Source organism: Symsagittifera roscoffensis, chromosome 7 (genome assembly GCF_963678635.1).
Source record: "Symsagittifera roscoffensis chromosome 7, txSymRosc1.1, whole genome shotgun sequence".
Lineage (NCBI taxonomy): Eukaryota > Metazoa > Xenacoelomorpha > Acoela > Convolutidae > Symsagittifera > Symsagittifera roscoffensis.
This window is the reverse complement of record NC_087068.1, coordinates 23,494,282-23,616,823: the sequence shown is the minus strand read 5'-3', so window position 1 is coordinate 23,616,823 and position 122,542 is coordinate 23,494,282. Positions and strand designations below refer to the sequence as shown.

Here is a 122,542-nt window from a genome sequence, read left to right as displayed (position 1 = left end):
CCGATATAGAAAAGCTTGACAAAAATTGAAATTCTCAGCTCTAGGGTTTGAGTTGATGTCAGGGTTTTTTCAGGCATTGCAAAAAAGTGCCTTCACAATTATTTGCTCGAGCTTTTTACTTTCCGAAATCAGACGAAGAAATTTTGTAGTGAAACAAAAATTGAATTACTAAACCCTGTAATTGGATGCTGTCAAGGTACTCTCAGGCCGTCCAAATCTTGCCTCAAAATTTGACTGCTCAAGTTCTTATAGTTTTTGAGATATGACGTTTTGTTCGATTTTTCAAATATCTTACTATAAAAAACCATCAAAAATTAAAAATCTCATCTCTTTAGTGTGAGGTGCTGTCATGGTACTCTCAAGCGTTGCAAATCTTGCATCGAAATATGATTGCTGAACTCTTTATGTTCTGAGATGGCATTTTTTTCAGAATATTTCAATATGCAAAATTTTACAAATTTGAAATTGCCAACCCTATAGTCTCAAGGTAAATTCTCAAAAGCTTTAAGTTGTCGAAATTCCCAAACTTACAGTGGGGGTTCTCTGGGTACTATCAGAAGTTGCATATCTTTCCTACAATTTTGATTGCTCAAATCATCTTAGTTTTTGAGATATGCCGTTTTTGATGCTTTTTCAAACTGTTCTAAAAACTTAACAATTTCCGAGCTCGATATACTCATACACTTTGGTGGGGTGCTCTCAAGGTACTCTCAGGATGTTTGTCTGGACTCCAATTATGACTGCTCAACGCCTTCTGCTTTCTTATTCTAAGATATGACGATTTTATCTTTTTTGAAAATTTGCTAAAATGTTGAATTTAAAATATAAACTTTCAAAATTTGAATTTGAAATTGTCGCTGCTTTGTTGGGGTGATGTCAAGTTACTACCAGCGGATGCAAGTTTGGCCTCTGATACCAATATTATCGCTCCAATTTTTTCCGGAAACTTTAAATTAAATTACCAAAACAGAGTCTGATATTTCAAAATTAATTACGCTTGATTATGAATCCCATTTTTGAAATTGATGATTTTGCAATTGAAAGTGTTTCAAGTTTTTTGAAATACGGGAAGTGCAGTTTTATGCGTTAGGCCATTTTAGGGTTTCGTTTACAAGTTTGAGTTTAAAATCCTTTAAGTCAAAATTATTTTTCAAATTGCTCATATCGTCGCATTACCAACTAATATCTAAAATTAGCAATATGACATCAATACAATCATCTATTTCGTTGTTCTTTTTGAATCAACGTTATCACTATTTTTCAGCCTTGTTCGTCAAATAAGCACACTATATCCGAATCAAATTTAGACTGTGGGTTTTTCAGATCATGTATTGATGGAGGAGGTTCAAATTTGAACCAATATGACTCTCGACCAATCTCCCCTAGGTGCCTCTGTGGGCTCGTTCAGTCGGAAGAGTGGAGGGGTGCGTAGTTCGTTCAAGGCTGCTGGCAGATACACAACCAACACTCTGGGGGTGGGAGGGGCAACTGCGGCCACCATGTTCGAAGAGAAGTGCTGCAAGTGTAGATTCACTATCAAACATACATCATCCTATCTTCAGTTCCACAAACAGCCTTGGTGTGTACAGTCAAGTCCATTTTGTTGCTATTATTCTTTTCAGTCGAAACAGTGGAACGACCTTTGTTTTACCTGAAACTGCTCAGTTAGGCATCAGAAATTGAATTATCACTCATTTCAGCAGATTTTTGTCAACAATTTGGCATCAATTTAACGTGCATATAAGTGCAGAAGTATGTTTAGTATGTCGTAATAAGTGTATATAAGTGTATTTAGTATAATGTAGTAATCGTAATAAGTGTACGAGAACATATACCATTTTGGTTTACTACCGCTGTTTTTATCCGTTTTTCTAACTTTGATGGGATAAATAACCATAATTGACGGATGAGAATGGATAATGTTCAATCGTGTCTGTGTTTGCAGGCTGCCCCAGAAGGTAGGTGTGTGGTGGCACCGGAAGGGCAAAAAGGGAGTGTACAAGATAGAAAGTTCGAGGGAGTGGGTGGCCAAGCCAGGTGATCCATACCAGGGCAATTCCCACTTCTTCAACCCAGCAGACCGCACATACGACTACGTCTCATTCGACGCTGGATTCATTCTTGTAAGTTACTACAGAATTTGTTAACTATTTTTTAATAAGGGAGAATTGGTTACAAGGTATAACATTAATATAGGCTTTTAACTGTTCAATTCTTTCTACAATTTGATTGCCTTTTGATTTATGAAAAAAGTTAATTGTCAATACCGAATTCATTATAAATTGGGCGTGACTTGTTCCTGTTGTTGTTTAGAAACCTTCATCCGACCAGTTTCTGAAGAAACTGTTCAAAGTAACTCTTGTCGGGGTGAGTACTAATTTATACTTAAATTAATGAAGAAAGTATGACAGTATTTGACTTAAACTTCTGCGAAAGCTTTAAAAATAATCAGATTTGATCACAAATGACGAATCAAAGTTCAAAAAAGTGACCTCTAAACTTCATTACTATGATATAAAATTGATTTTGTTTTACAGTACAATCCTGAAGCTCCAAAGCACAAACAGACAAAGCTTCTGGGAACAGGGGAAGTGGATTTAAGCTCTCATGCTTTTGAAGCATACACCATGCAGACATTGTGCAGAACCACAGGCACTCTCCCCTCATCGGGAAGAGCATCATCGACAAGTAGTGGTGACTCATCCACCACAAGTAGACGACTGAAAGTCGAATTAGTTCCAAAAAGCGAAAAGGTAAGAAGACGTGTTAGGCCCTGTTTACTAGGCTTATGAACAATTCGCCTTGAACAATGCTATGAACAAAAACAACGAAAAAAAGCGCTCTTTTAATTTTTGCGCGCAATGCTATCGTCAAAATATAATGTTATGTCTAATTGTAAACTTTACCGTCAAATGTTGATCAATGTCTACTTTGACATCTGGGTATTTTTGATGAAGTTTTGCCATTTTCTAACATAAATGGTATGTATCGATTTCAACCAGGTCATGGTGCTAACACTGGACATAGAGATAAGCTGTACGATGATAGCCGAAAATGTGCAGTTGGATGACAATGAGTTCTGGGACGCAAGCAGCGCGAGTTGCGGAGGCAGCACCAATGACGACTTGTTGTCTCTAAATTCAGAGTTCCTGGAGTCCCTGGATGGCAGCAGTTCGTCCCCTGCTGTGCAGAATAAACTCACCCGCTTCCAGACCATGTCTCCGGGCGGTGAGTTGACTCGCCTGGAAACCGATGAGAACCAGGTCGTTGTTAATCTTGGCCGTCTTTATGCAACAGGAGTTTATTTTCACTTTGTCAAACCCCCCTTCCTTTTAAAGAACGGACTCATAGAAAACTAGTGAACATTAGTTAGCATTTGCCGTCAGAAGATTGAATGGGTCTCGGTACTAAACCTTGCGCCAAGCTTCAAATTATACAAACATTGACTATTTCACTTGCTCCAGTTTTAGAGTTTGGATATGAAATAGACGCATCTATTTAACCCTATTCATGAAGTTGATTTTTGAACAATTAAGGAAATTGCAAATCTTATACTAGAAATTTGAGCTTGGAATTGGTCGATTTGAAACTGACGTGTTTAGATGCCAAGTCCAAAAAGGGTGCAGCGGGTGCGTTTAAACGGATAGCCAGTTTCCAGATCAAAAAGAATCCATCTTCCCCTCTGGCTCCTGGGAGTAAATCTAGTGCCAGTGGCCACTCATTCTCATCGTCCAGTCTGCTGCAAGCCAAGGCCAGAACTGCGTCTCTATCACCCTCCAGAGATGCATACGTGCAGTACCAACTACCACCTGTGTAAGGGCAATCTATGAATCAGATGCAGTAATTTGAAATTTGCTGATTTTCTGATATGCGTTAGCTTTATTCGTGTGTTATTGGCTTTATTCGTGTTATCGAACCTATTAGTGATTTTTTGGTCGTATGGTTTCTGCTTTTTTTTTCCAACCTAAGTCGCAAATATTTTTGCGACTTTTGTTGCGACCAAGTCGCAATTATTGTTGCGACCTAAAGCAACAATTTTTGCTGCGTCGAATGTGCTGCATCGAATTGGCAATACGATATTTTGTTGCACCTTTGATATTTAGATGCATCTTTACGGCTTATTGATATCATGTGCTTTGACATTCGAATAGTTATAAGTTTACACAGTTGCTGCATTTTTAATTCATCAAATGAACCGAAAAAGCTATTTGTTTCAAACAACTTAACAATAATAAAATCTCGATTTCAGAAATTTTCTAACTCACTATCTCGCAATTTTTTTGAAATGCATAAATTTTACATAATGTGGCTTTATGATTTGCGATTTTTTACCTGCAAAATTGTATCTTTTTGTATTTGATGCTACTTTAGCGATCTCCAGTATTTTTTTAACTCTGTTTCTTCGAATGATTTAGTTTTCTCAAAAAAGGCCAATTTAAGTATTCAGAAAATTTAGTGGCTTTGAAGGCAATGTGTTTTTTTTTGTAAATTCGAAGTTTCAAAAAAAAAATGTATTTTAGATTTCCTTGTTTTTACTCCAGCGATCAGATTATTGTATAATTACGAACCTTCTTTTTTCTCTAACCTAACTCGCAAATAAAAGTGTTCATTTATTTTTGGAAGTTTCACTGTAGCATCGGAAATTGCATAACATATGCGCTCTGTTCTATTTGTGGCTAGTGTTTAGCTTCCGAAGGTGAGTGGTTATTGTGCGAGACTCTTAATCTCCGGGTCGCAGCTTCGAATCTTAATGCTTTTTATAGATCCGCTCTTTCACTTGTTCTCGCTAGTGATTGAAAAGTTGTTACTGTCTGTTGGTTGTGTTCAATTACGCAAGCGCAGTTTTGTATTCAAATAAAAACCACTTGTGTTTACCCAAGTGAGCTAGTGAGGGTAGTGTGATATGACGAATTCCACTTTTTCCGACCCAAAAATGGAAAATAAAAAATGGAGTTGAATAGTATGATTGTGTTTTAAATAAAAAAATTGTACCCATTATTCGAATTATACTAATTATCAAAAACCCCAAACGTTTTTTTTTCAACATGAGTCACAATTGAAAGGGCTTTGATTTTTCAAGAGGAGTTTGAATTTGCAATTCAATAGCATTTGTTTTGACATTCCATAAGTAATAAGTTGCCACAGTTGATGCATTTTGTCATTTGATGCATTTTGTCATTTGATGCATTTTGGATATCTGTAATTTTTATATTTAGTGTAATTTTCGCTGCATAGCATTGGTAGTTTATTGGCATCTGTAGCTACTTTTTTGGTGGCAGGTGCGTGAACGTGAGACTACAGCGCTAAAGATTGGAGTTTGGCATCCGACACGTAGCAAAAGTTCTGTGTTGGCTACGCTACCTATTTTTGTGTGGAAAAAAGTTAAACAACAACTAAAACTCACTCTCAGACAAAAGTTCGTCCCAACTTTCAGTGGCTGGAACAAAAATGTTTTTATTTAATATAAATTTAAATTAAAGAATAGCTCTCTCACTGACCGCGCCAAATAACACAATGGTCAAAAAGTGTATAAGATTGTCAATTAATTAATGAGAAAAAGAGGAAACAGGTGCTACATTTTAAAATCAGTGAGTACTATAGTATTTTACTGTTCATTTTCATTAGATTGTAGAGTTAAAATTTTCGCGCTTTGTTTGGCGCTTTCGTCTAATCGAAGTAGAAAAAAAACATTGAAATTGATATCCAGCGTACCTTTCAAGTTTATTTAGTGTAAAAGAACGAATTGGTTTTCATTTATATAGGTCTTGATGATTTTTTGTTTGCTTTTTTTGTGCAAAAAACTACAAAATTCCCTTCACAGCGAAACTACCGTAGGCAGAGGTTCAAACTGCATAGACTCGGATTTTTTCTCCTTCGAAGTTTCTCTTTTTTCAAGACTGATTGTTTAATTTATCCATTTAATTTATCCTTCTAATTATTTCAGTAAGTAGGAAGGAGCTTTGTTTTCTGGTGTTTTGATAAGTCAAGGTACATAGTGAAGACACTTATATAGGTCATTAATCTATTGTTATTTTTTTTTCAGGAAAAGTAAGAATTTAAAATTTTATTCATGCTCAAGTGTGATTTTTCGTGGTTTAACTATTGATTTGTTTTCAAGTTCTATTTAAAAAGGAGTACAAACTCCTGTATCGAGCCGCAAGAGGCTAAAGGTCACGGAAAATTCAGCGATTTCAGGTTTCGAAAGTGGATTTTAATTTTTAGACTGCCCAGCGGAATAAAAAATACGAATTGATCCAGTTTTCTCAATTGAGTTACTTTCATCTAAAGATTCAGTCATAAATTGTTTTGAAGTTTTGCATTCGTTGACTCGTTTCCAACTCTCTGTTGTCTATGTATAAGTACAAAAACAGATATCACAAAGAATCGTCAAATAGGATTGAGTGAAATAGGATTGAGTGAAATAATTTATGGGTTTTAAGCTATATATTTATATTTTCTCCATTTTATGATTATGATAATCATGCTATGGGAAATTTGTTGTATGCTGGCTTGCCAGTGCTGAGTTCAATTATCTGTGTAAAATAGGCTCGCTTCTCAAACTCGGTTGAGATTAGATAAAAATTAAAGACACCAAAAATTGCTCAGAATTTCACCAGAATTAACATAGTGCAATTTGTTTTCATAGCCGAAATAAGTCATTTTGGCTTTTTTAAGTTAATCAAAAATTACGTTGAAATTGTCGAGTTAATTGATGAAAAATTTGTATCAAAAGAAGCCTTCTATACAATCCGACAAACTAGAAAAGTAAAGTCTTCAAAAATCTGTAAAAGAGACTATATTTTTGGTTGATAACAAATTTTACAAGCTTTACGCAAAGTTTTTGAAGATTTGTCATTCTAATACCTTGTAGAGCTGTGTAGGAGGCTTCTTTTGATATAAATTTTTGATCATTTAACTCTTGATTAAATGAAAAAAGCCAAAATGACCTTCTTTTGGGGAAAAGTTTTGACTGCGATTTGGAAAACAAATTGCACCGTATTCACTCTGATCAAATTCTAAGCAACTTTTATTCTATTTACTTTTCCTTATCTCAACCCAATTTGAGAAACAAGCCTTTGAAATATCAAGTTTTGTTCGCTGTGTCTGGTTGATGTAAATCAGCACTGTATTTCCTCTATCTATAGGCACAACGCTTTTTAATTTCATGCGAAATATAATGTAGTCGGAGTCTTCTGTGCTACTTGCACAACAACGGGCTCTTCTTGCAAAATATAATAATGGAAGCTTTTCGAACTCTAAACGATTTTGACATTTACTAGACTCGATAGGTTCAATTCTTTGTCACGGATGTATTTACAGCACAATCCTATTGTAACTGGTTTGAATTTTGTGGCAATTTAATATACGTAGAAGTTTTGTCATTCGTAGTTTCTTTGTTGCAGGTCGAAATCGAGGTCAAAATCAGTGAAACCCGGAGACACAACTTCTCAGAAAGAATTAACAAAAGACACTAGTGGTAGACCAAGTCATTTGACGACAAACTCACAAGAGATGATTTCAACTATACCAGAAGTAAACACACCTCTGGGGACTAAAGATTCTGAAGAAGAAAATAAAACAAGAAATAAGTTTTCTGAAAGCTCAGAAGCGTCGCATAACCACGTAAGTAATTTCAATGTTAAAAAATCTTGAGGTTAAAAGTTTCACGGACATCCAATTTTTCTCAGTATTACGATGATGATCGCGCTAGATTTCAGAGCATTGGCGTGAGACTATGGATTATCTCATTGGCTGAACATTGTTCTTCCAAAACGGAGCGTAGTTTCTTATTACGGTATCAATTTTTCAATTAAAGGTGCTCAATTTTGAATTTTTATATCAGAATATTTTTTGCGGCATAGCATTATGCTTTTGTATATTGGTGGCTGAATCCTGTTTGATTACACTAGCAAGCAGCTAGAGTAATAGTACGAACCTTCTTTTTTTCTAACCTAACTCGCAAATTAAAATGTTCATTAAAGTGTTCACTTGTATGGAAATTTCACTGTAGCATTGGAAATTTCATAGCATCTGTTCTCAGCTTTATCTGTGACTAGTGTTTGGTTTTAACTAAGCGTCAGTCGCTGAGTGGTTAGTGCCTGATATAGGTCTAAGTAGGTAGTAGGCTCAACGAATCCGCGATTTAGCCGAATTTTTACTAATTATTCGCCTCTCCGTGGAAAACCTAGATTTTTTGGGGATGTGGTATTTTTGTTTGATTAAAAATCAATGAACGAAAATTTTTTTTCAGGCTCAATAATTTTTTTCGCGGTTTGACTTTCTTTTTAAGTTCAGTTTGTTTGTTAAAAGGAAGGCAAATGTCTTTTTTGAACAGCAAAAGTGTAAAGGTCACGTAAAACGTGGTCGAATTCTAGTTTCGAAAATGGAATTTACAGTTCGAATTTCCCAGCGAAATATAGAAAATTTTGTCTTCCAGTTTTTTCAAATTGGATTAAATTTATCAAAAGTGTCAAACATTATCGTTCCCGAAGTTCAAACAGCTTAAAAGGCGTCTTATTTATTTGAAATTCGAAAGTTGAGATTTTTCAACAACATTTTTTATATTTTTTTTGCGTTCGTTACTCTTTTGTTTCGTTGTTTTTGAGAAAAAATCTTACAATTTGTTCAGGCGCAAATTTAATTTTTGCGGTTTTTTGACTCCTGAATTTCATTTCATATATTTGGTTTAAAGGAAGGTAAACTCAACTATTGAACAGCAGAAGTGTAAAGTTAACATTGAGTAGGCATTGAGTAGCTACGCTCTTCTAAATTTGAGAAAAAGGTTTCAATCGAAAGGACAGGTGGTAGGAGTTTTTCTCTGCATTGCGGCTACCATCTATTTTTTTTGTAGAAAAGCCTTGTTGCTAAGGAAAAGTACATGTTTAGAATTGCTGACCGTTTTGGGAGACGTTTCTTCTAACCTACTCTGCCAAATCAAGTTTTTAATGTTTAGTCGTAAGAACTTGAGCTGGAAACTTTCTCATAATAGCAGCTGGGTCCTATTTTTTGACAAGCAATTTGAAATGCCCTAATGAAGATTGGCAAGACGACTGAAGAGCCGAAGGCTCGAAAGTCTCTGTCTTGCTAAACCTGTAAAACTCGTCACAGTGTCTCCGAATGGCGATGGTGTCTTTCGTATTGCAAAGACGTATAGATAAATCGCACTCATCATGGCATCTCGGGCGAGAGTTGTGTGCGCAATGATGCCAGTGAGCTTATCGCTGATAGTGATCAATTGAAGGCGTGGGTTGGACACTTTACCTGACTTCCCAATATAGTTTGATAGCCCAAGTGAAACCCTTTCAAAGACTGCGTCGATTGCTGGACAGCAGCCTGAAAGATCGTCAGCTAGATGAAGGGTGCCAAAGCCGCTGGGACGCTGCTACTCAGCTGTTGTTGCCTAGCATTGTTGCTGAGATGTTGGAAGCACCCGGAGATTGTGGTGTCGAGCTGATAAGGCAACAGGCTATTTTTGAACATGGCATGTTCCCCGCATATTGGGAGAAGAGCAACATCCTGAACCTTCAAAAAGGCAAAGGAGAGGCACTGAATTGTTGCAATTATCGAGGAATAAAATTCACAAATCAAGTCATGAAGCTAGTCGAACGAGTGCTCCTTGTCCTAGAGGCTCTCTCACAGCAATTAATCAACGTAAAGGCGTGCCTTGGCAGCTCCTCTATGCAAATGACTCACTTCTAATAGCAGATACGCTTGATGAATGCATCACTAGAATCAGGATCTGGAAAACTGGAACAAAGGTGTGGGAGTCAACATAAAAAAGACAGAATTCCTGATCTCAATCATCCGCCTTGGTCTCCTCGAGGACTCTGGGAAGTACTTTTCTGCTGTCTGTCGTAAAGATGCGGGAAGCAAGCTGTGGGTTCACAAGAAATGCTGCGGAATACCAGGCTGGCTGGTAGGACCCAGAATATGTTTGCCCCAGATCACTGGATTATCGCGGCCTATCGTTGGTCGCCCTGAAAGTGATTCGAGTATACGGCCTTACGCTTGCTGATAAGTCCACTTTCTGCTGCCTGAGTGACATGTTCAATGCTGGCGGAGGCTGTGGTCGTGCAATTGCTGCTCGATGTTGCTATGCAGAAAACTACTCCCTGTGGTAAATTCGAAGCACATCTCATTTAGAACACGTGGAAAAATGTATTTTTCTCGTGTGCGATCAATGATGCTGCACGTAAGGAAAAATTGGGGTCCCATCGTAGCAGATTTGCAAAGATGGCCCAGGCGCACTTCTTTGTAAACTCGGATTGTGTGATATTCTCAACGTCCGTCGGAGCTGATGCTTCAGATGGTTTTGACATGCTGAGTGCGCTCCCTCAGCTTCATGTGTCAAATTGGCCAATGAAGTGACGATTTCATCCATCAAACGTTGTGGGAGACCCAGAAAGACTTGGTTAGATTGTGTGAAAATGATGTCAAGAAACGTTGACTTACCCACACTGACCCGCAAGACCGTATATAATGGAGAGCTGCAGTACGACATTGCCTGGTGCTGTCAACCCCATCTGATAGGACATACCTCATCAAATCAAAAATCGGATATGATGTTGATGGTGAAGCAATGATGCAAATTTTTGTTCGTGCTACCTTTTTGTTTTTCTACACAAATTTTATTTTTTTACCTCTACTTTTTGCCTTTTTCTCGCTTCTGTTTGGAGAGTGCAGCTTAGCTTCTAGGTGAAACCTACAAATTTGAGAAACTTTTTAGTTGCGTTTTTGAGTTTAGATCTAAACATAAGAACTGTTTAGGCCGATGAAGAGAAAGACGATATCAGTTTCTCAGAGCATAGTGGATCGAAGTTCGACCAGTCAATGAGGAACTCATTCCATGAAACAGACGCTGATGTCACATTGTCATTCGAAACAGAGCTGGACGATAAAATACCTGGTCACCGGGTTACTGAAAGCAGCGATAAACTATCATCCGAATGTCAAAACGGCGAAAAAAGCAAGACTTTGGTGGATCAAAGTGAAATTATAATAAACAAAACAACAGTAGCATCATCGCAAAATGACCAAAGAAGTACAGAAGTTGTTGAAAATCATCCTCTGGTGATGCATGAACTTGATGATAAGTCATCATCTTCGGGGGATCATCAGGGTGAAGTGAGACAGGAGAAGAAAGCGAAAGTGAACCCGTTTCTCTGCGACAATGCAGACAACCAACCGTTCACTTCAGCTGAGGTATCATTGTTTTTTTGGGTCTGGTCATCATCGAATATTTGCCCAGTATGGCCTTTTTTATGGGCGTACCGTTGTCAGAAAATTTATAAAGGTGCCTAATAATTTTTTTAAATGAGCTCCTTTCAATGGAATAAATCTTGGTGCTGGATTGCAGTAACCATCGTCGTTGGAAGTGTGATGACCGTCAATAAGAATACTTTCAATTATGCTGGTTGCTTCAGTGTCTCATTGAGCAGGAGCGTCTTGCTCTGCGTGACTTTGAACACTGGCTAACTGAAGTGATCCGAGGATACCCCAGAATAGGAGACACTGGAGCTTCTGTCATCATGACCCTGGATCCGAACAGGTCGGCTGACATGTCCAGCAGTACTCATGGCCAGGATGCAACTCATGACTCAGACTCAGTTCAACTCACATGTGGAATGACGTTGTGTGCGGTGCTGCATAGATATTACCCGCAACTCATGTGAGTCTGACTTTTTTGATCTGTATTATTTATGGAGGACAAACCACTCAATAACACAAATATCGATAAATCAGTGATTTTTTTCTATGTCAGTAGCCTTATTCCGTCTAAAGAGTTACCTATGTCAATTGTGGATTAGGGGTGGGTTGGAGAATTCGACGCCGCCGCCAGGTGTTCGACTCCTTGACAACCTAAAGGATCCTCCCTTTGGTACTATTTGAAGACATCCAATTTCTGCTTATGTCTTACTCTTAAGTTTTTCCATGGGCGTCAAAAAACTTATAGATAAGCTTTTCTAGGGGCGCCATAAAATTTCTAGGGGTAGCTCACACCAAAAAAAAACAATTTTCTGGTCAAAACCATCCAAAAATTCTTAGAAGCGTAGTTCTTACCGTTATATCAAAAAATTGCCTGCGGTGCAGAAAGCTTGTCTTAAAATAGTCTTTCTAGTGTTTTGGAAGAGCCCGGAAAATCAATTTGATCAACCCAACAATGAATTTCGCAAAATTTTTGACGAGCCGCATCGCGAGTCTAGATTTGGCTCGATCTAGGTCACCTTCATCGCATTCTAGTTAATTAAAAAATTGTTTTGAAATTAAGTTTGTCATGTTGTTTCGGCTGCTGTGCTTCAGAGGGAACTTCAACTGGCTGTTGGAAGAAAACGACACTCAATCGGAAAAGTACTTCAAGCTAGTGAGTTGATATCGAATTAATGCGTTAACCATCTAAAACGAGGAAGATATTTTCACCAGTAGTTTAGCGCTATTTTTGAAATAATGTATATTTCGGAAACTTGCATGATTTATTTTGAAGCACATTTCCAAGATTGAAAACGGTCCTCATGGTTCTTACAGGAGCATTATTTCGCTAAATCGCTAATAAGTTAAGCTTAATATACAAATCGGACTTATTATCACAATTAATCTCCCAACTAAACGAGTTGTTTTGAAACCTTTTTGCTGTCGTATCGGTTGTTTTGCTTGTTTTGATGCCCATTAAGCGACCATGTCTGTTCACACCAAGTGGTCTCCCCTACCAGGCTCCGTGCCAGTAAAGCCCCCTTCATGCGAACAAATTGTAGCCTGGAGACACCCGCCGAGCGTGTTTCTGCTCTGCGTGACTCGCCTTTTAACTTGCACCTTTTGTTTGGAACATTGTATTAAAAATAACAAATTTCGCCAGTTGAGGTTAACAATTACCTTCCTGACTTTACAACTAAAATATGACTAGGAAAACAACGAGGTAAATTTTGGACTTGGGGAAAACAAATTTGCAGCTTAACAGCATTAGTTAATAATTAATAAGTTTTTAAAAACATCTTAGGAAAACTGGGATTAAAACCGCGAAAATATGTAAAATAAATATTTGAGCTATTAAGCGGAGAAAAATAGATTTTTAATACATGCATCAATTTATATTTTGAAAATAACTTTGATTTTGTTTTTATCTATGTGAGATGGGTGTCATTTTGTCTTTTTAAATGAGATTTTACCTCCAGTGTCATATCGTATCCCGATTTTCCCCTTCTCTGAAAATATCCCGATGTGATGTTGACATTTAGTACTAGTCTATCCCCCCTGTTGCTTAAAAGGACTTGTGCCTTTACTTCCTCTGCTAGTACAGAAAGAGTACAGTTTCCGTCCAATTAGTGTTCAGTATCCGCCAGTAATTAATCCGCTTATTGTGCTCTCCGTCCGCAATTAAGATTAAGAAGGAGGCGAAATGTGATAGGGCACTGGCCAATTTCCCCTCATGGAGGGATGCAGTTTTTGATAAAGGTGGAAGAGCGTTTATTGTGTGTTGATTGGCTAAGCGCCAGAATACGAGTCCAAATATAGGTTTGCAGTCCATAATTTCGTTTGAGTGGTGTATAAGTCCATCAGGAATGAAAAAAATCTGAAACACCAATATTAGTATGAACCGTTTTAAAGAATCAATTTTTTGGTCGAAACCTCTGTTAAGAGTGACCAAGGAAATTTGCGCGTTGATTGTATGTGAAGCAACATTTCATTGCCCAGAAAAATAACAAAAAATTCACATGAATTTTTGTGATACAACAGCGGCTCTCTATAAGAAGCAAACAGCTCTTTTGTTAGTCGTTCCTCTGATGGTGTAGTGGATGGATGATGAGGTGGATAACAAATTGGGGTCTTTTTGAGGTGCCAAAAGAGCTATGTAAACTCGTGTATTAAAAAACAACAGGTTCTTTGCAAAATTCCTTGGCTGTGTTTTTGAGAGTCGATGAACGTAGTTCAGACTCCTATATAGATCGTGATGATTTTTCGTTTTTTTTTTTCCAGGAAACATCTCTCTATTTGTTCAGGCTCAATTTAATTTTTCGAGGTTTGACTTTTTATTTTTTTTAAAATTCAATTCAGTTCCTTTGTTAAAAATCCACTATCTAATCCACGAAGGCAAAATCCACTAACAAATAGCATGAAAAGGGATGATCGACTTCTTGGTTCGCAATTGGAATTTGATTTCAGATTTTTCAGCGAAAGAAAAATTTCACCTATCGATCCAGTTTTTTGAAATTGAGCCAATCAAAAAAACTTCTTCAAATTCAAAGGGCTTTAAGGGCATCAATTTTTTTGTTTTAATTTCGAAACTTGTTTATTAACTCTTTCCCGACCATCTAATGGCTATGTTTAATAACGATTGCTTGTCATTTTGACACTATGCTTCAGAATCTTTTATAGATCGTGATGATTTTTTTTCAGGAAGATTGTTGATATGCTCTAATAACAAAAGAAGTGCAGTCATATTTTAAATGCACATTTGAGTGCCCTTAGCTGTATGTTCATTTTTTGAGTTCAAAACAAGGTAGGCAAAATGCACTCTCTATTTATGAAATTATGGTTTTCGTTTTTTGTGCTATAATTTGAGTTCACTCTTTGAACCAAACGCGCATATTAAGTGTTAAAGAACGAAGTTATTTGTTCAAATTCTACACGTTCAATCATTTCAACCAAATTTGTTTCGATTTAGTTTTGAAATTTGGTGTTCATTTTTATTTAGTAGCATATGTTTCCTCCACCTTAATAAAACGCATACATTGCTGCCTGCCATTTACTACTTCGATGTGATAGGTTTAAAAAGAATTTGATTAGGCAATTGAATCTTACGTGTTATAGTATGGGGCCACTTGTGAATTAATTTCTTTGTTAAGAGTGATAAATGTAGTGAGTACTCCTATATAGGTCTTGCTGATTTTTTTTTGTTTTTTTTTAGGAAAAAGTATCAAAATTTGTTCTCGCTCAATTTGAGTTTTTCGCTGTTTGATATGTGATTTTTTTCAAGTTGGGTGCATTTCCATTGGCAAACTCGACTATCGAACAGCAAAAGTGTAAAGGTCACGAAAAATGTGATCGAATTCTGGTTTCGAAAATGGAAATTAATTATCAAATTGCCTAGCGAAATAGAAGTTTTGCCTATTGATCCAGTTTTCTCAAATTGGGTTAATTTTAACATAAAAGTGTTCATCATAAATTGTTCTACAAATTCAAGAGCTTTCAGTTCGTCTATTTTTCCTCCAAATTCAAAAGTTGAATGTTTTTGAAAAAAAAAACAATTTAGTTTTGTTTAGTTTCCTTGCGTTCATTACTCTTTTCCAACTGTCAGTTGGCTATGTTTTTTAATTAGGTGCAGCCGAGTTTTAATAAGGTACTATGTTACTGTGTTAATGAAAATGTGCGGTTTCCCTAATTAAGGTCTGATGTTTTTTCAAGACAAAAGACTGAGCTTCGAAGCTCACTTTCCAAATTCTTTTCAGACTTCTAGCCGAAATATCTTGATCGTTCAAAAAAAAAACGTTTTGTTTTGTGGAGCTTGATTTTCAAGTTTCGTTCAGAGGCGAAGTGGAGATTCGCATCACTTGTACAACAATGAAAGTGTAGCATTGCAAGCTATCAAATCGAACGTGAGATGGAAATCACTAAGTCGAAAAAATTTTTATAAATCATTATTTGGGAAAAATGAAAAGTTAGATTTCAGCAAAACAGACGAGAAACAACCACTAGCATTAAGCAAGCTTCTAGTGTTTTCCGAATGTCCACTAAGCCAATACTTTTTCCCGAAAACAATTTTTCTTACAAACTTGTAAGAAAATGGTAATACTTTATTATCCAACCTTGGCACCTAGACGCCCATTGATCCGAAATAAAAAATTACAAAAGAAACTTCGGTCAAAAAATTTTGAGCCTATGAATTATTTGAGTTTTTTTTACTTTTAATACTACAACCGACCTAATTAATGCATAATTTTAATAATAAACGTTTTTTGGCCTTCAATCGCTGAAAAATAAGCTCACTAGAAACCGACAAAACATACGCCGAAATCAATTAGGTAGATTAAATTTCTACAACAATACAATAAAAGACCGAAAATCTACCAGCGTTAGTAACAAACTACAGGAGTTAATCAACGACACTCGAGGCTACCGTGAAAACTGCTTAGTGCAAAAATTTACGTGGTGCGGCAGGTAAGCCGACAAAATGTAGCCGGCAAAATTAATTTAGATCAATCAATTTTTCCCAGAAAAAAAATTAAATTTCAGACACTGAAAAAACACCGAACCCCAAACTATAGAGCGCAAAGACATCTGCATTACCTCCAGTAAAAATAGAATGGGGCCTGGAAGGTGCCAAGGGTGGATAATGGATAATAAGGTAACATCAATTTCTTTTAATTTTGTAAGAAAAGTTGTTTTCAGGAAAAAAAAAGTCTTGTTCCCGGTTACAAGACACTTGCTCTCGCACATGTAAAAAGTAGTTAGTAGTGTATCATCCCTAATGGAATTCAAAAATTATCTTCAGTTTAGTTTGCTCAAATGGGGTTAGCTTAATTTTTTTTATAAATGGGTCATATCTCTTATATATCAAAAAAGAATATAAATCGAAAACCAAAGTAAAGTAATTTTTATTTCTTTAATTGTAACAATGCACAATGATTCGACCATAGTTTTTAAAAAGTTCAAAAAAAACTGGTTTCCCAAATTAGTGTCGTTTTTCTGAGTGGTTTGTTGAAATGGTCTGAATAAAAAAAACTATAACTTGAAACATGAAAAAAATATATTCTAAATTGTTTTCTAAATTTTTGCACTAAAAATTATGAAAATTATTATGACCAAAAAACTCTTAATAAAGCTTTCGAAACTGGGTTTCTTTTTAGTGAAATCATGTTTTCTTTAGCCTAAATGGCCAAAATTTTTGTATAACGAACGTTACTCGATCGCTTTACTCGATCGAAATTAGACTTAAAAATCAATAATTTCAAAAAGTTTTTTTCTCGACACTGATAAAATTTCTTAATGTTGTTCGATTGATGACTGAAAAGACGTTAATATAATATACAACTCGACCCATTTCGATTATTATTTGTGGTACCTGATTTAATTTAGCGTGGAAAACAAAAAAAAAGAAAAAAACTAAAACACCAGAATACAAAGTTCCTCCACATTATTCAAATAGTCGGAACTTTTAGCTAAGCTGAGCCAAATGCTACTAAAACGAATTTTGTTTACTTACTTTGTTAGCTTGAATTTGAACTAAAAATCAAAAATCTCAAACCTGTTTTTCTCGATACTGGCCTACTTTTTCAAAATTTTTAATGCCGCTCGAATCACGACTGAAAGGCTCTAATATGATATTTCACTCGACGAATTCTAAGAATTAGAATTATTTGTTGTACTTGATTTTGCATAGAAAAAAACAAAGACAGCAAGTTGATGTGCAAGTAGCACAGAATGTTACGACTATGTTCATGAAAAAAATATATTTTTTTTACTTTTCAAATAAGTGTCATGTTTAGTGGGTGGTATGTTCCGAGAAGTTCACGACCACGTAGAAACTTAGTAAGTTAGGCATGGTTAACAACATTTGTCTTCAAAAATAAAATAAAAAACAAAATATTGGAAAATATTCATAACAAATTTCAAATTTTCAAAGTTTTCGTACAATATTTTAAATTTTGTTTCAAAATACTTTTTTTGCCTAACAAGCGCTAAGTATAACATTTAAAACTATTGTTCTATATAGCTAAATCAAGTTTTGCATCAAAAGTCAAACTGTAAGTTTCCATATAACGAGCGTTACTCGCTCTAATTAAGACTGAATCTCAAAAATCTCGGACCAGCTTTTCTCGACAATGGGAAAAGTTTCTGGAAGTTTTTTTCAATGTCTTTTCAAATCACGACTGCAACGGCTTTAATACCATATATCACTCGGCCCATTCCGATGTTTTTGTGCTACCTGATTTTGCGTAGAAAGCAAAAAAAAATGAAACCAATCCGAATACAAAGTTCCTCCACATTTTCAGTGGTCAGAAAAACAAGGATAACCGGTTACTGTGCATGTAGTACATAATGCTTCCAACCTTGTCTTGAAGATACAATTTAGCGTTTTTTTTACAAATTAACGTTGTTTTTTCAGAGCTTCGGAATATTCGACATTAATGGTATAATAACCAATTTGGAGTACAATTTTTGTAGAAAATGGACAAGAGAAACAAACATAAATTTTTGGCAGTTTTAGTTTTTCGGAAAATATCAGAAAAATACCGACCGATTTTTCTCATTAAGATTTTTGTTGATTTTTTTTTCAATACGAGGCCACATTTGAACGCCTACGAGCATCCTTTTAAGTAGTCAAAATTAGGCAAAGAATTACCCTAAGTCATAAGTCTTTCACTCACTTGACTTCGTGAAATTTAGCGGAACAAATGTGCTTACTGATCCGAGTTTCTTAAATTGTGTCTGAAATTATCAAAAACATGTGCGAAATTGATGAAGATGTATGATCGATCGTGCTTTGTTTCACATGAAAAACGGGGAAGTGGGCTGCTAAAGTCAAATCATCAAAACGAAAGTTTTTCAAGTAAAATTTTGCTGCCACTGAGGAGAAACCTCTCACTTAAAAAGTACCCAATAACCACGTGGCTTTCATTTTCTTTAGTAAATTGACTTCACAAAAAATCTCAATTCCAACCAATAGTAGGCCAAGTTTAAATGAATCCAAAAAATCCGAAAAAGAACAACTAATTTTTGTGGAATTTTGTTTTTCGGTTGACTTGAGGTCATTAATGTTTTTGTTGACTATCTTGTCCATTTCTCCGAGAAATCCTTTTGAGTTTGCACTTAGACCTCATTGATTTGGAAAATATCTGCGACTATTTGTATTCAATGAAAGGAATTTGAAGAATCTTTTCCGATCGGAATTACAGAGAATTTTACATTTTTATTAGTAACTAATTTCGAAACGTCTGCATAGTGTTAACTTCCATTGTATGATAATAGTCAGTTTTCGATAGGTATAATTAAATTGGCGAGCGTAAGATTTCTTTTTGCAAAAATTGGACATTTCCATTCCAAGTGATAGTTAAAAAAGCAAGTTCTTTCATATTCAGGTACACTCGCAAAAATAATTCCCTCTTTTGTCTTGTCTTTTTTGTTTTGAATTGTGTATGGCTTTTTAGTTACAAAGAATTTTAATAAAGTCCCCTTTCATTCAAACAGTCTGCTCTTTGCTGCAGCAATATTGCGCTAACAATAGGATTATGCGATTTGTCGGGATTTGGGGAAACTTCAGGTCCGCAACGACCCACCAAAAATCACTCGCCCCCCTTTTTCAATAACCACTCAATATTGGACAATCATATCATAGAGCTGTTGTTCAACCTACGTGACTGTATGTCTTGAATGAAATGACAGATGGTTGCCTCTGCGACTGCTGGTTCTTTTTCCTTTTTCGTTGATCCGACCCGCACCTGGTGGGGATTTCGAAGGGCATACTTCTGTTCACCTGCCCCGAGAAAAAATGAGAAGAGAGCTAGTTTTGTACTAACCAGAGTTGAACAACGTTATAATCCCTCCTTTGTTGATGCAGAAATAATCAATGTACATTTTTGGACCATTGAAATGCGACTATCCTGATTGATCATTCCTTAAATGGGATCAAAGATGAACAAAAAGTTGAAAAATGTTACAAGTATTAAAAATGAGAGTTTCGTGATCGTAAACTTAAAAGTGATGTAAAAGTAAGTGTTTGGAATGGTAAGATAAAGTAGTTGTGACAGTTAAGGAGCTCCGAGTAGTGAGAGGGTTTAAAGAAAGGAAGTGAATGAAGATTTGAAGTCTTTCCAATCCGATTTGACCAAATGAAAAGATCATTAAGGGCTTAATGGTTTAACTAGCACCAATTCATAGACTCCAGGACAGGTATTAGTTATAATACTTTGCAACTTACGCCAGCCTGGGCTCATAATGCTTCCTTCTTCTCTCTTCATTGAAGCACGAGAGAACAAAAATCACAACTGACTGAACTGTAGTGTAAAGTCGAGATGTGAGTTTCTGCCGTCTTTTTTCTTATCTCCCCTAAGATGGGTATTAGTTCGGAAAGAGGATTTCCGAAATGAAGCCAAGAACAATCCCTCCCTGAAAATCCTACTTTTCTTTACCGCAATCGAAAATCACGTGAACACTCAAGCAATCGTGCGAAAACTCGGAAGCGCATCGCGTTACTGAAAGAAAAAATATTTTGAAGCTAACTTTGCCTAATTTTGGTTACTTAATAAAATCGGTATCTTTTACCTGGTATTCTGAAAGGATTTAATGCTTGTCATTGTTGTCGTTAAAATTGGAAAACCTTTTTTGACATCGTGTACTGGGAGTTGTTTGTGTGTAATAATGTTTCGCTTATCACCTTAAAGTATTAATCGTGATCATCTCCGAAATACCCTTTTGGCAAACTTCTTAGCCGCGGATAAGAACAGATTACTTGCTTGTTCTAAAATTCTACCTCCGATAATACACGCAACGCAACCGTCACCAGGAATCTAAATGGTGCTTTGCAACCTGTACTTTCTCTGTTACGCACAACTGAAGTAAAAAGCCGTTAGAATTCTGAAAAATCGGAAACTTCCAATTATTTTATAGTTTATTCAATTTTTAATATTTGACCAAATAATGTTAAATAATGTTTCTTATCTTATTCAGTCAAATTGACATCTAATCATCAAAAATGTTTCCATTTTTAACAATATAGAGATGTAATACTTGGAAAAAACCGCTGTCAAGCAGTTTTCACTCATTAGAGTTTTCGAACATTCAGCTGAAATGGCTAAATTCAACTACTATAAGCATTGGTATTTTTTGGAAATCTTATGATCTAAGTGCATCTCAGGAACTTTAACAGTGCTTACTTTACAGGCTTTATCAACATGCGACATTGTCTCAATTCCGACACGAGGTCTAACCTCAGAACACCCATTTCAAATCGCGAAGCAGATCCACCTTCATTACGCCACACAACCCATCCCCCCACTGCCCGACTTTGGAGCAGCCACGGAACAGTTCGAGATCAAAGATCTAGAGAGGACAGAGGATATTAAGAGGAAGATCAAGGAGAGGACTTCGATTAGGACTAACTCGAAGGGACCGAGGAGGGTTCTGCCCTCGAAGGACAAGAAGGGTCATGGTTAGTAGTAATCATTGGATCTCTCTAACTAATCCGCCTCTATTACAAATAGGGGAATCTTTGCTGGGTGACTAACATGCTTTACCGCTAAGTAAGTCTAATGGGGGTAGATATTCTTACTAGGTACCATAGCGGGAATTATTCTGCAAAAAAATTTTATGGACACTATTTCAGGTTCCCACGTTTTTTAATCCACATCAATTCACATCTTTTCTCAACTGAGTAATAGTTTCCTTTCATATATTATAAATTGAGTGAAATTCCCTGTTTTTTTAAATTTTGAACGGAAAGTGTCAAAAAGTTCGTAACACGGCAACTTAGAGGTGCGTCATTTAAAAACAAGGAACGCTCGCTTGATGTCCTTGTGGCAGGAGAGGATATAGGGGGGGGGATGTTCATATTCGAACACCTCACCAACCAAATGGTATTATTTTACGATGACATCCATCCTTTTTAGGCCGACCAACCCAAAAGTTTTTCTAAATGCGCCTTTGGTGCAAAAATAGACGAATTTTTTTGAAGGGGAGCGCGCGCTAAATGAAAATAGGAACATAATAGTGTTCTGGGAGTGCTCGGGAAACCATTTTGGCGACCTTAAAACGTCGGCAAAATTTTCGAAAAAAATTGAAAATCTGCCCCCCTCCCGCACGAGAAAATCCTAAATCCACCCCTGCCTTGGTGCTTTTGTATTTTTTAAAAACTTGTTCATTGCTTCACATACATTCACAGATTAATTTGTTCGAGTTGATCCATTTTTTTAGGTGCTACAAGTGCTGTTGTTGCGTCTTCAACTGCTGATGAAGATGTTGCTACTGTATCGAATGCGGTGGAAATGGAAGAAAAGAATATCCCGATGGTGTTAAATGGCAGTGGACTTGGAGATTCGTCTTTGAAGTTAGACGATAAAAGAAGCTCAAGAGCCTCAACTATAGTGAGTGAAAAATTCCGCTGTATTCTCTGAATACTTTTCGAAAACGATTAGGATTGTTATAATAGTGGAGTATCAACATTAGAATACTGATTTCATCAAATATCGCATTTACTTCTATATAGGGAAAGAAACACAGGAGATGTTCAGCTCTGAAGGGCGAGCTGCTGTTGTCTCTCTCATAACTTCCAAACTTTTTTGGCTGGTTAAATTTTCTCCTCTTCTTGAGGAGCATCGGTAAAAGAAGCAGCGACCATGTTAGGCCTCATTAGCAGCCCTGGCTACGTGGGTGAGACGCGCGGCCTTTAATATAAAGGTCGTAGGTTTGAAATCCGCTTCAGTCACGTTTGGAGGGGGACCGGCTGCGGCAAAATGGATGACATCTCTCTCCCCCACGGAAAAAAGCTCAAGGTTGAATGGTGGGAGCTGGACCGGGGGCTAATAAAAATGGTGGGCCTCGAACCATTGGCCTCTCGTGGCTCAGTTAAATTTCTCACTTTTGTTGTAGATAAACCAGACACAGTCCGTAACTGAATCAGAAACGAAAGGGTCACTCGCCACAAATAAACTCGAATCAGGTCAGTTTTCATTTTTGAGAAAAACATGAGTGTGATAAAACAAACTTAATAACATAGGTCAACGGTTTGGAAAAGTGCAACAGATTGATTAAGATTTAGTTGAGAAATCTAATGATCCACTTCTCAGAACGCGCTCCTTCTCAAAATTTAATGAAGTTACTATCGATTCTGTTCACTTCTGTTCTTAATTTTGTAATAAAGTTTTCTACTTTTAATAGCGAAATCTCTGATGATGAATTGGGGTGAGTCCTTGTGTCTCTTTTCGTCTCATTATTTGACCCATTTTAACCTCAAATGTTTACATACATTCTTCATATTCTCTCTTGTCGTGGCAATTCTGAACTCGGTGTCCTTCCGATTCTGTCAGTCATTTGAGAAACTATTTTTTCCTTTCCAACTATGTCACTTATCAGATGCACCATATCTTCTTTGAATATCTTCATTTTTATCCCAAGTTTTCTGTCATTTTATCTCTTTTCTAGTTATATATCATTGCCCATACTTTTAAGGATCTACAGTTTTGGCACTGGTTTTTTAATCAAATTCATTTAATTGATAAAAACGTTTCCTTTGCTTAAGTAAATTGATTGCAGAGTGAAATTGACCTGTCAAATTTTTTGACTTCCGGAAAAATTATGGGGAAAGGATTATTTTTTTTATATCATGGAATATATGTGGCTTAAACAGAATACGTAAAAATCAAATTTTCCTTAAAATGTTCAGGAGCCAAGATCAAAGCGAAACTTGATGAGACTCAAACGGCCTCATCACAAGCTACGAGTAACAGTGCTACCAACTCACCCAAAGCTGCACCCAGAAACGGATCTCTTTCAAAAGATCCAATATTTATACCATTAGATGAACCAGAGGTCACGAATGAGCACAATGGAAGCAATAGTAACGACGTAACTTCATCGGCCCCTTCACAGGGTAAATTGAAAATGCTGACAAAAATGCACAAGCTGTACATTTTGCTACATTTTGACTAACTGCATTATGTACTACTTTTTTTCTATTTATTTAATTTTTTTATGAAAAATTTTATATTATTATCAAAACTTGTAGCGGTTGTATGCAAATTGGATCAACTTAAGACACGTCGTATGTAACACCTATTCTTAACGTGACAAAAGTTCCACTGGCATGATGTAATAATTTACGTCGTAGCCATCCTTAGATTTATTCAGAGTCGATAAACGTAGTTCAGACTCTTATATAGGTCGCGATAATTTTTTTAAGTTTTTTTTCAGGTTTAAATTAAATTTTTTACGGTTTGACATCTGATTTTTTTATTCAATTATTTAATTTTACTAAAAGGAAGGCAAACTCAACTATCGAACAGCAAAAGTGTAAAAGTGATCGACTTCTAGTTTCGAAAGTGGAATTTAAATTTCAGATTTCCCAGCGAAGTAAAAACTATACATATTGACCCAGTTTTCTCAAAGAGCTTTAAGGGCATCTATTTTTTCTTTGAAATTCGGAAATTGAGATTTTTTTCAAAGTCACTTTTCTGATTACTTGCGTTCATTGACTGTTTTCCAATTGTTGGCTATGTTTAACCCTATCTGGTAATTTAGCAGAAGGAGTTGATGAGAAAAGAGAAGAGCAAAGCAACAGTAAGAGTGATTATTATGAGAGTGAGGAGGCCATGTGTGAGAGTCTGAGACGCAACTGGCGCACCATGATTGGGAAGAAGCGACTGCTGCTGGAGAACAGACTCGAGGAAATCGACACTCTCCTCAACAAACTGAGAACTCAAATCACACAAGGTCATTATATCAATATCGTTCCTTTATCTTTTTGTGCTTAAAGCGTCGTGAGCGTTGGAATACCTCATACAGGAAGGTCCGAATGCGCAAAAATTTTGTCAATCAATCAAAGTTTAGTACATGCACTGTATTGAAATATCGAAAAAAAATAAGCGATGAAATTTTTTTGGACAATTTAAAGAGCGATGATCGTCTGAGAACTTTCGTGCAATCAGTCTTTCGCACATGATAATAGCCCGCGTCATTGGCTATTAGTAGAAATGAAGGTGTGTTGGTTTTTGATGTAAGATTAAAATCTCACTGATAGTACTCCCTGTTAGCGATTAGTTCTCCGAAACTGGACTGTTCCTGTTTTTCTGGTGCGCATTTGACAGGAAAACGATGACATTGAAAACATTTCGACCGCTGTGCATTGCAGAAAAATGCTACAATATCCATTTCCGTCGGTTGTTAGTTGCTTTTTTGGAATTTTTCTGACTTTTTTTAAATCTCAAGTCGTTTCGTATTTTTTCTTAAGACTGGAAGACTATTTCCTAATTTTTTTTAGATCAGACCAGAATTATTGTGGCTTTCGCCACTTTTTGAAGGATATTTTTAGTTTCCAAAAATATGGAAAGATTCGTTTAAACTATTAGTGTCCCCTGGGATCAAAGTGAACTGATTGAAGTATTTTGAAGATGCAAAGAGAAGTTTTAAGTGGAAACAGTGAAGGAATTTCTAGGAGGAAAAAATGGGGCAGGGAATAAAAGAACTAGCAGCACAAAAGGATGGAAATTTCGATTTTGTTTTGAAATTTGTGTAAAACTTTAATCCGCTTTTACAGTAGGGATAATCTGTACTTAGTTAATGCACAAGAAAGTCCAAAATGCATTATGGCGCATTTAGTCTATTGGCAAAACTCATCAAAATGCGAAAATACTAATCAATAACATCGATTTTTACATAAAACTAATCAAAGTTTCGTCTCAACTTATTTATAATTTACCTTCCATTACACAATAATATCAACTCACTTCATTGCAATTTTAAAATGCCAACTGGCTTTCCCCCCTGTTTTATGCTATTTAGTTCGTATTTTGCTTGAAAATGGAAAGAAATGAAATTAGTGTTTTGGGAAAATGAAATTATAAATGGAAATTAAAAATGGTTCTCCTCTCATTTTCACAACCTGTCCATGATAAGACGAGAAGGAACTAATCTAAAAAGAGATTGTTCTTTTGTGTAAGCTGCCTGGTATTGGATAACTGTGCCTCTAACAAGGACACCGTATATGATTAGTTGCTAGTATTGTGGCAATGAATAAGATTTGAACAGGAAAGTGAACTAGCTTCAGGCCAAGTTCTAAATTTAAAAATGCGACTTTCAAATTCGTAAAATTTGAAGATAATATTTTTGAAATAAAATTTGTCCAAAAATCAAAAGTCACTAATTTAGGTTATGACGAATAGAAATGACTGACTCTAATATTTCATTGGATTGGGATGAATTTTTGACGTTGTCTTGATCTGTGATATAGACGAAAATTTTTTTACTGCTGACTTTTTGGTTGAGCGACTAATTCAAAATTGCCGACAAGATTAGGGCTTCTTGAAGATTAGGTCCTCGCTCAACAGTTATTCATAAGAGAAGATGAAAAATGTTGGTCCAAATAAATCAATTTGAAAAGCAACGTTCGTTTTCTCAAATTTTTGTGTTCTTCGAAAAAATTAATCTTGTTTTATAGATGGAGTCACTGAAGAGGATATCATAGCAGGCAGTATGGAAATGATCACACTCACCAATGAGAAAAGCGACCTCATGCTGGAGTTCGACGACATCGATATCATGTAGGTGGACCAATAGATTGCCACAATTAGCTCGGGATGACTACAAAGGAATCATTATTTAACGTGTATATATCTAGAGGCTTACAACCTGAAAAAGCGAAAGCTTATATTGAAATTATGATAGCCTCAGCAGTTCTTGATGTCAACAATTTTCAGGGTAGTTGAAAAGTGTTGACGGCTCCTAAATTTTTAGTGAAGTGTTGACGGCTCCTAAAATTTTAATTGAATTGTAATTTTTAATCGGTCAACAACCGGCTATACCCGGCTTTTTTGTGTATGCAGGGAAGAGGATCTGGACCTACAGGAGAAGGCGGACCAGGTGAAGCACCAGTTGAGACTGCTGCAGATGAACAAAGAAGTGGAGGGCACAGAGGAGAAGGAAGAAGAGGAGAGACGACTGGTAGAGCTGTTCAGGTCGCATATTTCTCTTTCAGCCTCAATCACATGTCTTGTTGTTTAAAAACGCCCAGTTGATCCATTGGATCTCTACTGCTGACAAAAGCAATAAGTTTATAAATGCTAGGTTCAAGTTTTTGGCACATAAGGAAGGAAAAATACTGCTCATGTTGAGTAAGTCGAGAATGTTATTTAAAATATAGGGTTCGTCTCAGAAAAAAAAGTTGTTAAGATTTTCTCCATTCAAGGAGGTGTTAGTGCACCAAGTAGTGTTCATTTGGATCCTTCTTTTCAGATCCCTCATGGACGAGAGAAACGCACTGGTTGAGAAAGTGGACAACAGACGAGTGCGTGAAGGAATGGAAGATGAGCAAGACGAGGAGGGAGATCCAACCTCCAATGAGACAAATCAGAGCAAGTTCAAGTTCGCCACTGAGTTCCTAACCAAAGACTACTTTGACAAGTAAGTGTCAAGCAGAAAGCGTTACACACAAGACAGGTTTAAGAATGATTAACCAATATAGGTAGTTGTGTCATTAGACGAAGAGTAAACGAAACTAAGAATTTTAAAATAAAAACTTCTCACGAGTCAAATTTTGAAAGTGTTATTTGAGCTCTTTAACATCTTCTCCATCTCAATATTTTCATGAGACGTTTTAGAAAATAGTAAATTAAAGTTCGGTAGTGTCGGTCAAGCAAAGGGAAGAAACTTTTTTGTGCTTTTAATGCCCAATGTAGTTAGCAATTAATTTTTCATCAGGGCGTTCTCCTCGTGATTAACCAGGTGTGTATCCTTAACCACAGTTATGTAATGCATCCCTCATCAGTTTCGTATTGTGTTGCGAATCGCGATTATGTGACTTCGTTTTCTTTTCATTGATTATGATGACTGGCTTGTTTGTCTATTCTTTTTCACACGGATGCGTTTGTGTTTGCTCACAGCTGAAATTGCCGTTTGTAAATTGAAATGGCGAGTAACCTGAAATATTTATTCGTGGCTGTTTTTTACCTTCCAACTTACTCTAGTCTTTGACTAAATGGTATTCGATTTATGTCATAATTGAAACGTGATATTATTAAAAATCGATTAACGTAGTTAAGACTCTTGTATAGGTCTCAATGATTTTTTGGTTGTTTTATTTTTATTTTCAGGGAAAGTCTTTTTATAATTTGTACTGACTCGAAAAAACTTTTTTGCGGTTTGACGTTTGATTTCATTTCAAGTTCAGTTCATTTTCTTTGTTTACATTAGCGAGCTTGCGAGCGAAGTGTATTTGTACGAACCTCCTCTTTTTTTTAACCTTACTCGAAAATAAAAGTGTTCATTACAATTCTTCACCTATTTGATGGCCTTTTTGCTATAATCACGATCTGTAGCATTGGAAATTTCATAGCATCTGTTATCTGCTTTACTTATCGCTAGTGTTTGTGATTTATTAAGCTTCCGTGGCTGTGTGGTTAGTGCGTGAAACTCAAAATCTCTGGTGGCTGATCGAATCCGAGACGTAGCCGAATTTTTACTAATTTGAGGCTTATTTCTACTTTTTAAATGAAAAAGTCTAAAAGTTTGTTCAAGCTCAATTTTGATTTTTTGCGGTTTGACTTGTGGTTTCTTTGTTCAGTGCATTTTTTTGTTAAAAAGATGGCAAACTACTATCGAATGGCAAAATTGTAAAGGTCACGAAAAACGTGATCGACTTCTAATTTCGAAAATGGAAATTAAATATCAGATTTCCCAGCGAAATAAAAGTTTTAACTATTGATCTAGTTCTCTCAAATTGCGTCAATTTTAACAAAAAAAGTGTCCATCATAAATTGTTTTCCAAATTCAAAGAGCTTTAAGGCCATCTATTTTTTTTCGAAATTCAAAAACTGAAGTTTTTTGAAAAAACAAGTTTTTTTTCAGTTTCCTTACGTTCATTACTTTTTTCCAACAGTCAGTTGGCTATTTTTCTTATTGCACTTTATAGAGCTGCTTTTTGCTGTATTCTCGTTAGTGTTTGCGAAGCACAGCTTCGCTTCTGTGTAAAAGGAAGGCAAACTCCACAATCGAACAGAAGAAGTGTAAAGGTTGCGAAAAACGTGATCCACTTCTAGTTTCGAAAGTGGAATTTACTTATCGAATTTTGCAGCGAAATAAAAACTTTACCTAACGATTCAGTTTTCTCAAATTGGGTTTCTTTTCAAAAAAAACTGTCAATCGTCTATTTTTTTCTTTGAAATTCGAATTCGATTTTTTCAGTTTACTTGCGTTTATTGGCTTTTTTCCAAGTCTCTGTTGGTTATGTTTACACAAGCAAAGCTTGTGTGATTGTATGAACTATCTTTTTTCCAACCTAAGTCGCAAATATTAGTGTTCATTTTAATGAATAACCAGCTATTAAGTACAGCTAATTCTAATGATATTAACACATACTATTATATTACAATAGCACTTTACCTTCAAGGTATCGTGGATCTGTTGCTTAGAGGTAGGGAAGGAGACCCTCATAAAATAAGAGTGTTCGAACCTGGGCAGTTTTTTAATCAAAATATGCTTAAATGTTTTCAATGAACTTTTTCGCATACTACTTAAAATGCGTCTGCTCTAATATAAGCAATGATAGTTGGTAATTTTTTTTTTGAAATTGACTGGTACTGCTAATGCGTCATAATTGGCTTGTGTCACTTAGCAATTATGTAGGTTCATAATTGGCGTGCGTCACTGAAGAAATTTTGTAGACTCAAAGTTTTACTCATTCAGTGTTTCCCAGTAGCGTTATCGGTCATATTTTTGCTTGAATGCGATGTGCAACTTCGCCTCTGTGTTAAATAATAAAGTACAAAGACACTTTGTCTTAACATTTGTTTATACTGAATTTTCTATTTTGGCAAGTAGACTTTTTTTACACATGCGGTTCATAGTTGCGTGGGCGTGAAACTCCTAAGCTACATGTCGAAGCTTCAAATCCGGAACATAGAAATAGATTAATTTTCAAGAGTTTTGAACAAAGTGAAGATTTGTATATAGGTCTTGGTAATTTGTTTTTGTTTCTTCAGGTAAAAGGCTCATAAGTTCATCACGCTCAATTTTGAACTTGTGCGGTTTGACTTGTGATTTTTTTTCACGTTCACTCCATTTCCTTTGTTAAAAGGAAGCCACTCTCCGCTTGTTATTTCTTTCTAAGTTCACCCCATTTCCTTTGTTAAAAGGAAGCCACTATCCACTATCGAACAGCAAAAGTGTCAAAGTCACGAACAACATGATCGAATTTTAGTTTCGAAAATGGAATTTTGTTATCAGATTTTCCAGCAAAAGAAAAACTTATCGATCCGGTTTTCTCAAATTGGGTTAATTTTATCCAAAAAGCATTAAACATAAAATTCGAAAGGTTTCTGTTTCCCTGCGTTCATTAATCTTTTCCAAATGTCAGTTGGCTATGTTTTGTTTGGTGGCAGTCTTCATGCTTATTATTGGCAATTTAATAGGAATTGTAGCTGCTTATTGGTAGCTAGTGTTAGTAATTTTCAGTCAATTGTGGCGCAGATGCGTGACTACCAATTTTCAGTTTCTGGCACAGCGAAAGTGTTATTTTTCTTGGCTTGTTTTTCAACTTTTTTCCATATTTCACTTTGATTTTGCTCCTTAGAGCTATTTTGCCATTTTCTTGCTTCTGTTTGCAAATTGCAGCTTCGTCTCGGTGCAATTGAACGAAATAAAAAGACACCTATTTAGGTAGCGTGTTTTGTTTCGTGTTTCTTCATAGCCTGGTTTAGTGTTTCACTTGTAAGAGCTACTTTTTGTCGGTTTTTCGCTTGTGTTTGCGAAGTGCAGCAAAGTAGCACGGCCGTGCAGTAGAGACAGTCTTGAAAATTTTTTGGTTACTGTTTTGTGGCATAAATTTTCGTCATGGTTGATTTGTATTTTTTGATGCATGTTGAATCCCAAAATATACAAGAATGGGTATCAATTTTGCTTGCAACTTTTTTTTCTGAAAAACTCAAAATTTGATATGGCATTTGTATCAGTTGAAGAGTTAGTGTGCCTGAGTGAAGGTATGCAACAATTCAAGTGACTGGTGAAACGTATATATGATCATAGACTATTACAAAATTTTCACCTAACAAGTGTGTTCAGGAGGTATTGTAAAATTTTGTCTGTATTTTTTGTATGTTAGTAATAAATCTGTTTTGATTGAATTAATTGTTCACTTCATGGATGCTGATTTTTATTTCACTTTTTGCATCCCATTATTCTTGAATGTTATAGCGTTATTAGAACATTTGGTGTACTTTTTGCATGACTTTGTTGTTAATAGAATTTTTCTTTCCAATTATTTGTTCAGAAATTTTTCTTGGTTCAGTTTATAAGTTTATTGTTTTTTGAACATGAAAAAATGACATGCGCAGAAAATGGAATGACAGCAATAAAATGTGAAGAGGTGAAAAAAATAGTGTACGCGCAAATTTTCTATTAGAGAAATTTTGTTTTACGGGCATTGCTTTTCTCCAGGAAGAAACACTCGAAAATGAACTTGATGGAACAGTATCTGAAGTTCGCTGCATCTACCAGAATCTCAAACAGGGCATCTGTGGACCTGATTATAAATGGCACACCAAGCAATCACAGGACACTTGGCTCCATCATTAATAGCGTCAACATCAAGCAATTCAAAACTTCCGAAGACACTTCAGAAGATGGAAATGACGTGAACAAATGCGGTGTAATGTGAGCAAAAAAAAAACAGATTTAGAGCTTAAATGTGAAAATTTATGACCAAGTTTTATGATTTCTATCCCCATTATTTATTTGACCGGTCGATGGAAGATTGACGCGAAAATAGATGCAATTAAATTCAAACTGTACAGCTTAATAAATTTCGAATGTCTTTTTGGATTAAGTTAACTAATTTTTTGATTTATGTTGCGATTATTGTATTGATTGATTAGAGGTTATGTATATTTTAGTGTTTTTAGCTATAACCAGAGGTATTTAATTGAACATTTCAATTTTTTGTTTTAAGGAAAAATTGTCTTTGCTAAATTCCCGAGTTGCGGTGTGGACGGGATTTGTGGAAAACATTTCAAAAAGATTGTCGCTATAAATAATTTGTTTATTTTTTTTAAAGTACCTGAGATCAATAAAAAACTTCTCCGCCAGATTAGTACTTGTGCATAGGTGGTTTGTCCACGCGGAAAATTTGACAATTGACTTAATTTTACCAGTGGAATATGATCAAAGTCATTTTTCAAGAAAAATCATAACTATTACACATCAAAGAAAAAACAATTCCAACGATGTTCACGCCTATTTTGATTTTATTGCATCATTTTCCCTTTTAACCACAATCAAAAAAAAGTTTGTGAAACTTTGAAAATATAATTATTGAGACAGGTACTAGATATAATTATTGAGAAATGTACTCAAGGAGAATTTAAATGGAATGCTGGGAATATTTAGCGAAATGTAAATTTGAGAAAAAAGCTTTCAGCTAGAACTAAATAGCAACTAACGGTTAGTCTTTTGAAATTTGAACGTTGAATTTATATTCTCGCATAACTAATTGTGCTTTTCAATTTAGACGTGTTAATAAGGGGTGTGTTTTACATTTACCTGTAATTTAGTTGTCAAAAATCCGGTTCTTTGTGTTTAAAAAAAATTTTTCCACGGTCAATTTCTATTGCAAGTAAAGGAGTATCTATAAATCTTATTGCTCCCGGAAATATCCATACCAAAAAGGTCCCTTGATAGGCAGAGACAGTTTGTAACTAGGTGCTAATAATCGGATTCATTAATTATTAACTATTGTTAGAAGCTAAAATGGACCCATGCAAAGCTAAGGTTAAGTGCTTTTCAAAGTGACCGTCTTAAGGAAGTCTCTTCTCTTCTAAAAGCGCAAAAAGGTTTGTATTATATTGAAGTACAATAGTGCGTTATTTGTATCCTACTTGTTTAAGTACTAATCGCTGGATCAACGATAAGCCTCGCTAGTTTTACATTTTTCACCTGCAGAAGTTGGCGAAAAATAAAAACTAATATTAAATCTAATATTTAACTTCTTTTTTTAACCGTCTCGCTTCGCGGATGTTTCATAAACATCGTTTTTGAACATGTGTCGTTTTGTGTATAATTTGATATGTGCAAATATTCTGATAATATCAATAAAATTTGAAAGAGGATGAGCAAATTTTTCCGGGGACAAATCTGGGTCTGCGGAAAAAATTTTAATTTAGCGCGAGGCGTTTTAAAGGTTATAAACTCGTAAACTCAGCAAAGATTTGTAATCTCATCATTTTAGAGCTAGGAAAACATTTAATGAATAGTTTATAAACCAGAGAATTGTAAATTAATATATCAATATGACTTCTTAGGTTTGACGTGGGCGACCAAATATCGATTATACTATACGGCCTCGAGACAAAAAATAATCTGAGCCTAGGTGCTTCTAAAATAACGAATTTAAAACTGCCTCAGCAAAAACAAAATATTTTGCGAGAGACTTTTTGCAGCTTTGATGTACCCGCTGAGTTTTTATGAGGAATTATTAACAGCCAGTGCAATCCAGGCTACCGGTTAGCTCGGGTTAAAAGTCAAACCCAAATTGAATTTTCCCTTTCAGCGATCCAACACCTTTCTACAAATAAGATGCCACTCCCTAGAGAGTAACTTGTCAATTGTGTATCTTCTGCTCAACAGCGGATTGAAAACACTCAAAAAAAACAATCAAATTAATTATTATAAACTTGTTCACCTTTTGTTCAATAATACCTCAAGTCAAAATACTGAAAATGTCAAGTTCAAGTGGTCACTCTTCTTTTGTCTATGCAAAACTTGGCGAATAGGTTCAACTTTTTAACATCAGATCATGTAAAAATTAATTTTATTAAAAGGTTAAACACGTTCATAGTACTATCATTTTTGTGGTCACACTTTTAGTATGCCTTTAGTAGAGGTGGATTTTGTGAAATTGATAAAAGGGAATAATTTATATGATTGGGGTGGATCAAAGAAAAATTGTCTGTCGGCGCGGTGCATCTTAACCCAGTGGAGTACCACGTTAATTACTTTGATGTGAAATTAGCTGGAATGGGAAGTGTTTACATGCGTTAGGAGCTGGGCGTTGCCGGTCGGATCTTAGCGCAGTGGACCATTTAAAATCCGCACTTTGTGATCGGGGATTAGATCCAAATCCAGTCGTAAAACCCTTCACAGCTCAACCTTGATGCCCGGTCTCAGTCCAAAAGTAGTCTAGGAGGCATAGCGGGACCCTTACTGGATGTGGGGAAGACTCTCAGTGGTCTCTGTCGATTTACTCCTCTCAACCGAATTTGATCCCTAAATTGCCCCCTCATCAATACTTCGGCCCCCCTTTTTACTATATCTTATGGACAATTAAAGTATCAGTGTCTACATCTGACAATCTTTGTAGACAGGGGTCAAAAGAGTCTTAAAACTATGGGTTGAAAAGTGTTGATTTTCTAAAGGTGCTTTCTTCGTCAATATGGGCTAGATTTGAGGCGTAAAGCTTGCCGAGAACCCAATTTTTCGGCCAAGACTTTAAAAATTCTACTGGGTTTGGACAATTTTTCGGCCAAAGTTTTGCAAGATGTTTAATATCAATAATAGCATGATCTTCGAAACATGAAAAAAAACTTTGTTCAGAACAGCGCTCATTCGATTTTGTCAAACAAAAGAAAAAACGATTCGAGGCACAAATAGGAGAAAGCAAGCTATTTTAATGAAAATAGTTTTGGGTATTCTTTTCAATCGATTCTGGTGAATAATGTATGTATTCATTACGCAGTGATTGCTTAGCTTCTTGTGCCGTCAATAGACCGTCACTATACCAAAAATTAGTAAGTTTGACGGATGTAACTATCATCCGAACGTTAAAAACCTTGTTCGAATAAATTAAAACAGCTATTGACATCGTATCGAACCATTTAAAATTCTCTATAACAATTAGTAATTGTTTAAATTGTCAAAACAGTAGTTAACTTTATATCAATTAAATTAAAGTTAATTATTGAATTGTTTCAAATTGAGCTGTTCTTTGTCGCTAAAACCGAGAAAAACAACAAACCCAGCGGGGTAAGTTTTCACGACTGCCAATTTGTTTTGGTTGAAAGAACCCCCACCCCTGCATGCAAAAGAGTCTTCCCGACTTTTGGCCTGCCTTGTTTTTATCCTTGTGATTTTGGAGTACAGGAGTTAATAATAACACCATGAACGAACGCGTGTTTGGGTTAAGAGGTATTCCATTGGGCTATTATCGCCTCTAATCGGGATAATCAAGTCTGATTCTCTCTGATCTTTCAAAAAACCCCAGCCTCATTTATAGTCTCTCTTCTATATCCCAATCTTGCACAACATTGCACAATTGTTTTATACCTATACTAAAATACCTGAGTTGTAGTCAGTCCTCATTGCACAACTCCCTGTACGGAGAATTAAAATACAGCGATGTGATTGGCTAGTTGAGATAATCCAATGGAGAGGGTTTCTGCTGAGGTTCTTTAGAAGCAGAGATTTGTAGCTCTATTTGACAAGTATTCAATCCGTTCTTCTCTAGTAAACAGCAGCTCTGATTCTACAATCAAAACAAAACCTCAATCTTCATAATAATAATTTAATAAAAACTGGTCTTCATCTGTTTATTTAAAATTAATTGTCACATTTTTGGACGAAATAAAAAAACTTTCTACAAAAAAAATTTCTCTGATCAAAACATTTCACAACTGATCTTTATCAGAGTAGCGAACTCTCCTAGGTTTAAATAACTTTGAATTCCTCGAATACCTCACAAATTGGTGAACAAACTGATAACATTTATCTAACTGCTCGTGATCAAAAATGAATCTGTACCCGTCAGCAGCCGAGATGTCCTACTTGAAGCAGGTTCAACAAGCAGCCGCAGTCGCTTCTCACCATCCCGCCTACATGCAGCCGGGAGCTGCAGCTCACTCGATGTTGTCACATCACCATCACCCCCAGATGGACCTGCTTCACCATCCAATGTCCATGAACTACCCTGGTGAGTTGAAACCAACTGAAAGTACTATTTAATTAGCGTTCCGACTTAGGAAGAAAGTGCGGACCGAATAGTTATGTTTGTTTGTGTTTTCGAAACGTTCAACAAACTTTTTTAGTCTTCACGTCGAGATGTTTCGACATGAAGTTGCAAGAGTTATGTGTAATGAGGTTGACCGCTATAATTATTACATTTATTGCCTCAATTTACCTAATGTATATAATTCCATGCAAACAATAACGCCGACCAGCGAGCTCTCGTGCCTGATTTCTTCTTTTGCTTTTTGTTCTCAGAATAAAAGAGTCGTTTTTTATGATAAAATTTATTTAGCACTTCTACAAGATTCGGAATATCAGTTTTTTTTATTTGATTGAATAAAATCAAAGGTTTCTGAAGTTTAAAACACCTTCTTTCAAATACGCCTTTAAAACAACTTGAGTCCGAAGTTCGTTTGTGTGAACATTATTAAATCGCCCGAAAAGTGTCGTTAGCACATTAATCGGTTCTCAAAGCATCGCTTATTTCGACTTTGAAGGGAGGTGTTATCAATATCACACTCTAAGCGACGTTGCGCAAACCCACGATCGGATCTCGGAATGAAATAATTTGTCACTCCGTTCATTAAAACGAATTAGAAATTCCGACGGCAGTTCACCAAAAAAACTAACACACCATTGAAACTTATTAGATATTTCAAAAACAGTTTATCAAAAAAATATAACCTGTTCCTAAACTAAAACATCATCAATCAGTTCCAGTTTAAATTACTCAAAACGATTAATAAGTTTTTAAGTTTAGCTAAAATAAAAAATGGGAAGTTACGAAACCTTTATTCCACAAATGACCAATTTCGCTGGAAACCCAAACCAAAACCAGCAAGTTCCAATTATGCCAAGCATTCCTAGCAATACTCCAAACATTCCAAACTTTAACTGCTATTACTACCCGCATCAACTTGGGGCTCAAATGGTTCCAACTTCGAACCCAAATTTAGTGAATCCTAATTTATTGACACAATCTGAGGCAAACTTGAAACTGATGAATGAATTTGGACATTTTAAACTTTCAGTTCCGGGAGCCCACCACCAAATGCAAGGCGCCAATGCCATTCCAGCGGGACGCAAACAGCGAAGAGAGAGGACCACATTCACTCGGACCCAGCTGGAGATTCTGGAGGCACTGTTCAGCAAGACCAGATATCCGGACATCTTCATGCGGGAGGAAGTGGCCAATAGAATCAACCTGCCCGAGTCGAGAGTACAGGTACGTTCAATTCTCTGTCAGTTTTTCTTTTTTTATAATAAATATAATTTACAAAATATTGTTAATATTTTGTGAATAATATATGTAGTTAATCTGAGTATAATCTTCAATTTTCAATTTTTGAGCTCACTGCTTTTTCTATTCGTCGTTATTTGTGAAAATCATACTTAAGTTTGCTTTAGTTTACTAAAACTCACGTTAAACTATTTAATAGAATTTTGCTTTTGGCGGTTTCTTTCCTTCTTTCTATTTAAGACTAAACAAAAAGGTTCAATTAGTCTCTGAAACCTGCCAAATATTAAAAATGAGTTCAATTGAAACAAAATACCCGTTTTGTTTTTTTTTTGCAATTAATTTGACTCCTTATAACATTTTTTCACTTGTCAGACTAAGAATAAAAAGCGTAGGGTTTATTTCCTGGATACGATAATACAAACAGTTTTCTGCAAATACAAAAGCTTAAGTGCACCGCTTCACAGACTAATCTTGGCTTGAAGAACCTTGACAGAACATCTTAGGGTTGGACTCCATCTCAAAAAACAGTGAACATTTTGGACTTGTTCTTTCAAGTACTTTGAAGCACCGCAAATCAGTGGGAGCAGTCTTGCATAAAAACCTGAAAATGTTGATCGCTCAGACGAATAATATTCTTATCAAACATTGTGTCATGTTATTGAATGTACATAAGTCATGCATCTTTCTCGATACAGGGCGGCCTCGTAAGGGGAGGGGAGATAAGACTGTTTGCAGGGGAGCAAAATTACAAGTTGAAATAAAAGTAATGTTAACTTCGGACAAGCAATTTCATTGATAATTTTGTTTCGACAGGCCATTAAAACAAATACCATCTTGAGACCAATTCTGTTTCTCAAAGTTTACACAAGTGAAGATTATCTAGTTCAATTATTTAATTCTTTGGATGAAGCATATGAATATTAAACCCCCTTGTGTTTTTAATGGTTCTGTACAATTTTAAGCCTCAAGTTTTGTAGATTAAGGTCAGAATTGGTTAAGAAGTTTTCCAAATAGCAAAAACCCCGCGTGGTGAATAAAGTGCAAAATGATACGAGATAATCCTGCTTTCCATAAGACTTAAGATAGTCATAATATTTCACAACGGCTACGTGTTCTACTGTGTGTACCGTTAAAACTAATCTTCATAATCCAAAGAACTCACTGAAATTGATTGTTAGTTCACGGAGACATCAAAATACCTTTTCAATAATTGAAGAAGCCTAGCCCTAAACAGTCGTTTTTTTAATGAAATTTACATTTAATTTATTAGTTGGTTCAAATTTAATTGAATAGTTCTTATTTCCTTTTTTTGTGAAAAAGAATTTTTTCATAGCATAATTTTTCAGTTCTTGTTCATTATTCTGTTCTTTTTTCAGGTTTGGTTTAAGAACCGACGTGCAAAGTGCCGACAGCAACAACAGCAGACACAAAATGACAAGACCGACAAAGCTACTCCTTCGCCTGACAACTCTGACTTGAAGAAAGACCCAACCGACTCTCAACTGACACCAGGATCCCAAATGAACTCTCAGCTTCAACAAGACACCGGAAGTCCGACCATGAAAGTCGAAAATGTGATCAAAAACGAACTGTGCGACAACCTTTTGAAGAAAACTACACACGTCGCTCCGGATTTCAATGATCTCGGAAATGTTTTGAAACAACAGCAGGAATTGTCAAGTCCACAGGATCATGATATAGTGCGAAACGGTGTTTTGGGTGCCATCGGCAGCAAAGACATGAATGATATCTCAAACATCGCGAGGTCCGAATCATCCCCGTTTTTGCCCAGTGTTTCCTCCAGTTTCATTAACATCTGGAACCCGGCCGGAGCTATGCACAACCATTCCAGTGTTTCCAGCTACAATCCAGATATGAATTCGGCTGCTGGACTCGGACGTCCCTCGGGAATCCCGAACTATAACCAGGCTGCTCAGACTTCGTTCTATCCTTCGGGGTACTACAGTTTCGACACTTCGTACGCGCCTTACTTCAACAACTCATATCAAACGTCGGCAGCTGCCGGTGCTGCTCTCTCGGCCGCCGCTGCGTCCCGATATCCCTACTCTGTCGGAACTGATGACAACACGAATGCGCTTTTCAACCCGATTACAAGCTCGGCCGGAGGACTGACCTCCGAAATTAAGCAGGATGTGATCCGAAACCCGCTCAATGATTTGCCCCCTGTTTGGAAGGGCTACTGAAACTTAAAGTGTAATCATCAACTCTAGCCGATCAATGTTTGTTTTTGACAATTTGGCGCTTTAAACTCGGAAGCGTCAAATCTGAAGTTTGAGCTAAACTCAAAAATCTGATAGAATTTGATTTACTTTTCAACATATCTTATGCAATTTCTTTTGTAAAATAACCCAAAAAAATGATTTAGAAACATTCGATGCATGCTTGCACCTTTTAGATGTTTTGTATTTTATAGTGACCTCAATTATTTCACTTTCTGTATAGCTGGGTATTTAACAGCTCTAATTCATTATTTTGTACAATAATATTTTTATTTAGACCAATCAGAAAGAGCTGCTATGACAAAGCATTGCTTCATTCAGTGTTGTTTCGATAGCTATGATTATAAATAGCGTAGAAATAAAAGTAGGAGCATCAAACTAAATTACGAAAACGTTACCCAACAGAACTTCATCCTACTCGAGATCTTGGTTCAATTAGGATAGTGATGTTCAACAAAGTTCAGTGTTTTTTTTCGCATGTAGAACAGAACTTTTGGATCTACTTAACAATTGCCCCACCCCCTTTTAAGAAAGGGTAGGGCAATTGTTAAGTAGATTAAAGTAACGCATTTTTGACCAATCAGAATGCAGCAAAATTCTAATTCTCAATAGAAAGCTCAGTGCTAATTTACTGCTTTTATTAATAGGGGTGGCAATTCTTAATTAGATACTTAAGGGGGGGGGGGGGGCAATTGTTAAGGAGATCCGAATTTTTTCTACATTCAAGTCTATAGAAACTGAAAAAGAAACAAGACTGCTTGTATCAGGGCGAAGCCCTGAATGTTCCGACTGCCTTTTAAGGTTTATGGAGCAGTAATAACATTAAAAAATTAAATGTAATAAAACAAAATGAAAAATTTTTTTTTTCTAAAATTTGAAATTTTTTAAGAAAATCATCCCCCCACACGCACGCCATATAAAGTACCAAAATATAGATTTCGCTCCTTGTAACAAACCAATTATCGCAAATAAGCTTCTTTCAACCAATTTGGAACAATTTCTAAGACGGATTAACTCTCCGCTTACGCGTTAATAGCGCGAAATATATCGCGCGTTAATTGTCCCAAATTGTCCAAAATGGCAATCTTTAAACCCCTATAACTTTACGAAAAATGATCACAGGTGAAATATCTTTTCAAATTTGAGCTCATGACAACAATACCTTTCGAATGATATAAAAAAATTCCGTCAAAAATGGCTAGTTAAAAAGTCAAAATTTGTCTGAAGAAAAAAAAACCCACCCCGAGCACAAATATTCCGTTACTTTCGTATCGAAAGTCGGAACAATTACTTTCGTATCGAAAGTCGGAACAATAATCAAAAAGTAAATCCAAAATTTTAACACCCGCATATTTGTCAAAACTATTTTTAAAAAATCATGCAATATTTTTGATAACGTTTTTTGAACAATTCTTGTTTTTGTTTTTGTTTTTTTTTAGTTTTTATGTATGGCGGATTTCTTCGATTTTTTTACGGAAGTAGTTTTGATGGTTTTGTTCAAATTTGGCTGTTTTTAAGAGCGAACGAAGGAATTAATTATGTAACAAAGTGCAAGACTGAAAAGTTATAATAGCTTGAAACCGATATAATTGATGTTCATTTAAATTGAGACTTCCAGTAATATGCGCCTGAAAAGCAAAGAGCCCAGACCCATTTTTCTCAAAACTAACACTAATTTTTTGGAATCAGAATCAGAATCAAAGAAAGGGATTTAATATAATATCCCACTTGACTTGACCCTTAGAACATTTCTCTGAGGTAGACAAATTGACTGGAAAAATGACCAACTGTACTCAACAGTTAGCCGACCTCAGAGTTGTTCAGAACAAAGTTTTTACCCACTTGATTTTACTGAACCCGTTTTTCTGTACTGAGCGCGTAAATAGCAACTCAAGCCCACTCAGAAACGAATCCAAAAAGAATTGAGTCAAATTATTTACTCCTAGCAGTGTATCACTAGACGCAAATCATAGCAATCATTATTTGATGATTTTCAAAAGGCGAGAGATTTGGCAGAAGGCATCAAGTTTTCTTTTTTTCTAACTCTTATTGTATTTTTATTGATTTCAAATTTTAATTCAGTAAAATAACATTCAGGGTTTTGTCTTCACATAAGTAGTGCAAACTAAATAGGCTTGCCATGCAAACTAAATTTATGAAAAAATAATTGATTGTGCGAAGCAATTATGAGCGTTTTTAAAGTCTCAATCTGTCTTTTTTTAACTCAAATTTTTAACTTAAATTAGCTGCAACTGGTGATAGCAAACGTTATCAAATCAGATCAAGAGCTTTTTAAATCCAAATTTTTTTTATTTTCTGTCGTGCTGATCAAATTTCTCAGGGGACTTTTATTTTTTCATAAAATAATTATTTTTAGAAGCGTAGACAATATAGCTCAAAAAGTAACAAAATTCACAAATTAGTTTGAAATTATTTTGCTCCTAAATTTTCATTGAAACAAAATTTGTCGCAGAACAACATGAACTAATTGCTAAAAGAGAACTAGAGTAATTTTGTTTGGTCGATTGAACTAGGCGGAACCAAGTTTGATAATAATGTGAAAAATGATGTCAAAATAATGAACGATAAAAAAAATTAACCAAATTAAACACTCAAATAGTGTTATGATATTTATCTGTGAATCAGTGATTTTCTATTTTATTCATCTGAAGACAAGGTTTATTCTTAGTGAAAATATCAGCCACAAGCATCCAAAGTTAGCGAAAACAAAAAAAAACGTCACATAACTCGGAAACACGTTTCAAAAGGTTTTAAAGATTGAGCAAATTATTGGCAAACCAGCGTAACAGCTGAATTTTTTGCTTTTATTCTATATGGAAAATGCTCAAGCGTGCAAGCAATGCAACAAACACGTCGCGTGACAGAAAAAAAACCAAAATCTGTGTTTTTTTGAACTGAAAAAGAGTATAATTGGTATTTGTTTTTACTGTAAGTCACTGGGGCTTAATGAAAGTAAATCAAAATGAAACGAAGATATCCAATCAACTGTTCCAATCCAATTAGTTTGAGATCGAAAAAAAATCAGTTGTCATCGTCTGATTTTACACCGGTTGGCAGCAAAACTAGGTATAATCAACAGTTAAATTAGAAAGCAATAAAAAAGTAGTAAAACAATTTTTGTATATATGGAAAGTTAACCACGTGTTGAGATCTGATCTCGTGATATGACATCGCGCGATATCGCATGACATCTTGCGATGTCCAATCGTGTTCTTATTTTATCCAAAAAGTGGGAAGTGACTTCTCTATAAAGTGAGAAATCATTTTTCCGAAACTTTACACTCCTCCTCTAAAAATAGCTACTGCATCATGGCCTCTACTAGTCCAGAGGTTCAGTTTTATTATGTCCCATACGATGTTTGTTGAGAGCAATATCAGTTTTGTTTCGCCCTTGCTCAAATATCCTGATTAATTTGCCTGCTCTGCTTTCAAACTTCCTACTCTCCTTTATCTTGGAACCTAACTGCATGTCCACACTCTGAAAATTCTTAACCTCGCATTTATTTCTCGACTCCTCCTTACATCGTTCATAGAATGACATTTTAGTTTTTGAATGGTCTCCAGGCTCATTTTTCAGCTCTACCTCATTCATTTTATCATCCTCATTTATCATCAAATTCTCATTTTGCTCAGTAAAAATCCCAATCTTCTCTTCTGTCTCTCTGCAAAAATAAGTCTCATTGACACTGAATTTTTGTGATTTCCAAATCCCAAATCGTATTGTTTTCCCAATAAAACTGTTTCCTCGCTCACCTAGAAGATAAGTGGTCCCGTTTCCTTGCTCAATACAAGAATTTTCCCCAAAGATGACTTTTTTGCTTTTCTAGTAATTTTTGAGACAGACATCAAATTTTCTGAATTTTCTGGTACATAGAAACAATCACTCATTGAAAGTTTTTTCAAATCTCTTTGAGAGTCTCTCACCATAAAAACCGAACTCTTGCTTTACCTAAACTGTTAAAATCCGTTTTGTTAGCGTTTGCTAAAAATCTGGTCTATCTCAACATATAAATTCCTATCCATTATCATACTGCAAGTTGCGCCTGAATCTATAACTAGGTCACCGTCGACTCTATCGGCTGAGTTGTAACGCTAAAACAAGTTTCATTTGTTTCAACCAACTGCTGCTCTTCTCTCACGCTTTTTTTTGTCGAAGTCCTTCGTACAATCCCTAGCTATGCGTCCTAATTCTAAGCCGCTGATACGATTCACAGGAGGTCTATCGCTGGTTGACTTGTCAATCTTATTCATTAACTTAGCTCTACAATGAGCGAGCTCCTATGTGTCCTGTCTCATGACACCTAAAACATGTTCTTGTCCAAGAAATAAACGGATGTTCAAAATCCTCCTTCTCATTCCTATGATCATTTTCAATATTTAACAAGTCTTTCTTATTTTTCTTCAAGTTCTTATCCTCTTTGCTAATTTTAATCAAAGTACAAAACCCATTATACTCTTCTGTTAGGTCCTTAAGAATGATCGACACAATGAATTGTTCACTTAAGCCCTGGTCTACTTCATCTAAATTACACTGCAACTCTTCAGCTCTAGTGATATAATCGACTACACTCTCTTTAGCTTTCATTCTGATCGAGGTTAAATCTGAAATCAATTGCTGCAATCTTGGTCTCTCGGCGCACTTAAACTTTTTGCAGTAAACTTCCAAAGCCCTACTTCCCTTGTATTAATAACGTCTTAAAAACAAAACAGATTTTTTGTCTAAATATTGGTCTAACTCATACCAAACATGCTATTCTTTTTCACCTAAAATATCTCTCCTTTTTCTCAAAGATGCCTCTTTCTGTTCTACAGTAGCCTCATTTCTAACACTGGGTGCAAAATCTTTCTCATCTACTTCTCTATTGATAACTTTAATCAGTTTAGGATGAACAGTTCTAGAATCAAATTGCTCTGCAAAGTACAAAAAATCTTCTTGTTTTCTGAAAACAATTTTATTTCTGACGTTTTAATCTATGCCGTATTGCTCTGAACAAATACGCATTTTTCAATGATAAAAACTGAGTCTATTTTTTATCAGCAAACATTTTGCTGCGCATAATATATGTAAGTGTATCTCATTAGCTAGGTCTGATCCAAAACCTAACGATAAGCGTACTGAATAACACATCAGCAATTTAGCAAAGCTAAAGGCTACTTCACAGACTTCCTACATAAGAATATTTATTTGCAAAATTAAAATTTTGGAGTGTTCTTCTTTTAAGGAACTTCTAATCTTTAAATCAAGTTCAGATCTCGCAGCGACGGAATACGATCCTTTATCAGTTTATCAAATTGAAGAATTCTGACGGGGAAGATGAAGGTGCAATTGTATTCTCAGTTGATCTCTCTCTTTCTCTCGTGTAGTTCTTTCAGCTTTCCTTGTGACTCCAGACTTCACTGCTCACTGAAATGCCTCAAAGCCCTGTCTCAATGACTCTTCGTTTTGCTATAATGTCTATCTGCTAATTCACTATCTGTTTTATGACTTTTTTCCTCGGTTGTTTTTCGTGTGACTTCATCTGTTTTTTCAATGTATAGCTTGCTCTCTAAAAAATTTTTGTAAAGTCAGTCAACCTTCACTTCTGACACGTTTTTTGGCAGCTGGGCCCCTAACTTTTCACAGGTTGGCAGCAAAACTAGGTATAATCAACAGTTTAATTAGAGAGCGATAAAATAGTAGTCAATCAACTTCTATATATATATATATATAAATTTAACCGCGTGTTGAGATCGGATCTCGTGATATGAAATTGCTCGATATCGCGTGACGTTGCGCGATATTCAATAATGTTCTTATTTTGCGCCAAAAAATTGGAAAGTAACTTCTCTATTAAATGAGAAGTCATTTTTCCGAAACTTAACATGATTTCCCATAATTTGTTTTTCTTGTTAGGTCGAAATTATTCAGTAAGAAAGACAAGAATTAAGGGTAACTAATTCTAGGACAACGTTAAGTTATAGCATTAAACTTCAAGTACTCTGAAAAACAAAATTAGGTCTGTAATTGAGTCTAAAAATCAAAAAAAGCAAACTTACTTCACCTGATACAGAGAAATTTGTTTGATTTTCTTGGGCTTCGAATCACAATCCTTATGCAGTTGATATTATGGCAAACATACAGATTTTCTTGAAATAGTCTTTTTTGAAGTAGTAGAACTTTCTTAAATTTGCAAGCTCTCTTGACCCCCACGAAAAATAGTTAACCCCCACGGGTTTCCTTCAAGTAGTCAAAATGTGCTGAATACAAACTGTGCGAGATATGTACTTCAGTTTTTTCAGTTTTAAGTTGAAGTTTTGTCTGTCACTTCGGTACACCTGCCAGATTGAGATCTAGTGGAGTGATTTCCTAAAACAGAGTTTGTGTAAGTGAACTGAATTACAGCTGAACGAATATAGCAAGAAAATAAAAATAACAAATATGGCGTTTTTGACAATGCTCAGTCAACCGGGTTCACTGCGGGAATAGGAAAATAGTGGAAATATCGCGTTCTTGCCAAGAAAATGCATAGATGCAACGATGCTATGGGATCACTGGAACCCTCGATTCACCTGGGGAGTTATAATTAAATTTGAATTCAACCCCATATCAATCACTGCGTTACCTGCTAGTGAAAAGTCGCAAACCTAAACTTATATTCGGGGGAGCGGGGCCTCGATAAGTTTCTCAACGGGAAAGCAGAGTTGGCGCGACCAAAATATCGCGACTCATAGTTGGTATGTCCAGACTCTCGCGACCAAGAGTTGCCATTTCTAGACTTTCGCGACCGAAAAACTCGCGGCTCAGGAAAAGACGTGACCTGTGCGACCAAACTTAGCCATTTCCAGATCCAGACTTTTCAAACCAACATGGAGACGGAGCGACTTTATAAAGAATTTTTTAGGGCTGAGGCGGAGAAGGCGCGTCCAAGATTATTTTCCTCGCGCGACTAAGATGGATACGATGCGACTTTCCAGACCAAGGTAGAGACGGCATGACTTTCCAAACCAAAGCGGGTACGGCGCAACTTTCCAGACCAAGGCGGAGACGGCGCAAATTTCCAGACCAAGGTTGATATACGCTATTTTGGAGAACATCAAGATAATACTCTTAGAACTACCCGCATTTAAGAAAAGTGAAAACAAATCGATTATAATGGATTTTCGTGGTCTATAAAGTCGTAAATGTAATCGATTCTCATGTTACGTTCAGACAACAAAATTGGACTAAAATTGAATTTAAATCCATTTTTTCTCGCTAAAAAGAATTTATTATAATTCATTTGGAATCCATTATAATGAATTTTATAATAAGTAGGAAATCACATTAAGTAGGATTTTTTCCACTTTATTTTTTCGCGCGTCGTGCAAAGTTTTGGAAGAATTTCTGCATTTATCAAGTGAGTTATGCGGAAACTTTGCAAAGCGATTGTACTGCCTAACCCATTTCTAAACCTAAACTCAATTTGCAAAAAGATTCCGTTAAGTTCTCTCCCCCCGTAACGTTTGCCTTTTTGCTCCCCTTCAAACACCCTAACGTTTGCCCCTTTGCTCCCCTCCCCCCACTCAACCCCCTCCCCCGCACCTAAACACCCCCTTCCCCACCTAAACCCCCCTCCACCTGAACCCCCCCACCTGGTCAACCCCCCACCTGACCTACCCCCCACTGAACCCCGAGGGGGGGGGGGGGGGGGTGTTGTAAATGGGTAAACGCTAGGGGGGTAATGGAAGCCGGATGGTTCCACCTCCAACTTTACCCACCCCCCTTTTCTAATAAATTAAAAAAATTGTTGAAATGAACAAAATTCAGTTTTTGAGTAACATGAAAAGTAACAAAAAAATCAAAGTTAGTCAGAAAAAAATTAAATTGAACAACAAGTAACCAACATAACCAACTTTAGTTTAAAACGTAGAAAAGACTTTATGTATGTTGAAATTCGTTATCTCAGTAAAGTGGAAAAAAATCGATTATAATGGATGAAAAATGGATTTTGTTGCCTCGAAAAATAGTAGTATTATAATCACATTTTAATTGATTATAATCGATTTGTTTTCACTTTTCTGGACACTGACAAGGGAACTCAAGAATAATCGATTTTTATTCATGGAACTCCAATGCGGGTAAAAAAAGTTTTCGGAAAATTTCGATAGAATTCTGAAATACGTACCACTCAACAAAATTATCAAAGTCTTGGACATGACTAGTAATCTCAATTGTGAAATACGTTTTGAAGGTTTGAATGTTCAGTTGTTTGTTTTGGTTTCAATTATATTAGTAGCAAGGAAACGTGCACCAAAGCACAAAATTCCCTTCAATTCCTTGGGCGAGTCTACTCAAGACACTCATCTGCCACGAGTCCTACAGCTCCAAAACAATTTGGGCACACAACTCTTCGAAAGTCTTCCTGCCCTTCCAGTTCAGAGATCGTTCGCGTTCGATCCTGATACTGAAAATCAAATGGGTTGCCCTGAGCTATTCTAAGACTCCCTGACGCTTCCTTGTGGAGCAGAAAACAATTCTGGAACCGAATTGACAGAAGTGAATCACAAGCCGTCAGTATTACAAGATTCTTTTGAATGCAGTCACAAAGCCGTTGTTTCGCCCAAATGGTGCCGCTCCATTGTCGTGGCTTTCAAGACTTTCCATGAAAAGAACCCGATGATAATGAAAGTCTTCAAGAAGAAGTATCCGATGTTCATCTACGACCCGAGTCGAGGTTTTTCACCTAATTTGAAGCAAGATTTGAGCGGTTTGAGCGGTTTTTTTAGACAATTACGCTCAAAATCTTGCTTCAAAATGAGCGGTTTGAGCGGTTTTTGAACGGTTTTATCTAAAAAAACGCTCAAAAACCGCGCAAGATTTGAACGGTTTTGAGCGGTTTATCTAAAAAAACTCCTTGTTTCGCAATGAAGATGAAAAAGTTTTGTGGCAACTCCCAATGTTCAACAATGCTGCAATGAACATTGGAACCAGTTCTAAACTAGTATTTATAAATCAATTATAATATTGTAAAAACTTTCTCTATAAAATATTACTAACTAACCAATCAAATTCCATCACCAACATTGACACTTATTTGTTTTTGCTGAAACTAATTGTTGTTTCAGCACCAGAACAATTTGAATAAATTCTAGACTACAGTTGTTCTCCTTCTGGATAAACTCCAAAAACCAACTCGTAAATACCAGTATACACTAGATCTTTTGAGACTAGGAGATATAAAGAAAGATTAAGATTAGTATAAGACAAAGAAGTTGCACGAACCCGTCCGGCCGAAAATAAGATAGCGTGACGAACAGACTGTGTATCTTATCTGAAATTACTCTATGAGTACAATACCTCGTACATAACTCATCTGGAGCGACCAAAAGTCTCGAACCAGACCTTAACAAATCTAGATTTAGATAAATAGAATTAGATTTAGACAATTGCAAAATTGCAAAATGTTAGATGGAATAGACAATTTAATAGAAATGTCTCTACGTCTCAATGAGTCTACGCCAAGCTTTCAAACAATACAAGAAATATTGCACGAAGACCAGGTATTGCACGAAGACCGAGATCATGGCGCGAACAGTGGTCATTCGACGGACCGATCTACTACCTGATAGTACGACGGAAAGAGCATTAAATATTTGTATTCAGAATACTTTATGCAGTAAATTTAAAATTTCATAAAATAATAAGGACTGATAAAAAAATACACCAGTCGTTCCTTCCAAAATCTGCAGTAAAATAATTTGGAAACATTTGTAAAATCAGTAAATTATTGAATAAAAATTACAAAAAATAATTTGTAGAAAGTTTAAAAGTAAGTTTTATAAAATTTATTATTTTAAATTAACTCTTGCTTCTCAAGAAATCAATTTTCTTCATCCCAACTTCATCACCTAAAAAATGAACAATTTTTTTCGAAAAACTATTATCATATGAATTCTAAAACTTTTGAAATTTACTTCAACTTAAAATTTAAAATTTCTATTTTATCAAGGCCATATCCTTGCTTTTCAATAAATCACAGATCATTTCAAAAAACAGATCATCAAGGCCTTCCCCTGGATCTTTGATATAACTTAAATTAAACTGTTTTTCACTTAAAATATCTTACCATCAAGGCCTCCCTTAGATCAATAAGAACAAATTTCTTCTTACCACCTCATAACTTAAAGTGTCTAACGACCTCAAATCTCAATTAACTCCCCAACCCGTGTAAAAGACCCAAGACATTAGAAGTTTTTGAAACATTAGCCATTTGAATTAAGATAAACAGTAAAAATTCCGGTTACTCATCCTTCACTTGAGCCCTTCTTCTTAGATGACCGAAGCTAAAGCCCTAAAATTATAATAAATTCTAAAATAGTATCTAACGATCTACTTCCGTTGTAACAATATCTGAACTTTGTGGATTGATTTACTATTCTCCAATTCTTGATCAAAAATCAAATCCCTAGTAAGATTAAGTAAATTCATCATATATTAAAACCTAGTCATGAGAAAGTTAAAAATCATTCTAAGCAAATTGATACACGCTCTCTCCAACCCGTCAACCACAACAATCTATGCCCCAAATTAAGATTACCACACAAAAACTGTAAGAACTATCAGTCTATCAGTTTAAGAAATATAAACTCTAAGCTCCGAGTATTGCATCCATCAACCTAATTCTTCTGTCAAAAGATAACTTAGGCGGTATACAAGCAATCGTATTACACAATTATTTAATCAGAAACAAAAGATATGATCTTGTAATCACACCGCACAGACAAACAATAGGATATTAAAAGGAGATTTTCAAAACACGTAACGCAGTTTCAGAATCAGAAACAACATCAAAACAAAAATTTCAAAAATTTAAAAGTTCAATAGATAAAAATTTTCCAGACTTTGGCGGAGACGGAGCGACCAATAATCTAATCCTCGCGACCAAGGCGGAGACGGCAAAACTTTCCGGAACAAGGCGGAGACGGCGCGACTTTTTAGACCAAAGCGGAGAGGGCGCGACTTTCCAGACCATCGCGGAGACGGCGCGACCAAGAATCAACTCCTCGCAACCAAAGGCGGAGACGACGCGACTTTCCAGACCAAGACAGATTCCGCGCGAATTTCAGACTAAAGCAGACACTACGCGACTTTTCAGACTGAGGCGGAGAAGGCGCGTCCAAGATTATTTTCCTCGCGCGACTAAGATGGATACGATGCGACTTTCCAGACCAAGGTAGAGACGGCATGACTTTCCAAACCAAAGCGGGTACGGCGCAACTTTCCAGACCAAGGCGGAGACGGCGCAAATTTCCAGACCAAGGTTGATATACGCTATTTTGGAGAACATCAAGATAATACTCTTAGAACTACCCGCATTTAAGAAAAGTGAAAACAAATCGATTATAATGGATTTTCGTGGTCTATAAAGTCGTAAATGTAATCGATTCTCATGTTACGTTCAGACAACAAAATTGGACTAAAATTGAATTTAAATCCATTTTTTCTCGCTAAAAAGAATTTATTATAATTCATTTGGAATCCATTATAATGAATTTTATAATAAGTAGGAAATCACATTAAGTAGGATTTTTTCCACTTTATTTTTTCGCGCGTCGTGCAAAGTTTTGGAAGAATTTCTGCATTTATCAAGTGAGTTATGCGGAAACTTTGCAAAGCGATTGTACTGCCTAACCCATTTCTAAACCTAAACTCAATTTGCAAAAAGATTCCGTTAAGTTCTCTCCCCCCGTAACGTTTGCCTTTTTGCTCCCCTTCAAACACCCTAACGTTTGCCCCTTTGCTCCCCTCCCCCCACTCAACCCCCTCCCCCGCACCTAAACACCCCCTTCCCCACCTAAACCCCCCTCCACCTGAACCCCCCCACCTGGTCAACCCCCCACCTGACCTACCCCTCACTGAACCCCTTAATCAACCGGTACGACTAAAGAATTGGAATCTGCCAATAAGACACATTAAAAATTACACATTAACAGTTCTATGATACAGAAAATGATCGAATATGACAAAAGTTTTGACGACGACTTAAAATTTCCCTTTGTTATCCATCCACAAGGTGATATCAATGCAATTTTACACGGAAAAGGTTTCGACATGAAAACAGGAAAATTCAGTATTCACCCAAATCAAAACCTCAACGATCAAAAATCTTACACCCCTGTAACATTTTTGAAAACCGCAGGAAACCCTGGCTGAAAGTTTCGCCCAGTAAACAAAGATAGCACACGTTTACAAGAACTTTCACTCATGAATAAAACTTATTTTGGTGCAACCCACTATGACATACATCTAGATATGAAATTTGACTACGCAAAAAGAAGAATTTTTAAGACTGGTCACTATCCGAACAAGAAACACTTCCTCACTTATGTGAACTCATAGATACACAATTATTACAACCACTTGCATTAGCAGTGATAAAAATACGCTATGCAGGATATTTATTATCAAGCAATAGATCAAATTTCCTTGACTACAAAGGAAACAGTCTCTGGTACTACATATGAACTAAAAAAATCGCCACAATAAACCATGTATGAAAGAATTCTTTGATTCTACAAACGTAAAGTATATTTTTTGATACTTTTTCAAGACGCACATATTTTTGGGACACAGCTGTCTCATGTGGATCTGAAAATTGCCACAATGTTGTACAATTAACCCCAAACGAGGATAAACATTATCTACTAGTTCCATACCCTACTCTCATGCCATCATTAAAGAAATTCTCAACAAAAGGTAAAAAAGGAATCGCTCCTAACCCAAATATAGTCTTACAATCGATAAGTTTATATTCCAGATCAGATATACAACATCACATTCGAACACAACAATTTCAAGAACTCCTCACTAATCGAATACAGTAAAACACTATAAACCACACTAAACGCATAAGATACTTCACCGGACAATACAAACCCAACACTTACAGCACCACTACACTTACATAACCTACATAATAATCACCCTTTATCTTTAGTACCACGAAATTACAGAAAAACAATAGCAGTAACAGAGAACATCTCTCAGAGTAATCGCTATCCACAAAACCCAGTATCTCATATGGCACTCCAGCAGTCAACTAATGGCGACACATATGAACAGATTGTAGAACAACCATATATCACAATTTTCCGTTCTCAAAACAACCATCTTTTTAGCCCACGATGAGCCGCCAAATTGAATCCTTCAACCGTTTTCTTTCATACCCATCCAACTCCAACTTCTTCTCCCTGACCCAGATTCACCACTAACTCACCGCGCATGGATTCCGATGATTCCACACAAACCATTTTTATCACAATTTCGCAATTCAAAAATTCCGACATAAATAAACCAGACGAACTCCCAGACTCCGAACCCAGGCCATGTATGGTTATATTTAAAATACACTTCAACATACTTCCTAAATTTTTTTGTATAAAAAATACTAATCTTAATGGCATCCTCCGTAGCTACGATCCCATTCAAGGAATGTATATATTCTGCCCACTAACCAAATCTTTCGATGTTGATGACTCCCGCCTACTAATAATCCCCCACGAATATATACAGCCCATTGAATACTAGAATATATACATAATTTTTAATATAACATTAAATTGTATAATTTACTCCAAAACACATCGCATGAATTCTCACTTAATAATTAAGAACTAAATACCATCCGAGCACTAGAGCTTCTCTGGCCTCTGCTTCAACTGAAAATCTCATCCGCATGCTTGCGAAAGATCTCACATCATCCGACACAATTTGCACTAACTTACCAAATGGATTTTTTGATAAAGACAACCCTTTGTAAGTAGAATTAAGTATTTCAACTAACAAGTATATGAAAACACTCGCCATTTTTTCAATTCAACTCTAACCGTGAGAGGAGATAATCAAAACAACAATATAAACTTACCAATATCAATGCATTTAACTTAACCTAATTCCATACGTGGTGATATAGTTTACAAAATAATCCACAATATAATGCGCGCAGTAAAATTTGAACCTGCCCCAACCAAAACTTACTTTCATTCCCGATGACCAATTTTAACCCCCCTTAAAATATGTGTGCCCGAAAAAGTAGGAGTTTTATTGTGTGCCCTCATTGCAACAGCACACCGAAAAAAAGGGAGTTAAACGTGTTCCTTTCCCTGGCCACTTTTACACTACTACTTTCATGAGTACAAAATCATCAATAGGCTTTTATCTGCATTCCATGAAATTGCAGTGATACACACATTAATTACACGCAATAACTTTGAAATTGTAGTATTTTAGTTTTGTAAGTTCAAAACTTTCCGTATTTCTTTCGCAAAATGGTCGACCAGGAGTCAAAACCCATCAAGTACTTGTTCACAACTCTTTCATATTTCTCTTTAGTCTTTTCTTGTGTAATTTTTGGATCAGGACCGTAGTAGTCACTCAAAACGGGCCAGATATCAGTTCCAGAAGTCATGCATCCTGCAGCATCTTTAGAATCCCATTTAGAAATGAAATTTTCATGTTTACCTCCACGGCACCAAGTGATACGTGGCCTGAAAAAAATAAATGCGATGATTCGACAATGTAGACTTGTAGAAATAAGGACTTGTGATCGAGAAATGAGGGCCACCACTTTCCATACATTTGTTCCTTCATAGACAATACTTGGATGCGTCATCAACGTGGCAACCTTAGAGTACATGTCAAAAGAATCGTGGTTGTGAACTATTCCAGCAGCAAAAAAAACTATAGTAGCGTTGCTTTCTTCCGATAAAACGTCCAAAGATGCTGCAAGTTTTTCAAGATTCGCCGTTTTATTCCTGTGCTGCACTGCAATGTACTTTCTTTCCGAAGTGGATAGAAATATTTCATTCATCACTTGATCCGCCATGATATCAATTTCTTCCGCGTATAATTCCTTGGTCATGATTGCCGAATCAGGATATGAAGGGAACTTTGGATCACGGAATGAGCCGAAGTCTGCAGTGTTTGCGGCTTCTGCGCATTTTGGACTAATAGTTCCACCCATACTATTTATTATCGCAAAGTTGCTCGGGTGCTCTACCTCATACTCTGGCACAAGATAATGTTTAGGAACGAGATAGCCGCAATCATAAATTTTCTCTTGCTTGGCTAGTTTTTTATACGTTTCATTAAACATCATAGAGACTGCGCAATCGTGTGAACACGCCAGGGCTTCACCGCCTGCGTAGATGATGTCGTAAGGTCCTTTTCCTGTCTCACTGTCCTCGCGCGACATTTGTTGAAGCTGCTTCATGCTCCGAATGTTTCCTTCTCCTCCGTAGTCCGTCATGTTTATAGACACAATTCCTCCAAATAGAATGTCTGATTCACTGTAGCCTGCTCGATTTACTAACAGCCTTTTAAGCACCTTACAAAAAAGCAAGTCGCCAAAGTTGTATCGATCATGAGGGCCGAGCAAAATAACCTTCCTTTCTCGAAGGGTTTCGTGTCTATCATGGGCATTTTCTTGTTGTGGTAGTAGTGATTTTTCAGCTTGTTGTATTGTTGTAGCGAATGCAGTAGTGTAAGTAGGGTTGTAGTAGTGTTGTAGTGAATTGTAGTGAAGTCCGAATAATAATGTTGGTAAAACAGTTACCAGCAGCAATGAAAATGCTAACTTTCTTTTCGTTTTGTCAGTAATAGGAAGTTTGCACTTATCTAGATCTAGTGAACAAGTGATTCCTCCAATAAATGCTATCACCAATCCAAAAACTCCCTCCTTGCCAACCTTTTCCCCAAAAACCATTGTTGCGACGAGCACGTTCAAGATGCGCTTTCCAACATTCAGAAGTGAATGGGATGGTGCATTCATGAAACTTAGGACGGAAATTGAGGCCAAATTATAAAGTCCATGAAAAACAATTGCCTGAAAACCATACCATTCACAAGTAAAGATCATCTTGGAGAACCTTGGAAGATTTTGAATGGAAAAAAGCAATTGTAGGCAAGAAATCATTGCTCCAGCTGAAGTAATTTCAATAAAATTGTGAACTGCATTCACAGCGGTAGCGGTTTTTTCAGCTTCTTTTGGCTGAAAATACTTCACAGTAACATTACGGAACGACATCGAAGCACCAGAAAGAAGAGCAAAAGTAATAGAAAGGATATTAACACTAGAATCTTTTTTTTTCTGCGATAGTAGAATGGCAGTTCCTGTAATTGTAACCATCATCGAAATAAACTTTCTTGCGGTGACTGCTTCGAAAGACTGTGCGAAAATTACAGTCAAAAGCAGAATCTCAATAGGCTCAATAAGCTTGATGATCTGAACTACACTCGCACTTCCATAAGTAAAACCAATTTGTAAAAAGACTCTCTAGGGAATGGAAAATTCCAATCATAAGAAACGGTTTATCAACCACTAGTACTGGTATGTAGTCTTGCAGTTTTTTTTAAAAGGTTCGTTTTTATTTTGATCGGCAAATTCTCCGCTAAGATGACAGTACTCACAAAGTGCGATCTTTTCATCCTTTCCAATTTCCTCAGTTTGTTGAGATTTGTTGAATTTTTTTAGAATAAAGTAAATTGGAAGAGCGATGCAAAGACCAGCCAAAAGTTGATACGTGGTTAGTATAACCATCATTTGTTCCCGAGAAACGTTTTCGTTTTTGTTTGGCATGATCTGCTGCACAAGATGCTGTGTGGCAACCGCATTTTTGGAACTAGTGTAATACCAAATTGCATTAAAGATGGCAACAATAACAATCATGATTGTTTTGATCCAAAAGAAAGTTGAAGCTTTTTCTTTTTGTGTAAGAGATTTGATGAGAGCGAGCTAGATTTAAGAAACCAAATGTAAGTAAGAATATAAAACATTTGATGATGTAATATCAATTTTGTGTCTTCTACCGTCTCACACACGGTGGCTGCATATGTTTCACGCTGGCTGCACTAAAACGTGACAGATTTATTTTCTAAGTTCTTATACTTCTACAAAAAATCTAAATATATTGTTAGTTTTTGTTTTAAAAATCCGAAAAACTTAACTGTTTCACACACGATACATCTTTCACGCTGGCTGCTCTAAAACGTGACAGATTTATTTTCTTAAGTTCAAATACTTCTACAAAAAATCTAAATATATTGTTAGTTATTGTTTTAGAAATCAGAAAAATTTAACATCTCCAAAACTAATGAGTTTTGAGCAGAGCAATTTTGAGTTGAGCTCCAAGTACCATTATAGCACCCCGCCATAGGGTTGAGAATTTCATAAATTTAACTGTTTTTGAAAAAAGGGCAAAAATATGACCTTTTTCGCGATTTCTCTACACTTTTTTGGAAAAGGAATACATTTGAGTAATGATAAATGCCGTGATACCGACACACCATAGGCATGCGATTTCAAACTTTTTGAATTTTTTGGGAAAAAAACTGTTTTTTTTTGAAAATGTAAAAAATATTGAGAGCTATATACAAGGAACGAGTCATGATGTGTTATTACAGTACCAGGGATCCCGACAGCCTCCTCAGAAGAATAGAAGGGGCTCTCAAGATATTTTGTCATTAATCAGATTATAACATGCAATTTTACTCAACCTCAGTGCTTCTGAGCTATTTATAGAGCAAATCGCTCATTCACAATCTTGGTGGAAGCTCAGCCGAGCACAGACGATGTCTACCATAATTGGATGGCCACAGCTGTCAGTCATGCAATTTTAATGAAAACAGACTAGTGCAATTAATTAATGCTTTTAAATCAAGGAACCTGCTATAAGGCGGAAGCCTCACAATCTCTCTCGACTACAGTCGATAGTTTAGAATGAATAGGGTTCACTGACACCTTGCGAAGACCCCTTGATTGAATTGAATTCACAGCTTTGTATTCTATCAGTTCTTTTGATTCAAACGTAAGCTTCATGAGACTGTTAACAAAACAAAAGCAAATTATCAACAAGCGATTTTCAAAACGACAAAACGCAGTCCCAGAATCAGAAACGGACACAAAGCAAGAACTTCAAGACTTAAAAAATTCAATAAATCAGAAAAACCCGATAGAAGACCAAATATATTTTTCTGACTCAGAAGCTACAACACCATCATCAATTAAAGGAAAACGCAAAATAAATAAATCATATACCAATACACCTATACGCCTAAAAAAATCAACACGCCTATATAATTGGAATCAACAAATATGACATATTGAATGTTACACACTAACAGTTCTTTAATATAAAACATGATCGAAGACAACAAAAATTTTGATGATAACTCGATACTCCCATTTTTCTTTCAACCACAAGGTGATCCCGCCCAAGCACAAGTACAATTTTGTCACAACTTAACTGCAAAACTATTTGAAAAAAGAAATAGCCCATGTAAACAGGAATTTTTTGAAGTAAGAATAAAACGAAGAATCCTTGACCACTATCTCAAAGGTACATGTAATATCACATCATTTTACGGTATATCCACAATTGAAATTTTATCACCAAAATCAAATCACCCTACACATCAAACACAAACACATGATATAGATATAGAATTCTCGAAAGTTAACACAGACTATATAAAAAATATACAACCCCTAAATTCACAATGAGCAGAATCAATATTCATAAACGATGTTTTTTCAATTTTTATAGCTGTCTATCTATACTAGAATTTGAAGAAACACAAAATGAGTCACCAACTCAAACATCCCGACATTCAACTGTAAGACAAAATTCTATCTTTCCTCAAAATTTTTACGTGAAAACCTTATTAGTAACGAAATCTCACCAAATGTCGAACATGATTTACAAAGACTACTATCATGGTTTTTAATTGATTTTTTTGTCCACAACATTGATCTCATAGCACTATCAAGAAAAAATTTTCGAACGCAAAGTTCAGATGATGAAACTGTATTAGCACATGAAACAGATTAAGACAACAAAAATATAAAAAAGATCTATTCCCCTTAATAAAAAGGAAAACCTAACTGATAATATACATTTATCAGGCCCAATAAATAACTACTCAAAATACACGATAAATCAAGTCTTTAACCTCCATGACCCTCTAGACACAGTACCTATATCAAAAAAAGAAGTTGAAAACTTTTTTCTACCACGCACAGAAAAAAATCACACTAGAATTATTACAGAAACATCAAAACTTCGACTGAGTCATTAGACAACTAAAATTTTGGCACAAATACAAAAGCAAACCAATCAAAGCTGACATCACAATTCTAGGAAATAAGACAATTCTTGGATTATTCAGAAAATGTAAGAATACATCCATAAACGAGAATACAGATATTTTAGAATTACCCAAATCAAAAGAAAATTGCTGAAAAATAAAATTTCAAAGTACAAAGTCTATATTTCAATCACAGAATTTCATTTGATACGAAAGGACCAATATCACCATCCTCAGAAGGAAACTCATATAAAATGGTCATACTTGACGCATCTACACACTATGTAGCACTTAACCCAGTACCGCATTGTAATGCCTATTACGCATACACAACAACTTATGAACACTGGATAGCAAAACTCGGATTACCCGAAATCCTTGTTACAGACAATGGCACTGCAATTATAAACAACGAAATTATCACATTATGCCACCTATATAATTTTAAACTTAAGCCACGTACATCTCATGCACCTTGGAATAATGGACTAATTGAAGGTATGAACCGTTCATTATAAGAATATCTCAGATGTATCATTAACGGAAATGACACACGATACACTGAATGGTCAACAGATGTAAAACTATTCCCTCTATCTTTTAATTCACAAATCACAACATTTTTAGGAATGTCACCATACGAAATAGTTTTTAAGCAAAAACCACGAAAACCGATAATGTTCACAGCAAATAATCTACCCCTGCATACCCACAATAAAGACCACTTTCATCACCCACAGATTTTAAAATTTTCTTCCGGTACATATACCGATTGGATTTTAAACAGAGATAAAAGCAAAATGAAATTTATCAGAAAAAAAAACAAAACAATTGTTACAAAGACAAAATTGAAATTCTCAAATAAATTCTCGATTCACACCAGCTACAAACTTAAAAGTAGGAACATACGTTTCAATTCCAAATTTTACAACCCAAAAAGGTATTTCTAAAAAAATAAAACGTCTTCAAAAAGGACCATATCAAATAATTGATAAACCCACTGCTGTAACATACAAACTTACAGATTCGAACAAAAAAGAACTTGTTCAACACAGAAACAATCTTCTATCTTATTGTCCAAAAGAGTACGCTCAATCCGAATTAATTCAATTATGCTCCTTTGCAGGATTGAAAGTTATTCAAAATAATTCCGATTACAAACGAAATCAAAACACTGATGTAAACCCTAACCCAAAACCACTCGAACAAAAAAATAAAACGGAATTAAATCAACAAACATCCCCTTATTTACATAATAAAAAGATACCTCAAACAGAAAGAAAAAATCGAAAATTAGAAGAAAAAATTCTACCACAAGATCAAAAAAAAGTCTCAACACAGACAATCATCGCGAATCCGAAATCAGCCACGAAAAGATAAGACATTCATTCCACAAGCTAAAATTTAATGAAAGTTGAATTTAAGAAACGAATATAATTTTAATTAAAATTTTCACCCCTTTAAATTATTTTAAACACAAGTACACTTTCTCAAAGATCATGCTGAAAAAGCACTTGAACAATCTAGTTCAAATTCAGCCAATAGAAATCCTTCCCAATCATCATCTCATTTTAAGAACACGACTTCATTAGCCGACACATATTCACCTTCAAGCGTATGTCTAACTATAACTTCAAGACCTCCATGTCAAAAATAAGCAACCCGCTAAAAATTGACAACTCAAACAAACAAAATCTCAATATCATCGATGTTCAAGTATCGGTACAGATCCGAGTCACTAGGCTCTTTACCCAAACTCAAACTTCACGCCATTCCCGAACGAGATTGGAACACTGTTCTCTATGAAACAGAACCAATGATTAAAACAAACTGATAAGAAATCCCGATCCGATCTCCCGAAACAACCGTGACAAAGTGTTACACTCATCGAAGAACAAGTTCATATCAACGATTCCAGCTTCCTGGAGCAAAAGGATAAGAAATCCTTCTTCCTGAACGGAAAAGGAAAGATGCTCGCGATACCAAAACGATCATCATCATCCATCCTTCATTACAGTAGAATGTTAAAGAACAAAAACTCTGTAAACCCCAGATGGGTGGAACCAGATCTAAACTAGATTTTATGATTGGATATGATTCTAATGTTTTATACCTATAAAATATTGAATACTAAATAATCATATTCCATCAAACTGACAACCCACTTATTTGTGAGTGCTGAAATTACTTGTAATTTCAGCACCAGAGAGATTTGAATTTAAATCAGAACTTAGTTGCTTTCTCCAAGAGACCGACTCGTGAAAAACCAGTATACTCTGGATCTATTGAGACTAGGAGATATAATAGTAAGATTAAGATCGGTATTAGACTAAGAAGTTGCACGAATCTATCCGGCCGAAAATAAGATAGCGTGGCGAGCAGACGTTGTACCCTATCTGAAATTACTCTATGAGTAGAGCCACTTAGGTCATAACTCACCACCCACACTCACTAAATAAATCATGTAGAAGCTTTCTTTAATTGTTTTATAGTTGTTTGGCAGTTGTTTATAAAGACTTCTTTCCTTATCATGTGCTTCAATTTATGTGATTTCGACCTCGTATCTGTGCCCAAACTTGACCAACTTGAGTTTTTTAAGTTTTCAGACACTGCAAACAAGCCCGGAAAAGAGAAACAAATCAGAATATTGATCAGTTTTGTTTTTTCTAAGTGTGAACCCAGAAGTGCATTTAGGTTGGAGGTTCCGACGCCCTTTCCTCTCAAGAATTCGACACCCTGACTACCCAAAGTTGCCCCTTTGCTACTAATTCAGGATTCAGGACGTTCATTTGTGACTGACCGGCCCTAAAGTTTTTCTAAAGCGCCTTTGGCGCCAATTTATCTATTTTTGAGTGAAAAGCGCTCACCAAAAATTGTCAAATTTTCCAAAAAGTATCTGAAAACGCCAGTTCTTTCAACATTTGGCTTGAAGCGCAGAAAATTTGGTCAAAAAAGGCCTTTACAGTGATTTGAAACTGCTCGGAAAATCAATTTGGTCGACCTAAAATTACTTTTTGGAAATCCGCTCTCGCCTTTACCTCGAGAGAATCTTAGATCCGCCCATGTGGAAATCCAAAAATTTCACCTTCATCTGTCTTAGAAATCACAAAAAATAGCAGAAATACTTTAATTGTAGGTTTCCCAAGATGGCTAGTGCAATTTCTGATAGCATGCAAATTTTTAGATTTTGATAGATAAAGTAGCTCTATGGAGAACTATATAATTTTTTGACACTCAAAGCACCGATTGAAGATTGCAAACTCTAAGTTCTATATCCGGGAAAATTTACAAAAAATTTAGGTTATCTCGTCGCACTTGAACATTTAACAGCTTGTAAAAATGAAGATCTTCATGAAAACTGAAAAACGAAGCCAATCTGTGTTATATTCAGAAACAGTTTCTTAATTTTCAGATAGATTTAGGGGTGATTTTCTCGGTGTCTGGGTCTTGAGATTTCCCTCCGGCTCCTTTTTTCCTCAATGCAGCCTCTCTGTACCCACTTGAGATTGGGCAGCAGCAACATACAGATGAAAGACAGTCCAAAATAGACACGACTTTGTTCATTTTGTTCAGCATAGCCAGTTCTTTGTCCAAATGTCCGAAGTTGTCGGCTGATTCGGCTTTCATTTTAGGAATTTCGGATCCAGTTTTCATGAGTTTGTAGTTAGCCACCACCAGACCGTCTTCCTGGCCGATTGTGATAGCTGAAATTCAAATCTGAAAGGTTACAAAATACAGAAACTATATCTATTTGAAGTTGGAGTTTAAGAGGAGTCATTCATTTCTTGAGGAGAGCTGAATTGGTTTTAGAGGTCCCAGTTTTCTCAGTTTTAAGCGTACGAGAGTTTTTCAAAATTAATGCTGAATAGAGTTTATGTTGCATGAATATGTGGATTTGTGCTACACCACTCCCACAAGTTCTCTTGAATTTTCACTTTTACTGCAAACAGCGTATTTTATTCAACAAAAAGTTATAAAAATTGGAACTTTTTTACTTTAATTTTTAACTTTTATTATTTTTCTACCTCTTGCGCGTTTAATCTTATTCAGGGGATGATTTAGGGAGGAGGCGGGCACCCTCCCCTCCCCCATCTGGAATTCGACCCTCAGGAACCCAGAAACCTACCCCCCCCCCCCCCCCCCAAGATTACTACTATAAGAAGCGTACCTTGAATGAACTGTATACGTGGAGGCATAGTGACCAGTCTCTCTCGTTCCAATTTGTGAATTAAATTAGTCCACACCACTTGACCCAGTTGGTTCACAGACAAAATTCCCTTCTCCTCATTCAGGGGAGTGACGCAACAGTCGCCAAGTGCAAACACGTTGCGAAAAGTGTCCACCTATTGCGCGCAAAAATGCAGCAAAATTAGAATTCTTAAAAGAAAGCTCTAATGGTAAATTACAGTTCAATTTAGATGGGTGGAGATTCTTCAGTAGTTGCCATTGGAGGTAGATAGCTACATCGATCCTAACAAAGAACTCTAATCCGTGCATGTTCTTTGTGAAATTTTTAGAAGTTTCCTCATTCGGTTTTAATTCTTGACTTTATACCTTTTTGAAATTTTTCTAAAACATGTGGCTCATATGTTTCTGAGGCACATCGAGCTAAATTGGAGAATTTTATTTCTTTCTGGATACTTTTGTATTGATCAGAAGTACATACCAAAAAATAAATGGACAGCCGGTTGCTGCGCAAGTACCTCAGAAATTTCACGTCACAATCACGTAAGAAAAAACTAAATAAAAAACAGCGTCTTTTTTAAAGAGTGCCGTTTTTATTCGTGGTGTGACGAGAGATCTGAATGTGATACATGGTACTTTCAGACCGCTATCACCCTGAGTTTTTCCCCAATATTTGATAACTTCGTCGCTAATTTTTAAACTATTTTGCGACTAAGTTCCAGAATACCGCGACTAAATTTTAGACCATCGCGACTTGTTTTCAAAATATTGCGATTATTTTTCAGACTATCACTCCTAATTTTCACACTAAAGCGACTAAGTTTTAGAGTAGCACTTCTAACTTTCAGACCATCAACATCAAAATACAATTTTTTCAGATTTTGTCCGCGACTATAAAACTTCTACCAGACTATGAGTCATCGGTCGGCGAATTATCATCAAAAACTGCGGACATCGACCCGGCTGTTCAATCCACACTCGAGTTTTATTCCTTGTTTTTTCCTCAATTAATAAAATATGATTAAATACTTTGGTTGAATAAAAAGAAGAAATCTGAAAAAAAGCCGCAGACTATTTCCAACTAAAAAGATACGAGCATCAAATTTTATCGTATTTTTCGATAAAAAACAAAAGCCCAGATCAAACTCTAAGTATTGTTTGACATTTTACCCAAAATTTAGCGTGTTTTTTTTGGCATACATCAATTATCTAACAGCTCAGTTATGCTATTGAGCAAAAACTGCTTAGTTGAAGAGTGTGTCAGCGTAAGCCTAATCAAACTTGCTCAAAAAGATCGGATAAAAAAAGAATTGATTTGTCGCAGCTCTAGTAAAAAATCATCTCCTATTTTATTCACAATATCTCATTGCATCGCCATTTTGTTTCGACGACATGATGAATTGCTGTGGACCTTTTCTTCGACGTAAATTTAGTTCTTTTTATGACTGAATTTTACTACCTCGAAGAAACTTTTTGTTGAATCCGTTTTCTTCATGCTAAAAAAATCAAAAAAAAAATGTAAAACTAAATTTGACCAGAGATCGATTCAGCAGTTTAATTGCACCACAGTTTTCATTTAATTGAGCAATGAATACTTTTAACATCAGTAATTTTTCCCGCATAATTTACTTTCCCTGCACTACAAATGAAAAACAAAACAAAGGAGTCGCAGAATCCTCAACATTGCTAGTTTTCTTTGATCTTCCTTGCTGTTTTGGCTTCCACAAACAGATAACTAGAACATTTTGTTATTCAAAATTGTTCTAGAAACAGCTATAATTGCTCGTTGTGGCGTCCGAGACAAAACTGATGTGCCGACAAAACTTACGTTACACGTATTTGAGCGCGGAATCCACAAAAATTTTGTAAACGGAACCCACTTACACTTTGGAACAATTAAAAAACTTGTCTCTGGATTTCATAGACCTACAGACACCAAATAGTGCGCCTATGCAGTGCAAAGTTTGGCCTTGTAATGATCGAAAAGCATTAACCTTTTCCAGGAATATTTATTTTGTTAATTACAAATTTTGTTAATTACAAAAAAAACAAGTTTTTTTTCTTGTTCAAATTAGTCTTATTTTTTGTTCGTGGTCTGCAGGGAGAGCTAAAAGCAAAGTAAGTTAGTGATTTAGGCATACTTGACAACAATTTTTTTAAAAAAGGTAAAAAATAGAAAAAAAACTAAATTAAAATTTCACAAAAAAAAATTTAAAACTTTTCTTCAAGTTTTTGAAAAACATTATTGCAAAAAAAAGGAAATGAAGCTTTTAAAATGGTTTTCAAGTTTGTTTAGTCTAGATGACTAATTCGCATATATCAGGAACTATACTCGATTGTTTTCGTCGATCGAAACTAGACGAAACCTGAAAAATATCTAACCAATTTTTCTCGACACAGTTTTTTGATTGTCACCAATCATAACTTTTAGTGTCTTCGTAATGTTTTATCACTCGACCTATTCTAATATTTTTGTGTGGTACTTGACTTAGCGTGAAAAACAAAAAAGAAAAAAAATTTGGTCGCACCCAAATTCAAAGTTCTTCCCTTTTTTTCAATAGTCAGAAAAAAAAAATCCTCCGCTCCAAAAGGAAAAAAGAAAGGGAGTGACTGTCATGATAGGATTCGTATCACTCTCTACACATACTTTCGTCTTTGCTATTTTTGAAATTGAGTGGTATCCGCGAAGAGGCGCGTGGAACTTGTTGGGTTAAATCATGCCCCAAAGGACTATGCTAGCAGCAAAATTTAGTAGAATTTGCAGAATTTGGATTATAGAGCAGCAGATAGAGCAGAACTTCAATCATACGACAGAATTTGTCATTGTTTCTCATAACGATTTTTAAAACATTAAAATTGAAGTTTCGTTTCTCAGAAGCACAAAAATGAACCTATCCGCAACTCTACTTATCTACCATTTTGCTACCTGAAAGTGCTCTGCTCGTTTTTCAAATTGTTTTTTTTTAGAAAAGCGATAAAAACAGTAAGTTTTTCTGATTAACGCATCATTAATGAGAATTTTGATTGAGTCAGCAAATAAAGAATTTCTTTTATAAAGCAGCAGAATTTGCCCCAAACAGCAGTTGAAATCTTTGAGGTCTGGTTTCAGTAAACCAAAAAAAGTCAGCGAATTTCAATGTTAGTGTTATTTTGACACTTTGTCTTATATTTAAGTATTCTTCATATTAATTAAGTCAGGCTAATTTGTACATGCAAAGTGTAACATTTTAAGTGATATTGATTACTGATGAAATATAAGTCTTTTTTATTATTAAAAAACTTAAGTTATTTAAGACAAGTTAAAGAGCAGTTAAAAAAATTGCTTCATCTTGAATTTAGTGTTCTCAATTTTTATAATTACTTTATATAGGTTGTGGAAGTGAGAAGACAAAAAATGAAGAAACTTGTTGGAAAATTTGTTTGTCTAAGATTCTTAACCAGAAAACTTCTGAGAGTGCAATCAAGCAAGGATGCTGAAAAGTGAAAGGATGAAAAAACAATTAAGTTGTATCCATCAATTAATTTATTAAAGTGCTTTTGACTTGATCAAAACATATGCACTCAATTTATTTTTGAGCAACGACCAAATTGAAAAAGCCAGCAAGTTGCTTTAAAACAGTTACTATTCCAAATTGAGGCCCAAAGTTTGTTGCTCAATAGTTGTTTGTTGATTTGTAATCAGTAACTTGTTCGACAGGCGTTGGCGTGTTGTTCAACTATTGGTCGACAGAATTTTTATTTTTTTTTGAAATTTTGCTCCTCCCCCACTCGAGAGAATACTAATTCCGCCGCTAACTTTCATAATTTGATGCTGAAAGTTTAACGCGTATTATTTATGATCCGAATTCAATTGAGGCAGGCTAACTGTTCTGACTTTCGGAGAACGAAAAGAATATTTATGCTTGGTGTGATTTTTTTTATTCGGTCAATTTTCAACTTGCTAAGTAAACGTTTTTGACGGAATTTTTAGCAACATCGGAAAAATATTGTTAAAATTGTTAAATATTGTTAAAAAATTTGTCAAACTTAAAAAGATATTTTACCAGTGATTATTTTTCGTAAAGTTACGGGCGTTTGAAAGTTGATAACTTGGCCAATTAGAACACGCCTAAGAAGCAAATTAATGCGTTCTAAATTGAATTGAGGCCAGAAATTAACTCCTATAATTACAATACGAGACGCTAAAAATACCCTTAGTATTTTAAATGGAATGAGTGGGATGAAATTTTAAAAATAAATAAATAAACAAACTTCTTTTTTACACAGCATTTTGTCAGTTAATCAATCAAAAATAGGCCCTAAGTGCAGTCGGAACATACAGGGCTTTGCCCTGATATACGAGCAATCTTGTTGTTGCGATTTTTGATGAAAACGGAATATTTATGTTCGGTGTGGTTTTGTTTATTCAGTCAATTGTCACCGATCAAAATAATAATTTTCAACAAAATTTTTTCATTGAAGATATCGATATTTTACCTCCATCTCCATTTTTTGTAAAGTTTTGGGGGTTTGAAAAATGTCAAATTGGTCATGGTCTGGACTAAATTATGCGCGCTTTGAAGAATTTATTCATCTCGCTGAGAGCATTACTCGAATTATTTATGCATGGCGAATTATCCCGCGCAACAAAATCGTTCCAAATTGAATTGAGGCTAAGCTAGTCGTTCGTATCAATTTCTTATGACTCAAAATTTCACACTTTGATATTGTCCAAAATTTATCGATTTTCAATATATTCTTTTCCCAAATTCTATTCAAAATATTTTTTAAGGGACAGTCGGAACAATCAGGGCTTTGTCCTGATATACGAGCAGTCTTGTTGGTCTTTTAATTCCATACACGATTCTTAACATTCACCTTAAAATTCATAGTTTGTCAATATTTTATTAATCAAAAATTATTCAAGACCAGTTCATGGTCAGTCGGAACATTCAGGGCTTTGCCCTGATACGAGCAGTCTTGTTCAATTAGAGGGGGAGGGTTAATCGTGTGTTACATTAAGGCGGGATCGTTCAGTGGATACCAGTAGCAATATTTGCTTTAAATTTTAGCTGTCTAGTAAACGTTGATACATTTTGAACTCACTAATCTTACGGTATCTCAATCCAATAATCTGATTACCGCCTGTCACATCTGAAGTTCTTAACTTAGCGTTTCTTAATCAACATAATTAGAAATATCTGCAATTCATAAATAAAGAGTAAAACAAAAGTAGACTTGCTCCACCTTTATCATTTGTGTCGATGTGTTGCGCTTTCGGATTAATTTTAAGTTTTTGTTGTCGTAAAGAATTTCAGAGATAGGTTTATACTTCAAAGAAAAGTGTGATTGTTCCATAAACTTGTTCCGTAGCGGCAGATAATGCAACTTCTTATTTTTTCAAGCAAAATGTGAAATTTTAAAGTCACTCCAAATCAATTTTCATGTTTGAAGAGCGTGAAGAACAAGCGAATGAGGGCGAAATGGTCATTTGAAGAAGACGGTTATTCAGTTTTCTTGATTAAAAAGGAACAAAAAAGCGCTTAAAATTTAGTTCAACTGTCAAGCAAGCAAAACGTCAAGTAAGAGAAAAATGAATAAAGAAGCATACGGAGAAAAAAAAGCAGTTTTTGTAAATAATAACAGAATAATTACCTGCATGAAACTGTTGACCTTGATTGCCCCATTCACAGCTAATGAGCCTCTGAAAGTTTTGTTATCCAGAAAACTCGTGTTGATTCTGGTGATAGAAGGCAGGAAAAGAGCATCTGGGGATATTTCTGACTTGAGTGAGTCAGCGTCTTTGTTGAAGTGAACAGTGACCTTGAGGTGCTTGAGGGCTTTGAGTGCATATTCACTGGCATTTGGAGGGAGGCGCTCCAGAAGAACTCTGGATCTTGTGACCAGGTGTATTTTCTAGATAAAAAACTGTATTAATCACCTGATCTCGGTTGTCGACTTTGCTCTTGGTTTCATTAAATAGATTCAAACAAACAGTTAGCCAATAAACATGCAATAATTTTTTTAAAACGAATTATTTCATTTTTAAGAAAAAGGAACGCAAATAACTATTTAACCTTTTCTCCGAAGTAAGATAAAAACACTAGTTAGCTGCTCCCCGAAAAGGTGAAAAAACCACTAAGAAGCACCAAAAACAATTTAGAGCTTCAGTTACTGAATCATCTTTTAACACAAGTCTTCAAGGCTCCAATATAACGACAAAACGAAGGCTTTCCGGTCCTTGAGGTCCAAACTATCTACTATATATGCTCTTATGCATGCTTCCGTTAAATAATATGTCCCAAAATTATAAAATTCACTGCTGGGGATTATATTTTTTCTGTAGAAAGGCGAGAGAGATTATACAGCTGATTGGATCTACCTTGGAGGTGTCTTGTTTGAACTTGTATGCAATGGCGCCTACAATCTCCACGCCCACTGAGCCTCCCCCGACCACCACCACCTCATTTGCACTTGAGAGACGACCACTCCACTCTTTCAACTCTGAAACTCTTGTCAGTTTTCGAAACATTTTTGATCGTTTTTCATATTAAAAAATTGATGTCTCGAGTTCTGATGGACAATATAAATGTATGATTTTGCGAACTTTTAGAGGAAAATGATTTTATGGAGATTTTCTCACACGTTCAGATATAAAAATTTCTCGTTCTTTTTGACACCAACTCTCCGATGAAAGTTAGTGAAATTGGCACCAAAGCCGCTCTAGGAGAAATTAAAGGCGTGTGTCAGTCGTGAATGCAGAAAGGTAACATGATTTTGGGGGTGGCTAGCCGCTCCTTCTATTTTAGAACACAGCACAAACAGTTTTTGCGAAACTCGGGACAAAATGGGACTCCGTTTTTGTGATTTTTGCGAAACTTTTGACAAAATGGGACTCAACCAAACTCCAATATCACCAATATCAATTTTACAAATTAATTTATGCTTTTTGCTTCGTTTTGCATAATGATCTCAGGTCGCTATAAGTGGGTGACAATTTTTGTGAGAGGGATACCAATTATTTATTTAAAATGACTGTTTTCTTTCGTGAAAATTTTCTTGAAGTTAGCATCGTCGAAAACTTTGTTGACATTGACATCGTGTAAAATTAAACGGTCTGTTTAACCTGTAATCCTGTCAGCTTTCTGCCTTTGATCACTCTTCACCGGATGTCCGTACTGAGTGCCAGTGGCTATGACCAGGAAGCGATAGGGAACCAACAGTCTAGCGATGTCGTTGCTGTTGCTCCCCACTGGCGATGAGTTGTACTCTACTAGGCCTCCCGATTCGCACCCATCACTTGTTACATTCGTAACTGTGCCTGCAACGAGTTGAAGACGGTGGTAAGCTAGGCGACAGAAACTGCGACGAAAAACTAAGCCGAAAAAATTATTGGAAAAATAGGTTTGCGAAAGTTAAATTTGAAAGAACAGCGGCAAAAAAGACGGATTTGAGAATTGGTAACTAGGCATGCAAAACTTGTCGTCTTGGTAACTAAGCCGACGCCCGTTGAGCCGAAAAAATTACGCAACATGAATCATCTAAGCCAATATAAGATGGGCCGAAGATGTTTAGGCATAATGATTATTATGAGTGGAAAAGGTCGATGTTTAAATTTGATAGCGCTTGCTAATCGCAATCGTAAAATTAATTCGGTTTCTGCAGATCGCAGAGCTGATCAAAAACTGTTATGCATATATAAAAAAGTCCGCTTTGTTTTATTCTCAGCCTGGATGTTGACTATTTCGGCCTAAATAAACTTCGAGTTACTTGCAAGAGCTCGCCTCGCTATTTTTTTTTGCTATTCGTTGACTTTTTTGCATCTTATATTTGCAATTTTGCTGATTTTTCGTTGATTCATTGCAAATTTGCTCAGAGAAATATGCATTATGTTTCAATTTCTTTTTTTTTTGATAATGATAGTTTTCTGTGAGTTTTTATTAACTCTTTTAAATATCATTTTTCACTTGTAATTATATTTTTTGTGAATAAACAAAAAATTCAAGACAGGAAAACCCAATTTTTAGTAAATGAAAAAATAAATAAAGTTCAATTAAAAAAATCGCTGCAGAGATCTAAATGTTTGAGTCTAAAGCTACTCTTATCAACCACAATGAAAAAAAAATGTTTTGATCTTAAAATGCATCGAAGAGCTTAAGAAAAATTCATAATGAGATTTGTTTCTCCCAACGAGGCCGGGGGCTTTACTAGGATTCTCCTAACGAGGCCGGCGGCTTTACTAGGAAATTCAATCGATTTCCCACTGTCAATTCGTCGTCGGATAACCCGCTGCGACGGAATGAAAATTAAACTCTGCTGTTGGTCATATTCGTTAGATTTAAACTCTTTGCTCAAACTCTTAATTCTGTATTCACTCAATCGTTAATTCCTTTCAGTCTTTTCAAGTTAATTTGTATTTAGTGCAGTTATATTTGAAAAATTTATATGTTTCATTTGAATTTTTCCTAGAGGGGGAAATGTGGTACGGTGTTGTTTAAGGTGTAGTACTGTATTATTCATTGTTACTTATGACGTCATTCTAATCTAAGCTGTTATTCTAATGTTGGTTATCAAGGTCGCTATCGACCTGTCAAACCTCGGTTAATTTCTAAGCAAGCTTATTCATTCACTCTCTAGTTGACTTATGAAAGATTTAAGTAGACCCAATTTATTATCATGACATGATTTGTTAAAGTACTTATTATATATATAACAAGATGAATTAAGTCTTGACTAGCTGTCTCAGTTACTTGAGGTATCACAGCTTGGAACCAAATAGTTTCTGATCTACTAAAAAAATCAAGGCCTGGGTTTTTCATTAACATAAGTGAGCGCTATAAACCTCATCTCACATCGTAGATGGTTACCGATCTGCATATATTTAAAGCATATAAATTAAAATGAATCGATTAATAGAAATAAATGAAAGTGTAAATATACTTGAAATAATTGAAATAATTGAACCACTGCTTTGTATTCACCATTATTTGGGAGACTTCTAAAAATAGCTTATAAAAAAGACATAACAAAAATAAATAATTTTCAGGAAACCATTTACTAACCTAATCGTGTTGCCCGGGTCAAGGTCCGCGACCGAAAATGCATAGTCTAGACAGCGCTTTAAGTAGCGGACAATCTCTGGAAATACCGTATCTGTCTCGCGATGGACAAAAAATTAGTCGCGGCTGTCGAAAACTTAGTCGCGGCATAGTCGAAAAATTAGCCGCGGCAGTCAAAAATTAGTCGCGGCGGTCGGAACATTAGTCGCGGAATGGTCAAAAAATTAGACGCAGTGGTGAAAAAATTAGTCGCGGTTGTCTGAAAAATCCAATTTTGGTCGCAGCAGTCTGGAAATACCAAAACTTGGTCGCGCCCGTCTGATCAAAAAACCACAACCTCAACCCGGATGGTTAAACATTTTCTGAAGATTTTGACGGTCAAACTTTGAAGCAATATTGCTTCTGAGTCAATTTAAGTTGTTTATGAACCTTACGGAACATTTTTGAAATCAGATAGAGATTGATTTTCTTTATATACATAACGAACATTATAATGTGATCACAGTTTTTATAATAAATTAACCCATAACAAAAATTTCAAAAAAATTTCGATCAATTGCAAGAAACAATCAAATATAAAATGACCTAGAGTAACGTACTTTTCCAAACTCATTTTAAATAAAACATTCAGCAAGGCTTGGCTGATTGGAGGCTGAAACGTGTATGTACATAAATTAAAATGAATTTTTGCTCTTAACATTTTATTCATGACTTACTTTAAAATAATTCTGAGCACACAATTGAGAACGAATGAGCTTGCGCAACCTAATTTTTTTTATATCAACACAAACGTAACACAAAGTGCAACCGGCCATATTCATGTAAAACAAGATTAAAATAAAAAAAACTTAGTGTCGCAACCAAAAACAACTTCAATTTTCAGTCCATAAGCAAGATTAAATTTAATGCGACTTATCCTAATGCGATTTAGAATTTTTAAACAAGTTTCGCGGCTCCGAGTAATATGACAATTCTACACAGAACTTTATTGACAAGCCATTTTTCAGAAAACTAATAAATTTCAGTTTTAACGGCCAATAAACAACATTTTTGTTCCGACCATTTGAGAAATGGGTAGAAACTGTGTATTCGAGTGTCTTTCAGATTTTTTTCTACTTGTTTGCTTTCTTCGCAAAATCAGGTCCCAAAAATAATCATCGGGCTGGGCTGAACAATATATTATATCAACATTTGTTCAGATTTTGAGCTAATAAAGGGAGCGTCTAGGCTTACAATAGCTTATTTATGCGCCATTTTGAGAATCAAAAGCTTCAAAAATTTTTGATGACTTCAAAAGCTTCAAAAAGTTGTAATCCAATTGGCTTATTTTGCTTTGTGAGATATGCGCAAGTTCTATTTTTTCGTTCAGATCTTTTTATCAACCAAAGCAGAAAAAATTGACACAAATTTGAAAAAAAATGTATTTTTTTTTAAGACTATGGCCGGAAAATTCTGTTCTTCTTGCAAAGTAACCAGCTATCCTTGCTTTAATTAAAAAACGAAATAAAATAGCATACCTTGGACAAATTTCATGTTGTACTGTTCCAATTTGTTTTTCTCGAAGTAATCTTTAGCCCGTACCATGTGGCCATCCACCAATGACTCATCACATATGTACCTGTCGATACTCACAAACCACTCCATATATTCATTCCTGTCAATTACTGTCGTGTTAAACTTCCGATAAGTGCCGGTGCTGATTAACTTCCTTATTAGGAAACCTCCGCCGATCGAAGCGCCGAGGATAACCAGTTCGGCTCTACCCTCATTTTTTGCGGCCATTTTTTTTTTTAAATAAACGGAATCGTGCCTGTTTTTAATCTGAAGAAACGTAAGCTGGTTTTTAAATCAACAGTTTAGACTGCGATAATTAGAAGTTCACTTCATAATTGCGAAGGAAGATGGGAAAAGTTCATCTGTTTGGACGTTTTTTTTCTCACTCAAACAGCAAACTCAGATTTTGACGATGAATTTTTTTTTGGAATTCATTTGTAGGAAAAGTTTTGCGTTTTTGTAAGTACCAATTAAGGCTTGTGGAAGGGATAAAATTGAAACATGAAAAATTTAACTGGTATTTTGTTGTCAGGCTCAATTCAGGAAGTCATTTTTGGTATTTCTTTGACAAAGAAGCAACTAATTTATTCAAAAATGTAGCTGAAACTAATCACTAAAAGCTCACACAAACCGACAATTTTATCCATCAAGTGATGGAAAATAATCACGATTCACTGTTATAACATAAAGGAAATGGAAAAACCTTCTCTGCCATGATGCTTTTTGCTGGGCTAAAACATTACGCTCTCCATACCTGCTTTTAGACAAAATACTCCACATAGTTTTCCTGCTTTCTATAGGGTGGTAAAAATCAACGCTGAAAGGTTTTTTTGATTTTAAAAATATATGGTCAATTATCAAGACGAGAGAGACAGAAACATTTGAGAAATTTACCATCCCCATGTTTCTGAAAGGGTTGTACTTTCTAAAACCTTTTAGCTTTTGCCTCAAGCACCATTCGAATTCTTCTTACTTATACATCTAATTTCACTATGATGAAGTCGGTCAATAAAGGCACCATTTTTAGAAGAAAGCTACCTTTGAAGTAGTAACTAAAAATACACTATTGACTTGAATGAGTCGACATGTCTGTCTCACGCACTTTGAAACCTGTCACCATTCTGAAACTTGAGTTGTAATTGAGTATGAAAAATGCAATGGAAATTTATACTAAACAAGTCTAAATTCTATCATAAAGAGCAAGCATACAAGGTAGTTTGAAGACCTTCTTATGCAGGTGGAGTATCGCGAATTATTTGTAAACTCTCAAAGTCGAGCCGATGCTAATTCTGCGACCTAAAGTTAATCGTTTTTGACAGATTTCTGGAGTGCTGATTTAAATTATCCTGTCAACAAATAAAACTTGAAAGTGTAGAAATTTTTTTTCTCAAATTTGGTTGTCTTCAAACAAAAAACGATGGAAATAAAGCCTGCTTAACAATAATACCACAATAAACACTGCATTTATTTTTGCTAAATTTTGGTCTGAAGTTTGTCCCAAAAACAGATCATTTTGGCTTTCGGTTCAATTGCTGACGACACTATTTCAAAGTGATCTTCTTCTTCCAACAAAACGTAACCTTCACCATTTTCTATCATTTATTTTATTCCCTTTGCCAGCCCAAAAATATCAATTATTTTATATATAATGAATCAAAAAAATTTATAAACGTTTTGCGCAAAATGATTGTAACGCTTTGAACTGCTAAACTTTTGGAAGTTATTCCCTCTTTTAAATTTTGTTGGGCTATATAAGAAGCTCGCTTTGATTAAGTTTGGTCAACAATAAAATCGGTAGTTTTGACGTAATTTTTGATTGACTGAAAAAACCAAAATGACCCGTTTTTGGGGCCAAATTTAAGGCTCAAAATAAGGGAAAAAAGTATCGTTTTCATTTTGTGGAAGTTCTAAGCAAATTTTGTATTCAACTCTTTTTAAATCTTAAAACAACTCAATTTGAGAAAAACACAATTAAACTTCATGTTTTATTGCTTTTGTCCGGTTAATTTAAATCAGCACGGTAATTTCGCAGAAATTGTGTTAAAATAGTGAAATTGGGCTCGATCATCTAACAATTAGTCATAGTATAGTATGGTTCACGAGGGTCTGTTCATAAATCGCTTACTTCTGGGTTAAATTTTTCTGGGTTGCGCTTTTTGCGGACCCTCTCTTTGTCTGCAACGTCTGGAAATACCCAAATTTGGCTGTGATGGTCTGGATAAACCCAGTTGTGGTCGCAGCAGTCTGATAGTACCAACATTTTCTTGCGATAGTCTCACCGTATGACCACAATATTGGCCCGGGTTGTCCCATGAGCTTATTTGTATCAAACTTCGGTAGTACAAATTATCGAATTATTTCTATTAAACTACATAATTATCGGTTGTTTAGTTAAATGCTCAAAGTATTTCTCCGCGACTGCCACTACGACTATCAAACGCTGAGCTTAATATTTCATGAGTAAACGAGTCTTATTGATAAATCTTTATCAAGATAAATTGGACCTGCAACTCAAACACGTATAGTGTTCTGAATTCAATTTTTGCTCCAAAGTTTATGCTCGCGGCATTTTTTTTCTTTCTCCAGAGACAAGTTTTGACTTTTCAACTATCCAATTTGACAGAATAGTCTTGCACTTGCATCACCAAAAAATTTTGAAGTCTTGAAAAAAATTCTACTTGCGAACAACTTTCCTATAGTTAAGAAAATTTTAAAATAGCCATTTTGGCCAGTTTGGGACAATTATTGCGCGATATACTTTTTCTGCTATCAATGCGTAAGAGGCCAATTAACCCGGTTCAGAAGTCGTTTCAAATTGAATTGAAGCATTCTAGTTTTTGCTGCGACTTTCGTACCGAAAGTAACGGAATATTTGTGCTCGGGGTCCGGGGCGGATCTAAAATTTTCTCGAGGGGGGGGGGGCGGAATTTTCGAAAGTTTTCGAAAGTTTTGACGATCTTTTTTTTTTAGGTCGATCAAACTGATTTTCCGAGCTCTTCTAAGCAGTAAAAAGACCCTGTTTTGGCCAAATTTTCTGCGCCGCCGGCAAATTCACGAAAAAAGGGGTCAAAAAGCCGTTTTTGGGCATTTTTTGGAACATTTTGACAAAAAAATTGCGTTTCTTTGGCGCGCGCTCCCCCTCAAAGTTAGTATATATTGGCGCCTAAGACGCCTTTAGAAAAATTTTAAGGTCGGTCTGTCAAAAATGGATTTCCTAAAAAGTACCAAAGGGGGACCTTTTGGGTTGGCAGGGGGTCGAATTCCTGAGGGATGGGGGAGGCGTCCGCACCCACCAAACGCCCTCCCCCCTAAATCTGCCCCTGCTCGGGGTGGGTTTTTTTTCTTCAGACAAATTTCGACTCTTTAACAAGCCTTTTTTGACGGAAATTTTTTATCAATCGAAAACTATTATTGTTCCGAGCTTAAATTTGAAAATATGTTTCATCTGTGATCATTTTTCGTAAATTTATGGGCGTTTAAAGATTGCCATTCTGGCCAGTTTGGGACAATTAATACACTAGATATACACTTCGCGCTATTAACTCATAAAGCTTAAATATCGTTCCAATTTGGTTCAAGGAAGCTTATATGTCATAATTGATTTGTTAATAGGAGCAAAACCTATCAATTTGTACTTAATATGACGTGTGGGGTGAATTTTTTACAAAAAATCTCAATTTTTTTTTTCAAAATTTTATAATTTTAGTTTATTACATTTAAATGTTCCATGTTACTACTGCTCCATAGAACTTAAAACGCAGACCAAAAATTCAGGGCTTCACTCTGATACGAGCAGTCTTGTTGTTCCGACTTTCGATACGAAAGTAACGGATTATTTGTGCTCAGGGTGGGTTTTTTTTTCTTCAGGCAAATTTCGACTTTTTATCTAGCCAATTTTGACGGATTTTTTTTTGTTTCATTCGAAAGGTATTGTTGTCCTGAGCTCAGATTTTAAAGGAAGTTTTACCTGTGTTCATTTTTTGTAAAGTTATGGGGGTTTAAAGATTGCCATTTTGGCCAATTTGTGACGATAAACGAGCGATATATTTCGCACTATTAACGCGTAAGCGGAGAGTTAATCCGTCTTAGAAATCGTTCCAAATTGGTTTAACGAAGCTTATTTTCCATAAGTGAGCTTATTTGCCATAATTGATTTGTTACAAGTAGCTATATCTATCTTTTTGTACTTTATAAGGCGTGTGGGGGATGATTTTTATTTAAAAAATTTCAAATTTTAGAAAGAAAAAATATTCATTTTGTTTTATTACTTTTAATTTTTCAATGTTTTTACTGCTCCATAAACCTTAATAGGCAGTCGGAACATTCAGCGCTCCGCCCTGATACGAGCAGTTTTGTTCTAACTTTATAATTTGGTAAATATATCACTTTCTCCGGCGGTGTTTAGGCGTGTGCGCCGTTTTCAAGTCAAAAGAGGAGGACAATGAAAAACTAATTTAACAGTATGTTTTTAAGTTTTGTGTAATGGGTTTAAATACAATGATTCATGATTTCTGTTTTAACCGCGAGCAATCAATTAAACAGAAATCAACCTTGAAATTCTCACAATTTTGAAAGTAGGCAAAAAAAAATTCTATCAATTTTATCAGCCTGCAGTTTATTTCCTTTTACAAAGAATATCTTAATCACATATTATTGATAATTATTAAACATTTAAAGGAAGTGAATCCTTGCCTTTAACTTCTAAAGGTTTTTGTTGACTTCCAAATGACGTCAATTTCAAAAAAAAATAGAAGACTAACAATTCTGTAAAGGGTTGGCCTGGAGCGTTTCAGTTACGATTGGAATAAGCTCATCCTGTTGTAAGAAAACTTATAGAATTCATACAAAACAAAACTGCTAAAAACAGTGCGAAGCCTTTGAATCCGACTGCCTTTTGAGGTTTATAGAGCAGTTATAACATAAAATGTAATAAAATAGAAAGAAAATTTTTTTTTGAATTTTTTTATGAAAATCATCCCCACACGCCATATAAAGTACAAAAAAAATTTCGCTCCCTGAAAAAATCAATTATGGCAGATAAACTACTTTCAATCAATTTTGAACGATTTCTAAGACGGTTTAAATCTCTGCTTTCGCGTTAATAGCGCGAAATATATCGCACGTTAATTGTCCCAAATTGTTCGAAATCGCAATGTTTAAACCCCCATAACTTTACGAAAAATAATCACAGGTGAAATATATATTTTTCAAACTCAGGCTCAGGGCAACTATATTTTTTGAATGATAGAAAAGTTCCGTCAAAAATGGCTAGTTAAAAAGCCGAACTTTGTCTGATTTTGTCAAAAATATTTGTGCTCTGAAAAAACTCACCCCGAGCACAAATGTTCCGTAAATTTTGTATCGAAAGGCGGAACAAAAAACAACCATACAAAAAATTGGCGCCAAAAATTAGGCAGAGAAGAGAAAAGATTGAAAGTGCTTTTATATGTAAATGCGCCAGCTTTCAATAGCGGAATATTTACATTGCTACCAGAAGAACACTTAAGATGACGTTGAATCTATTGCACATTGTTTCGGTTTTGACTTCACTGTTAAACTCTCATTTTGAGGCTTTCAAAGCCTTGGATATTCATCTCTGATTTTTGCAAATTCGAATCAATTTAATTCCGGTTGTCCTGTTCCCCTATTCACAGAAATCTGGCTTTTCTCCTAGTTGCGGATCTTTCCCCAGCGTACAGTTATGTCTCAATTTATCAAATTGGATTGACGCGTTTATGTTTTGATCACTGACAGAAAATGGGAGGAACTTTATATCCGGGTGTGCTTCAATTTTTTTTCAACTTTTCGTTTTCAACGTCGAGCGAGCCATCAGAGTCTTTGCTCTTGTGATTCAAACCCTACTAAAGTTTTCCACAAAATCTCCGCAGTGTACAGACAAATTGGCTTAAAATTTTGATTTTTGTCTAATACCGCTTAATTAAAGCTGCAATTTTTTCTTGATTTTATGTTAGTTTTCGGATTAATGTTTGATAAAAATCAGTTCTAAGTTATTTGTACGCTACTCTTTATATCGAATATATTAACTTTCTGGGCTTTTTTCAGAGCCGAATAAACAAAATAAAAATATTATAGTTTGAAAACTGTTTTTTTTCGTAGTCAAAATTTTCTGTGCTTCTTGATCAGAAACCAGTATCCTTGCATTACTTGGCTTTTTTGTATGGGGAGAAAAAGATAGCTCACTTGGTTAGGGCAATTTACGCAAATAACTCAAGTTTTGATTTTAAGCACAGAATTGGAATTTTTTATAATAAAATTGGCATTTTTGGCTATAAAACAAATTTATTTACATCAATGCAAACTTCTGGATGTTATACTTGTCTGAAACTTTGTTGAGCTTTGTACGAGGCTCGTTTTAAACTACTTGCTTATCATTTGATCCGGTAGTTTTAGTGAAACTATTGATTGACGGAAAGGGAAACTTTTTGATTCGAGTTTTGCACAAAATTGGCACCGAAAACATTTAGGTCTCCTTCAAAGCAACTTTTTTTCTGCTCAATTTTTTGTCTATATCAACCCAATTGAAGAAAAACGCATTTAGTTTCCGAGGTTGTTTGTTTTGTACGGATACTTTTTAAGAAGGTTTATTTTATAGTATTTTTTGAGTTTTGTAGTATTTTAAGTTTTGTAGTATTTTTAAGAAGAGTTTGTTCAGAAAACTTTGTCTATTTTTTGTGGACAACTAAATTGATTTTCCGAGAATTGGATTTTTTCCAAAACTTATAAAAAGACCCCATTTCACTAACGTTTTCTGTACGCAGACAAGTTTTAGAAAAAGCAGGTCAAAAATACACTTTTTGGGATTTTTATGGAAAGTTTTGACAAAAAAATGAGTTTTTTTCTGCGTGCCTCTCTTCTGAAATTTCAATTATTTTGGCACCTGAATTGTCTTTAGAGAATTTTAGGGCCGACTTGTCAAAAACGGATCTGGTTAATTAATACCAAAGGGGGACGCTTTGTGCGTAGTCTGTGATTCGAAACCTTGCACCGGGGCGTCTGTTTCCTATCACACCTCAAACTAATTACTGCTTGTGCTATTGATGTCAGATCTTTCATAGTCAATACTTCTTATTCTGAGTTTCTGAATATTATTTCAAATCACCGCCTAAAATTTTGACGAACGCATATTTGTACTCACACTTGTCCAGAACAAACAGCTTGAACTGCTGATGAGGTTGTTTTATTGTCTGATCACTAGTTCCCTTCGGAGAAATTTCTGTCTTATAGACACGTGGTGGTTTGTTCCTCGCTATCGATGGAAATACTGAAAGGACAACACGTAACACTAATAACAGGAAAATGTTTTTTTTTTCTGTCAGTGTCTCGACATAGCCAGAAAATCTTGAATCATAAATTGGATCATAAAAAAATCAGCCAAAAAGAATATTGGCGCCACAGGCGTCTTAAGAAATATTTTAGAGTCGGTCAGCCAGAAGTGGGGGAGTATATCAGGTACCACAAATAATAATTGGAAAACGTTGAGTAATATATCACAAAAACTAGGGGCGGAATTAGGGGTGGGGGGTGCGAGGGGTTGTGGGCGGACGTTTCTCTCCTCAGAGATTGGACCCCCTGCCGACCCAAAGGGTTCCCCCTTTGAACCCTTTTGAGACATCCATTTTTGGCTGACTGATTCTAAAAGTTTTCTATAGGCGCCTTCGGCGCCACAACATACTAATTTTGAGGGGGCAGCGCGCGGCAAAAAACACGATTTTTTGGTCAACATTTTCGAAAAAGTGCCTAAAAACGCCCTTTTGGCCTGTTTTTTCAAAGTTTTGCTTGCGGAGCAAGAAATTTGGCCAAATCAGGGTCTTTTTAGTGCTTTGGGTGAGCTCAGAATATCAGTTTGGTCGATCTAAAAAAAATTCGACGATTTTTTTTGAATTTTTTTTTAAAATCTACCCCCTCAAGAAAATCCTAGATCTGCCCCTGATGAGAACCCTTTCAGTCGTGATTCGAATAACATACAAAAATTTTTTAAATAATGTTCCAGTGTAGACGAATCTTTTGAGATTTTGTCAAATTTCGAACGAGTAACTTAATAAAGAAAACTGGTTTTGGACGTTTCAATTAGCCCGTGTTAAAAATTTATTTTAAAAAATTAAGCTTCTTGTGCATATTAAAGCACTTTCAGTCGTGATTCCAACACTTAAAAATGTGAAAAAAAAGTTCAGTGTCGAGAAAACCCCTTTTTTATTTTGATCGTACTTCGAGCAATAAAGGAGAGCTGAATATAAACTATAAAAACTTAATTTTACTAAAGTTTGTTTGCGCCAATTTCGTATTCAAAAATTTTGAAATTTTTTTATTTGTTTTTTCTTCATTTGTCGACAAAAAATGTTTTCTCGTTCCAATTTTGAATGTTCTTCTACAAAAGTTGTTTTCCAATTTCTTTATTTTATTACGACTGTAAGCTTTAGCTCTAAAAAATATTTATTGTATTTTTAAAGAGTATATTTTCATCAATAGCTTGTTTTAGTGCCTCTGGAATCAGTTTTTGTAATTTTTTGTTTATAAATCCAATTTTTGAAGTAAGATTTGTAATACTCCTGTTTGGGTATGTTTTTGCAGTCCGACAATTCGTAACAGTTGACGATTCGCAGCAAAAGAAAAACAATTGCTGTCACCAGGCGTTAAGTTGCAACTTGCGTTAGTTAGTTGAGGTAAAACGTTTGATCATGTCAAAACAATTGAATATGAAAAATTGAGAAAAAAGCTGAAATTGGCAATCAAAGATGCAATAAATGTATTGGAATTTAATTTCCCTAAGTTTTACGACTGCCCAATATGCCTTACTTCTAGAAACTGTCGAGGAGGTAAAACGATAGTCGTCTAATTGTTAATTCCGATAGAAGAGATTGTCAACTTAATCTTACAAAGTTAGCATAAAGAGTGGTTTACACAGTATCCAAGGGTGACAGACTGTTCCAAGGACAAACACCTGCTAATCAATTAGTCTAGCACCAAGAGTGAACATTTGATTGACAGCTTCCGAAATGAACTCAATTACTCTATACAACACTTCCCCTTTGATAATGAAACTTTAGTTGAGTAGAAATGGTTTCGCTGGTTGACTTTAATGACTGAAATGATTGATCATAGATGGTTGAAAAGAATTACTAGCTTCATGTTTGGATACAATTTAGACTTTAATAATGACAACTTTTTAACAACTAAAAGATCACTGAGCAGTGAACCAATTGAGTTTTAAGTCACTAATGACTCACCCTCTCCCTGGGTTAGAACAGTTTTTCGGAAAGTTTACTGTGTTTTGTAAATCACTTGTTTCCTTCCTTGTTTTGATTGATGAAGTCAATCATTACGCCCCCCATCTTGGTGACCGCCATTCTTTTGCGCCCGTTTTTTCTAGACGTCGTGGATGATGTCTCGTCCTGGCTCTCACCCTGGCTGCTGTATGAGACCAGCTTTGCTTTCTTTGATGAGGCTCCCTTTTTCTCACTGGCGGTGATCGGTTTCGACTGGTCCCCTGGATTGGATATTCCTTGCTCCCTTGGATTTTGATTATCCAACTCGCCGCCTTGTGCCGGAATGGTGTCCTGGTCAATTCCAACCTCGGCCTCTGGTAGTGATGCTGCTGAACGTTCTATAGGTGCTTCAGGGGTGGTAGTTAATGGCTGTTTGGCTCATTTTACCGAGATAATCGGTAAGTCTTCGCTGTCTTCTGATTCAGAGTCGGTATCTTCGAATCGGCGCCCGGTCCTTTCCCGTTTCTTTTTCGCAATTCGCTGTGTTAATCGTTCCTTTACTTCGCGCGGAGTCGGCGGTGGTAATGCTGTTTGAATTGCTCGCTTTTTCACTTCGCTCGATGGTACCGGTAATACGGATTAGGCTGCAACTTTAGATTTCTTTGGTATGGGCTTCGTGGCCACTCCCGATTTCCTAAGCACAACCCCATTGTCTAACGTTAGTGTATGTGTACTCTCAGATCTAATTTTAGAATGAATTTGTCTATACCTTTTTAGGTTTTTGTTCCCAGTTCGCTGAAACAACAATCCGGATGGTCCCGGTTGTCCATTGGGGTTCGCACTTCTACGTATCGACGGTTCGTCGTCTTGATTCGCGGATTGGTCCAGTGTAAGGCGTCGTGCATGGGTCCTGTTTTTGATATCGTAGGCGAGGTCTGATCTTACACTCCAGTTTGTATCAGCTGGATGGGGCATGTCTTGCACATTAGGATCGGTGGCATCTAAACAAGCATTTTTTGTTTTTATAACCCGTGACCAATCCAGATTTTGCAGCGATGGTTTTTTAATAAGATTCCGTAAAACTGTGTTTGCTTCTCTACCATGATGAGCTTCAAAGGGCGAAATTTTAAGTGTCGAGTTTTTTGAGAATCTGAGGGCACCAAGGGCCCGTTCGACCATTTTCTCCAAGGGTTCAGGATTCTTTTCGTGAGCAAATGTAAGGATAGAGTTCTTAAGACTGCCAATGGTACGCTCGACGCACCCGGTTGCTCGATGGTTGTTTACTGGTGATTTAATGATTTCAATGCCCTCCCCATTACAAAAAGCTTTAATCGCGTTTGACATGAAACTAGTTCCCTGATCAATGTGGATATTCCGTGGCACCCCGTGGTTTGATATATAGCTCTTCAAGAATTTCAAAATTTTGTCTGATCGATTATTTCCACAGACCATTGCCGATGGCCAACGAGATAACCGGTCGACCGCCACTAGTACATATTTTGGGGATTCATTTAAGTAATTGATGGGGCCCCAAAAATCTAATTGGACTGATTCATTTGGATCTTTTGGTTCCGGTACAGATCCCAGTTGATTTTTGTTTATTAACGTCTTTAAGTTCTTACCAGCTGCAGTACATTCAGGGCACCCTTCGGCAATGGAAGCTATTGAACGGTAGATGTAGGGATACCAGACATCTTTTGCGGCATCGAACATATTTGATTTCCCGTGGTGGTACGCGTGGATTCGGTTATTAATTGCTGACTGAAGGTTAATTGGAATTACTAATTTATCATCCATCCAAACTACGTTTTCTTTTACTGAGAAATCATTGACGAATTGAGCATAATAACGGTTCATTTGAGTAATTTTTTCGTGAATTTCAGGATCTTGTGTAACAATGAGATCGCGAATAGCGCTCAGTTGGGGGTCCGATACATAATTTGATTCTATGAATTTTAAATTAAACAGGTCAGGTAATGAAGTAGCTTTGTTAACGATCTTACAATTTCGCGGGATAATTGACATACATACAAGGTTTGGGTCCACTGGTGGTACTGTTTCTCCTTTGAATTCCGGGGGTAACGAGAGAGTTGTATTTGTGCGTATTGATCTTGTCTCTTTGGTAATGGCTTCTAGTGATACATTTGGGGGCAATTCTTCGATTTCGTCGCTACTACTATTCAGACTTGGATGTTGTTTAAGGAATTTCTGCCATTTGCGCATGCTGCGGTCCATATTGATATTTGATTTTGAAATTTGAGGGCTGGATTTAAGTAAATTTGGATTTTGAGAGTTGGATTTAGATAATTTTGAACAACTGTGTTCTGATTAAATAATAGCCCCAACTAATCCAGTGCGTATTTCGCGTAGCCGTCGGCTTAAACCACGTGTTTGAATCTGATTGGTTTATTTCCGCTTACATGTTTTTCCGCCCTCTACCGAGTCATTTTGTGACGAAACTTCCAGTCTATTTATAGAATGCTTATTATCCGCTGTACAAATTGGTCCCTTGGATGTATTTGGTCCCTTGGATGTATTAAAGCCAAGCGCAGTGCGAATTAGGTTGATCTTTGCCACCGTAAACTTATTATCATACGTACTAATTGGCGTTGCTTCTCTACTTGGATGACGTGATAAGTAGTCCGCCAAACCAATTTTAGCCCCCGGTTTATGCTCAATTTGAAAATCAAAAGGAATTAGTCGATCTAACCAGCGCGTTAAACGACTAAACATCGTTTTGTTTTTCTTGTTATTACCGTTCAAAAGGGATATTAGGGCTTTATGATCGGTAACGATCAAAAAACTTCGGCCCAGTATGTAATTTCTAAAGTATTCAGCCCCCCACACAACTGCCAACATTTCCAATTCGTTTGTTGAGTATTTCTTTTCCGCTTCGTTAAGATATCGCGACGCAAACGAGATTGGGCGCCATCCTTCTGGTCCTAACTGTTCCAATACCGCGCCGAGCCCGTTATGGCTTACATCGCACACTATACGAATGTCTTTGTGGATATCAAAGTGCCGTATTTCAACAATGTTAGAAACTTGTTTCTTAAGGTTTTCGAACGCGTTCTGGCATTCAGGTGTCCAAATGTATTCATTATTTTTGCTTAGTAGGGGTCGCAGCGGTGCCGATGATTCGGCCAATGCCGGCAGATACTTGTGCAAACTATGAATTGACCCCATAAACGATTTTAATTGCGACAAGGTCCGTGGCGGCGTTAGCGCCTCTATTGGTTCTGTTTTTCTAACCAATGGAGTAATTCCAGTCGGGGTTATTTTATGGCCTAGCCATTCGCATTCTCGTTGGGCGAATTTACATTTTGTCAATTTTAGGGATATATTTTCACGATCCAGTTTCTTTAAAATTTTCTCTACCATCGCTATGTGGTCTATCGCCGTTCCCTTGGTTACGACCAAAATATCATCAATGAACGCATGCGCTTGCGGGTATTCAGCGAGTATACAATCCATTGCGCGTTGGAATTCCGCGGGCATTGTAGTGAGACCATAGAATCCGGTTTTGAACCGGTATGTACCCGTCGAGCGGCCTCCAATAAGAGAAAAATTGCACTGTATGCTCGTCTCAGCGTTTAGTGGCAGTTGGCCATAAGCGTATGTTAAATCCATTGTTGTGAAATATATGCCTCCCTGTTTTTTTTCGCTAATCGTTTGTCCAACTGTGTCCATTAGTTCCTCGATATTCGGCATTTGGTATTTATTCTTATGCACTTGTTTATTTAGTTCCCTCGACTCGAGTGCCAGTTTCACGGACCCATCCTTTTTTTCTGTTATTACTATTGGGGACACAAAATATTTGTCCGAGCATTCGGATAATTTTTCGATATGACCCTGTTTCAATAATTTGTCAATTTCGGCATCCACTTTTTCTTGCAACGAAATCGGGACTCGACGCCCCTTCTGTTGTACTGGGGTGAGGTTTTCAAAAAATTCGGCTTGTACTTTGTAGTTTCTTATTTTCCCTACCCTGCTAAAAAGGTTTGAAAACTGCTTACTGAAATATGTTTGCCATGAACCCAACTCCCCCTCCGGTTCCAGTGCGTCCTGACTGCCTTCTTCAATGGACATTATGTGGTCCCCTGGTGATTGTTGCACCAACTGGAGTCCTAGTTGGGGCATCAGATCTCTTCCAATTATTGATGGTCGGTTCCCTCCGATTACTTTTATCCTTGCATGGATCTTCCAGCCGTTTGATTGTATTGTTACTGCCATTGTTCCAATCATCTGCAGTGGATTGTTCCCATAATCCCGAAAAGCATTGTCCTCCTCCGTAAGATTGTCCAGTTTTACTCCTCCTGATGTTCCCAAAGTTTTCCGCAATTCCCCGATGGTGAAAATTGAAATTGGGGACCCGCTATCGATCCACACTCGAGTGGGTTTCCCATTGACTTTGATCGGCAATTGTGCCCCAGCAACTTTCAATTCTGTGACTCTTTTTCGTTTTATGGCCATGAACATATAGTCCCCGTCGGAGCTGCTTGAGTCCCACGAGTGCACCACTGGATTCTTATTAACCCATCCAATGGAACTTGCATGTTGTGATGCTTCTTCGTCCGCCGAATTTTCTAGGTGATGATCGTCGCCATTCTCCCGTATCATTCCTACGGCTCCCTGTCCCCGCTGGTTTCCACGTTTTCCCCTGCAGGTTCGTTCGAAATGGCCAATTTTGTGGCAAAAATTGCATGTAACCCCCTTTGCTGGGCATCTGTCCAAGTGTTCTCTGGTGAAATTTTGTTGATCGCAGTTATAACATTTGTTGTTATTGGGGAGATTTCTGCCTCGATACGATCCTCGCCCTTGGTAAGAGCCCCGGCCCCATCGCACGATTGTTCCGATAACCTCCACGGATTATTCCGACTGGTTCCGATTTTATCTGGATTCCTCCGCCTCCTGATGATGATCCTGGGGCCCCCACTGGTCCCGTGGCAACATATGATGATGCATACTTGTTACCCCTCTCGTACGAGAGAGCTATCCGGTACACTTCCTCAGGTGTTTTCGTCGACCTGCATAGTTCCTTTTGTGCATCCCGATTATTCATGTTAACAATGAATACGTCTCTTAGTATTCGGTCCTCTAGTGTTCCAAAATTGCACCGCGCTACCAATCCGCTGAGTACGGAGTGGAATTGCTCCAAACTTTCATTGATAAATTGCTTACGAGAAAGAAGTTGGTATGTTTCATATGTTTCATTTCATATGTTTCATGTTTCATATGTTTCATATGTTTCATTTTGCTTACGAGAAAGGAGTTGGTATGTTTCATATGTTTCATTTCTTTATCATCCGTGGGTAACGAATCGTCGTGAGGTCCAGGTGTGGTCGTCTTTTGTGCAGTTCATCCTGCCCCTTTTCCCCCAGACACAAATACAGGTTCGAAATCAACACCTGTTCTGATTCCCGCCGATTTTTTCCGTCTACTTCCGCGGGCAAGTCAGTAATTTGGGCCTCTGTGAGTGTCGCGGCGAAGTAAAAGTTCATCGGGTTTAGTGAGTGCTTGGCGACTATTCCCCATTGGAATCTGTTAATCCAGAATTCCCACATCATTGGCGGTTTCGTGCATTTTGCTGGCCAAAATCCCGTGATGCCCAGTGGATTCTTTCCCCCACCTGATCCTGCTGGTTGCGCCATGTCGAGGAGGTAAAACGATAGTCGTCTAATTGTTAATTCCGATAGAAGAGATTGTCAACTTAATCTTACAAAGTTAGCATAAAGAGTGGTTAGACACAGTATCCAAGGGTGACAGACTGTTCCAAGGACAAACACCTGCTAATCAATTAGTCTAGCACCAAGAGTGAACATTTGATTGACAGCTTCCGAAATGAACTCAATTACTCTATACAACAAAACAAAATTTGTATTTTTTGAGACTGGTCGGAACATTATTTGCTACTTGCACAGTAGCCGGCTATCTTTGTTACTTAATGTTCTTAGAAGTTTAAAACATGGAAAATGTCGTAGAAAACAAAAACACTTACAGGTTAAAATGACTTGCTTCCAAAGCAAAGAGTGAGTTGGTGCGTCTCGATTTTCATCAATATCTCGCTTTAGCTTCTTTGGAGTCATTTTTCCTAATTTTTGTTTCATAACCCAATTTTTGAAGTAAGAGTTGTTATACCTCTTCTTGGGTGATTTTTTGGCAGTCCGACAATTCGTAAAAATTGACGTTTCTTAGCATGTGGAAAAACCAATTGCTCTCAGCAGACATCAACTTGTAGCAAGCGTTAGTTAGTTGCATTAAACCGTCAGATTATATCTACAAAATTGGAGATGTAAAATTTGAAGAAAAAAAAAGAAAATTAAAAATCAAAGATGTAATGAAGATTTTCAAGCTGCTAGATATCATTGTTGCTGGTATAATTCTGAGCAGCTCATCTAGTCGTCATCAATGTATTTTATAATTTTTTGACTTTGGATGCAATTTCTCAGCTGAATATTTTAGGAGAATTGTTTTACCAATAAAGGGTTTCTCTTTCTAAGGATGGTCCCTCATTCAGGCATGATAGAGTTAAAATTTCCGATTCCCATCTAAATTGCTTTATTTCAGTCGCTTACTGATTTGTTGGTTTGTATTCTTCCATTTTTGGCCTATGGAGTTGGTTTCCTAATGACACCGAAAACTAACTAACCCCTATCTACTTGTTTAATACACCGCATGTGCATGCTGATAAAAATCCTGGCAAAGTTGCTGGTTTGTTAAAAACCTCATTTTGACAATGGATATTTTAAACCTAATTTCAATGCGGAATTTATATTTAATTGTTGTTGTCGAATTGGTCGAGTTGGACAATCCAGCCGTTAATTAACAACAGTCAAACTGATGCAAATTGACAGTTAAACCACCTCCACCTCGAGCAACCAAAATGCCCAATTATAGACTGTTTAATGGTAGAACGGTTAGTCCAACGACTTGACCCAAAATGCAGCGCTGAGATATATTCTCCAGACAAAATGAATAAAACTTGAAACTTTGATGCGTTTTTCTCAAATTATTTTAAGATTGTTTAAAAAGTGATGAGAACCAAAGTTAATTAGAATTTTATCAGATTGATTCACGAGCAATTTGTTTCGCAAACTTTGGAGCCAAAATGTTCCCCAAAAACGGTTCAATTTGGCTCCTTTTATTCGATTTAAGATTACGCTAAATCTAATGAGAAAATTGTCAAAAACTTTCTATCATAGTGAGCCTTCTATACGGTCCAACAAAAGTTCACGAGATTACAACCACCAAAAATTTGTGCAAAACGTTTAAAGTTTGTACTCAAACCAGCAATTGAAAATTCTATTAGTAAAAATGACATTTTTTGGCTATCAAACAAAAATATTTTCCTCCTTGAAAATTTGTGAAGGGTATACTATTCTAAAACTTTGTTGGATTGTATAGGAGGCTCACTTTGATTTAATTTGCTCATCATTTGACGCTTAGATGTAGCGTAATTTTTTTGACTAAAATAAACCAAAATGACTCATTCCTGGGGTGAAAATTTTGGTTCCGAATTTCGAAATCTGAAGTGCACCATAAGAAATCTGGTTGACATCTGAGCAAGATTGGTACTGACCGTTTTTATTTAATAATAACTCAATTTGAGAAAAACGCGTTTAAAAATTCAAGTTTTTTTATTTTAATCGAATAATTTATATAATTCTTGTAGTCCACGTAATCTAGTCATCGTTTCTAACGCAGTTTTCACTATTTAAAGCCGTCACGCCAATTTTAAAGTCAAGCTCAGACATTAAGCAAACTTATCGAAAAATTTTAGTAAAATGCGTGATTTTTTATGCAAGATCAGCAAATGAATGGTGAGTAGTATTTTTCATATGATATCAATTGGCCTTTAATTTTGGTTTATTTCTCCTCAATGAATTTCAAAATCAAAATTGCTGTTAAATTTTTCATCCTTCCGCTTGATTTAGGTTTATTTAATATTTATTTAATAGTTATTCTATTTGTTGCTTGTTACCATTTGGCGACTGCTGCAAATTGTCGTTTGTTTTGCCAGCATTTAAGTCTGCGACCATTTTTCGTTGGTTCAAATTGTAATCAAAAGTTATTCCTAATTGAATTGACGCATGGTTATTGATCCAAGAATCATGCGAGTAGATACACAAAAAGATAATATCTAGCGAACGTTGTGTAGGTTGGGAAAAATAAAAAACCTTTTTTTTTTCGGCTCAATTTTGGAAAAATTATACAGAGGCAAAGCAGAGCTATGCACAATTACGAAACACCAAAAACGTAAAAATATCATAAAAATTTGGTTTTAATTTTTTTTTAATGTTGAGAAAAAATTAAATGTGCTGAAATTTTCCTTTGTCTTGATAGAAAAAAAACTAAATCTAAAGCTGGAAACAATTGTTTGATATTTTTTAAATTTAACTTACTAACATGGGATGAAATAAAATAATTTCAAAGTAAGTATGATAGTTTTTATGAAAAGACAAAAATTTTAGAAAAGCTGTCAAAAGCACAAACATTTCCAACCTATATTTTTTTTCTAGAAAAAATTCTTTCTTGCCGTTTAAGAAAAAAGATTCCCAAAACTGTTTTTCTCGGTTAAACACTGAGCTTGAGAATGTTAGGGTAGTTTTCGAAGCAAGTCAAAATCTTTCAAAAGTGGTCAACGAATCAAAAACTTGACTTTTCCAAAAACTATAGCGTTTTGCGTTGTAAAAAAAACGAACGTAACCGTTTACGCAGGATAGATTTACACTACCTGATATTTCAATTGGACCCAAAAGCTAAAATTTGGTGTGGTAGTTCTCAAGACAGGTCAAATAATTTCGAAAAACGAGAGCGATAACTTTTTGTTTGAAAAAAATTGGCTGCAGTAGATAATGCAAAAGAGCCTCCCACAAGTCGATAAATCAATTGAACTCAAAGTCTCAGATATGTATAAGTATCAGAAAAACAGTTCTCGGGAAAAGTAAAGAAAAACACCAAACGGTATAAAAATGCAATTCCCAGCTCTCGCTGGGAAGTTCTTAACAACCCGTTCTAACCATGGGAAAACGAATAAATAGCAAAAATTGGTCCAATCTTGCCCAAAATTTTTTTGAAGGCTGTAGACAGTGTGCGAAAAAAGAAAAGGACTGGGGAATTATGCAGACGCACTGGGGAATCGGTACTTTTGGAAAATCGGTAAAGTAGTTTTCAAAAAATCTCAAAAAATGTTTAAAAAATTAAAACAAAGCCAAGCGTATAAAAATTACAAAAATTCCAATTTCATATACCGGTAAAACATGCCAAGCAAGACTTTTAAAGCTTAAACAAACAACGAAACAAACACGCCCATCAGAATATTTGAATTTTTTATTAGCAACAGAACAAAACTTACGAAGCGGAAACAAAGCCGCCAAAATTTAAGCAGAAGCCAAATGAACCTAAGAAATGATTCCATATATTTTTTTGTAAAAAGTTTCCCCCTGAACCTAAAACGATCAATACTTTCAACAACCAAAAAATTTGCTTACCGCGCAAAAAACCGGTGATTTGGCACCTAAGCCGACAAAACCTGATCAGACAAAAAGAAACTCCTGCAATTCAATTTTTATCGGACTCGAACCTCACACTTCAGGGCGCAAAAGCGACCGCATTACCTCCATGCCAAGTGGGAAGGATAGGTAGAGGTTGATTATTGAAGCAGTCCAACTTCTTGTACAGGAAAAAAAACCTTTTTTCCTGAAAAAGTTTAAATCTCGTTTACACTCAATCACATTGTATCTCGGGATGACCATCCTACAAACAAAATCCACTATCTTGGAGATTTCAAAGGATATTTCCGTTATCTTACAACTTTTTTTATAAGAAAAGTTCTAAAGTTGTTATTTTTCTGAAAACTTTCAAAAATTGTTGCTTGTGTTTCTATACAGTGTTTGTAGCTGCAAAAGGAGGGATTGTCCCATTCGCGTCCTCATTGCCGTTTATTTTCAGTACTCCACAATCAAAGAATGCGGAGATTGATTGATTGTTTCGTCTCGTCCGTAGAACAGTAATTGTGACTTTTCTAGTGTTCGCTCGAGCAAAATTTTCGCAATTCGCGGGCATTTTGTAATTACTGCAGAGAACTGATAAACACTCCTAATGTGCCCCGTTATTTTATGAAAATGAGCCATTTGGCTACTGCAATGGGGTTGTTTCGTCAAAATTTGGTGTATGTCATTGAGGCTAGCGTTACATTTTGGGCAGTTGTGTTTTATATTTTTGTCCAATCTTGACAGATAGTTGATTAATATTAATTGCGTGCTCTATCCACAGCAGAGTTGAGAAAGAGTACATCTTGATTTTCTGGGAAGACTGTTTTTTTTTTCGAAATTATTTCTGGAATTTGAGAGCCCGTCAGTCTAAAGGAGTTTTTAACAACGTAGTTTTTCAACTCATTTATATGAATCAATTTAAGAGCAAAATTGTTTTGATCTGGTGTCAGACGATCTTTTTTATCAAGGTGTTTTTTGATGCTGCCATAGTATTTTTTGGCAAGTTTTGCTCATGAGTCTCTAAATTGGGTTATGTTTGGTTGCATGGTGGTCACATGGCTATTGTTGATGGCAGCCAATTGCGTGCTTAACATTTCATTGTGTTCTTCATTGTGCTGGCAGTATTTGAGTTTCAATATTTGGCAGTAGAGTTCAATTGGAGTAATTTTTGTGCAGCCAGTTTTAATTCTAGTAAGTGCTGTCTTTTGTCGAGATTGAAAGTTTTTCCAACGAGAATCATTTACCGAAGGTGCCAGACAGGAGCTGCGTAATTCAGAACCCTTTGCCCAATGACCTTATATGTAATACTTAGATTTTTTTGCTGCAACCCCAGTTTGTGCATTTAGTTTTTGTTAATTCTCAATTTGTAGTTACATGCTGTTCTTTGCAGTGGTTTTCTTCTTTGCTTGTTTTCGAGGGGCTTGATTTTTTGGTTTTGGTTTGCTTGGTTTCGGGTAGTATTGACAGTAGTAATTGGCAGTTCTTAGGCATTTTTCAGTAAGCCTGCTCGTTGTGAGCCTGATCGCTCGCTTTACTCGCTCGAAATAGGACGAAAAATAAAAAAAATTCAACCCAATTTTTCTCGACACTAGTGAATTTTAGAAAAAATTAATAATGTGTATCGAATCAAGACTGTAAGGTTTTTCATATGATATATCAGTCAACCCATCAGTGTTAACTTATAGCTAACTAAGGACCTTAAAACTTAAATTTAAGCAAATAAAATTACTTTTGGAGTTTTCTAGCTTCGTTTTTGAACCAAAACATCATTAAATGCAAAAAAAAATTTTTTTGTCCATTTAGCCTAATTTACTATGACTGTTTATTACATCTAACTTATCTAACCTATTTTTAACGTCACACCTTTTTATCACACCAGGTAGAAAAAACTACACTAATTTGAAAAAAAACTTTCTAAGCCGTAGTTTTCTAAAAACAATGGTCGGAATATTCTGTGCTTATTTTTTCTTTCTTCGAATAATTACGAAACAACTGTATCTTCTAAGATTCGGAGTTTTGGAGTCCCGTATTTTGATCTCATATTGCATAGTAGCAATGAATTTTTTAGGTTGCCGAATTTACACGATATTCTTATTTTGTGCATTGTGTATTTCAAAAACTGAAAACATAATTTCTCTGATACAGTTCATCAGTACGTCCGCGTTAAAATTGCATTGCAATTCAGAAAACAGCATTGTTTTTGCTTTGCTTTGACAAGTTTCAGGGATGTACCAGCACAAATACATAGATTTACTCTGTTTTAACTATGTTCATTCTTTTACTCTTAATTATTAAGAAACATTGAAGTGACATCGATGTTTAATCAATGTGACATCCATTTTTGAACTAAAATTCTTTTTTACGAAATTTCGATTTGTTTTTAAAGTTTTGTTACGCGTCGTCACAAACGATTAAAATAGCCTTACAGTATAAAAACTGCAAGAAACTGTTACCGGATTAGTCTCAGAAGTAACAGGGCTTGAGCAACTGAAACTTTCTGAAAATGTTCAGTTTTGCATTTTAAAAAAATTAGAAATATTTTTTCTTTGAAAGTTTGTATTCAGCACCCACATCTTAAAACAATGTAAAAAATCAGTTTTTTTTTCGCAAAAACTAGAAGAGTTGGCCCTCTCCCCTAAGGATGTGAGGAGGCTAAGACGGGTCGCCGGGTGAGTAGAGCAGTGCCTGGGTGATTCACTGTATCTAATTAAAGCCTTGCGAAGCTGAATGGCACTTTTCTCGCTAGTTACTGAAAACCATCGTTAGTTAACAAATTAGTTTGAATAGTTTTTGAAAAAATAATTGTCGTTTTTTCGTTTTGTAGTTTTTTTGCTGTATTACTGCTGTTGTTGTTGTTCTGGGAGAGGACGAAGAAGAAGTAGTAAAAAAGAAAATTGAAAAAATCATCTAAACCTTCACAGATGAAAATCAGCTATAAACACCTGTAAACGCATTTTTTTAAGCAAAAAAACTAAAAATGAAGTTGGTGGTTTGACAGCTGTAGGTGGCTCTCATCTATTGACTCTCGAAACGTTTAATAGGGTGGATTTAGAAATTTATCCAGGGAAAGGCAGAGCTTCAAAGTTTTTAGCAGACTTTTGGTCGATTTTTTTAATCTATTTTTTTCAATTACTAGTATTTATTTGTCTTAATGACTAGAAGCTTATTACGCTTTTGATGAGCGAGTGTAATCAAATCCGAATGAAGGCTTTTTTGGGCTTAACAACTACTTTTACAAAACCACTTGAACCATTTTATCTTTAGTTCATTTGAAATCAAAAGTCAGCTCTTAATTCGTCGCACTTGGTCTGGAAGTAATGCAGTTGCTTTGAAACCATATGTTAGGGGTTTTTATTATCGGCCGTGTCCTGTTTTCTTCTTTTTCTTCAGTGTCTGTAATTAATGTTTTGTTTCGGGAGAATTTAATTAATCGGCTTATGTTTTGTCGGCATATTTGCCTACCCACATTTATTCTATATCTTTGTTTGATGTTTTCTCATGTCTTCCAATGTTTTCAGCGACTCTCCTAAATGTCCCTTAATTTGTCAATTGGTATTTTTTAAATTTGTCCCCTTGAAAAAATTTTTGAAATCAATAATCGTGAAAATATGATATTTATACCAAAATTTGATGATTGCTAATTCGTTTTTTTGATTCATAGGCGCTTAATTCCGTGAGATAAATTACTTTATCTGCTTGCTTGAAAACGCTTTGAGACTGATAATCATCAGAAAGTTTTGATTTTTTTACTATGTTTCATTTTGAAGATTATTAGTTATGCGCACACTTTCATTGATTGTTAATAATATTATCGTGCAATTTTATCTTATAATTTCATTTGATTATGTTTTAACCATAATTACTCTAATTTACAATTCTATTTTAATGAGTTTTAAAATGAAGATTTCTGGAGAATTTTCAAGTTTTTTTTTTAGTAAATCTTAGATTAATCTTCAATAAGAATGCCAAAACTTATCATCAATAAGAAGGCCGAAATAGATTTGAAAAAATTCTTTAAGGTTTTTCTAAAACATTGAAGGTTGGTGGTCTTGGTTAAATTGATATACATTTTTTCCATGAACAACAACTGTATGGTAAGCATTCCAACCCGGGAAAACAATCAAGGTAATTTGCATCCATGTTTCATAAATGAATAAGAAAATTCACAACCATGTTTCAGCCTTGATTCAAAGATGACACATCAATTTATTTTTCTTCCATGTTTAACGGATGAATAATGGAACTGACATCCATGTTTCAGTAATGATTGTTCGATGAAACAAAAATGTAATTTGCATCCATGTTTCATAGATGAAATATGGATATACCTGGTTGAAGCGGCACTGCAACAAGAATTATACATGGATGCAAAAAACTGAAAGATACATTTCTAAATTGCAGTGCAGCTTCAACCCGGGTGTGCCAATTGCTGGCTTCAACTGATAATAAAGACTTGAACTCAATAGACAAAAATCTAGCAATGAATGACTAATTGACGGTGTTTATCATTCAACTTTTGTTAGCTCTGGATATAAATTGTTTCTGTTTGGCTAAAGGATCAGCTTTGCTCTTGCTCAGGAAAAGAATTTGGTTCGTATTTTTTTATTACCCGGGTTGTCGTAAATACTAGAAATAATCCAGATATATTTTTAAAAAATTCGAGACGCATATTTTAGAAAAATTTGCTTTCAAAACGTATGCGGTTTTTTTATAATATATGAAGCATATTTGTTTGACCTTGCAATCGTCATTTTTTGGCGCATTCTCGTCTCAAACTTAGTTTAGGGTCCTCTCGAACTTTCAAAGTTATTGACTTTACAATCCGTATGCCAAAAAAGGATGTCACAAATTAAGGCCCCAAAGAGAGATGGATTTTTTGGGCTATAAAGGGATCGAGTTTCGAAGAGTTGACGATTCTTCCCAGCAATTTCGAACCCACCCATTAATAAGTTCTACGCTCATCGGGCTATTATAGATAGTTAGACTTTAAAATTAACAAAGTATATTCACCCTAACTTCTATTTATACAAATTTTTTATTTATCTACAAAGAGTTCGGCGTGTGGTCTATTTATTCACTCATTTTAATTTTCGGACGGCGGCACTAAACTTGAGCATATCCAGTGGGTTCGAAAACTTCAAGCTTTCTTTGCAGAATTCTAGGAAGAATCCAGACGCCGTTTTCTGCCATACGCTCAATTCAGCTAATTCTTCTCCTTTCATACCAACCAAAACTTCCTGCAAACTTTGTTCACATGTCAGACCCATTGATGATATCCACTGCTTGACTTTTTGTTCACTCCAAGAGGAAACTTCAGATTTTTTGAGCTCAGAATATTTTTGTTCGGCTGGAGGATTAGCTTTCGTTGGTGGTTTGCTTTGTGCCTGCGAATGGTCGGTGTTGGAAACTAGCGGTTCGTTTGAGTTCATATAACTCATCATTTTTGGGAACTGTTTCTTAAACTCTTCTTCATCAAAAAGTTGGTAGTAAATTTCAGCTCCGAGAATTAAACCTAGCCATCCTTTGGGTTCAAAATCCGGCTGCATTTTAGCGAAAACTAGTTTTTTCTTCTGCTTGTACGCGTAAGTTGCTTCTGATCTACACGCTTGACTATTACTGTAGTCTTCTGAAAAACAGCAAATTATATAAGCTGATTTTTCAACAGCTTCTGCCATTTTTTCAAGTGAATCACCTTCCATTCGCTCAATATCCATCCAAACTTTTTTCCCGTTTTCTTTCAATTTTTCGAATATTTGCAATGCGCGAGGTTGCTGTTTCCAACAATAACTGATCATTATATGTTTTTCTTCGTCGCATTTGATTTCGTCGTATGTTTCTTCTTCGTCGTCAAAATCAAGTTTCTCTTTCGAACTTTTTTCAACTCCCAATTCCCAAAGAACTCCTTTAGCAGGCCGTGAAATATCAAACTTTTCATGCGTCGTAAACTCCTGAATCAGCTCGTCCAAACCCTTTTCTTTCATAATCTGATGAGTTTCTTCAATAAAACTCAAAGACCACAAAAGTTCCAACGTCCATCGGATTTCCCCTTCTGAGAATTTTTTATTTAGTACCCAATTGCAGTGATGGAAAACGTTCAACTTCACCATTTCAAGAGCGTTGTTTCGGTTAATTGCCAATCGCGACATGCTTTCCGTCAATTCTTCAACCGTGTAACCATATTTGGTACCTCTGTGACTTGGTGTGTTAAGTGCACCTTCGAGTAACTGCAACACTATGAAACGAATGTTAGCCTCGGTAGCTTGAATTATTTCAGCACTCTGCTCCAAATCAGCCACATAAGTCAAGGCTAAGAGAGCTTTTGCTTTCACATTCAGAAGTTTAGTTGTCATAAATGGCATGCAAATTTCGACGACGCCTTCTTTTCGCATATCAAATTTGGAATCCGGACAATTTCTGACTGAATTGTACAAAATAGCGAACAAAGCTTTGACTCGATTTATCGGTTTTGTCAACTGCTTTCCGTTTGCATCTTTCAGATTCTCGACTTGCAAAACCGGTTTTCGGAAATCGTTAACAATAGCTCGATGCAAACCGTCTTTGCACACTTGCAAGCTGATGTTCACGTTTAAATCTGTAGCGTTCCAAAGAAGCGTTAGAATTGTGCTGATGTTTCTGTGAAGTGGAGCTTCGAAATAGTCTTCACGGGGCGTTTCCATGAATTTGACAGCAATTTGAACAACGTTTAGTTCTGCTAAGTAGTCGCAAAATATTTGTTTTTGGCCATTCTTACGCTTCGATAAGTTTTTATACAATAGGCTCAATCTTTCCAAAGGTCTTTCCAAATTTTCAGTTTCGGGGTCGCCGTTTTTGACTTCTGTAACTTTTTGGTTGGTGTATTCTTTGATTTTTTCAATAGTGTCTAAATCTTTCAGCTTTACTTCTCCGTTCTCGTCTATTTCTTCAGCATTATCCGGTTCATCAGTTTCGTCATTTTGTTCAGCAGTAATTTCGGCTTGTTCACTCATCTTTCTGTTGTCATCTTCGTTGTCTTCGAGCTCTTTTTCGACAGAGCCCTTTTTCACAGAAGGTGCCACCAGCATTTTTGAAGAGCTTTCTGTAAATTCGTTAGCGAGTTTCGGTTTTTCTTCTGGTTTGGGATTGGAGGATTTCTGCTCTTTTGAGATTGGATTTTGGGCTTCAAATACTGTTGAGCCTGTCAACGGGTCAATCTTGGAGTTAGAAGGACAACATCCCATTAAATTGAATTCGGGCAAATGAAATTAATATTTTGAAATTATTCTAATGATTTGCCTTAATATAACCAATTTTGAACAAGCTTCGGATATTTTTATTGTTTTCGTCACAGCAAAAGATGTTTTTGCTATTGTACAATCAGCAAAAGTATTCTGAAGTTGCTTTAAGCGCCGATGACATGGCAAAAATTATAATATAAAAAAACTGCTTTCAGTTGATGTGCCATTTGTTTTCACATGTATGGTAACGTGCGTTGAGAAGAAAAGCAGCAAAAGCTGAAACAACAAATAAACTGAAACGGTAGAATTTTTTTTTGCTTTTAATCCATTACCATTGATATGATCACCTGATGTAAGTGTTTTAAAAAAGAGTAAGTTATTGCATAATCGACCAGAATAGATTATAATGTTTTTGTTTGACAATTTTATATAAGAAAAAAAAACATTTCTTTTGTGATTACGATGATTTGATACTCAATCTTATGCTTAGTTTTATGTCTTTTATAAATTTCTTACGCAATTAGTTTTGTCGGGAAAGGTTACGGATTTTTTTTTTCACGCAATCTCAGATTCCGCGTGAGATTAAAATCGCGCACTACATTTGAGCAGCGCATATCAAAATCCTTCAACTCGTGATTTGGTTCTAACAAGAAATAAAAAAGTTCTCCTAAAGCCGTAAACAATTGTGAATCAAAACTTTTTCTCAATGCTGGCTGCTTTTTTGGATTATCCTGTTCTACTTGCTTCCTGAGTAGAAGTATACTTTTTGTTTTTTCCTCTCGTGATTTAAAATAATCGCGTCTTTATGATTTACATGTGTTTTAAAACTGTAAAAATCAGTTCATTACAATGAAGGAAAATTCATTAGCTATCTCAGCAACGTTGAAATTTTTGGTATTACGATTGAACTGTAAAACGCGACCTGAAGTCCAGCGCTGCCATACCAAACTGAAATTCTATCGTATCCGATCTTCGATTTCGTGTGAACTAATTAAACGCAATTTAAATAAAGATATTCTGACCACGCCTATCTTTTCATTGAAAGTTAAAAAAATCCTTGTCGTTTGAAACTATAGAGCTGCCTCTGCGGGTCAGAAAGTGTGATTTTGAGAAAAACTGACCTTTAAAACATTTTAAAGTATTCTTTAAATGTCACAAACGTTAAAAATGGCAGATTTGAAGGGAAAAACGAACGACGTTTTTTGTTTCATCATGCACACTCATCCATGCACACTTTTTCAACGTGCAAGCAAACTTTTTTCTGCGTGGTGTGATGAAAGGATCTGAATAAAAAAAATCGCGGGCAAAATACATAGTAAAACAGGCAAACTCGGCTGAAGAAAAAGGATTAAAAAAAAAATAAAAAATCCAAAAAATTCATAAGTTTACTAGCTGAAAGTTATACGAAAAATTTAAACATGTTTTTTTCAACACACGTGACTTTGCGTGGAAAACAGAAAAAAAAATATTTAAAAAAGCAGAAAAAACTACAACACACCCGAATACAAATTTTCTCCCCAGTTTCGGAACATAAACCTCCACCTTGCCGCCTACCGCAAATCTCATTATATGAAAGATGTTTTCTAGTCCCGTTCAGGTAGGAACAAACGCAAGCCTTTTGAGACACATGCTGATGAAAACCTCTGGCACCGCTATCTTCAGCACCTGGGCGCAAAAAATCCCAATTCCACAGTTTGTGGAAGCAAAAATTTGTTTATGTTTTTTTTCTCCAGCTGATTTTATATAACACAAAATCAATCTGCTATCGTTTTGCATCGAAAAGGCATAAATCGTGTACAAAATAATGAGGATTATTATAGTGTTGATTTAAATTATCCGGACAAAACGCATAACACTTGAAATTTAAAACGCGTTTCTTTCAAGCTATTCGACTTTAGGAGAAAAATGATGCTGGCAACACTTGTTTAAAATTTTAACAAAAAATGTGATGAAATTTGTGCTGCAACATTCGAACCCAAACTTTCGTGTATGACTTTTTCAGGTAATCAAAAACTACGCGCATACCACCGGATCATTACTGATAAATATATAACCAAATGAGCCTCTTACGAAGCTCAACAAAGTTGTATAACAAGATATAATTTCCAAAACATTGCAAAAACTAACCTAATTTGTTTGATATTCAAAAATGTCTTTTTAAAAACTAAAGCACTTACTTTTGTTTAAAAAGAATTTTTAAACGTTTTTTTTTCGGTTATACCGTGCTTAAATTTTGTTGGGCTATGTATGAGACTAACTTTGAAGTAATTTTTTAAAGTTATTGATTCGGTGGTTTTGGCGTAATTTTTGATTAACTAAAAAGGCCAAAAACGATCCGTTTGGGGTTAGAATTTTGGGCCCAACTTTCGCAGCACAAATTGCATCGTGTTATTTCTGTTAAACTTCTAAGCAAGTTTTGGTTTCATCTTTTTTCACCTAAACTCAACCCACTTTGAGAAAAACGAGTTTTAGGTTTCAAGTTCTATGCGTTTTGTCCCGATAATTTGAATCAGCACTGTAATCATCCTCATTATTTTGGACACAAAGTAAACCCTTTTGAGTGAAAACTGATAGCGGATTAGGTGCAGAAGGAGTAGACAGAGTGTTATACATTTTATGTGAATTTTGCTGGTGTAAGGTGAAAAAATGAGCAAACTTTTGCACAAAAAACTGCAGAATCAAAATTTTTTTTACCCCAGATGCTGATGGAGGCTGAACCAGCGATTTTCAACAGTTTGCGTCTTAAAACGCTAGAGTGTTTCTACCTCAACAGGGCTATTAAGCATCTTTTCTGTATTAAGAGTCGAGAGAAACAAGTTGGACATTTTTTGTCACCATAATGAATGAGTGTGCATGTTGAAATAAAATATTTCGCTTAGTTTTTTCCTTTAAAATTCGACATTTTTAACTTTCGTGGCCTTTAACTAATATACGTTAAAAACCTTTAAAGCGACTATAGTTCTATCTATTCTCTTGCATCCCAAATCGAGACGCAATAAGTGGCGTTTTCCGAGCTATTACAGTCACTCGATCACATTGGACTTTATTAAGAGCCAAGCAAACTGATTTCAAGGTTTTGAGAGCTTTTTTGCTGCATTCCTAAACTGTGAGGCCGTGAGCGATGTTTTGAGCCTCTTTAGCGGGCTGTTTCGAAAAAAAAGTTTTAGCGCCATTTTGTTTGGCAAGGTAATGGTGGCTTAGTTGAGCCATCCGACCCTCTAAGACAAGCGTGAATCAATGACAAATCCCAAAAAAAGTTGTGACAAATACAATTTGTCAAAGCTGCGGATTCATAAGCTTCGCTAACAAAATAAGGCAGTACGCAGCGCAGCCTTACTTGATGATTATTGTTATCCCCTAGACAGCATTTTTTCTCATTTTAACCATATTTTTGGCTTTATTTGACAAAAGACCCCAATTTTTTATAAGTGTTTCAAATAGTCACAAACGTAGACATGTGACATGGACTGAGGTATCGATAAACTCGAGTGAACATAACATGCGTTGGAGCTGTACTGACAGAGCAATGATAGGGTCGTTTGATATATTCGACCTGTCTCAAACCCATCAAACAATGGGGAGCTGTGGTTATGTGGTTACATCTCGGTCTATCAATCGGAAGGTCAGAAGTTCGAGGCCCATCATGATCCGCTCTCGTTTCTTGCGGGTGAGGCATTACTAGCCAGCCCAAAAGCCAAAGAATATGACGAAAGCTCTATGCATGTAATTCTGAAAACGGACGCAACAGCAATTTACCATACTGAGCTGAACAGCTCGCATATTGGTTCTTTCCGTGGTTAAATTGTCTTAAAACATTCAGTTGTCGCTAAGTTTTCTCTTGTAAATAAGCAGATGAATGAAATGTTGAATGATGCCAGATCTAAAGCGCAATGGAAAAACTTATTACTTAGCGAATACTATTTTGAACTGAAAAGCAAATTCTACAGTGAAATTTGGCAGAACTGCTTATTGCTATTCCTTCTAGTTTTGATTTTATTTTGTGGAGAACCTATTTAGCTAAAAGGAACAACTAAGTATTCCGATCGGTTGAAACTTTTTCAACTTTTGGACTCCCCGATCTTCTAAGGGGCTATTTTTAGGATAAAGGGACTAACTGAAGAAAAAATAATTAACCAAACAAAATCGTTAGACGTTCTTATTCGCTAAAATGTTTTTGCTCAAAATTGAAGCAAAACTTAAAAATAAAAAAAAGTAGTTGTCATTTTTTGCTTAGAATTAGGTACTGTGAATTGTTCTACTTGTAGCTAAACCTAACCTGCTGCATCATTAATTTATTTTTGTAAGCGATATTACAATCATGAGGCATAGAAGTTCAATGTGTCATTTAACAATTTTTCTCTGCAATTATTGAAAACATATTGTGTTCAAAATTTGACATCTGCTAAATTAAATTATTTGGAAGAATTCCGCGGGGTCAAAAATTAAGTAATTTTGATTCGAATACATAAGCTATCCAGCATGTCAGAACTGAAATTAGAGCTGTTCTTGCTGTGAAAACATCCTCGCAATCAATATAAAAAAATAAGTTCAATCAATATCAAAAAAGTAGTGCAATTAGTTCTTCGGTAAACTGATGCGCATTACCTAGTTTTTCTGCCACCAAAAATTACATATAAAAGAACAGAAAGAGTTACTTGGTCTGACATCAAAAACAGGCAAAAAATTGTTAATGAACTCGCACTGATGATAGGAATAATTCAACAAAAATGTGTTGCAACAAGTAGTTCAAAAAATTACTGCTGAAACATATATACAGAATTCCCGTTAGCAGTTATGGTGTGTGTGATTTTTATAGTGTGTGTGATTCGCTAGATGATTTTAGCGAGTGAAAATTAGCAGTAAATGAATTAAACAAAATACAGCCAAGTTTTACAGTACATTTTGTGCAGAAACCGAATAATTTTTTCAATTTATTTTTCTAAATCAGTATAGCTTACAAACGAAAAGCTGATTAGTTTATATTAGCACTAAATTACTCTGGTTAAGAAATCTTTCAAAATTGAATTGGGGTGAGCTTTGTGTTCTTGTCTTTTGGGTAGTAAACAAGAAACATCATTTTCTATTTTAGATAGCGCGCATGGGAAGACTATTTAAAAACTTATTGTTCCGACTCTCGATACGAAAGTGACGGAATATTTGTGCTCAGGTGGGTTTTTTTTTCTTCAGACAAAATTCGATTTTTAACTAGCCATTTTTGACGGAATTTTTTTAATATCATTCAATTGATATTGTTGTCCTGAGCTTAAATTTGGAATTTTTTTTTTACCTGTGATCATTTTTCGTAAAGTTATGGGGGTTTAAAGATTGCCATTTTGGCGAATTTGGGACTATTAACGCGCGATATATTTCGCGTTATTAACGCGTGAGCGGACACCTAATCCGTCTTTGAAATCGTTCCAAATTGGTTGAGAGAAGCTTATTTGCTATAATTGTTTTATTACAATGAGCGAAGTCTATTCTTTTATACTTTATATGGCGTGTGGGGGATGATTTCACAAAAAATTCAATTTTTAGAAAAAAGTTTTTTCATTTTTTTATTACATTTAATTTTTTTATGTTACTGCAGCTCGATAAACCTAAAAAGGCAGTCGGAACATTCAGGGCTTTGCCCTGATCTGAGCAGTCTTGTTATTTTATATTTTTAATAGTAAAAACTACTTGATGAAGTTGAAAGTCAGTCGAAACATTCAAGGCTTTCCCCTGATAAGAGAACTTTTCTCCCGTTTTACATTTTATAGGACGTTTATGGATAAAATATATGGACAAAAGATTTAATTTAGCTATTTGAGGGAAACAATTTTTTCAAATAATATTTATTAATTCTTCATCGTGTCTGATTTCTAGCAAAGTTGAGAAAAACTTGTTCTAAGCTTGTCTGGCTGACACTGTAGTCCACAATGTTTAGCGTCTCTTTGTGATCCTCCATTGTTTTGAAAATCTCCGACCACTTCAAATCAAGAGTTACCACTTGGTATTGTACCATAGTTTGGTGTTCGTCTTTCAGAATGCTATCTGGAAATGTCTGGTCGATGAACTGGTGAAATCTTTGTTTGTTCTCGTTTGAGGGATCGTACTGCAATTTTGCGACCAGGGTGAACCCTTGTCCGAACCTAAAATCGATATTTTGTGTATGTTGACTGCTGAGAAATTGTAGTGTGTATTGAAAGTTTGCAAAAACTAGGTCTTGTTAGTGTTTTTTTTTTTCGTTTTTTTCTCGTTTTTTTAAAAAATTTTATTGAAATTTAAGACATTAATCTATGTAGCGCGCGAAGAAAACTTTGCCAGTTAAAAAACACAAAAATACGCACTTTTTTCCACAACTAAGAAGACAAGAACCAATTGCCATTATATGAGATGAACTGTAAGAGGCATATGTTCATGGCGGGTTTTCCCTCTTGGACTAACATGAGTTTAAACCGATAATGATAAGAGCCGACTGAGTTTCGAGTACCTGGTTTTGAGGTGCTGAGGTGATCCTAAGCACTTGAACTGTCCGTTGACCATGATGGCCAGACGGGAGCAGAGGTACTCGCACTCCTCCATCGAGTGGGAGGTGAGAATGATTGACAGGGAGCATACTCTGACCAGATGTAGCAGCACCTTCCACAGGGAACGTCTGGCTGCAGGGTCCATTCCTGTGGAATTTGAACAAATACACACATTTTTAACTTATCCAGCTTTAGAATACTTTTTCTATTCATACGTTTCGGGTTCATTACAACTATGGCGCTCAGCCTAGTAAATGAAACAATTATAGCTCCAACGCAGTGCGGTTTTTAACTATCGAGGACTATCAATTGGTAGTGACTATAATGGCAAAATGTTATTCATGATCTTGTTATGAAGAAAACGCGGACTTTGCGCTTGCTTCTCGTTTCCAACTACATCATTTATTTTTTACCCGAAATTTTAAAAGTTAAGACTTTTCATTCAAATCATTTAAAGACAAACTCTGGGAAAACTAACCGACCCCGTTACTCTTATTTTTCAGTTATTTGAACAATATGTTTGATTTATTTGCCCCAACTCGGAAAAAAATCGCATCATCATTATTTTTGTTTATCATGAGCACAAACCTGTCGTTGGCTCGTCCAGGAATACAAGAGGAGGCAGACCAATCATGGCAATGGCAGCACTCAGCTTCCTCCTATTGCCCCCACTGTACTCGACTGCCATCTTGTCCGCGTAGGGAGTCAGGCCCAGAAGGGACACCAACTCAGACACACAGCATTCGATGCAGTCAGGCTTCAAACCTACAAATAAGGCATCTCTTTAATTATACGAACAACCATTCCTATAAAAGAATGAGGGAATAAGATTACTCCGACACTACAATTTTCAATGCAATTTTTATAAATAAAAAATTTATATTTTTCCGAAGTGAAATGAAGCTAAATTTGAGGATGAATAGCAAAAACATTCTTGACATTGTGACTTTTTGTAATAAACTTCTTTCGGAGTTCTTGAAGTTCTTAAGATACTAATAGGACTTTTATCTGACCAAAAATCAAAAATGGGACCAAGAATCAAAAACAAAACATGTTTTTCTCGACACAGCGAAAATTTCTCGACACTAAGTTGCTTCTGAAAGTGGGAGGATGTTAACTTGGTCCGAAATATCTTACCACGAAGTCTGCCATACATGCGAAGTGTCTCTCGTCCTGTCATCTGATCAATCAGAGCATCGAACTGAGGACAGTAACCCATCATTTGTTGCGCATCTTTAATCCTCCTAGATATATCCACACCTTTTATATACGCAGTTCCACTAGTCATTCTAATATCTCCAGTGAGCATTTTGAAGGTTGTAGTTTTCCCGGCACCGTTGATTCCCAGTAAGCCGAAACATTCGGCTGCTGGAACGGATAGGTATATGTCTTTAACCGCGTGTGTTACAAGAGCGTCGCTGAATAAAAAATCAGACGTGATGTAACTTTTGTTCAGGCCTTCGACTAACAAAGTTGAAGATTGTTTTAAATCTTCGATACTATTTTTGACAAGGTTAATTTCATTTTGAACGTCAATGTCTAAACCTTCAGAAGGTTCTGAATTAGAACTTGCTTCATAATTTTGAAGTTTATCGTCTTTGGCAAATTGAGTGCTTTCCGATTGATCTGCAAAAATTTCCTCAGCTTTCTTTGATTTTGGTACTTTTCGCGAAGTTGAAAACAGGTTTTTGAAGCTTTGAACTATATTTGATTCGACACAAATAAGAACTGTCCACCAAAATATGCTATGAATGATGTAGAAAACCGGATATCTACCAACTCCGGGCCGTTCCCACGAGAAGTAACTTGCCTCGAAGTCGTTCGGGAAAACCAGTTCACATTGTTCATCCGAGAGACCGCCGAAATCATCGCAAAACTTATGAGCCTCATAATTGCGATAAAGATCCAGCATCGTTATTGGAATAGCATACTGCGGAATCAGAACCACAAATGTCCAATCAAGTGTGTTGGTGATACTTTTGTCGTTGTCTAGAATTGATATTGTGATCAAAGTCCCGACTGATAAAACTATATTCAGAGTCGTACACCGAACAAAAGCCGAAACTGAATCTTCGAAGAAAAACGCAATGCTGTACATCATTGGCAAAGCTGCAATGCTGTACCCACAGAATATTAGCAGTAAAAATAGCAATCGAGAACCAGAATAAGCGTCCACTTGAAAAGCTGCAAACAGCAACATCAGCACCGCAACTGATGCTAGAAAATTTAGAACGTCCCAGAAAAACGCCGAAAGCCAGAAAATCGCTGGTTGTAATCCGGACACGTACTGTAAATGTTTCGACTTAGTAGCTCGTTCTTTAACCGGAAATATTACAAAACTGGCCACTAAAAATGCAAATCCAAACGAAATATTGAAGCCAACATTAAAACCTTGCCAAACGGCGTCCACATCTGATAAGTTTTCGGCGGAATCATCAATGGTTTGAGGTAGTGGGTGGTTCGATACAGAAATGGTATGAGCAGCATCCGAAGCCAGAAGAATGGCGTTTGAGATCAAATTGAGAGAAAGGGACGCGGTATGATATGCTACGTTGTTATACCAAACTGTTATCGTGTCGTAAAATTCAGCTGCCACCATCATTCGGTTATTGTATCTCGCCAAGTTTTGTTCGGCTAAAATGACTATTTCGTCTTCAATAGTCGACGTATTGACAAACGTTACTCGAGATCCCTTGTTACTTTGGTCATTTACAATTTGGCCATAGGCAGCTATCAAAGAACCAGAAGTTTGATCCAAAGCGTTTCCGGCGAATAGTGTGAACGGTGAATCATACTCACTTAAAAGCATTTTTCGTTCAGGCGAATCTAAGTCATCATCTGCAATTTTAGTGACCAGAAGTGCAAAACTTGTGCATAAAGCTGGTATAAGAAGTTGAGCAATCGCCACTTTTTTGTTCCGCATCGAATGTATAACACGCTTCACTACTGTAGCTTGAAACTGTTGATACCAGAGGGACATCTTAGACGAGTACTTTTGAGCTGATTCATTGTATTCGAAGTTAATTTCAGCCCCATCTTTTTTCGAAGTATTTTCAAGATCTCCAAGTTCGTCTAAACCTGCACTATACGACGCAGTACTCGCGACTCTTTTGAAATTGTTTTCATTTATTTCATCTTCTTCCAAAAGTTTCCCAACTCTTAGAAACACTTCTTCGATTGTTGTGACTGAAATGCCGTATGATTCAATCCCGAATCGATCTTGGTTCTGTTCCATCTGTTGGAAAAGGCCGTAGAAGTTCGAAACAAGCTCAGAAGGAAGCGTGAACAACAGTTCGTTCCCAACTTGACGTTCGATAAAAGATCCGGGCACGTTTTTCTGCACTTCACTTTCCAGGGTTGAGACTTCAAAACTTGGACCCTTAAACATTTCAAAGTTTTATCTTTCCAGCTTCAGTCATTTTTAGACTGCCTCGATTCTCAGAATCTTAACTGGACCCAATCTCTTTCTTAAATATGGCTTCATAATTAATTAACATACCTTAACACTCAATATTATCGAAATGTTATTAAAGCGTATGTAGCAAATCGCAATTTTAAACACCAACAACTTATAGAAAGATTTTTAAAAATTTGTCAATTAGTCGTTTTTACTACATAAAACACTTTTTGTTATTTAAAAACCTTTTTAAACATTTTGCGCAATTTCTTTCTTTAAGTTTGTTGGGCTATTTAGGAGGCTTAAGTTGATATAATTTTGTCTGCAATCGTTCGGGTAGTTATAGCGTGATTTTTGATTGACAAAAAAAGCCAAAAATGATCCATTTTTGGGTAACACTTTGGGCACGAATTTCGCAAAACAAATTATAGCAATTAATTGCTAAATTATTAATTTTGCTGATATATTATTATTATATTATTATAAAAACAATATTAGTCATTTCAATTTGAGAAAAACGGGTTTTAAATTTCAAGTTCAATTTCTTGTTTTGTCCGGAGAATTTAAATCAGCAATATAGCCCATGAAGCAATTTGAATTACGTTGAGATATTTACTACAATGCAAAAAATATACTGAAAATTATCAAAAAATCAACTTGATTACTTATTTTCGTAGCCCACTGGCCGTTTTCAAAATTGAATCAAACTTATCAGACGAGCCGACGCTCAAATACTGAAAAGATTCGGTACACAAAACGGCAGAACTGAAATCGACATCCAATAAGCAGAAAACTAAGCCAAAAATTTTCGTCAAAAAACATATAGAAAAATTTTTTATGTAACGCCCACATAGGTTACACGATAGCTACATAAATAATGTATGCAAAGTAGACTACATAATTTAGAAGCTAAACCGACAGAGCTTAAGTCAGTCGACAATCATGAAGCCGAAAAACCATCATTAGAAAATCAGTATCGAAATTCTATAATTATACATACAATAGTTTGTGTTCTAGATATAGCATGAGTAGTAACTAGTACCGTAGTTAAATTTGAATTTTCATGATTTTGAGCACGTCACCAGCATAGCAGCATCATAAGTGATTCAACTGATTTTATTAAACTAGTTGTCAACCCAAAAAATTCTATTTTCCGCTTTGATAGTGCTTGCTAATTGCAAGCGTAATCATTGATGCAGGATCTGTTCTGGTCAATCAATTTGAAATCAGACTGGAACACTACTGGTAAATTATTGGAAATACACCTCAGGGGCAATAAATAAAACGGTATATAAATAAAATGTCAAAAATTCCAACTAGTTTCATGTACATTTAAGCTTAGCGTTTAGAGTTCAAAAAAATTTACCAATGATGAAATAGGGCTAAAACACCAAATTCACGCAGTATTGGAAAGTAGCGACCGCTTGCTCCGCTTCTTTCCGCTGTGCTAATTTTCGGCACGAGGAGTATACTGCGCGTCAATCAGTGTTTGCCGTAATTCAACTTTTCGGCTATTAGATTTTGCGGCTGGTCGAGCACTCATATAACTGCTTTATTTCAAACTCTAGCTTTAGCCAGAGTTTGTTACAGCACTGATACTTTTCTGATACAAAACTGGAGAAGTACTAAGCTAGTCTGTGAAATCAACCCGCTCATTGTTTTCTCCGACTTTGTTTATCTGCAGACACCACTGGTCATCTGCAAAGATTTATAGATTTTCTAGCAAATGGCTTATCAGAGACCACAAGTGGCGTGCAAAAAAAGTGTTTCTGATGGCGTTATGGTGCATTTTTGATCCAAATATGCTTTTACTAAAAATTAGTTTAATAGGCCGAAAACGGATGTTGTATTATAGGACATAGCAAAAGTAGCCCTCTGCAAAAATTTAGCAACGAAAATTGAAGACTTTGGTCTCCCTAATCCGGAAAGCTACCGGAGCTTATAGTAGATGAACCACCTGCTGGCCGGTTTAAGATTAAATGAACTTGCAGGTTTAAAATAAACTAGGATCGATCGCATCGCCTGAACATAAACCACCTCTACCCAATCCACAGTTATTGGCGTTCATCAAAAAGTCAACAGCAGTTCATCATAAGAAGCTAATCAGTTCTCATCTAAGTCCATTTAATGTGTGGACAAATGGCGTTACTTAGCCATGAAGACATAAAAAGAGGATTCTACTCTGATGATTGAGAATTACTTACGGTGACTACAGTTAGTTGATATCCCACGCCGTATTTCCTCTTGAGGAAGAGAGAGGATCCAACGCATTGCAGTTTTCCCTCGGCCATGATGGCTATCCTGTCCCCCAACACATCTGCCTCGTCCATGAAGTGGGTAGTCAGCATTATTGTGCGGTCAGTTTTGGACTATAAGAACAAAATATAAAAAATATAGATAGCTCAGGGTGAGATAAAAGCGATATAGCAGTCTAAAAAATATGTCTTAGCCTACATTTGAAAAACTGCTTGGATCCCTAGTACTTCAATAAATACCATAGACGCTGTAGCGTGCCGAGGGAGGAGAAAGAAAGGGCGACCGCCACCCCCCCCCCCCACAATTCTGGTTGCCAAAATTTTCCAAAGGGTCTCCCCTTTGGCAAAATTTTATAACACCAAGTTTTCGGTGATAAACCTCAAGCTCGGAGAGATCGGAAAATCAAATTGGTCGACTTATAAAAAAGTCAACAAAAATTTCAAAACTTTTTGAAAAAACGCCCCCCCCCCCCCTAGTAAAATTTCTGTGCACGCCACTGCATAGACGATAAGTTCCATTTTGAAACACTTATCCATTTTTTGCAAACATCTCAAATAAAAGGCTAGCAACAACTTGCACCCAATGCAAATTGGATAGCGTTCATTCATAAATAGCTCTTCAGCAAATAAATTGGTCCTACCTGTAGAAGAACATCCCAGGTGAGTCTCCTGGCTGCCGGGTCCATACCGGAAGTGGGCTCGTCAAGTATGACTACTTTGGAGTTACCAATCAGAGCTATGGCTACCGACAGTTTCCGCTTCATTCCACCTGCAACATTAAGTTTCTAATGATCTCAATGCTTTTCTGAAAATAAATCATGAGCGAAAAATGAAACATTTCCTTCTTTATCAAACAATTATGTCAAACTTTTTGTGTCAAATTGTCAATTTTACATCAAATAACTGTTGTATTCTCAGCAGGCGGGGGGGGGGGGGGTGGATTTTCAAAACAATTTTGAAAATTTTGTCGATCTTTTTTTCGTCGACCAAATTGATTTTCTGAGCTCTCCTAAAGACCCTAATTTGACAAAAAAAAATTCTGCGCCGCAGGCAAATAATTGAAAAAAGGCCAAAAAAATGCGTTCTTAGGCACCTTTTTGGAAAATTTCGACCAAAAAATCGCGTTTTTTCGGCGCGCGCTCCCCCCTCAAAATAAGTATAGATTGGCGCCAAAGGCGCCTTTATAAAAACTTTATGGTACAAAGGGGGACAAAGGGGGACCCTTAGGGTCGGCAGAGGGTCGAATCCCTGAGGGAGGGGGGGGGGGGGGAGAGCGGACGCCCGCCCCCCCCCGCCCTCCCCCCTAATTTCGCTACTGATTCCTACCTGATAAAGTCCTGGACGTCGAGTAACGTTTATCAGGCAGTTGCAAAGCTTCTAGAATATTCATAATCTCGAACTTCAAATCTCTTTCTTTTGCTCCCTTAAGCAATCCGAAGAACGTCAGATGTTCATCGACTGTCAACTGATCAAATAAAACATCATGCTGCGGACACAGTCCTAGACTCTCGCGAACTTTGCTCAACTGACCTTTTAATTTGAACCCATTTACAATAGCATTGCCTCTAGTAGGCGGAAAAAGACCTGTCAACATGGACATAGTTGTGCTTTTACCAGCCCCGTTGTGACCTAGAAGAACTGTTATCTGCTCGTGGTACAGGTTTAAGGACAAATTGTTGACTGCAACTTTGTCCTTGAACTCTTTCCGAAGCCCGATGATTTCGATTCCTTTTGGAATTGCTTCGTCTTCTTCCTCTATAAATTCTGTGTCACAATCAGGTTCGTATGATGTAGCTTTAGCAGAACCTTCATCATCTTGATCAGATCCAAACCAGTAAGACTTCTGGAGGAAAAAGTAGATTGGTTGCGGATATCCGAACTCTCCTGGAAATACTGCTTCTACATACCAAGTTAGGGTTCCGTAAAGGAAAATATCTAGAATGAGCATTCCGAAAATCATAAGAAGTGTAAGATCGTCTTCCATGTTGATTGGATCCGCGATGTTGCTCCATTTGGCACCGACTCCGCTGACTTCTAAATCACCAATGAGGTAGGATCCGAGTCCCATGGCAGTGTTGCAGAGGAGACAGGGCACAAGCTTGATCGGTAGAGTCAAGTCATCGTAGCTAAACGAAATAATTAACTTTGCTTCAGTAGCCACGATGCTTCCAAGACGCGCTAAAAGGTTTTAGAAAAATGCAAACATTATCATATCAATGGCGTCACAAAGCTTCCAACGCTTTCTGAAGAAGAATTTATTTCTCCAAATAATAATATAGCAGACCATCGTTTAATAGCTATTTCTTTTACAATTTAAACAAATAAATAATTTAAACAAATCAATAAACAATGGCTTTCACATTATAAGGAGAGGACAGGCAAAGGGAATAATAAATTCCCACTGAGCGCCTACCCTAAATCTAAATTTCTAAATCTTAAATTTCCTTAGAATCGTTTAAATCATTTTATGCATATTTCAGTGTCAGTTCAAGATGCTTGGCACACCATAGGTCGGGCTGACATAAGATTTTTTTGGGAGCAAATTTCAAAAAAAACTTCAAAAGTTTTGTCAATTTTTTTCAGTCAACCAAATTGGTTTGCCGAGCTCTTCCAAAACAATATAAAGACACTAGTTTGCCACAAAATTTTGTGCATCGAGGGCAAATTTTTGAATAGTAGGACAAAATGCCATTCTAGGGCATTTTTTAAGAAAGTTTTGACCAAGAAACTGCGTTTTTTTTTCGGCTCGCGCTCCTCCTCCGGCTGGCCAAAACTGGATGACGTAAACAAGTACCAAAGGGTCTCTAGTTTTTTTGTCAGTTGGTCGAACCCAGGGGTGAATTTAGGATTTTCTCGAGGGGGGCGGATTTTCAAAAAATTTTCGAAAATTTTTTGTACTTCTTTTAGATCGACCAAATTGATTTTCCGAGCTCTCCCAAAGCAATAAAAAGACCCTGTTTTGGCAAAAATTTTCTCTTCCGCAGGCAAAAATTTGAAAAACAGGCCAAAAAAAGCGTTTTCGGCACTTTTTGGCAAATTTTGACCAAAACATCGCGTTTTTTTGGCGCGCGCTTTCCCCTCAAAAATAGTATAAACTAGCGCCGAAAGTGCCTGTAAAAAATTTTTAGGGTCCATCAGCCAGAAAGGCATATCTCAGAATAGTACAAAGTGGGGACCCTTTGGGTCGGCAGAGGGTCGAATCCCTGAGGAGGGGGGCGATCGCACCCCCCCCCCCCCCACCCAAAATCAGCCCCTAGTCGAAATCCTGAGGTGGTTTGGAAAGAGGGTTGAGTCCACCTTTCACTATGTACCCCCCAAAAAAACTCGCAGCTCAATTATATGCAAAAATGAAGGCCTAAAAAATGGATATCAGTAATGGAGCGGTGTTTCATAGCTACGGAGTAAAGGCATAATTATTACCCACGCATGATGAAAATGTTCATAGGTCTATTAAAATATGCAGCTATAAGACAATCTCCACTATAGTAAAATTTAGCGACACTAAAATTTTGAAAGCTCCTCCGGCTAATCTGTTGTACTGGATGAGGACTGTTGCCAATCCTGTTGCCAACTTCATGAGGGTTTCCAATTTCATGAGTGTTGCCAATCAAGAGCCGCGATTACAAAATCGCATTGGATATCTTGATTCAAAACAAGATGCGTTGTTTGAGGAACTAGCTGTTTTAAGAATGGTTTCTCAACCTGACGCGATGCAACAAGCATTTAGGGTCTTTTCTGTTATAAGGCCCAAAACTGATCTTTTTCAAACTTTAATCATTGAACCATAATGCTCGAAAATCTGATTGGTTTAAATTAGTTTTGGTTCAAATTAGTTTCAGTGAAACAAAATCTGAATATTCAATAAAAAAATTGAATCCCTATAACAAGCTTATGGGCTTATGAAGCTTATGGGTCGTACAACAGAAAAGACCCAGCATTTATTCTGTTATAAAAACGACCTTCAAAGTTTCAAAAATGTTTTTGCTAGCCAACCTGTTGTAGAGTATGAGAAATGGGAGGAAGGTGATGAACCAGATGAGGGTGGCGATGACGGAGGCGACATTGGCACGGGAGAAGAGGGTGGTGAGGAGGAAGCAGAGGGACATGGAGGACAGGCCATACAGTAGCACAAACACAAACACCACCGACCAGTCCGCCGAGGGCAACACCTGGTTAAAATAATAGTCTCCTTCCATTTTTTCCGATTTATTCATTTTCAACAGCCGAAATTGGACTAAGGCCTTTGGTGTGCTCTGATGGCAGGCCAACAAGCCGAAGAGCCAATAATCCGACAACAAGATTATCATTGTAAAAAGCCAAAAATTAGGATATAGAGCCAAAATACAGTTGGAAAAGAATCAATGAAAGCAATTAGAAAGAAAAAGCATATTTTCGAATTTCAAAAATATAGATGCCTTTAAAGCATTTTTGAATTTATAGAAAATTTTATGATTGGCCATTTTTCGATAAAATTAAACCAATTTGACAAAATTGGATCAATAAGTAAATTTTATATTTCGCTGGGAAATCTGAAAGTTAAATTCCATTTTCCAAACAGGAGGTCGATCACGTTTTTCGTGAACTTTACACTTTCGCTGTTCGATAGTGGAGTTTGCCTTCCTTTTGGCAAAGGAAATGAAATGAACTTAAAAAAGAAATCAAAAGTTAAACCGCAAAAAAATTGAGCCTTATAAAAAACATCAAAATTTTTCCGGAAAACAAAAAAAAATTTGCGATCTATATAAGATTCTGAACTACTTTCATCGACTCTTAATAAAAAAAGACTTAACATTTTTTTGGAAAGCAATACTTTCAGTTTGAAAAAAAAACAGTTCCTGGTCAGCTTCGAACCAAAGACCTTAACCGTCTCCACCTCCAGGCTAAGTGCCGGACACGTATCGAAGTTTGAATTCATTGTGAACCCAGATACCAGGGATCCAAGTTATTCTGTTAAAAATGTATGCTAACATATGCTGGCAAATTTCTGTTAAAAATTTTTTCCAACATCTTAAATTTATTTAAGCTTCACCACTAAGATTGCTGAACTTTCAAATCAAATTGCTGAAAAATTGCCGAACCTTCAAATAAAATGCATGTAACGAGAACTAAGTTGACAAAAATCAGCAGACACAATAACTTATAATAAAACTCACTTTTATAAAGCAGAAAATTACCAGCTTGCAAGAAATACAGGTCCCTTCAGCCTCGAAATTCAAAATTTTTACACAGAGGCGACGCTGCGCTTCGCAAACACTAACGAGAACACGACAAAAAGCAACTTAATAAAGTGAAACATGAAAAGATAGAAATAAGCCACAAATTAGTAAAACTTTGCTAGGGATGGGCTTCAAAATTGCGCTCTGGACAATTGGAGTCTCACACCCTGCCCTCTTGACCACGAACGTTTAGTACGGGCTAACACTAGTCACAAATGAAGCAGCTACATACGCTAACAAATTGCCAATGCTATGCAGCAAAAGTGGCATCACAAAGAAATAGACACAATTTTGCTAGTAAACTTATTTGGAATATAACAAACTGAAGGCATCCACACTAATTCGGCATGTAATAAATTGGAAATCATAAAGCCACCATGTATAAACTATGCTATGCATTTCAAAAACTTGCGAGATACATTGGTTAAAAAATTTCTGAAGTCGAGTTTTTATGATTGTTATGTTGTCTGAAACAAACGGTTTTTTTTCGGTTCATTTGATGAATTTAAAAAATATCAACTGTGTTATTTTATTATTATTATTCGAATTTCAAGGCACATGCCATCAAAAAGCTGTGAAGGTGACTCAAAAATGGCAGCAATATTTGCGACTTAGGTTAGAAAAATAAGAATAGTCGTAGTATAACACTAACGCCTACTTAAGTTCGCAAGTGTAATAAGGCAAGACGAAACACGTTACCTTCTGACGTGGGAAGTGTGTGAACTAAAAAAAATTCATTAGAAAAAAAGTCTAGCACCCGGTTGTAGCACACTTATCACAAAGGTAAACATAGCCCATGTAAATTCCAAGATCAGTACATGTATTGTGAAAAAGACAAGATCAAAGAAAAATCAATAGCTCAAAATTGATTAGTCAAATGCAAGTCGTGGCACCTTCTCAGACTGCAGCTTACACCAATAAACTTATGTGTACTGAATATGGCCGCGATTTGTGTGTGTGTGTGTGTGTGTGTGTGTGTGTGTGTGTGTGTGTGGGTGGCGGTGGGGGGTAAGGGTTTTGTTTATCTTTTTCATTCTACTGACCTTTTCCGTACTCATATCAATGCAGAGGAACAGGGTTGTCAATGAAACAATAATGAGGGTGAAAAACGAGTACTGTATAACCCATGCCATCCAGTGCAGGTAATTCTCCAGTCCCATTATCCTCATAGACTCTTTCAGTCTTTTTTCTTTCTCGCTGACTACATTTTTAACAATGTTGAACGTAATGAAAACAAAAGAAAGTAGAAATAAATTTCCTAGAAATTGCTCAAGAGTTGAAACAAAATCGTCTTTCAAGTAAGGCGGAAATGGGAATCTTTGTACTCGAATGTCGAGATTTTCAGCATCGGGAACGTTAAGACTCTGCATTATAACTAGATCCAATGCTGACTGGATAAAAAGAAACCCTTCTAAATAATAACTAGGTAATCCGCCATAGTCCTCAACAGGTATTGTCTCCTTATCGTCTGGGTAAAGAGTCCGGTAATCTGGAAAGACGTCAGAGATCCTAAAGTCCTGCACAAACAAAGAGGGGTTCCGAGGTCCGTTAGAGGAGTCCGGATATAGCAATTCAGTGACCCAGTCTTCCGAGTCCTCGGATACCCGTAATTTATATGGGAACCTGATTTTATAATCCGTTTTTGAATCTGAAGCTTCTTTGAAAACAACTCCACAAAGAACCGAGTCCATAGATTTTCCGTCCAATGATAGATCGTATTCTAAAGCATTTTCGCTTTCATAAGGAAGTGAATTATTCAAAATACAAGGCAGCTTTTCAATGACGCCTTGTATGTACTGCTCAATAACAGGATCACCGCTAGGAGCGTATGCTAATCGGAAGTTAGGACAATTGAACGTCGACTCTGAACTGCCGTTTCCAAATCGAGACGAAAGAGGTAGTGCCGAGTAGTACGTTGGGTTCGGGTACTCGACCACTTCTTCGGTGGTTCGCACGATTACTAATATTGATGGCACAAGAACGGGTAGAAGAAACTCGAAAAGCAGAACGAAAGGCTGAAAAAAAATTGATTTGTTCTAGAATTGTATAAACTTTTTTAAATAAGGGGTTTCTTAATATGAAACTGTCGGAATATGCATTAGGATTAGGTTGCAAAACATTTCTCTCAAGACGGTTTGTTTCATCAGCACAATCATAATTTTTCCAGTTTTTGAAAGCCAGAAAAATTCGTTACGTTGTATTCTATTACTCTTCAAATGAAGCTTAAATTTCATTTGACTTACCCGTCGTTTCTCGATTATCCAATTTTTCCACAGCAGAAGCTCCAGTTTCCTTAAATTTCGAGAGAACGAAACCATTGTTAGTCTTTTGTTTCTGTCCCTATTATGGCACAACTACAGCTTTAGGTATTCAAGCTGCTACGTCTCGTTTGAGCGAATAGGTCATGAAACCGAAACGGATTCGCACCAGTAACTCATCTTTATATACTGCGTTTCATGGTCTTGTAACAGCACCAGCAAAAGTCACCGACTTTTGGATATCTATTTTGTTTCAATTTAAAAATAAGCTGAAAAACGTTGTATTTTTTCAGCGAACAGTTATTCGACCAATTTCAAGCTTAATTTTAAAAATCAAAACTTATGCTTGTCAATAAGCATGACATAATTGACGATCGAAATTTTTGCAGCCAACTATCAAATCATACGCTCAGTTTTGGCATCCTCTAAGGGAAGCTCTAAAGGAAGCTCTTATATAACTAGAGCGCTATAGGAACTAATTGAGAAGTGTAGCAATTATGTCACGAAATGAAAAGGAGATTTTGCATGGAGCGAAGCTACTCTTATCATAAACAAGCCAAAAAGTTATTATTACTACTCTATACAACCGGTTGAGATTGGTACTCTGCTGTTCTTAGCTCTGGGTTTTGTAATCTAAGAAAAACTTTTCACTAACTCTCAAACGATTTGTTCGATCCCTTTCACCCTCAATTTGATAAGTTTTTACTCTGCCACCAAAAAATTGACTTTTCGGAGACCAGGATCTTTTTGTCAAAACAATTGAGCGTAGTCATTTATGCAGAAGAGATGCACACAAACTGTCATTTCCATGAAGCCAAAACTCCCAGATTTAGAAGGATAGTTCTCGAGAAAAACTGAAGTTTAAAAAACGGTGAAACTTTTTTAATTGTCTATTCTTAAAGCTACAGATTTTTGTTGGAAAAAATTGGGCTAGCCGAACATATCGGGGAGCTGTTTGCATAACCTTTTTTATTGAACACAGTGTCAGATTTGTAAGGGGAATTTTTGAGAAAACTCAAAAAGTTTCACAAAACGTCAAAAAATCAAAAATTTGAATTTTCAGAGGGCGATAATTTTTTATGTTGAAAAATTTGGGATCGGCCGCTAAAGAAGAGGAACTTCCAACAGCCAATTTTCTCCATTCAAGCCAAAATCTCAAATTTGAGAGAGTGTTTTTGAGAAAAGTTTCAAAAAAGGTCAATAAATCAAATATTTGACTATTCCAGGGCCATAACGTTTTGTTAAGAAAGGGCGTAGCCGCTTACGAGGTGGAGCTTCACACAACCCATTAAAGCCAAAATATCAATTTTGGGAGATTAATTTATGAAAAAAAAACGAAAAAAGGTTTTTTTCAGAAAAAGTTAAATGTTTGAAAAAGTTGAAACATATTTCAGAAGCTTCTCAAAAAAACAATAAAAAACCCAATTACATACATTTTCGAAAAACTTGCTTTTATCAAACAAGAATTTTAGGCAAATATGCCAACCGAAATATTTGAATTTTATATAAGCAACAGAACAAAAGTTACGAAGCAAAAACACAGCCGACAATCTTTGAGGAGACACCATGTGAGCCGAAAAGGTATTGATTTTCTAAAACACTCACACAAATTTTGAGTCACCTTTGAAATCATTTGCAACATAATCATTTGCAATATAATCCTTGCTACAGCAAAATAAAAGTCCAGGCTGACGAACCCGATCCGACAAAACTTGAGCAGACAAACGAAGGTCCGGCAATTCAATTTTATCCGAAAAAAAAACCTAATACATACAACTTCAAAAAACTTTTTACCGAGACTCCAATCCCAGACCTACGGGCAAGAAAGTGTCCGCGTTATCTCCAGGCCAGTTGGGGAGGAAAAAAGAAGTTGTTAAGATTCAATAATAGGGCAAGTTCAATTTTTTGTAAGAAAAATTGTTTAGAAGGAAAAAAATCTGGTTCGCGATTATAAGACGCTTGCTCTCGAAGTTCAAAAATTTTTTGAGCTTTCGACTAATTTATTCTTAATTCTTATTGTTTTTGTCCACTTATCACTTTTATCCGAAAACTCTTAAATAAATTCAAACACTGTAAGAGCCTTAAAAAAATTAAGTTGGGAAAAATTGCATAACTTGCACGACTTAAACCACTAAAAAATAAGTTTGTGTTTTTTTTTGAAATGCTATTTGACTTCGGAGCAAAAACAGCTCCATTATTTGCTGCATATGGGTAGTTCCAGTTTTTCCAAAATCTAAAATCAGTTAAACAGATTCTCATGTTTGAACAAAATCAAGTATCGGGACTGAGGATGATAACAGAGCCTGGAGAACAATGATTTTGCCATAACTATTATATTTTTAAGTGCGTCTATCACGTATCTCACTATCTTAGAGCTTTCTCAACACATTATTTTTGCGTTTTTAATGCTATTTCGCACATCGACGTGGCTAGAAAAGATTTTAGATTTTTACCGATTCTAGCAATTTTTATTTATACATCATATAGCACATTTTTGAAATTCGAACATTGCGGTGGACTGCTGAGAAGTTTGGTTTCAGAGTTTGGTCTCTGGGCTGAAAACCTGACAACAAAAACTTTTTAGCCTATGAGATAAAAAACAGAAAAAAAATTAGTTGTTTTGAAAAATTTCGACTTTCTTGATTGTAAAGAAAAAAATGGCCTTTAAGCTCTTTGAATTTGGGATCGGCCGCTAAAGGAGAGGAGCTTCACAAAGCCAATTTTCTCCTATCAAGTCAAAATCTCATCTTTGAGAGTGTTTTTGAGAAAAGTTTCAAAAATGGTCAGTAAATCAAACATTTGACTATTCCCAGGGCACCTTACTTTTTGTGTCATGATTTTTGTGCTAGAACTTTTTGTACCATAACTTTTTGGCGATAACTTTTTGTGTCTGAAAATTAAAGTCCACTTTCGGAACAAGAAATCGATCACGTTTTCCGTGATCTTTAAATTTTTGCTGTTTGATAGTGGAGTTTGCCTTCCTTCAAACAATTAAGATGCAGTGAACTCAACCGTTAAAATCAGAAGATAAGCAGCGAAAACCAAATTTGAGCGTTTATAATTTCAAAGACAGAAATGATCACGTTCTATATAAGAGGCTTAACTACGTTCTTCGATTCTCAATAAAAAAAATTGAACAATCTAGCAAAAAATTAAAGCTTGAAACTGCTAAAAAAAAGTCTCATTACCTTAAAAAAAATTAGGTTCTATTTTGTACACTTATTGGAATTTTTGATATCCATTTGTAGTTTTGTTGTCATTTGATTTGTAGCAAAATTATCTCGCATCGTACTTTCTTGCATGTATGTAGTGTCCAATTTCTCCATCTAAAATCAGTTTTTGTTGTCATCAACTGATTTCATCCCATATGTTGGAAAAAATCAAGTATCGTTGCGGAGATAATAAAGCAGCTAATTAGTATTTTATCATATCTGCTAAATATTTAAGCAGGTCTGTCACGTATCTTACTAAGTTAGGGCTTTGTGAAGGTATTTTTGCATGTTATTTGAATGAAACTTTGCATGTCAAGCTAAATCGTATTTCGTAATGATCAGAACTATTTTAAGATTTCCTGTTTACCAATCTATCTGTACCTGAACACTAATTAGCAGAAAAATTTCAAATTAGCAACCCTGTGCCTCAAAATCTAACAGCTCAAATCCTTTCAGCTTACAAGATATTATGGTTTATTAAAGTTTTGTTTAAATTTTCAAAGAATTTAAAAAAACATTAAATTTAAGTCTCGTCTCCTGATTTTCTTTTCACTAAAAAAAGAAGCATTGCACATTTAAATTAGTTATTTCACATAACATAGTTCATCAAGCATAAACAAGGGCACCAAAAGCTCAAGAGCAAATATTACAAAGAATAAGTTAAAACGATCCTAGTTCACGTATTGCACTTTCAAATC

General features: G+C 36.0%; 5 protein-coding genes across 7 annotated transcripts in view; 2 read left to right on the top strand and 3 right to left on the bottom strand.

Moving 5' to 3' along the window:
* The first annotated feature begins 1,316 nt into the window (after positions 1-1,316).
* On the top strand, positions 1,317-31,632 carry LOC134850889 (uncharacterized). Of its 3 annotated transcripts, XM_063866659.1 has the most exons (21): positions 1,317-1,579; positions 1,946-2,123; positions 2,314-2,367; positions 2,538-2,753; positions 3,003-3,228; positions 3,603-3,813; positions 7,404-7,623; positions 10,768-11,202; positions 11,424-11,668; positions 12,301-12,361; positions 20,872-21,139; positions 21,901-22,070; positions 22,576-22,645; positions 22,864-22,887; positions 23,369-23,575; positions 24,223-24,414; positions 26,138-26,240; positions 26,523-26,654; positions 26,932-27,099; positions 27,397-27,420; positions 31,129-31,238. In XM_063866659.1, exons 1-20 carry the CDS (start codon positions 1,362-1,364, stop codon positions 27,410-27,412), a joined length of 3,414 nt encoding a protein of 1,137 aa, XP_063722729.1. In that variant the 5' UTR covers positions 1,317-1,361; the 3' UTR covers positions 27,413-27,420; positions 31,129-31,238. The 3 variants fall into 3 exon arrangements, with proteins under 3 accessions (XP_063722729.1, XP_063722727.1, XP_063722728.1); XM_063866657.1 differs by lacking the exon at positions 27,397-27,420 and having other exon boundaries at positions 31,129-31,632; XM_063866658.1 differs by lacking the exons at positions 22,864-22,887; positions 27,397-27,420 and having other exon boundaries at positions 31,129-31,632.
* A 3,413-nt stretch (positions 31,633-35,045) lies between these two features.
* On the top strand, positions 35,046-39,387 carry LOC134851575 (diencephalon/mesencephalon homeobox protein 1-like). Its single transcript, XM_063867718.1, has 3 exons — positions 35,046-35,650; positions 36,717-36,910; positions 38,302-39,387. Exons 1-3 carry the CDS (start codon positions 35,470-35,472, stop codon positions 39,127-39,129), a joined length of 1,203 nt encoding a protein of 400 aa, XP_063723788.1. The 5' UTR covers positions 35,046-35,469; the 3' UTR covers positions 39,130-39,387.
* A 22,039-nt stretch (positions 39,388-61,426) lies between these two features.
* On the bottom strand, positions 61,427-73,872 carry LOC134851483 (ferroptosis suppressor protein 1-like). The gene is made up of 6 exons (XM_063867599.1): positions 73,029-73,872; positions 69,579-69,773; positions 68,835-68,956; positions 68,108-68,368; positions 62,457-62,631; positions 61,427-61,992 (listed from the first exon to the last, which is right to left on the bottom strand). The coding sequence occupies exons 1-6, from the start codon at positions 73,291-73,293 to the stop codon at positions 61,697-61,699; spliced, it is 1,314 nt and encodes a 437-aa protein (XP_063723669.1). The 5' UTR covers positions 73,294-73,872; the 3' UTR covers positions 61,427-61,696.
* A 30,915-nt stretch (positions 73,873-104,787) lies between these two features.
* Positions 104,788-118,753, bottom strand: LOC134851263 (phospholipid-transporting ATPase ABCA3-like). The gene is made up of 10 exons (XM_063867265.1): positions 118,618-118,753; positions 117,418-118,389; positions 115,152-115,327; positions 112,485-113,284; positions 111,800-111,927; positions 111,108-111,272; positions 106,644-108,885; positions 106,095-106,271; positions 105,470-105,653; positions 104,788-105,128 (listed from the first exon to the last, which is right to left on the bottom strand). Exons 1-10 carry the CDS (start codon positions 118,690-118,692, stop codon positions 104,843-104,845), a joined length of 5,205 nt encoding a protein of 1,734 aa, XP_063723335.1. The 5' UTR covers positions 118,693-118,753; the 3' UTR covers positions 104,788-104,842.
* Positions 118,754-122,405: 3,652 nt separating this feature from the next.
* Positions 122,406-122,542, bottom strand: part of LOC134850986 (DNA replication licensing factor mcm5-like) — an 85,427-nt gene continuing 85,290 nt past the window's right edge. Inside the window, exon 12 of the mRNA XM_063866843.1 lies at positions 122,406-122,542. This exon is cut by the window's right edge and continues 465 nt beyond it. The gene's annotated coding sequence lies outside the window, so the exon portion shown is untranslated.

Coding starts and splice junctions, on each gene's coding strand:
- LOC134850889 (XM_063866657.1), top strand. CDS start 1,362: ATGACTCTCGACCAATCTCCCCTAGGTGCCTCTGTGGGCTCGTTCAGT. Junction 1,580..1,945: donor CAGTTCCACAAACAGCCTTG/GTGTGTACAGTC, acceptor CTGTGTTTGCAG/GCTGCCCCAGAAGGTAGGTG. Junction 2,368..2,537: donor TCAAAGTAACTCTTGTCGGG/GTGAGTACTAAT, acceptor TTTGTTTTACAG/TACAATCCTGAAGCTCCAAA.
- LOC134851575 (XM_063867718.1), top strand. CDS start 35,470: ATGAATCTGTACCCGTCAGCAGCCGAGATGTCCTACTTGAAGCAGGTT. Junction 35,651..36,716: donor AATGTCCATGAACTACCCTG/GTGAGTTGAAAC, acceptor TTAAACTTTCAG/TTCCGGGAGCCCACCACCAA. Junction 36,911..38,301: donor TGCCCGAGTCGAGAGTACAG/GTACGTTCAATT, acceptor TTCTTTTTTCAG/GTTTGGTTTAAGAACCGACG.
- LOC134851483 (XM_063867599.1), bottom strand. CDS start 73,293: ATGGCCGCAAAAAATGAGGGTAGAGCCGAACTGGTTATCCTCGGCGCT. Junction 68,369..68,834: donor TCAAACAAGACACCTCCAAG/GTAGATCCAATC, acceptor TTTTTTATCTAG/AAAATACACCTGGTCACAAG. Junction 62,632..68,107: donor AGGTCAACAGTTTCATGCAG/GTAATTATTCTG, acceptor TGCGCGCAATAG/GTGGACACTTTTCGCAACGT.
- LOC134851263 (XM_063867265.1), bottom strand. CDS start 118,692: ATGGTTTCGTTCTCTCGAAATTTAAGGAAACTGGAGCTTCTGCTGTGG. Junction 115,328..117,417: donor TTGATATGAGTACGGAAAAG/GTCAGTAGAATG, acceptor TATTTTAACCAG/GTGTTGCCCTCGGCGGACTG. Junction 106,272..106,643: donor CATGTATGGCAGACTTCGTG/GTAAGATATTTC, acceptor CCTTATTTGTAG/GTTTGAAGCCTGACTGCATC.